The 144,179-nt window shown below is 37.4% G+C and overlaps 3 protein-coding genes and 1 long non-coding RNA gene across 4 annotated transcripts; all 4 read right to left on the minus strand.

The window, feature by feature from the left end:
- Positions 1–15,325: 15,325 nt before the first annotated feature.
- LOC142541096 (TATA-box-binding protein 2) lies at positions 15,326–20,581 on the minus strand. Its single transcript, XM_075647661.1, has 10 exons — positions 20,346–20,581; positions 19,857–19,986; positions 18,892–18,979; positions 18,150–18,221; positions 17,941–17,991; positions 17,662–17,706; positions 17,459–17,551; positions 16,276–16,377; positions 16,105–16,178; positions 15,326–15,573 (listed from the first exon to the last, which is right to left on the minus strand). Coding segments are annotated over exons 2-10 (606 nt in total). The 5' UTR covers positions 19,937–19,986; positions 20,346–20,581; the 3' UTR covers positions 15,326–15,572.
- An 8,653-nt stretch (positions 20,582–29,234) lies between these two features.
- On the minus strand, positions 29,235–103,356 carry LOC142538736 (uncharacterized). The gene is made up of 2 exons (XM_075644032.1): positions 102,890–103,356; positions 29,235–29,517 (listed from the first exon to the last, which is right to left on the minus strand). The coding sequence occupies exons 1-2, from the start codon at positions 103,063–103,065 to the stop codon at positions 29,235–29,237; spliced, it is 459 nt and encodes a 152-aa protein (XP_075500147.1). The 5' UTR covers positions 103,066–103,356.
- On the minus strand, positions 101,501–102,400 carry LOC142541097 (uncharacterized). Its single transcript, XM_075647662.1, has 2 exons — positions 101,760–102,400; positions 101,501–101,587 (listed from the first exon to the last, which is right to left on the minus strand). Exon 1 carries the CDS (start codon positions 102,195–102,197, stop codon positions 101,763–101,765), a length of 435 nt encoding a protein of 144 aa, XP_075503777.1. The 5' UTR covers positions 102,198–102,400; the 3' UTR covers positions 101,501–101,587; positions 101,760–101,762.
- Positions 103,357–111,806: 8,450 nt separating the features above from the next.
- Positions 111,807–114,067, minus strand: LOC142539142 (uncharacterized). The gene is made up of 3 exons (XR_012818837.1): positions 113,954–114,067; positions 112,089–113,134; positions 111,807–111,923 (listed from the first exon to the last, which is right to left on the minus strand). It is a non-coding gene; the product is annotated as an uncharacterized LOC142539142 (long non-coding RNA).
- Positions 114,068–144,179: the final 30,112 nt, after the last annotated feature.

The raw sequence follows: 144,179 nt of genomic DNA on the forward strand, positions 1-144,179 counted from the left end.
ATGCACCAGTTGCAAGACTGGAGGCAATCAGAATATTCCTTGCCTATGCTTCATTCAAGAACTTCAAAATCTACCAAATGGATTTAAAAAGTGCGTTCCTAAATGGCCAGTTGCAAGAGGAAGTATATGTTGAACAACCTCCAGGTTTTGTCAATCACAACTTTCCCGATCATGTATATCATTTGAACAAAGCCTTATATGGTCTTAAACAAGCTCCCAGAGCTTGGTACGAAACTCTTTCAAAATTTCTAGCTGATCATGATTTTTCTGTTGGATCAGTTGATAAGACCTTGTTCAAATTTGCCAAGAATGATCACATTTTATTAGTTCAAATTTATGTTGATGATATCATATTCGGGTCAACTAATCCCAAATTATGCGAAAAGTTTGCTAAGCTAATGCAGGATAAGTTTGAAATGAGTATGATGGATGAACTGACATTCTTTCTTGGACTGCAAGTGAAGCAACTGGAGACTGGTATATTCATCAGTCAAACTAAATATACAAAGGAGCTGCTGAAGAAATTTGGCATGGAATCATGTTCAGTTGCAAATACTCTCATGAGCTTATCAGTAAAATTGGACACTGATCAAGGGAGAATATCAATTGATGCGACATTATATCGAGGTTTAATAGGTTCATTGTTGTACCTAGCTGCCAGTCGTCCAGGTATTGTATTTGTTGTCTGTATGTGTGCTAGATTTCAAGCAAATCCTAAGCAATCACATTTCTCAGCAGCTAAAAGAATTTTGAAATATCTTAAGGGTACACAAAATTTTGGGTTATGGTATTCTAAAGACTCTACTTTCAATTTAGTTGGATATTCAGATGCAGATTATGCAGGATGTAAGCTTGATCGTAAAAGTACAACTGGATCTTGTCAGTTTCTAGGAGACAGACTGATCTCTTGGTTCAGCAAAAAGCAGACATCCATAGCTACCTCAACAACTGAAGCAGAATACCTTGCTGCTGGTAGTTGTTGTGCACAACTGATTTGGATCCAGCAACAATTGAGAGATTATGGAGTAATTACAAATGAATCGCCCATATTTTGTGACAATACGAGCACAATTGCCATCAACTATAATCCAGTTCTTCACCCAAGGACCAAGCATATAGATGTCAGGCACCACTTCATTAGAGATCATGCTTTGAAGAAGGACATTAGACTGGAGTATATTTCAACTGAGCAACAAGCAGCTGACATCTTCACCAAACCATTACCCGAGACTAAGTTTTTTTACTTTCGCAATATTCTTGGTTTAATTGACTTGTCCTAAAAATTATTATTGATGCTGTTTTACTAATAAAATTCTTTGCAGAAAATAAGGACACAACAACAAATTGGAAATGATACTTTATTAAGAATAAAATCGATTCCATCTTACAGAAGATAACTTAGGACCAACTGAATCTTGCCATTCTGTAATCCAATTATTCAACTCATAAATTCGGATTCTAGAAAATGATTCAGTTGTAGAAATCTTCTCAATCACATGTCATTCCTTCCATAGCATTGCTTGTAACAGAACATTGTCATCAATCAGGTCTGTAACATGCCTGACTTCAAAACTATCAATGTATTTTCTTGCTGTTGCTACTTGAGCACGAGAAGGAGCAGCACCACTACTACTTATCCTCTGCAAATCATGAATTTGGAACCATGTTGACATCACTTTCGTCAAGACATATTCCTCCATCGTGTTCTTCAACTCTTCTAAATAAGGACTTAATTGTTCAGTAACTTGAATATGCGTACTGTTGTATGCATCAGAATTACTTGAATCCGACATATTGAACTGTTATTGTCTCACATTTTATCTCTCTCGTCTTGTTTATAGACAGATGACATTAAATGTTGAAGAAACCAAAGAGTCTCAATCAACCGAAGCGTTTTTCTCATTTACCCAGGCTTCTTATTTATCAGTTGTTCATTATCAACTGATATCAGTTTGTCATTTATTACTTAATGCTTAACTGATTTCAGTTCATAGTCAACTTATATAAGTTAGTCTTTCATCAGTTCATCTGCTTAAGTTCGCAATTCATATATAACAACTAATGAAATTTATCATTTGCAGGAAAGAGAAAAACAAAATTAAGCTTATATAAATACTTCATTCAACCATAAACGTTTGCACGGATTACATCATCATATTTTTCCTCTACAACAATTATCCACATTTTCAACCAAGTGGATAAAGGTGCGATAGATGTCTTGACAAATCTCTGAGAAACAGCTATGCAGCTTAAGGATTTTCAGTTCCTTTCGAAGCATTAGCTGATAGATATGACCATCCTTAAAGATGTCCACCCACACAGCTATGTTCAAGTGCTCCCGCACTCTTTTCAACTCTGCCACCAGTTCGGGAGTGGTAGCATCTCCAGTATTATACAGGAACTCAAGCTTCTGTAACTTTTCCCAGTAGTGAAGACTCTTATAGAAGACTTCATCTTGTATAACAGCCTTCCTGGTCTCCAGAGCAAACGGTGAAGCACTCGAGCTACTCGTATGTGCCATTCTTTTTGTCTTGAATATCTTCACCAATATGACTGAAACTAACCGTGTTACTTCTATTTATAGAAGAAAATCATGGAAGCTGAAGGGCCGTCAACGTTTCAGCAAACGATAATCTTTCTGACCTTTAAATTTATTTTATATCGTCACTTTAATTATTCTATGCACCGATTAAGGAGGAATAATGGTTTCAAGAGGATAACTGAGAAGACAAATGTTAGTAAACTCTCAACTGAAAGGACACAGTCTTACAACTGATCGTTCAGTTGGGTATTTCACCAATCTTCTCATATAAGTTAACTAATTAACCATATTATATTCCAAATCAAGTGACGTGACTGTCTGCTATCTAATGATGAATCTTATTTTAAAAACGTGGAAGCATTTGAACCGTCTAAATTGTACACACGCTTACAGCACATGTACACACGTTTTTATTCAAAATTTTGATGGACTGACACGTGTCCAGAATTTAAACAGTCACATACATATAAATAATTCCCCGCTTCAATTCAGTTTTCTTTCTTACGCGTACATCATCTCTCAGAGCAAACTTATACACTCAGAGCTTGTATTTCGCAAAATTTCAGGTTTCATTACTCTCAGCAATGGCAAATCAGATCCCTGCTCATATATTGAACGCTATGGCTATCAACTTTGAATCAGCTTTATCAGTCGAAGAAGTCGATGTGAAAAATGTATTTTTGAAGCTTGAATCAGCTGGGCTGAGGATATTCTTGGGGCAATACTCGCAGGAGATTTACCCAAAAGAACTCCAGGACCTCTACTCAAATGGATATATCAACTCTGATGGAAGCATCATTTCCACTATTAATGGTCAGTTGGTGACCATTTCTGAAGATTCTTTCGGAGAAATCTTTTCATTACCTTCTGATGGACCGGTACACCTTGCTGATGTTAAAGCATCAGATATTGAAGAAATGCAAACTGCACTCTCTGCTGATGGACGGAAAATCAAAGTTTCCGATCCTAAGAAGGAACTGAAGCATGAGGTTCAGTTGCTGGCTGATATCGTAGCTAAAGGGCTATTGGCTAAGGCAGGATCATATGCCGCCCTGACTTTGGAAAAGTTTAAAGCTATTACGGTTATTATGGCTGGAAGAAAATTCAACTGGAAGCAACTTATTTTCAGTATCTTGAAGAATATGTTTTCCTCCACCAAGCAATCCAAAGGATTTGCAGTGCCGCTGAGCTATTTGAGGAAAGTCAAAGGGTTGGTGGCTGATGATTCGGAGCGATTATCTAAATTCAAAATTTTCAATGGGAAGAATATTCTGCCACTCAAGACTAAATTAGATATCTCTCCTGATCAGTTCGTGAAGATCAAGAAGAAGATTGGGACGCAACAGGCAGCTCCCAAATCAGTTAAACAGGCCAAGACATTGGCTCAACTGAAGACAGTTAAAAGAAAACTGATTATCAGTGAATCCGATTCCGAGAAGACGCCCTCTCCAAAAGTTGCCAAGAAACCAAGAACACAAAGGACAAAATTACCAACCACAGTAGAATCTATTCTTACTGAAATATTGAAATCTTCGGATGCCCAACATTCTATCGAAGCAGTTCCTCTGAAGATCATCCCAACAGAAATCTCAGCTGGTGCAACAAAGGAAACAGTTAGGATCAAAGCTCCTCTAATCCATATCAATCGTCCTGCTATTCTAGCACCTGCCAGACCCAAAGGTATAAAGATTATAGAACTGGTGGATACTACTCGTACTGGATTGGAAATTCCACACATCCTCAGTACTGAAAAAGGCAAGGACAAATTGATTGAAGAGCCCAGGCCATCCAATCCCATTCAAACTCATATTGACCTTGTTTGGGAACAGGTTAATAATTTCGCAGCATCAAAACTTCAATCCTATGATGCCTGGACCGCTTACAGAACTCAGATTTTTGTTAAGCAGCTGAAAAAGAAATCCTAGCTGAACAAGTTTATCAAACTGGAAGCAATTGTCCTCAAGGTGGTCAAAGCTGCCACAATTGTTCAGGCTTTGGAGAGGAAAACCTATTTTTCTGACCAAATTCGAGCTAAGAAGCTATCTCAACTGCTTGAAAAATTGAAGGCAAACTACATTCCCACCAATCCAACTGCTTATAATGATCGAGCTGTGATCACTCAGCTAGATACAGATCATACTAGCTTGCAAGTTCAGATAAAAGTGTGGGAAATTGATCAGGAGTTAGTTCTTCCTGAGGAAGCCTCTGAAGAAGAAGAAGAAGAACCCTCCTCTCAGCAGAAAGAGCCATCCTCGGAACAAACTATTGTTACAACTGAAGAAATAGTTCAGGATGTGCCACAATCATCTGCTGTGGAACATCAGCTGTACTCTGAAGCCGGGTTGAATTTTGCCAACATTGATGAAATTATTCAAGCAGTGGTGACAGAATCTGTTATTAATGAACCTTTATCAGTTGATCACTCCGCTGATCAAGCAGCTAAAGAGAATCCAATCTTAACTGAAGAGCCAGTTAAGGCCGCCATTTTTGAACCAAATGATCCAAGAATGATGCATACTCAATCACCAAATCAACAGATTGCTGAAAATATGGAGGCATTGTTGATTTCTTCTGAAAAACTTCCAACTGATGAACCGGCACGAATATCAGAGGACTATCAAATAGATGTATCAGTTCATGACCCTCTCACTGAAGATCTTATTCAGCAGGAAAGCCCAATTATTGATCAACATCAATCCTCATCTCCTCCAGTCCAAGTAGCAGTAACTGAAACAGATGTTCCAGCACAGACTGTTTCTAAAACGATACTATCTGATAGGACCATGGTGGTCTTTGATCAAGTCTCACATGAACCAAGAACATCTGATCAGTCACCTCCTCTTCAATCCACAGAAATGGATCTTGTCCTTGAAAATATCCAGAATATGCAGAACAATATGCAGCAGATGATTACTGAAATCAAGAAAATTCAATCCACACAATTGTCTCATACTGTCAAATTGGATTCTTCAATTGAATTTGATTCAGCAAAACTGAAAGTCATTCAAGCAAACATGGAGTCTCTTACCCGAACTGTGCTTGTGATGAAAAATAACAGAGGTTTGGCTGAGAGTCTCTCCATCACTCAAGACGTTATCGGCAAACGAGTTGAGCGATTGGAAACTTCTGTTTCTAATAAAATGGAATTACTGCAGACTCTTTTACAATCTGCTGTCTCAAATATCTCCTCAGATGTCAAAATTCTTTCCATTGATGTTCGAAGATTATCTGAGAAAATGGATTTGTTTGACAAAAAGGGGGAAGAAATCAAAGAGCATCTTGAGAAACAGCAGAAGAAACCATCTTGTTAAAAAGCAGTTAATCAGATTATCAGTTCAAGAAATTCAGATCTTATTTTATCCACATAAAGTTCAGTATTCAGTTATTATTATTTGCTAAGTTTCGTCAAACACCATAAAGGGGGAAATTGTTGAAAACCAGACTCTAAATTCTTGAGTTTGACAAACTGATCAACCAACTGATACGCGCGATTATATTCAGCAACTGGACTTAACAACTGAAATCAGCTGATCTAATAAAGAAAACTGATCGGTTGGAAACCGATCATTTGATACATTCAGTCGTATGCTTTTAAGCTAAGCATCCTTCAACTGAACATGTCTCGGAAAAGAACATTCAACCGACAAAGAGACATAGAAGATTGCAACTGAATATGAAACGCCGCACTTCAATCAATACAGCTTAGAACAACGCATTTCGGCTAAAGCAAGTAAGATGCCGCATTACAATAAATGAAGCAAACAATAATGAAGTGGCAATCAACGAATACAAAGATTCAAATATATCTCAAGTTACCGTTGGAAGGGAAGCTTATAAATATGACAGAAGAACAGCTGAAGTAAAAGAGAAGATCATTCCATTCAAAGCTTGCTGTTATTCTGCCAAAATCTTAGCTCACTCTTATTTGATTTATTCGTAGCAGTCAAGGCTACAATTTGAGCTCACTAGCACTTTGTAATAATCGTTAAATTCGATAGTGCTAAGATCAGTTACGCACTGAGAACATTTTGTAATACTAAGAGTTTCAGCTTTTGGCAGTGATAAGTCCAAACTGAAGTGGGTCAGTACAAATCTTGTATTCGATCAAAGTCTTTTAGTGGAAATCCTATCCTTGAGATAGAAGGGGTGACGTAGGAGTAATTGAAATCTCCGAACATCCAGAAACAATCCTTGTGTATTTTATTTTTGTATTCTATCTTTCAGTCAGTTACTTTCCGCAACTACTTTAGTTTAACTGATTGTCATTGACCAACAAGATTCCGAGAATCAGTTTTTCACCAAACTGAACTCAAAATTCGAAAAGATCAGTTTTAATTGAGAGTGTTTATTCAACCCCCCCTTCTAAACACTCTTGATATATTAATCGATCCTATCAAAACCCTAGGCTGAAATCTTAACCTCAAAACTGTGGCTTTTCTCTTCAAAATCTCGTGTGTGTGTGCATGTGATTGCTGCTAGGGGAGTTCTAGTAATTAATTAGAGGAATGGTGTAGAGCCCAAATTCAGTACACGTAAAACTCATGCACTTATTTAATGATTAAATTATTTATTTAAGTTTAAAATGATTTTTAGTGATGCATGATTTATTAAATTGCATTATTTTAGTTATTTATGTTTATGTGATGCACGTTAAAATTTTTTCTTGAGTTTCATGTCTCATGCGATTATTCGATGTGGGGTCGAGGAAAAGAGACCGGCGATGATTTTGGCAATTTTAAATGTGGTATTTTATTTTAAATTAGGATGGGGTATTTTAATTGATTTATTTAATTTTTAGCATTTTTAAAGCCTAGTTTAATTATTAAGGGATTTTAAGATTTAAAAACTTTTAAAGATTTTCAATTGTGTATTTTAATTTTAGTGGGTTAGCATTTTAACTAGCATTTTAAGTAGCAATTTAATTAGCATGTTAATTGGGTAATTAAGAAATTTTATCCCCCTAATTTAATCACTTAAACACATGCATACCCACACATTTTCACGCACCATATACGCGACACACACACACACACAATTTCTTACACTCCCATTTCAGATTTTTATTGGAGAAACCTAGGGTTCTAAGAACTTCAGCAGCCGCCCCTCTCTTCTCTGATTTTCCCAGCGATTTCGTTGGCTTTTCATCAAGAAAATCGCGCCACGTTCGTCCCGGATCGTCTCTCGCATCCTTCCCGCTTCGGTGTCGTCATTTCGGTAACTTTAAATATCAAAAGACATGTATATTCTATTATTCCAACGTCGATCTCGTCATATTATGTGTTGTGATGTTTATTATGCGTAAAAATTCATGTATGTTGTGTAAAGTTTGAGCAGAAATTTGTTGGATCGATTTTGAAACGCTTTTGGATCTCAAAACTCAAAATTTGCTGTCATTTTAAATACTGCGATTTTTCGGTCAATTTTCTGGAAAACTTTCAACATATAAAACGTAGAAATTTTTTATACCTTCAATTTGACAGTAAATTCGAAATATTTGGATAAGAAATAAGTGAATTATGATTGTTTTTGTGGGACTGCTCAAACTACGTTCTTTTGAAAAATGCGTTCTTGAAATTTTATTGTTGCAGGCTTCGTTGGGGATCGACGGGTGATCGCTGCTGCGTTTAAGTATATCGAGAATGATGTTGGGATGATTTTTGTTGTTTCGTTTCGTGTCTTTAGGCAGTTAGTTAAATTAGAAGTCGTAGGAATTGATTTGGCGTCAAATTTCGTGTTCATGAGTTGTATTGCGTTGTAGGTTGGACGTTGTTGTTTTCGGGGCGTTTGTATAAGTTTTAGTCATTGCCAGTGTACCCTAGGACGAGTCTCGATGTGTTGGTTAACGGATCGTATGATCGAGTTAGGAGAATTAAGTCAAAAGTGTAGTGAATTCTCGTTGGTTCGCGATTCCAGTAGGTACAAAGAACCGTAGCCGGACCCTGGCACGAGGTCCGTGCTCTTTTTCCTTCAAAATGTGAATTTATAGCACCTACACGGACCCCGACCCAGACCCTTACATGGGGTCCGTGTCCTTTTTAAAAAAAATTATTTTTTTTTTTGGGAATGTTTTGGGGTTTGATGTAATGATTTAGTACGATGATTAAACGAGGTCAAGTCCCGAGAGATTTAGAACGTCATAAGGAAATTTGTCATTTTGGTTGTGAGCATGACTAATACGTCTAAGTTATGAAAGATAAATGTTTGAACTCATGTTAGTACATGCAGCAGTGGCCCCAAGTGAGATCCAACAAATCCCTCAACGCCAAGTAAGTATGTTCGACGTGCAAAAGAAAATATTTCTATGTTTTTGAGGTATGCTAAATGTCTTGTGAGCAAATTATGAACGGGTTTGGAAGTCGGTGAACGTGGCCAAGGACCTCTCCACCCCGGTAAAACATGACCGGGTTTAGATTAGGATTGGAAAGCAGTAAAGCATGACCAGAGACCAATCCACCAGGTAAAGCATGACCGGGCATCTCATGTATGAGGTAGTTGATTTTCCCTACCAGCTCGGTACTATGGTTTAGTCTGATTTGGCACATTTATGTATGGGTCACTTGCTTTGAAACATATCTATACGCAAAATGAAGTTTATGTATGTTCAAGTATGTATGAAACAAGCATGTTTATGAAAGGTTTTATGATGATGGCACTTCTACGTTTATGCTATTATGTTTAAGTTTCAAGTATGTTTATGCTATTATGTTCAAGTTTCAAGTATGTAAGCCCTACTTTAAATATGCATGTGGTTTTATTATGTAGCACTTGCTATCTTCAGTTTATACGTGTTGAGTCTTTAGACTCACTAGACTTGATCGATGCAGGTGATGATGACTTTGAGGAGATGAGGGGTGGGGACCAATGAGTCGGATTGGACTGCGCAGGAGGCTAAACCCGAGGACCGCCCATGTTTTTAAGAAATTATGCAATGTCGATATTTAAACAAGTGTTTTTAGCAAATTTTATTTGTGATCTTTCCGTTGCAAATATTTTGAATGATCAGTTTATTGTTATCGCAATTTGAAGGTTTCTATTTAATAAAGAAAATTTTTATTTTTCCGCAAATTTTAAAGCAGTTTAAAAGTACGATACGTTACAAATAGAGCGTGTGATAAAGGGTTTTGGGGAGGGTTTGCTAGCCTTTTATTTTAATTAAAATACATAATACAAGTTTAGGCACATTAACATGGTATACTAGGCCCATTAAACCCATTAAGTAATATTTAAAATATTTTATTTAGAAAAGGTTGTGAAAATATTAGCCGAGTTCTCAAAAAGTTCATATTTTCTTCGAAAATCGAATACCGTTTAAAAATACTTCTCGGCGTAGAAAATCACCTCATTTTCAAAAAATACCATATAGCATGTACCATACTTTAAATAATTAAAAACAATTATTTAATAAAAATATTTTCCCTTCTTCAGCCCTCGGTCTCCGTTCCTCGATTTCCTTCGCACAACTGAATCAGCTTCTCTCATATTTCTGTAGTTGATTTACACGTTTTGATTTTGCTAAATGTATTTTTGTCCAGAGTTTTATACAAGATGTCCTTGACCACATTGTCCAAGTTAGCTTTTTTTTTTGTCTTCTGAGGTCCACTTATCTCATGGCTTTTCTATCCAATGTGGTGCTCCATCAGTCATAGCAACAGCTGTAATGCCTTTCATGATTTTCATTGGTCCATCTGTGTTGATATACCACATGTCATCCTCTTGATCAGCTAGATGAGCATGCATTCTTATCTTCCAATCATCAAACTCTTCTCCAGAGAACATGAGAATCTTGTTGAAATAAGACATGATGATCTGTATCAGTTTGAGCATTTGAAAGTATTCAAGACGAGATTAACTGCTCTGATACCACTTGATAGGATCGGTTAAAGTAGTTGAAGTGTTTAGAAGGGGTTGAATAAATACTTAGGATATTTGCACTCTTTTCAATTATGTGAATCAGTTCTTTGAGGAACTGATCCTAGAATCTTGTTCGTCGATATAGATCAGTCAACTGATAGTAGTGCGGAATTTGTTGATATAGATCACTCAACTAATACTAGTGCGGAATAAGACTGAAATATAGATTGAATACTTAGCGTAAACTGAAATGATAACTGAAATGAACACATGATTTTTTGTGGATGTTCGAAGACTTCAAATGTTCCTATATCATCTCTTCTATCACAAGGATAGGATTTTACTAAAGGCAAAAACTTGTGTGAGACGATCTCACGGGTCGTATTTTATGATACGGATCTCTTATTTGGATCATCCATGAAAAAATATTACTTTTATACTAAGAGTTACTTTTTATTGTGCATATCGGTGAGGTTGACCCGTCTCACAGATAAATATCCGTGAGATCATTTCACAAGAGACCTACTCTTTACTAAAAGACTTTGACATATTACAACAAATTGTAATAATCCACTTCAGTTGGTCTTACACACTGCTAAACTGAAACTCTTAGTCTAACAACTCTTATACAGTTCTTAACTGAAACGCTCTAAATTGGTAGCCTGAATGCTACTGATAAATACAATGAATGTAGAGCTTGAGTGTGTTATCTGTATCTTGATAAAATACTCGTGAAAGGTATTTCAATTTGATTGAATATTGTAGTTTGATTGTTTTGTATGTGTTCAGTCGTAGTCATTAGCCTTTTTCAACTTATTCGATCAGCTATATATAGTCTTCGATCCCAATAGTCGTATTGAATGCATTTAATGAACATTTAATGACAAATATCCATTGAATCGTCATGTAGTTACTTTATCTGACAGTAGTACGAGGTATTCAGACTGTTCTGTTCTGATTCAACTGTTCTGTTTCGGTGAGACCTGTCAGACTGTCTGCTGATATTTCAACTAATGACGTGGCCAACTGATTAGAAGTCAACTGATCAGTCGATCACTTCAGCTAGACATTATCGATTGTAATTGATGTCGTATCAGTTACAACTTCAGTTGATAAGGTCTTTCCAATTCAGCTAGAACGAGGTCTTCAGTTACATTTACATGACTATTCGATCAGGTAGCTTCTTCACTTCTCTTCTTGATTAATTTATCAAACTCTAAAACTTATAATATTCCAACAATGGACATTCACTTTATTTTATTGACATTACCTTGGATTACAACGCTTGACCGTTCTTTCATATTAGCTCATATTGAACTATAGCAGTGTCACAATATAAATTAAGCCAAATTTATTTCGTTAATCTTTGAAAATTTAATCTCTATTTCTTTCTATTTATTGTAAATGTCAAATAGCATAATACCATAGCATGAACCATAGCAACTCAAAAAGTGTGAGAACAAAAGATTTGGAGTCGTACGACAAACATGATGAAATAGATCCTTAATTGGAGTGTGTTTCTTCCATTGGTGAGAACAAATTGGCATGTAAAAGAGCTTGCCCAAAACCAACGCATAATAGAAGGAAAAAAGAAAACCACATAATATGAAATGTACACAAATATGAGATTGATTATCGTCCAAACAAGTAGAAAAATTTTATTAGCAACAAATACATTCCTCTATTTCTCTCCATTAAACATTTGACGTTGTGTTGTACAAATACAGCTCAAAGCTAAAAGGAACAAGACAGCTCCCATCATTTATCCAGAACCCCATATCTATGGTCTAATCTCACCGAGGTACTCCATGCGATTCTTCACAGAGAACATATCATTTGGATGATAAATCTGCAGCATATGATGACATAGAAGGATAGAATATGAAATATTCGTGTATATCAAGAGCTGCAAAACCTCTTCAACATGATGAAAAGAAACAAGCTACAATTATTCTCATCAAATTATCTGAACAAGCACGAGATACATTCACGCTGCAAAATAAACCAATTATAATTTCTTATTATGCCTTCAGTTAGATAGATTACAAGGTTTTTTGTCTGTAGTTCTATTTTCCCGGGATCAACTTTAAAATCATTTTACCTATAGGCCAATGAATAAAATAGCCAATATATTCTTCCGAGAGTTGGATAACGATTCGTAAAGTGCTATATATCGTTAAATTCTCCTGTAGAATACTAGAATAATGTAGAACCCCTATATGCATGTGGTTTTATTATGTAGCACTTGCTATCTTCAGTTTATACGTGTTGAGTCTTTAGACTCACTAGACTTGATCGATGCAGGTAATGATGACTTTGAGGAGATGAGGGGTGGGGACCAATGAGTCGGATTGGACTGCGCAGGAGGCTAAACCCGAGGACCGCCCATGTTTTTAAGAAATTATGCAATGTCGATATTTAAACAAGTGTTTTTAGCAAACTTTATTTGTGATCTTTCCGTTGCAAATATTTTGAATGATCAGTTTATTGTTATCGCAATTTGAAGGTTTCTATTTAATAAAGAAAATTTTTATTTTTCCGCAAATTTTAAAGCAGTTTAAAAGTACGATACGTTACAAATAGAGCGTGTGATAAAGGGTTTTGGGGAGGGTTTGCTAGCCTTTTATTTTAATTAAAATACATAATACAAGTTTAGGCACATTAACATGGTATACTAGGCCCATTAAACCCATTAAGTAATATTTAAAATATTTTATTTAGAAAAGGTTGTGAAAATATTAGCCGAGTTCTCAAAAAGTTCATATTTTCTTCGAAAATCGAATACCGTTTAAAAATACTTCTCGGCGTAGAAAATCACCTCATTTTCAAAAAATACCATATAGCATGTACCATACTTTAAATAATTAAAAACAATTATTTAATAAAAATATTTTCCCTTCTTCAGCCCTCGGTCTCCGTTCCTCGATTTCCTTCGCACAACTGAATCAGCTTCTCTCATATTTCTGTAGTTGATTTACACGTTTTGATTTTGCTAAATGTATTTTTGTCCAGAGTTTTATACAAGATGTCCTTGACCACATTGTCCAAGTTAGCTTTTTTTTTTGTCTTCTGAGGTCCACTTATCTCATGGCTTTTCTATCCAATGTGGTGCTCCATCAGTCATAGCAACAGCTGTAATGCCTTTCATGATTTTCATTGGTCCATCTGTGTTGATATACCACATGTCATCCTCTTGATCAGCTAGATGAGCATGCATTCTTATCTTCCAATCATCAAACTCTTCTCCAGAGAACATGAGAATCTTGTTGAAATAAGACATGATGATCTGTATCAGTTTGAGCATTTGAAAGTATTCAAGACGAGATTAACTGCTCTGATACCACTTGATAGGATCGGTTAAAGTAGTTGAAGTGTTTAGAAGGGGTTGAATAAATACTTAGGATATTTGCACTCTTTTCAATTATGTGAATCAGTTCTTTGAGGAACTGATCCTAGAATCTTGTTCGTCGATATAGATCAGTCAACTGATAGTAGTGCGGAATTTGTTGATATAGATCACTCAACTAATACTAGTGCGGAATAAGACTGAAATATAGATTGAATACTTAGCGTAAACTGAAATGATAACTGAAATGAACACATGATTTTTTGTGGATGTTCGAAGACTTCAAATGTTCCTATATCATCTCTTCTATCACAAGGATAGGATTTTACTAAAGGCAAAAACTTGTGTGAGACGATCTCACGGGTCGTATTTTATGATACGGATCTCTTATTTGGATCATCCATGAAAAAATATTACTTTTATACTAAGAGTTACTTTTTATTGTGCATATCGGTGAGGTTGACCCGTCTCACAGATAAATATCCGTGAGATCATTTCACAAGAGACCTACTCTTTACTAAAAGACTTTGACATATTACAACAAATTGTAATAATCCACTTCAGTTGGTCTTACACACTGCTAAACTGAAACTCTTAGTCTAACAACTCTTATACAGTTCTTAACTGAAACGCTCTAAATTGGTAGCCTGAATGCTACTGATAAATACAATGAATGTAGAGCTTGAGTGTGTTATCTGTATCTTGATAAAATACTCGTGAAAGGTATTTCAATTTGATTGAATATTGTAGTTTGATTGTTTTGTATGTGTTCAGTCGTAGTCATTAGCCTTTTTCAACTTATTCGATCAGCTATATATAGTCTTCGATCCCAATAGTCGTATTGAATGCATTTAATGAACATTTAATGACAAATATCCGTTGAATCGTCATGTAGTTACTTTATCTGACAGTAGTACGAGGTATTCAGACTGTTCTGTTCTGATTCAACTGTTCTGTTTCGGTGAGACCTGTCAGACTGTCTGCTGATATTTCAACTAATGACGTGGCCAACTGATTAGAAGTCAACTGATCAGTCGATCACTTCAGCTAGACATTATCGATTGTAATTGATGTCGTATCAGTTACAACTTCAGTTGATAAGGTCTTTCCAATTCAGCTAGAACGAGGTCTTCAGTTACATTTACATGACTATTCGATCAGGTAGCTTCTTCACTTCTCTTCTTGATTAATTTATCAAACTCTAAAACTTATAATATTCCAACAATGGACATTCACTTTATTTTATTGACATTACCTTGGATTACAACGCTTGACCGTTCTTTCATATTAGCTCATATTGAACTATAGCAGTGTCACAATATAAATTAAGCCAAATTTATTTCGTTAATCTTTGAAAATTTAATCTCTATTTCTTTCTATTTATTGTAAATGTCAAATAGCATAATACCATAGCATGAACCATAGCAACTCAAAAAGTGTGAGAACAAAAGATTTGGAGTCGTACGACAAACATGATGAAATAGATCCTTAATTGGAGTGTGTTTCTTCCATTGGTGAGAACAAATTGGCATGTAAAAGAGCTTGCCCAAAACCAACGCATAATAGAAGGAAAAAAGAAAACCACATAATATGAAATGTACACAAATATGAGATTGATTATCGTCCAAACAAGTAGAAAAATTTTATTAGCAACAAATACATTCCTCTATTTCTCTCCATTAAACATTTGACGTTGTGTTGTACAAATACAGCTCAAAGCTAAAAGGAACAAGACAGCTCCCATCATTTATCCAGAACCCCATATCTATGGTCTAATCTCACCGAGGTACTCCATGCGATTCTTCACAGAGAACATATCATTTGGATGATAAATCTGCAGCATATGATGACATAGAAGGATAGAATATGAAATATTCGTGTATATCAAGAGCTGCAAAACCTCTTCAACATGATGAAAAGAAACAAGCTACAATTATTCTCATCAAATTATCTGAACAAGCACGAGATACATTCACGCTGCAAAATAAACCAATTATAATTTCTTATTATGCCTTCAGTTAGATAGATTACAAGGTTTTTTGTCTGTAGTTCTATTTTCCCGGGATCAACTTTAAAATCATTTTACCTATAGGCCAATGAATAAAATAGCCAATATATTCTTCCGAGAGTTGGATAACGATTCGTAAAGTGCTATATATCGTTAAATTCTCCTGTAGAATACTAGAATAATGTAGAACCCCATATTTTGAAGCTCATAGACTGCTGATTTAAGTAGCTTTCTTCATAGCTCATATCAACGCAAGAATTCTAGCGGTCAAGTGAAGAATGCAATGAGAAATGAGCAATGAGCTCAGATACTACCGCAATGAAAATTTAAGGTGTGTGAAACAATCAAATTAAATACCATTGCTGAACTTTCCGAAATTCAGTGAGAACAGGATAAATATTCTCGAAGGCAGTATAAGTTTCATCTCTGACCTGCAAAGGTGAGGTAAAGCATCAATTGAATTGAAAGTACGAGTAAAATGCATAAATTACGAAAATTAAATAGCCTGAGAACTGAAGAATTCGCAACCTTTGCTCCTGTTAGGACAATTTTCCCAGACACAAAAATAAGTAGCACAATCTTTGGCTGTTTCATCCGATATATTAATCCAGGGAAAAGTTCTGGTTCATACTGTACCAACAAATTAGGAAATGAATATACCATAACTACTATAACTTAAAAGCACAGCAATTGGGCCAATATTGTAGGCTTAATTTTTTAAATGCCATTGCAAATTCGATAAACTTTTGGAAACTCAAACATAAATAAGTACTGCATAGATTCAAACTTTGAAATTGAAACCAGTAATTTGGCGAAAGGAACTCATTAAGGACAGATACGTACGCTGAAAGCACCAATTCAAAGGCCTTAGCATTCTTAGACATAACAAGTAAATGAGATTTAAATCCTTTTAAGTCTAGGATACTTTGTTTCAATCCAAATCATCAGCATTTTTTACTCCCAATTAAAGAGATGTTAAATCATCACAAGACCAATCCTCCGACATATAAATCCTAGTTATCATTACAAAATATGTCTCTTTGAATCATACAGATGAGGGCAAAAAGTCAAAGATATTGAATAATATTTCAATTTGATATCCAAAGAACATTTTCCTTTCTCCAGAGTACAGTGACTCATAAAAACCAGAAATCACAAGTCCCCGGAATCCACACGGGACCACTAACAACATAATGAGCCAAGCAGCAGAACCTTATTATTTGTGTCATGTCTTACGCTACCATAGAGCATGCAATGGAAGGTAAATGTCGGTAGTTGGGGAACAAGATTCATTCTCCAAGCGGAATATGTTGCAAGAAGGGGAAAAAATCAATTTATACAAATTTGCTCTGGAAAGAAAGGTTTCATTGGTATTATCACCAACCTTGTGAAAACAAATATGGAGACGTTAATAAGGATAAAGAACCAACAAAGAAAAGGATAGTATTGACAACAGATACCAGACGTGCCAGCAAACACTGAATACTAAGTTTGTGTGTGTGTGTGTGTGCAGGAACTGAAAGCTAAGTTCGCTCACAATCAGGACCTTTGGTGCCAAAATTGTGATAGCAAAAAATTATTGTTCAATTTTTTGGATAGTTGATTCCACTTCTCTAAACCAGAAAGAAAATACAAACCCAATCATTCCTTTACATACAATCACAAATGACGTGATATATATCAACTTTAGAAACATAGTTAAGCTACTCACACTTGAAAAGGCACCATGCGCATAAGCAAGGCCTTCAAGTCGAATAGGAAATTTTACATCACAGGAACCGACTATATTCTGGATCTTGAAATCCTGTAAGAAAAGTAGGATGCATGTCATTGATCGAGTACAGAAATATTAAAACCCGCTGAAGAAGTGTAAACTGCAAAAACAGACATGGCACAGAACAGATAGGGGCTTACCTTAAATTTTGCTGGGAAGCCAAGCTTCTGAATAATTCTAGCATACTGAAGAAAATAGGAATGGGAACAGAAATGAGAGATACAAAGCAAAAAAGGTGAGAAACGGAGTTTTGCCATTTATAAATTAACCAAAAAATGCAAAGCAATATCTGCAACCACGTTATCTAGCTAAAAGAAAATTATCAAAGTCATAATTATGAAGGTTCATCATTCTTTTTTTCTGGATTTCACCAAATAAATATTCACTCTAAATAAGGCATGCTCTTAAAATATATTTACCTTCCGAGCAGCCAATTTTGACTGTTGTTCACTCTTTGCACCAGTACAGACCTTAAAAGTAACAATACGAGATAAAAATCATAAAGAAATCCACTGCTAACATTTTGTTATCAATGTTAAACATATTTGCATTAAGATGAATAAACCATAAACAATGATAAAGCAGATTCTCAAAGTTGAAGCACTCAGTTAACAGAAGATAAACTAACCATTTTTCCAGAAGCAAAAATTAGTGCAGTTGTTTTAGGTTCTCTGATCCTCATGATCACAGCAGCAAAACGCTGCAAGACCATAAAACAATAAGTATCAACAAGATATGGTAAACGAAAAACAATAATTTTCTTCAAGTCGTATAAAAATCAAATAAAATAGGAAAATAATGTTGGGAAATTATACCGAAGCGATGCCGATCAAGATGATAATATAGTACCCAAACTTGCGGAATAAAATAATCAACAAGAACACAAAGATTTACGTGGTTCACCCAAACTGCAACTTTTATAACTGGAAGAAATATTACAACAAGTGTATACACCAATATACTCAATATTTCTCACTCCCAAACCCCGAGTATACCGAGAAAATAATTTCTCTAACTCAGACAAGAGAATTCCCGCACTCAAGAAAAAATACACTCTTTTTTCTATGCACTCTCTTTTTATCAAAGCTGAAAAGCTTTTGATTTTGGGATGATTCTAAATGAAGTTGGAAGCTACCTATTTATAGATGCAAAACATGGTGTGAACTCAACAATATTTTCCATCAAATACGGCAGGTCAAGAATGTATGCTGCATGTTTTGTTTGAATTCTTTTTCACCAACCACCCACCTAACAAATAAGGCATCTAAAAGCAATCATAATACATGTTTATCTTCTGATAGTTTCACAACCTAAAGAATACAGACTACATAGAATAACAAATATAACCTAAAGGCGTGGAAGTACCAAACCTTGGGGTTGTACTCCGCATTGCGAGCTTGTAAAGCTATAGCTTTAAGATCCAATTTGCAGTCCAAATTGACTGTTGAGACAATATTCCTTCATGTACATCAAAGTAGGATCCATTAAATCTACTATATCTATAGATAAAGGGACATGAACTTCTAGACCTAGATGTAACCGATTTCATTTTGTTCATCAAATTCCATTTAATAGTCGCATTAAAATTTTAAACATGAAAAGAGAAGACAAGAAAATGAGAAATACATGTTTCTTCAGTTTCATTTTGAAGTCATCAAATTCAGACAAGGCAAAAAATTTCAAGTCTTTCCAAGCTTGTCGACAATGATCCATATTGCCCAAACTTATATGAAGACCAGGACTTTGCGAGCCCTTCCAATCTTGACAAGAGTGGACGAATGCATAGCAGTCATACTTCAAAATGACCTTCACCTTCCACCAAATTGTTATTCTTCCACCAAACTTAACAACATATATCTTTCTCCGACAACTCTCTAAAAGGTGTGACAGCAACCCAGAAAATACATATAGTAGCATCTTCAATGCTGTTAACTGTGGTGTGACTAAATTGACAAAGCATATAAATTGACCTGAGCTACTTAGTTTAAAATCCTTCTACTCTAAGGTTCATCACCATAAGCAATGAAGACCATTGAGTATCATCTTGTGTACTGTCTTTCAGATCATCTAGTGTAAGTATGATTCATTAGTGTAGGCTTGTAGCTCTATATTAACAAGAAAAACCTTTCTACTACCTTTTCAATTGTACAGTATAGAGCGAGAAACTCCGGTTAGATCCCACCATAACATTTCCGTTACTATAGTATTCCTAGTAGAAAGTAGAAAGGCTTAGTAATTGGACGGTATAATCTTTACTCAATAAGAAGAGCGATGAAGAGCACCAACATTCAAGTAAAGGAAACAACTGAAAACAAATAGAAAGGCCAGAACTTACTGCAGAGTTGGGACAAGTCCAGAAGGATGCTTGGATAGATCAACCGGTTGGCTCCCTTCCAGACCTTGAGGATCTGCCATGAAACCACCAACTTTTAACGTATCTCCCTCCTTTAAGCAGTAGTTACCACCTGTTCAGAAAATCAAGAAACTAAATTCAAATTAACCCAAGTCCATACCAACAAAGGAATAAAAAAAAACTATAATTTTCTTCGGTCCATTGTTACAATCAAATTCATTTCTCTTCTTGGATTCTATATTTTTCATTCAGGAGAAAAAAGAGAGAAAAGCGGTAACATAAAGAATAGTTTCCATATTCATATGACATGTATTCTCCACCAAACCCGCCCCCAAAATACAAACAAAGAACAGGAAAAGTGATCAGACCCACACAGATCACAAAAAAATGGAGCACTTGGAATTTGAAAACTGGAAAGAGGGGAAGAAAAAGAACAGAAATCGAGAAAATCTCAAAAGTTAAAAACGCGACCTTCCGTGCTTGAATTTGATCGATCTAGGGTTTCAATTATAGCCCCTTCAGCGTTAAATTTCGTAAAGAAGAGGAGCCTGGGAGATTAGAGGGAAGTAAATTTGAAATCGGTTGGTTTTATGCGAAAACTTTGCGTATATATATGTTTTGGTGTGGACGGGAGGGAGATTTATAGTCTCGGAGATTTCTATGTTTGCGAACGATGGAGGGAGAGGATGAACATATAGGGTGGCGTGGATAGACAGAACTGTGGCTTTTATATTATGCCCAAACTGCCCTTTCTTTTTAATCTTTTCCCCGTTTGGGCTGGGCTTTGGGGCCCATGGGCCTTCGTTCAGCCCAGCTTTCTTCAAAATTAATTGTTGATTTCTTATTTAATTGCAGGGGTTGATGGACTAACTATTTTTAAACTTAACCCAAATTTGTAGTTTTACGTATGAGTATTTATATTTTTTTCGAAAGTAACTAATCATGTGTTTATATTTGTGTAGGTCTTATTTAATAATGTAATTCTAAAAGCTATAATTATTATGAGTATAGTATTTTTTATTTTCTTTTATATCTGTATTCATACGATTAGTACTTCAAGTTGGCACTCTGCGTGGCAAAGTAAAAAATATGGGAAAACAAGGAATTAATAAAAGTAAAAATATTTAGGAAAACTATTGAGTTGGTGTTCATATGGGAGAAGCTTAATAACATGTCTCAAATTGAATATAAAGTATTTACACATCTTAAAATCTAATGAGAGCTCTACTCCATAAATAAGTTATTATAAATTCGCAAATAATGTATTCATATTTAAATTATGGTAGTGGTTGTAAGGGTGTCACAATTAATGACATTGTTGACCCTAATGGATTTACAATCGTGGTAACTTTAACTTAAATATTAGTAGTAATATGAGACATTAAACAATCAATAAAAGCACATAAAATCTTAGTGTACTCAAAGAAATTTGAAAACTTGTTAATGTAGACATGATTTCTGAAACGACCTCGATTTTTTTATATATATACTAATCATAAATCATAAACTCGAAAATACTAACTAAATAAAATAACTTAACAATTCTAACAATCATAATAAATTAACAATTTGAATCTCAAGTGCATAAAATAAATCCTAAATCGTCACCTAACCAAAAATTTCTAAATTGACATTTAAAAAGATCAACTATGAATAAATAAAGCATAAAAATAACCCTACTTAAAATCATTAACATAATCTTTAAATCCTTAATCTAATAAACTAGTGCGGAAACATAGAAGCCCTCGGATGTGTATTACTGCACTCGATCTACTCAATCTTCAACACCTCCCATAAATCATCAAATCATGTATCATACAAAACTGGTGAGTCTAAAGACTCAGCAAATTCTAAACATTGATAGCAAATAATACATATACAATCACATGCATTAAAATCATACTTTTATTTAAATAGCTTTTGGACTTAAATAAACAATTTAAAATCATTTAAGCATAATTAAATTATAAATCGTAAAATAATTTTAAAATAATTTTGAGCATAAATAAATCCTTTCAAAATCATTTAAATTAAACTTTAAGCATAAATAATTCATTTTAAAAATAGCTTTAATCATCATCATAAATCATATATCATAAAAATCATTTTTAAAAATAGCTTTAATCTTCATCATAAATCATTTATTATAAGTATCATTTTTATCGTAAACTTTCAATCATATATCATTTTGGGTGAAATTTGAGCATTGAAAGTGACTAACTTTTATCCTTTGGTCGACTGCAGTCTTAGCTCCACACGGTCCACGGAGGTGTGCACTAGGCTCCACCGTAGAAATACGATCGTCGGGGTCCCTCTGGGGCCTTTTCCCATACACGGGGTCCTCTGGGGCCTTGGTCCATAAACGGGGTCCCTCTAGGGCCTTGGCCCATAAATGGCCCGTATATGGGCTCCCTTTGTGGGGCTCCCCCACAAAATCATATATCATATATCATATATTTTGTCACAGTCAATTCAAATCCCTCAAAAATATTTTTTCTTTTCTTTAAAAATCATAAAATAAGACGGCTTTCAAAAAATAGCATTTTAAGTAGTAAAATTTCACAGCTTTACCATAAATAACAAAAATACATAATATCATCAAAATCATCATTTTAAATCATAAAATATCATTTAACATGCGTAATGATCCTTCAGGACGCTGCCAAGCGTTTTCGTATTTTCTTAAGTGTGAAATTACAGTTTTACCCCTAGACGTAAAAATTCTCGAATTTATCTTTTTCTCACTTTTAATGACATGAGATTATTTTAAATAATTATTTAAGCTTAAATATAATTTTTCATAATTTTATAAAGCATAAAAAAAGGTTTTTTAATTAATTTTTTAATTAACGTTTTGTGAGGCGATTAAATCCCGGATAAATCCAAAACTCAATATTTTGATCCCAAATTTTAAAAATATCATTTTTATTATTTATTCTACCCTTTAAAATCACGAACCACCCCCAAGGACCCATTGTTAAATTTTTTGTTCTTAAATTTGAAATATGACACCTAAACGAACCACCCGAGCCATCTCCCGAAATACTCGAGCCATGGTCGAGCCATCTCGATCCAAGCCTGAGCCAAACCACCTAGGCACCCTCTTGACCAAGTTCAGCTCAAAGAACAAGCCCCTAAGTCGCTCAAACTCACCTGGACAGTAGACCCAATTTTGCATGTGTGTGTGTGTGAGCTTCCTTGCACTTCTAGGACTCCTAACCCAACTAGGACACTTCCAACTGGTTAACCATTGACCACTCTCGACCCTTACTGACGCTATACCAGTCCCTGACCCGAACCACCCAAGCACGAGCCTCTAAGCCACGCAGCAAACCACCTGTTTGAGAAACCAGTAGCCACACATGAAATTGTCACTCACGCCCAAGACTACTAGTTAGCTTAGGATACTTCCAGTCGAGCCACCACTGAGCCCACCTCACCCTAACCTTCCCTGGACCACACCTTGACCCTACCCAGACCAGCCCAAGCCCTGGAACCCAAGCACGAAGCACCCTCTCGCAAACAGCAGCCTACGCGCAAGCTTCCCTCACGGTTCCAACTTTTGGCTCGAGCCACAACGCACCGATCAAGTCTAGTGAGTCTAAACACTCAGCAAGTATAAACTGGATATAACAAGTACTACATAACAAAACCACATGCATCTTTAAAGTAGAGCGTACATAATTGAAACTTGAGCGTAGTAGCATAAACATAGACGTGCCATCATCATAAGAATTTTCTTAAACATACTTGCTTCATACATACTTGAGCATACATAACATCATTTTGCGTAGAGATATATTTCAAAGCGAGTTACCCATACATAAATACGCCTGATCAGACTAAACCACTGTACTGGGCTGGTAGGGAAAGTCCACTATCACATACATGAGATCCTCGTTCATAATTTAACGGGTGGATTGGTCTCTGGTCATACTTTACCGCTTCTCAATCCTGATCTAAACTCGGTCATACTTTACCGGGGTGGAGAGGTTCTCGGCCACGTTCACCGACTTCCAAACCCGTTCATAATTTGGTCACAAGACATTTAGCATATCTCAAAAGCTTAAAATATTTTCTTTTGCACGTCGAACATACTTACGTTGCGTTGAGGAATTCGTTGGATCTCGCTTGGGGCCACTGCTGCACATACTAACATGAATTCAAAATCCTTATCTTACATACCTTGACGCAATAACTATGCTCATACACAAACTTGACCATTTCCTTATGACATTTTAAATCTCTCGGGACTCGACCTTGGTTAATCATCGCACTAAACCAAGACATCGAACCCCAAAGCAATCAACATATTTTTCTCAAAAAACGAAGTACACGGACCCCGTGCTCGGGTCTGGCTATGGTCCGTGTAGGCTCTGTAATAATATACCCGAAAAGAATTAAGGGCACGGACCCCATGTTAGAGTCCGTCTGGGGGTCCGTGTTGCCACTGGATTTTGACACTTCGGAAGAAACAAAGGCACGGATCCCGTGCCAGGGTCCGTCTAGCATGTGGAAAATCAAATCTGTTGGAATTCCTTACACGATGTTTATTTCTCCCAACTAAATAGAATGGATTAAGAATCGATACCTCGAGACTCACCCTAGGACGCTATGGTATTGACCCTAACCCGTACCAACAATCCAAACGACCCCAATATCGACAAGCACAACAAAAACGACACAACTCGACATTCGACACCATAACAATTCCTCCGACTCCTAATACCTCCCAAGACATCCCCGTCTTGTAACGAAACGTCATATGGTGCCTAAACACATCCCAAAACATGTCTAAACGCAGTAGTACTGGCTCGGCGATACCCAACGAAGCCTGCAATAATAAAACTTCAAGAACACATCAAGAACGCATTTTTCGGTAACACAGTTTGAGCAGTACCACAAAAACGATAATAACTCACTCATTTCTTATCCAAATATTTAAAATTTACCGTCAAATCGAAGGTATCAAAATCTTATACGTTTTATATGTTGAAAGTTTTCCAGAAAATCGACTGAAAAGTCGCTAGTATTTAAAATAACAGCAAATTTTGAGTTTTTCGATCTAAAATCGTTTCAAAACCGATCCGACAAATTTTTGCTCAAACTTTTTACAACATACATGGATTTATACGCATAATAAACATAAGAACATATAATATAACAAGATCGATGCAGAAACAAAAGATTATACATGCCTTTTGATATTTAAAGTTATCGAAACGACGACACCGAAGCGGGAACGGTGCGAGGGTTGATCCGGGACAAACTTGGCACGATTTCTTGCAACAAAAGTCACGTAAGGTTACTGGAAAAATTCGAAAGAGGGGGGTGGCGGCTAGAGAGAATATTAGGAACCCTAGGCTTTGCTCTCAAAGAATTGAAAGAAATTGGAAGGAAAGGTGTGTGTGTGTGTGTGTGTGAACGTGTATATGTGTATGTTTGTGATTAGTGTTAACATGTGTGTGTGTATAATTAGGAGTAATTAGGGGCTAAGAGATGCAATTAAAAACAACTAATACCCATTTGACATGCTAATATAAAAAATTAAATCCAAGGCTAACTTTACAAATCCCCTAATAAAAATTAAAGCACACAATTGTTAAACTTTAAAGGTTTTAAAAAATCTTTAAATCACTAAATAAATAAATTAGTCTTAAAACTGCTAAAAACTCACTAAATTATTCAAAATGCCCCATCCTTAACTTAAAATAAAATACTACATTTTTAAAAACGCCAAAATCTTCGTCGGTCTCTTTTCCTCGATCCCGCATCGAATAATCGCCTGAAACATGAAACTCAAGAAAACATTTAACGTGAATCGCAAAAGCATAAATAATTTAAAATAATTTAATTTCATAAATCATGCATCTCAAAAATCATTTTAAATTTGATTAAATAATTTAACAATTAAATAAATTCATGGGTTTTACGCGTACTGAATTTGGGCTCTACAGCAAGAGCTTTGATTCCATGTTGAGCACTCTTCGTAAGATGATGTCTCATACTAGGGGTGAAGTAAAATCTTCTTATTAGTTCTTCAACTTCTTTCTGAAATTGATAGTTGTATTGACATTGTCCACATTTGATACACATACAGTAAGATTGTTTTCCATTGAATTTGGTTTATATATTGATTCTGTAGTTAGCAAATGATGATTGTGGAGAAATTACAACATGGCAAGTATGTTAAGCATTAGATAATTAAGCATATAAGTATATATAAGGTAAGATGGAAGGTGCCAAGTGAATTTTCATATATTATATAAAATGTGTTGATTCATAGATAATTTATAATAAATTCCGTGGTCGTTTTTTTGATTGCAATAAAAGTAGGTTAGTCATATGTAACTAACTGTTCACCGATGGTAAATTACAAGCTATAATTTTTTACTCAGAAACCTGAATCACAACCGCATTTGGTGTATTGCTGACACCTGCAATGTTAAAAAAAAAGCTAGTTATCATTTATTCATGTCACGTGTCAATTAAATGAACATTGTTATAAACAATAGAGCAGTTATGAAAATGAAAATAAGTTTACGTAATGAAAAGAATTGATTTTCTTAAATAATTTTAAAAACAACAAAATATGTGTGGTTAATAAGAAAGGGATGGATAAAACCTACGAACTTCGGAAGAAGCTATAAATAATAGAATTATATAAACTTTTTATATAAAGAACGCAACAATAAGTAGTTATGAATAGAGGGGGAACGAAGATGTAATTGACATGTATTTTAGGAGAACGAAGTTTTTTAAAGGAAAACAAATGTGTTAAGATGGATTTATATCATCTAGTTGAATAGTTTAATGTTTATTTGTGTATAAAGATAAATATGGACTATAGTTTAAGGAATATTAATTGATATTTTTATGTTATAGGAAGCATTAATTATAACGATTGAAAAAGTTGGTAAATTTATTTATCGTATATTTCATTATAGTTCTAAACGTTCCAGAATGAATGATCAGTACTAATGAGTATGATAGAATAGAATAAGGAACGCCCTTCACTATCTAAAAATATAAAAAGTATTTAAATAAATTAAGTATCATACCTTTAATATTTTCGAAATAAATTTTATTTATTACAGTGATGCTGACGACAACGAATATAATGATAACAATTACAACAACAATGATAATGTTATATCAATAAGTATAAAATAAGTTTTCGTTAAAAATTTAAATGAAAGTAAAACAGTTGGAATATGTGAGCTTGTAGGTTACCTATACGTCTTCTTCATTTTTCTAGTAAAAAATATGATAAAAAGTGGAGAGTAATGTGGGAATTATGATAATTATTGAACTGAATTGAGAATCACATAGCATAGAGGGGTTTAATAATAGAAGCAGAAGAATACAAAAAAGTTTTATTTTTATTTTATTTTTCTATATGTGGATGTATGTAGTATGAATTTATATTTAATAAAATAGACTTTTATCATTTTTATGAAATTGACTTAAATTACAAACTTTAAAAACGCATGAGATGATATACAAAAAATTCAAATATATTCTGAAAAAAAACTTGTGTAGATTTCCTGAGAATGTATATAAGATTGAAAGTGGATCATAAGGTTAATGTTAGGTGGTGAGATGGAAACTTTAGGCAAAAGCTGTAGATTTAAATAATTTTTTTATATAAACAATGTAAAAGTATCTAATTGCGAAAAAGGAGAAAAAAATATTAACGTCGTATAATTGCAAAAAATAAAGTTTTTTAAAGAAAGAGAAAATTGATGGGAGAAACTATGATAAAATGAATCATTTTAACTAACTAAGAATGTTCACCTATATGTAAAGATAAATATGCTACAAAGCTTAAGGTATAGGCAAAATTTTTTTTGAGACGGTCTCACGGATCGTATTTTGTGAGACAAATATCTTATTTGGGTCATTCATAAAAAAGTATTACATTGTATGCTAAGAGTATTAATTTTTATTGTAATTATCGATATGGTTGACTCGTCTCACAGATAAATATTCATGAGATCGTCTCACAAGAGACCTGCTCTAAGGTATATTTATTGGGAATTTTATATATAACAAAAATTATTGAGAGTTTTTTAAACGCTTGGAAATTTTTAAATATGATACATAAAAATATGTGATAATGAAATATAACTTTGTCATGTAATAATTCTGATACTATATTGTATTTCTTTTTTTGTGTTTAAGGTATATATATGCATAATTAAATAAAATTTCAAATAAAATTACGATTTTTTTAAAAACAGTTGATCTTTCATGCAGCTAATAACCTTCACATATTTATAGTATTATCACAGTTTTTTTAGCAGATAATAACATTTACATATTTATAGCTTTATACATAATATCCACTGTTGATATTTTATGTAGCTACATTGTGAGTGTTTGAGTTGTAATAATATCATACATAGAATATATGTTCGAGCATACATGTACCTAAAACATAAGTGTTTGAAATCATTTAAGAAACATTTTGAAGAAAATGATTTTTTAACTAATTAACACTGGGAAAATAATAACTATTTATAACATGTATAAATATATGTTGTGACTTTGTTTTTATCGTATGTTAACAATTGTCATATATTATATGTATATAATATTTAAAACCGATTTAAACATTTGTATTTCCGAGAATTTTAATGTTATATAACGTGTAGATAGTTGTGTTGATAAGAAATTAGGTAGAAAATATTTTTGTAAATGTACACATTAGAAACAAAATCCATTGTCAAGATTACATGCACTTAAGTTGCACATGTTTGAGTACAACAAATGTAAGGGGTGGGAGTTCTAATCTCATATTTAAACTACCATAATCATATCTTTAATTTGCTGAATATCTTTAATTTTTTTCCCAAACGACAAACAGACTATACCTCGATTTGATTTGATCATCAAAACATCAATAAACTGTAGATAGCACACCATATTCTGTAAAATAACATAATTCACATACAATTTACATTATGTTTTTCAAAACTGTATGCCTAGAAAGTACGAAACGTGTTGTCCTGCTCCTATTATTACAAGCCTAGGCCAATCCTTGCCCCTGACAGTTGATTTGAACCTGAAGGGAAAAACCAAAGGAAGAATTCAATGTCATGAACAAGAATCAAAAGAGCAAGGATCCCAATGTAAAGAAGAGACAATATCGTCACTCAATGAATACATCAACCAACAAAACTTGTTATAAAAATAACATCAACATTAAGCCAAGTGAAGTGAAAAGTACATCATACCATCTATCTCTGTATATTAAGCAATATCTTTGCTTCAGTAATCTCCTCCTGCAGCGCATTCCTTGTGTATTTATCAAAGATATCCTTCTTTCACTTTTCCAGCACCATCTTTCCAATTTCCTTATTCCTTCTCGTTCTCCTCTCTCTTCTTTTCTTTCATCCTCTCTTCCTCCACAACATCCACTTCCTCAAATAATATGTTGGACACATTACCCATGTCTTTCACATCTCCACTTTTCACCGCCATCCTTGCTTCTTTCTTTATCTTTTCAATCTCCATCCAATCCTCCAAAGCTACAGCTCTCATTCTTTTCTCTGCTGGCCCTTCCAACTTCTCCAATATCCCATCCTCATCATCCCTATAACCATAATAGCTTGCATATATCTTTCTATAAATGCCAAACCTGAGGATAATGTGCATGAGCAACATTATCTCAAGTCCCATAGAGAAATACAATAAAATAGCAAAGCGATTTCATTAAGATAATTACACAAATCAGAAAACCCATCATGCCTTTCGTAGTACAAAAAAATTACATCACAAGTTTCAATCGCCAAGGATATGAATTTACATGTTCACTTAAATCAACGATCAAACAAGACAACTATATAGAATTCGAGTTTCTTAACGTATATATCAAGTTAGTTAGTAATAAAAAGGCATATATGGCCAACTGAAACGTCTACTCATTTTAAAAGTATGAAAATATATTATTTTTATTAAAGCTCACATTTTCGAAATAACATAAATAAAAATGATCTTAAACATTTGACAGTAAAAATGGTACAATTTAAATTAATCAAACTCACCCAAAATCATACGCAAACATAAACGAATACAAATCTTAAAATCATCAACGTATGATCCTCTCAAAACTCATGAATCATAATGCGGAAAACATGCGGTCCTCGGGTCGTGTCATCGCACCAGGTCTGCCTACTCAGAGTTCGACACCTCCAGTCCCCTCACCATCAAGCTCACCTGTATCACACACACCTAGTGAATCTAAAGACTCAATACACCTGTACCAGAAATAACAAGTACATATACATGACACACAGCAGTGAAAAATACCATATTCAACATATAGTTTGTGAACTTAAAATCATGAACATAAACATGTCGTGTAAAATCATATCGTATCAAAACATGTCATCATATACGTACACAATTTCTTTCAATTGAATTCAGTTCATTTGTTGTGAGTTTCGTATCAGCTCTATTGTATCAGCTCTATTCGATGGATCCATCTACGTATAACCACGGTACCGGGCGGCGGGGACATCGGCGACAGCATTACCCGTCCACTGAGCCTTGGCCTCAGCTAATCATATCTCATGTCATTGTATACATATACATCGTCAGTCACAACCAATTCTCATCCTTCAAAAACTTCATCATATTCACCACTTAATAAAACATGCATATATGTAACTTTTTTCTTAAAACCAAGCATGCACCGTATTTATCATAATTTCATAAAAATCATAAACATGATGCGTAAATATTTAAAACATGATAAAATATTCTCAGGGCGCTGCCAGGACTAAAATCTCGCTTCGGGTGCAAAACGACCAGTTTGCCCTTGGAAACCCAAAAGGAATGTTTTACCCCTGGACTTCGACATTTTGACCCGAAGCTTACCAAACACTTTAAACATCCCAAAACATATTAAAAATAACTTCTTAGACGTAAACTCGAGCTCGTTTCAAAACTTAACCGACTCATTTTAAAACTTGGACCGGAGTCTCGGTTTTAGCCCGAATCAACCCGAAACTTAACAAAAATTTTCCCAACTTAAACTGTGACTCAAACCTCCATGACCAGCCTCTAAACCATTAATTTCATACCACTTAAGACCTAGAAACAAGCCCAAAGGTTGCTGGAAATCTCCAGCATATGTGCACAAATTTTCCCAGCTTGAGCGATTTTACGATAGAAATCATATCTCCCTCGTTTCTTATCAGAAAATTACGAATTTGCTATTGAATCGAAGATAACAGAGAGTACTACAAATATATGTTGAAAATATTTCCAAAAAATTAACCAATAAGTCGCAAAATTTGAAATAACAGAAGGTGACGGGTTTTGAAACACAGAAATTCCACACTTTAGCGACTTTACGATAAAAATCATATCTCCCTCGTTTCTAATCAGAAAATTACTAATTTGCTATCTAATCGAAGCTATCGCAGAATTTGAAATGATAGAGGGTGACGGGTTTTGATACACACTTCAACAAAAAAACCGATCGCCCCCCAACTTAACCCATCTAACCATCGACCCTAACACGAGCCGCCTTCTTCCTAGCCAAGACCACCTTGTTAAGGGCCTTTCCTAGCCTCAGTTGGACCCTCCTGGATCGCCTCTCATCATGGTGCAGCCCCCACACAACCGAGCCTGCTCTAATAAACCACAAACACGCATCGAACCCCATCCGACTTGAATAAAAGGCTTAGGCCTTCACCCAAAACCGAGCATATCTAGGCTCCCCTTATCTAGTCACCTTAAAACACAGCACTCTCACCAAAAAAAACCAGAAGTCGACAATCCCTTGCAAAAAAGATCATAAAAACGTGAGCAACATGCAAAGGAATCGAAATTTCATGTCAAACTTTCGCAAAAACGCAAGCATGGTGTAGATCATACAATTCTCATACATATTTATTAAATTCAGTATATATATGACGTGTGAGATGAGGAAATGAAAATACAAGTGTGCCTTGATGATATAAGATCGAAATCTTGAAGAATTTTGCGTCGGGGAAGCACCGGAGAGGCGGGAAAAAGACTTGTTTGCAAAAGAATGGTGGACCGAAGCTACCAGGCTGAAGTTTTACGTGAAAATAGCTGAAGAAGTAAGTGTTTCGGCTGATGGAAAAGAATATTAGGTTTAGTGGAGTTTAGGGGAATAATTAAATAATATAATAAGCTCTAATGGGCCATTAATTATTTTTTAAAGAGTTTACAAAGAGTTTCAAGCTCAATAACCTTAAAATTAGGCCCATTAAGTCCAAACATACTTCCGGAAAATATTTAGTGTTGGCAAGTTTTTGAAAATATTACTCGAACCCTCAAAAAAACTCCTCCGAATCGTTAAAATTTGCGTAACGGTTAAAAATATAACCCGGCGGGTAAAATACCCAATCAAGGCCTATTTTCAAAAATCATACATTAAAAACACCTCATATTAAATAATTAAAAATAATTATTCAATAAAAATATTTTTCCTGAATATCCCCGGTCTCCGTTTCTCGATCGAGCGCGAGCTGAAACTAAAAATCCTAATGCATGAAACTTCAAACAAACCATGAATTAAAACACAAATTAATGAAATAAACATGCATTTAGTGCTTTAAAAGAATTTAATAAAATACCAAATAAATTTAATAACTTGCATGGATGTGGTTCACGTGGACCTTCAAATTTTTGGGACGTTACACCAACATAGTAGTCCGATTCACGGAAATCGGTTCCCATAATTTAACCATGCATCTAATCCAGAAACCTGTTATTTGTGCTGTAAAAAAGTATACTAAAGAATTTAACTTGAGACAACCATTATAGAAAATCTAAACATTTTATGCACCCTATGATCGGATTGTGTACCCAATAATTTTTTAATAACGTGGCCAACTCGAAAAAAAATCTCTTCGTTTCTAAATGTGCAAAACAAACAAAACCATTATCATAACAAGAACATAATATATCATTATCATAAACTCCAAACCTCGCCCCTAATCAACAAAACAAGAAAGAAAACACACACAGTGCCTCAATTCTTCACTCAACCAGCAAACTTGAACAATAAAAATTACCGTGTATGACTTTTCCGCAACTCAGGCGGCTACTCAAACAATTTGACACCGGGCAACTTCTTAGCCGCCCCAAAAAACATATATCCCGGCCCACATCCACCTGGATTTGAAACGCCCACAATGATTCCGTCTAAACCAGTCATCTTCGGTGAATGTCTCCCGTGATTCGACCCCCCAAGCTCAACAATGCGCCTCTTCCAATGCGTTTTCTTTCTAATAAATTTGTTGGAAACTAAGTTTCGGATGTTTGACAAACTGAAGGGCTAAAATTTTGGACGCCCCAACTGAATCCAGCAACTGAACTATCTAACCAACTGATCTACGTAATTGGATGCGCAGTCAACTGACTGCAGTTGTGAATTTTATCAGCTTCTACCTTTCAACTGACCTTTCAGCTGGACACGTCACAAGTTGAAAACGACAACCGACAAACAGTGCATCAATCTGCAACTGTTAGTGGGAACGTCACATTTCAGAAAAGGCGTACTGTACTATTGGCAGAGGAATTTCTGACGTGGCACATCAACGGATCGAAAGTTTAAACTGCATTCAAATTTTACCATTGGAGGAAAGCCTATAAATAGCAGAGAGAAGCAGTTGAAGACTACAAAGAAACTTTACAATCAGTTGCGAAGAGTGAACTAGCAATCTTTCTTACTGTTACTCTGCTGAAATTCAAAAAGCTCACGCTTATCAAATACATTCATAGCTGTTAGGCTATCTTTCGAGCATTTTAGCACATTGTTATTACTGTGAAACTTGATCCTAGAGATCAGTTGTGCTAAGTCTTTCAATCGAGAAAATTGAGTTGTAAACTAAGAGTTTCAGTTTTGGCATTGTTAAGTCCAAACTGAAGTGGGTCTGTATAAGTCTTGTATTGATCAAAATCTTTTAGTGGAAATCCTATCTTCGTGATAGAAGGGGTGACGTAGGAGTAATTGAAATCTCCAAACATCTATAAACAAACTTTGTGCATCTTTTATAAGCTTTTCAGTTACTATATTCTATCTTTCAGTCAGTTATATTCTGCACTTAACTGTTAACTGACTGTGATCGACTGACAAGATTTTGAGGATCAGTTTCTCACCAAACTGATTCAAACCCTCGAGAAAGCGTTAAAAACCGTGAGTGTTTATTCAAACCCCCCTTTTAAACATTCCTTATCCGATAATCGATCCTATCAAGTGGTATCAGAGCGGGTTGTTATTGAAAGAACATTGAAACTGAATTTGATGTTTGAAATTCGAAAATTTCAGATTTTTTAAACATATACAAGAAAAACTGAATTTTCGTGCAGTTTGCAGCGACCGTAGGAAAAATGGCATATCTCTTTGCTCGAGTGTCCAAATGACAAACCTCTTTTTGCGTTGCAAACTAGATTATAGAGGTTTACAGCGGTATAAAATTTGCAGCCTACTTATGCTCGAGAAAAAGCAGTTTATTCGTTGAAGGCAAAGCATATGTGTTGCGGCAGAAAATGAGCCATGGAGAAAATTGTTTAGTTATCCCTCCTCTCTTATAATTTTCAAATTTTCAAAAATATAGGGGGAGAAATATGTTAGTTGAATTGATTGTTTATTCAAGTTTTGTGATAATAAAAAAGGGAGAGATTGTTGGAACATTTCATGTTCGCAATCTTGATTTTGATTTTAACAAAACTTTTTATTATGTTTCTAACAAATTTACTCAAGTGTGAAGTTATTAAAATAAGAAGCAAGCCGAAACTGAATTCTGCACAAAATGAATTTCTGGCAAGCTTTGGTTTTTGATGATATCTCTCAACTGGGTGATCCAAATTACAATCAGCCAACTTGACTGATCAAAAAACTCAATTTGGAACAAGTGTATTTCACGTCAGTTGGGCAAAATCGGATGTTATCATGGTCTAACTGATCTATGAATTACCGAACTGATCACACGAAAATAGCAATCAGTTAGGTTTGAGCAGTTGCGGTATTTTGGTCATATCTCTCAGCTCAGTTATTGAAATGAAGCAATTCAGTATGCGTTGGAAAGATAAGAAGAAGATCTACAAATCATTTTCAAAAGTCAAAGTCTGAATCGAAGCTTAAGATGCTGATAAATGACGATGAAGCTACTGGTTCTGCGCAAACTGAAATCAGTTAGGCTGATTTCAGCACACCAATTGAAACTGAACCAGATCAACTGAACTGAACCAGCGGCTGATCAAATGAACCAGACCAGCTGAACTGAACCAGCTGTTGACCAACTGAACCAGACCAGTTGAACTGAACCAGCAGTTGACCAGCTGAACTGAACCGAACCAGCTGAACTGAACTGAACTGAACCAGCAGTTGACCAACTAAACTGAACTGAACCAGCTGCTGACCAGTTGAACTGAACGACCAGCTGAACTGAACGACCAATTGAGTTGACCAGAGTTGACCAGTCGGAAAAATGTCCAGCAAGACGAATTTGACCGTTGCAATTTCAGAAACAGTACAGAAAATTTCCAAACGGTCATATTATTGTGTCTAACATATATATCATTGTTAGGGCTTATAAATAAAACATCTTGAAGATTAAACAAGAGCTTTTGAAGTGGATTCAAAGTATGGGCAGTTAGCATGAAGAAATCAGCTAGTTGAGAGCACAAGCCCTTGTGCGAGGATACATTTGAGATGTACACTGTAAAAGATAAATTTGTCACACACAATCACTCAAACATATACAAGAGAGTTGAACTTCAAATATTAGTTGAGTGAGTCTTCACACAAAGACGTAAAACAATGTGTTTGTAGTCTTTACATATGAGACATTAAACAATATGCTGATTGTGAGGTACTGCCTACAATCTTGAGTGCTAGGAGTTCAGTTTAGGCAGTGGTGTAAGTCCTAGCTGAATGGGTTTGTACAAGGTGTTGTATAAATCAAAGTGTAAAGCCCAAAATCAGTACACGTATAACCCATGCATTTATCTAATTGTTAAATCATTTATTTAAAATTTAAAATGATTATTTTTCTTTAGTGATGCATGATTTATTAAATTGCATTATTTTAAATTACGTATGTTATGTGATGCCGTTAAAATGTTTTCTCGAGTTTCATGTTTCAGGCGATTATTCGATGCGGGATCGAGAAAAAGAGACCGGTGACGATTTTGGCGATTTTAAACGTGGTATTTTATTTTAAGTTGGGTTTGGGGTATTTTGAAAGAGATAATAAGTTTGTAGAATTTTTAAAAGTCTAATTTATTTATTTAGTGATGTTAGAATTTTTAAAGCTTTTAAAGTTAGCATTGTGCAATTTTATTTTGGTAATTAGGGGATTAACTTTTTTTAAGTAACATTTTTTAATCATCATTAAGCAACTTAAATACCTCTAAGTAAAACACACACACACGTTTTCACTCCAAACACATTTACACACACGTTTTTACACACACTTAAATAAGTAAAACACACACACTATCACAATTCAGATTTTTATCATTTTTGAGAAGGTCAAAACCTAGGGTTCTTGGGGGTAAAGCAGCCGCCCCTTTCCTTAGAGATTTCCAGCAAGTTTTTGTCGTTTCTGTTGAAAGAAAAATCGAGCCACCATCGTCCAGGATCAACCTTCACTCCGTCTCCGCTTCGGTATCGTCGCATCGTGAGTTTTTCACATCAAAGGCACATATATTCTTTTCTTTTCTGCGTCGATCATGTCATATTATGTGTTGCATTGTTTTTATGCGTAACATCCATGTATGATGTGCAAGGTTTGGGCAGAAACAAGTTGGATCGATTTTGAAACGGTTTTAGATCTAAAATTTCGAAATTTACTGTTCTTTCAAGAACTGCGATTTTTCGGTCGTGATTTTGAGAAAACTTTCAACATGAAAATTGTAGAACTTTTTGATACCTTATATTTGATATAAAATGAAAAATATTTGGATACAAATTGAGAGAGTTATGATCATTTTCGTGGGACTGCTCAGACTGCGTTTTCTGGAAAATTATGTTATTGATGTGTTCTTGAAGTTTTATTGTTGCAGGTTTCGTTGGGGATCGATGGGTGATCGTTGCTGCATTTACGTATGTTTAGTATGATGTTGGGATGGTAATTGGTGTATCGGTTAATGTCGACAGGCACTTGAATTCATTAGAAGTCGTAAGAAGCGATTTGGTGTCAAGTTCCGTGTTTTTGAGTTGCATCGTGTCATAGGTTGGATGTCGTTGATTCGGGGTGTGTGTACGGGTTGTATCAAAGTAGTAGCATCCTACGATGGGTCTCAAGGCGTCGGGTCATAGTCCGTACAATCATGTTTAGAATGTTGAGCATCACATGTATTGAATTTTTGTTGGTTTGCTTTCACCGAGGGTACACGGACACGGACACGAACCCAGGCACTGTGGTCCGTGCCTTTGTTCCTTCCGAAGTGCCATTTTGCCGAGTCTACACGGACCCTTACACGGACCTAGGCACGGGGTCCGTGCCAACCCTTTCCTTCACATGCGTTTTACAGTACCTACACGGACCCGGAGCTGGACCTGGGCACGGAGTTTGTGTACCTCCTGTTTGGGAATAGTTTAGGGTCCCTTTTGAGATTTTTTTTGGGTTCTATACCATGGTTTAGTACGATTATTGAACGAGGTCAAGTCACGAGGGATTTAGAATGTCATAAGCTATTTATTTACTTCGGTGGTGAACACGAGTACCTACGTCTAAGCTATGAAAAATAAGTGTTTGAACTCACGTTAGTATGTTGCAGCAGCGGCCCCAAGTGAGATCCAACGAATCCCTCAACGCCAAATAAGTATGTTCGACGTGCAAAGGAAAATATTTTCATGTTTTTGAGGTATGCTAAATGTCTTGTGACCAAATTATGAATGGGTTTGGAAGTCGGTGAACGTGGCCGAGGACCTCTCCACCCCGTTAAAGCATGAACGAGTTTAGATAAGGATTGGAAAGCGTTAAAGCATGAACGGGGACCAATCCACATGTTAAAGCATGAACGGGGATCTCAAGTATGTGGTAGTGGATTCGTCCCTGTCAGCCCAGTACTGTGGTTTAGTCTGATCAGGCGAATTATGTTATGGGTCACTTGCTTTGAAACATGCCTCTACACAAAATGATGAATTTTAGTTTGTTCATGTATGTACAAGTATGCAAGCATGTTTAAGAAAAGTTTTATGTTTATGTCACGTCTATGTATGTACGTATGTAAGTTCAAATTTAAGCCCGAGTTCAAGTTCATGTATGTACGCTCTATTTTAAAGTTGCATGTGGTTTTATTACGTATTACTCGTTACTTCCAGTTTATACGTGTTGAGTCTTTAGACTCACTAGACTTGATCGATGCAGGTGAGCATGATTTTGAGGAGACTAGGGGTGGGGACCAAGGAGCTGGTTTGGACTGAGCGGCAGGCTAAACCCGAGGACCGCCATGTTTTAAGCTTTGGAAATGATCAAAATACTCTGATATATGCTACTGGTTATGAGATTTCAAACAAATACTTTTGTTAAACTTTATTTTTAGATCTTTTGTTGCAACTACTTTTTGGACGTACGGTTTACGTTATCGAAATTGAAGTTTGATTACTCTTTTAAGAAAATTTTTAATTTTTCCGCAAATTTTAAGTAGTAAAAAGTACGGTACGTCACAGTTGGTATCAGAGCGGTGTTCTTGTAAAGGGTTATGCGTACTGCTAGTCACAAGAAGCTCATGAAGTCACACCTCAAGTCTGTAAGTTTTAAGGTTTTAAATTTATGTTATGTAGTAAGCATGAACTTCTGATTTCAGCATGTGCATATTTTTAAGTTCAAGTACGTGCATCTTATGTTATTTATATCATGTTCATCCTTTTGGGATTACGTGTTGGGTAAATTGTTGGAACAGTATTCCTCCTAGATGTTTGATTAACCGTGAAGCTAGGGAAGAGGACCGAGAGCCTCGAGATGAGGAGAGGGCCAATCCCCCACCTCCACCACCAGATATGCAGGCACAGATGCTTGTAGGTATGACGTAGTTCTTCGCGCAGTTTGCTGGGAACCAGGCTGTTGCAAACACAGAAGCGAGGCCCAGACCAGAAGCAGTATACGAGAGGTTCAGACGGATGAGCCCAAAGGAGTTCTCGGGGACCATTGACCAGATGTTAGCTGAGGGATGGATTAAATCCATCGAGGTGATTTTTGCCTTTATGGAGTTACAAGATGCAGATAGGGTCAGGTGTGCCACATTTCTACTGACCGGGGACGCCAGACTGGGTGGGAGAGCGCGTCAGTGGCAGCAAACTTGCAGACCCTCTCTTGGGATGGCTTTAAAGAAATATTCTACTCCAAGTACTTCACTGAAGAAGTACGATCAAGACTGACCAAGGAGTTCATGACGTTGCGTCAGGGGGATAGCAGCGTTGCGGAGTTTGTGAGGAAGTTTGGGAGGGTGTGCCATTTTGTGCTCCTGATAGCTAATGATGCCCTAGGGGAAGTTGAGGCATTTTATGGATGGATTGCGGCCGATCTTGCGCCGTGATGTTCGAGTTGCTGGTCCTACGACTTATGCAGTTGCCGTGTCTAGAGCTTTGGTGGCAGAATAAGATCAGAGAGATATTGAGGCTGACAGGCAGGGCAAGAGGCCCTATCAGGCTCCACAGCAGCAGCAGCAGCAGCGACCTCAATTTAAGAGGCCATTCCAGGGGAAGCCAGGAAGGAGCCTTATCAGGGACCGCCAAAGAGCAAGGGTCCTATGCCACAGCAGAAGGCGCCACAGAGGACGGGAGAACACCCGGTGTGCCCGAAGTGCAATCGCCAACATCCAGGGCAGTGTCTATGGGGATCAGGGAAATGCTGTAAATGTGGAGCCATTGACCACATGTTGAAGGAGTGCCCACAGTGGAGACAGCCGACCTAGGGCAGAGTGTTTGCCATGCATGCGCAGGAGGCGAACCCAGACACGACGTTACTGACTGGTAAACTTTTATACCTAAGCTCAGTATCAATCTGCCTTGCATGTTGAAATTCTATTTGGGATCATTAGTGTGCTAGTAATATTTTTGAGTCACTTGGAATATTAATTTCTGCGATGCTCGAGGTTAATGTAGAGGTTTGGGGATATAAGTTTGTGTTGTGCTAACGCTTCTCAGGAAATATTTTCATCAAGAGATTAGCCACGAAGGCCCTGATAGATTCAGGAGCCACTCACTCCTTTATCTCGGAGACATTCACTAATCATTTAGACATCAAGTCTATCGGTCTTGACGTGAACTACTCGGTGACAGTCCCCTCAGGGGAAGAACTATTAGCTACCAGCGTGGTCAAAGATATTGATCTAGAACTGGAGGGCCACCTGGTATATGCCGATCTGATAGTGTTGTTGATGCCAGAGTTTGATATCATTCTGGGAATGGATTGGCTGACGCAGAACAGAGTCCTGATTGACTTTCAGAAAAGGTCAGTATTGGTTAGACCGTTGGGTTTGGAGCAGTTTTTTCGAACCAGCCAGATGGAGAAGTTTCCCTCGCATGATCTCTTGCATGCAGGCATGGAAACTTATTTCCAAGGGGTGTCAGGCTTTCTTGGCCAGTATCATTTCAACACCTGACATACCCACTCCGTCATTATCAGATGTGCCAGTAGTCAGAGACTTCCCAGACGTCTTTCATGACGACGTCACAGGTCTTCCACCAGAGAGAGAGGTGGAGTTTGCAATCGATCTTTTGCCAGGCACTGTGTCAATCTCCAAGGCACCGTACCGTTTAGCTCCAGCTGAGATGCTATAACTCAAACAGCAGATTCAGGAGCTCCTTGACAAGGAATGTATTCACCCTAGTTTCTCACCATGGGGCGCACCAGTGCTCTTTGTGAAGAAGAAGGATGGGAGCATGAGGCTGTGTATCGATTACCGAGAATTGAACAAGGTAACGATCAAGAATAAATACCCACTTCCAAGGATCGAGGACTTGTTCGATCAGTTACAGGGAGCTTCAGTGTTCTCTAAGATAAAAATCTTCGATCAGGGTATCACCAGCTGAAGGTGAAGGATGCAGATGTTCACAAGACAGCCTTTAGAACCAGGTATGGACATTACGAGTTCTTGGTGATGCCGTTTGGACTGACGAATGCTCCAGCAATTTTCATGGACCTCATGAACCGAGTATTTCAGCCTTACCTTGATCAGTTCGTCATAGTATTTATTGACGACATTCTCATTTACTCGAAGAGCTATGAGGAGCATAGCCAGCATTTGAAGACAGTTTTGCAAGTTTTACAGAGTCGCAAGTTATTTGCGGAGTTCAGTAAATGTGAGTTTTTGTTGGAGAAGGTAGCCTTTTTGGGTTACGTAGTGTCTAGCAGTGGGATTGAAGTGGATCCAGCGAAGGTGGCAGCCGTTAAGAAATGGGTTGAACAGAAGAATGCATCAGAAATCCGCAGCTTTCTGGGTCTATCCAGTTATTACCGTAAGTTTATTCAGGGATTTTCTTCGATAGCAGTGTCACTCACTTCACTGACCAAGAAGACTGCTAAGTTTGCGTGGAGTGATGAATGTCAGAAGAGCTTTGATACTTTGAAGCAAGCTATTATTTCAGCGCCAGTGTTAGCCATGCCATCAGGGCAAGGAGATTTTGTGTTATACACTGATGCATCTAAGCTCGGGTTAGGCGCAGTGTTGATGCAGCATGACCGGGTTATAACTTATGCCTCAAGACAGTTGAAGGTGCATGAGAAGAACTACTCGACTCACGATCTTGAGTTAGCCGCCGTTGTCTTTGCGTTGAAGATTTGGAGACACTACTTGTACGGCAAGAAACGCCAGATATTTAACGATCACAAGAGTCTCAAGTATTTCTTCGTGCAGAAAGAATTGAATATGAGACAGAGACGGTGGTTAGAACTGGTGAAAGACTATGATTGCAAAATTAGCTACCATCCGGGGAAAGCTAATGTGGTGGCAGATGCCTTGAGCAGGAAGGTTGCAGTCATAGCACAGTTGTCAGTACAGAGACCTCTTCATTCTGAGATTCAGAGGTTTGGGTTAGAGGTTTATCCCAAGGGCAGAACTCCCAGACTATCTAATCTGACAGTCCAGTCTTCCTTGCTAGACCGTATCCGTGCAGGTCATCCTTGAGATGAGCAGTTGCAGAAATGGAGGCTGAAAGACGAAGCTAACGTCAGTGTGCTCTACACAGTGTCAGATGGTATGGTGAGATACAGATGTAGAATGTAGGTGCCTAAAGTTGATTCAATCAGAGAGGATATTTTAACAGATGCACATGCATCTCCGTATTTCATTCACCCAGGAGGCACCAAGATGTACAAAGACTTGCAGAGTTTGTACTGGTGGCCAGGTATGAAAAGAGACATCCGTCGGTTTGTGTCTGAATGCCTCACTTGTCAGCAAGTGAAGGCAGAGCATCAGAGGCCGGCAGGAATGCTTAAGCCACTCCCCATCCTCGAGTGGAAATGGGAGAATATTACCATAGACTTCGTGGTTGGTTTGCCAAAGTCAGTCAGAGGTTTTAATGCCATTTTGGATCATAGTGGATCGACTCACTAAGTCAGCGCACTTCTTGCCAGTGACGACTTTCTCCATGACGCAGTATGCAGAGCTCTATATTAGGGAGATCATTCGATTGCATGGAATTCCAGTTTCTATTGTGTCCGACAAGGACCCGAAGTTTACATCGTCATTTTGGAAGAGTTTACATGCAACCATAGGGACGAAGTTGCTATTCAGTATAGCGTTTCACCCGCAGACAGATGGCCTGTCTGAGCGAGTGATTCAGATTTTGGAGGATTTATTGCGAGCCTGTATGATCGACTTCCAGGGGACTTGGGAATCAAAGTTACCTCTAGTGGAGTTTACCTACAACAACAGCTTCCAATCATCTATAGGTATGGCTCCCTACGAGGCATTGTAAGGGAGGAAGTCCAGATCGCCGATTCATTGGGATGAAGTCAGAGAAAGATCAGAACTTGGTCCAGAGATAGTTCAGCAGACTGCAGATGTAGTGGTCAAGATTCGAGACAGAATGAAGACCGCCAAGAGTAGCCAAAAGAGCTATGCCGATAAGAGGAGAAGAGATCTAGAGTTTGCAGTGGGCGATCACATTTTTGTAAAGATATCACCTATGAATGGTGTTATGAGATTTGGGAAAAGTGGCAAGCTGAGCCCGAGGTTTATTGGGCCGTTTGAGATTCTTGACAGAGTTGGGACGCTAGCCTATCATGTTGCCCTTCCGCTGAACCAGGCTGGAGTACACAATGTGTTCCACGTCTCAATGCTAAGGAAGTACCTAGCTAATCTTTCGCATGTTTTAGTTATGAGCCGCTGCAGCTTACTCCGCATTTGTCATATGAGGAAAGACCCGTCCAAGTCCTGGACAGACAGGAGCGCATACTACGGAACAAGGTGACCAAGTTGGTCAAAGTCCGGTGGCTGAATCAATCAGTAGAGGAAGCCACCTGGGAAACCGAGACAGATATGAGGAACCGCTACCCAGAACTGTTTGGTAAGACTTAATTTCGAGGACGAAATTTATATAAGTGGGGGAGGACCTGTAGAGCCCAAATCAGTACACGTATAACCCATGCATTTATTTAATTGTTAAATAATTTATTTAAAATTTAAAATGATTTTTTTTCTTTAGTGATGCATGATTTATTAAATTGCATTATTTTAAATTGCGTATGTTTATGTGATGCATGTTAAAATATTTTCTCGAGTTTCATGTTTCAGGCGATTATTCGATGCGGGATCGAGGAAAAGAGACCGGTGACGATTTTGGCGATTTTAAACGTGGTATTTTATTTTAAGTTAGGTTTGGGTCATTTTGAAAGAGTTATTAAGTTTGTAGCATTTTTAAAAGTCTAATTTATTTATTTAGTGATGTTAGAATTTTTAAAGCTTTTAAAGTTAGCATTGTGCAATTTTATTTTGGTAATTAGGGGATTAACTTTTAAGTAACATTTTTTAATCATCATTAAGCAACTTAAATACCCCTAAGTAAAACACACACACACGTTTTCACTCTAAACGCACGCATAAACACGTTTTTACACACACTGAAATAAGTAAAACACACACTATCACAATTCAGATTTTTATCATTTTTGAGAAGGTCAAAACCTAGAGTTCTTGGGGGTAAAGCAGCCGCCCCTTTCCTTCGAGATTTCCAGCGAGTTTTCGTCGTTTCTGTTGCAAGAAAAATCGAGCCACCATCATCCCGAATCAACCTTCGCTCCGTCTCCGCTTCGGTATCGTCGCATCGTGACTTTTTCACATCAAAGGCACGTATATTCTTTTCTTTTTCTGCGTCGATCATGTCATAGTATTGTTGCGTTGTTTTTATGCGTAAAATCCATGTATGATATGCAAGGTTTGGGCAGAACCATGTTGGATCGATTTTGAAACGTTTTTAGATCTAAAATTTTGAAATTTACTATTCTTTCGAGAACTGCGATTTTTCGTTCGTGATTTTGAGAAAACTTTCAACATGAAAATTTTAGAACTTTTCGATACCTTCGATTTGATGTTCGAAATATTTGGATAAAAATTGAGAGAGTTATGATCATTTTCGTGGGACTGCTCAAACTGTGTTTTCTGGAAAATTATGTTATTGATGTGTTTTGAAGTTTTATTGTTGCAGGCTTCGTTGGGGATCGATGGTTGATCATTGCTGCATTTAGGTATGTTTAGTATGATGTTGGGATGGTAATTGGTGTACCGATTAGTGTCGATAGACATTTGAATTCATTAGAAGTCGTAAGAAGCGATTTGGTGTCAAGTTCCGTGTTTTTGAGTTGCATTGAGTCGTAGGTTGGATGTCGTTGATTCGGGGTGTGTGTACGGGTTGTATCAAAGTATTAGCATCCTAGGATGGGTCTCGAGGCGTCGGGTCATAGTCCGTACAATCATGTTTAGAATGTTGAGCATCACATGTATTGAATTTTCGCTGGTTCGCTTTCATCGAGGGTACACGGACCCAGGCACGGGGTCCATGCCTTTGTTCCTTCCGAAGCCCAGTACTGTGGTTTAGTCTGATCAGACGAATTATGTTATGGGTCACTTGCTTTGAAACATTGTGAAGGGCCTAAAACTCTTTTCTTGAAAATTTGCGGAAAATTAAAAATTTTCTTTTTAAAAGAACTTAAATGGCCTCATTCATAAAATCACTGGTGAATCAAGTTCAATATTTCAAAATATTGCCGCGGAAGAAAATTAAAGTTTTGCCAACAACAACGATTTAAAAATATCCAACGACTGATAAAATTGTTTGCGGAAAAAAATAACAACTGCTGCTCTGAGGTCCTCGGGTGCCACTACTGCCGACCTAAGCTGGCTCACTGGTCCCCGCCCTCGGCCCTGGCCTCATCAGTACCTACAACAATCAAGTCTAGTGAGCCTAAAGACTCAGCATGCATATATCACAGGTAACGAGTAAAAATCTGAATTAAAATATGCATGAGTTAACATATCCTGTCCTGAGGCATACTGAAAATAATCTGTACTGAGCAATTATAATACGTGCATAATTGAACTGGAAATCACTGTAAAAATATTTGCTCCTTGGAGCCTGTACTGAAATATCTGGTAAAATTTTCTGTTGAGATTATGTTTTACGCCTGTGGCCACTGCACTAAGCTGAACTGATCGGTAACTGGCTACCGGGGAGGCTGAAACTGAACTGAGCTGGCCGGTCACTGGCGACCGGGTGGTACCATACTGAACTGATCGGTCACTGGCGACCGTATAAAATAACACTCCCACATAGTGAATAAACCACAAGCCATATCGCATAAATCTCAAAAATAATCATTTTCTATTTAATGCACGTAAAATAATTAACTGGCATAATGAAAATGTCCCGTAATTTTACCAACTGGATTGGATTGGATCGTTCCCAGGCTCGCTGCAACCTAACTGTGCCATGAAAATTATGCAATAGCTTAAACTTGACCAACTATGCAATTTACGTTCAAAAGATGCGACTATGACGCCTAATGACTTCGCATTTAATCATGACTCCGAGCCAACCTGAACCGACGTATAGTCATGATTAAAATACGCTGAAAAATCATAAAATAATGTTCCTAAAATGATAGGGTCGAAATCTAGGTGGAATGGAGGCCAAAACACGAAACGCTCTTTCGAGAGTCAATTTGGCACATTGCACCGTAAATTCTCGTACGACCTCAAAAATGATCCAAATGACGAACGGTCAAAAACATGACCTTCCTAACTCAATGAGGCACTGTCCAGTCCAAGGCCATGGGCTAAAAGCCAACCAAGAACTCGAACGAGCCTCTGAACCGACACAACAACTTGCTGTAATTTCCAGCAGCTGCGCAACTACAAGACTTGCGTTGGTTTCGAGACTATCGGCCATTAGGGGAGTGAACCACTGACCAGAGACTCTTACCAACATCCCAAGGAATGATTTGAACCATGGCTAAGGGCCCTAGGCCAGCCACAATCCGCATCACACCATAACTCAACCGAAGGGTCCAACCGAGAGCATCTTGAATGCGTGTGTAGTGTTTATGCTATGATCGATGTCTTGCGTCATTCCAGTGGCCATTTGATTGACCATGGCACGATCTAGACATCTAGGAGCATGATATGAACCGTGGCTAAGGGCCATAGGCCAACCAAGATCCATACCAAGCAACAAAAGAACGAACCAAAAGCTGAACAAATGAAGAAGCCGAAGGGGTATAGGGGCTGTTTTGACGTTTTTATTAAAAACCGATGAACCATGGACCAAGCCACCAAAAGGGCAACTTAGTCATGTCTTAGACATGCTAGGGAAGTGATCCAACCATGGCTATAGGCCCTTGGGGCAGCCAAGATCAGATCCTTCCTCCATGACAAGAAACTGAATTTTTCGAACAACATTCTGCACTAATGGGGAGGTTGCTGTCATGTGCTCGTTCCAGCATGTATGGAACTGAAACTCACGATCTATCATGGCCCTAACATGTCCTAGTACATGTCTATATGAAGCCTCGAGCCCCTGGAACGATCCATCCCTGAAATCGAAACAAAACATACCAATCGTGAAGCATGGAAGTCGATAAAAATCTGTGCAGAATTTTCTTTCTTGTTTTGCTGAAAATTTCGGTTTTTGAAATGATAAAATCTGATCATGTACTGAAAAATAATTAATAATATGACTTGATTGAGGTTTGAAAGAGATCTAGACATGCTTGGTTTCGTTTCGAAAGAAAACGAACGAAACGACGACGACGCGGCACGGAGGAGGTGGAGCGCTTCTTGTCTACCTTTCTTGCTCTCGATTTCTCTCCCTTATTTTCCTACTGGATTCCCACGGTTCTCAGCTTAAAATTTCACTCAGATTTCGAAAGAAAAGAGAGGGGAAAAAATGGTTAGGAAGGTGAGGAGAAAGGGTGCAAGATATAAGGAATGAATCAAGACTAAGTCCACTCTCCTTTGAAATTTGAATTGTTGTTTGATATCAAGTCTACTTGGGGATGAGGTGGCCAAATATAAGCTTGTTTTCTAGTCTAGGATATGTCCATTAATTAATTAAATTGTGCTCCCAAAAATCCTAGAATTATCCTACTAATTACATGCAAAGAATTGGTCAAAGTTGATGAGTTGGAAAAATGAATCTTCTAGCAACTAAGGGTGGCCGAAAAATGCATAATAAAATAAAGGGGAAATATTGGTTATCTAGTCAACTAATAATCCTTGAAAGCCTTACTAATCCTTTAAATAATTTTTAATGAGCTAACCCCTTAATTTAATAACTTAAATGAGTTCATTTCTTAATCACCTCAAATAATTAAATTAAATCCTCAAACCTCCCTTTCTAACTTAAATGAACTTGGTTGCTAGCTAAATTAACTTCTGGAAATATTTCTCGAATCTTAAATTCTATCTCAAAACTCCAACTCCGGTCCGGCCTCACTGAAATAACTGAAATGCTAAAAATCAAACTACTGAACTGAAATAATAAAATAATTAACTTCAAATAAATGCATTTAAAATAATCATGCAATGAAGTCAATTAAATTTAAAAATCTAGAATTATGCACGGCTTATACGTCTACTGACTTACGGGTTCTACAATCCTTCCCCCCTTAAATAAATTTCGTCCTCGAAATTAGAACTCACCGAATAACTCAGGGTATCGACTTCTCATCTCCGGCTCAGACTCTCACGTAGCTTCCTCCTCTGAATGGTTGAGCCATTTGACTTTGACTCGCTTAACCAACTTGTTCCGAAGTTTCTTCTCCTGTCTGTCTAGGATCTGCACGGGTCTCTCCTCATAAGATAAGTTCGGAGTAAGCTGCAACGGCTCGAAATTCAGCACATGCGAAGGATTAGCCATATACTTCCTCAGCATGGAGACGTGAAAGACATTGTGTACTCCGGCCAGATTTGGCGGAAGAGCCACACGATAAGCAAGCGTCCCAACTCTGTCAAGGATCTCAAACGGTCCAATGAATCTCGGACTGAGCTTCCCTTTCTTGCCAAATCTCATGACACCCTTCATAGGTGCCACTTTCACGAAGACATGATCGCCCACTGCAAACTCTAACTCTCTCCTCCGCTGATCGGCATAACTCTTCTGTCGACTCTAAGCAGTCCTCATTCTATCACGGATCTTGACTACTACATCTGCTGCCTGCTGAACAATCTCTGGACCCAACTCTGCTCTCTCTCCTACTTCATCCCAATGAACAGGAGATCTACACTTGCGGCCATACAGCGCCTCATACGGAGCCATACCTATAGACGACTGGAAACTGTTGTTATAGGTGAACTCTACCAATGGTAAGTTCGACTCCCAACTCCCAGAGAAATCAATGACGCAAGCACGGAGAAGATCCTCTAAGATCTGAATAACTCGCTCCGACTGTCCATCTGTCTGCGGATGGAAAGCTGTGCTAAACAGCAACTTCGTACCCATAGTCGAATGCAAACTCTTCCAAAACGAGGAAGTGAATCTGGGATCTCTGTCGGATACGATAGAAACTGGAATACCATGGAGTCGGACTATCTCTCGGATATACAGCTCTGCATACTGAACCATGGTGAAAGTCGTCTTAATAGGCAAGAAGTGCGCTGATTTGGTAAGACGATCTACAATCACCCAGATAGCATTCGATCCTCTGGCTGACCTCGGCAATCCGGTCACAAAGTCCATGGTAATGTTCTCCCACTTCCACTCGGGAATAGGAAGAGGCTTGAGCAAACCTGCTGGTCTCTGATGCTCGGCCTTCACTAACTGGCAAGTCAGGCACTCGGATACAAAACGCCTGATGTCCTTCTTCATTCCTGGCCACCAATACAATAGCTGCAGATCTTTGTACATCTTCGTACTCCCAGGGTGAATGGAGTACGGGGACGTATGGGCCTCTGATAAGATGTCTGCTCGGATAGAATCACTGCTAGGAACCCATATCCTATCTCGGTATCTCACAATACCATCGCTGACTGAATACAAAACACTGCCCTTGGCTTCATCTCTCTTCTTCCACTGTGCCAACTGCTCATCTGCTGCCTGACCGCTGCGAATACGGTCAATAAGAGAGGACTGGATAGTCAAGGTAGATAAATGAGGAACTCTACCTCGAGAATAAGTCTCAAGATCAAACCTCTGCATCTCAATCTGAAGAGGTTTCTGCATCGTCAAATGAGCCATCACTGCGACTTTCCTGCTCAAAGCATCCGCAACTACATTAGCTTTACCCGGGTGGTAGCTAATGTCACAATCGTAGTCTTTCACAAGCTCCAACCAACGCCTCTGACGCATGTTCAGCTCCTTCTGCGTAAAGAAATACTTGAGGCTCTTATGGTCGGTAAAGATCTGGCACTTCTCTCCATACAGATAGTGTCTCCAAATCTTCAAAGCAAAAACTACGGCCGCTAACTCCAGATCATGGGTAGGGTAATTCTTCTCGTGGATTTTCAGCTGTCGAGAAGCATACGCTATCACTCTCCCATGCTGCATCAAAACTGCACCTAAACCAAGCTTCGAAGCATCGGTAGCACAATCAGATCGGCATAAACAAGATTACCGTGCAACTCAAGGTCTATATCTCGGATAACATTGGTAGCTGCCATCTCCTCGCCTGACGGCAATACTACTGAAAAGGCTGTATCTAGCCCAATGGTCTGGATCTTGAGGAAGTTAGCAAAGACCTCCGAAATAAACGAGTGAGTGGCCCCTGAATCTATCAAGGCCTTGGTAGCGGAACCAGATATAAAAATTCTCCCTGTCAACAACATAGTCTCCGGGTTGGTTTCCGCGCCATGGAGAGCAAAAACTCTGCCTTGGGTAGGCAGATTCCTCTGAGGGCACTGCAGCAATATGTGGTCTGGACTGCCACACTTAAAACACTTTCCTGAGCCAGCCATACATGCTCCAGGATGGCGACGTGAGCACCTTGGACAGACTGGGTGCTCCTGAGTCCTCGGGGCTGGGCGTCCCCGCTGCTGCTGCTGCTGGCCTCGGTTCCTGGGCGGTCCATGAAAAGGCCTCTTATTCTGCTGCTGATGCTGATGAGGAGGAGGGCGGTGCGGTGCCTGGACTGGGCGCTTGCCCTGGCGATCCCTCTCGATATCCCGCAGATCCTGCTCTGCGGCTAAGGCCTTGGAGACGGCAACCTCATAAGTAGCAGGGTCAGATACCCTAACAACCCGGCGCAAGATCGGCCGTAAGCCCACCAGGAAGTGCATCAGCTTGGCTCTGACATCATTCGCTATCAGGGGCACAAAGTGACAGCCCCTCTCGAACTTACGGATAAACTCCGTAACCGACATATCCCCCTGTCTCAGACTCATGAACTCGGTGGTCAGCCTGGTGCGAACCTCCTCAGCAAAATACTTGGAGTAGAAAACCTCCGTAAAGCGGGTCCAAGAAAGTGTAGCCAATGTCAGGGCTACCGAAGCTCCTTCCCACCATAAGCGGGCGTCTCCAGTGAACAGGTAGGTGGCACATCGGACTCGGTCTGCGTCCCCCAGCTCCATAAAATCGAAGATAACCTCGAGGGATTTGATCCATCCCTCGGCAACCATGGGGTCAGATGCCCCAGAGAATTCCTTCGGGCGCATCTTCATGAATCGCTCATACACAGCCTCGGGCCCTGTCGGCCTGGCTGCGGCTGCGGCTACGGCTGAGGCATTGCCCCCCGCAAACTGTGCGAAGAACTGTGCCATCCCAGCTAACATCTGGGCACTCATGTCCGGTGGGGGCGGTGGAGGAGGTGGTAGGTCTCCCTCTGGTCTACGCTCCTCCCTGTCTTCTCGGCGAGGGCTCCTCCTCTCTGTTGCGCTCTAAAATGCGTCTAGGGGGCATACTGTTCCAACATAACCCATACGTAACTAACATGCATAATTCCATAATTTATTTTAAATGAACTCTGAAATACTGAAAATCTGGAAGCATGCTGACAAACTAATTCATGCTTTAACTAAATGCTGAACAAAATGTTGAACTGAAAAACTTACAGACCAAAGGCGTGGCTTCGTGAGCTTCTCGCGGTCAGTAGTAGTGAAACCCTATACAGAACCACCGCTCTGATACCAACTGTGAAGGGCCTAAAACTCCTTTCTTGAAAATTTGCGGAAAATTAAAAATTTTCTTTTTAAAAGAACTTAAATGGCCTCATTCATAAAATCACTGGTGAATCAAGTTCAATATTTCAAAATATTGCCGCGGAAGAAAATTAAAGTTTTGCCAACAACAACGATTTAAAAATATCCAACGACTGATAAAATTGTTTGCGGAAAAAAATAACAACTGCTGCTCTGAGGTCCTCGGGTGCCACTACTGCCGACCTAAGCTGGCTCACTGGTCCCCGCCCTCGGCCCTGGCCTCATCAGTACCTACAACAATCAAGTCTAGTGAGCCTAAAGACTCAGCATGCATATATCACAGGTAACGAGTAAAAATCTGAATTAAAATATGCATGAGTTAACATATCCTGTCCTGAGGCATACTGAAAATAATCTGTACTGAGCAATTATAATACGTGCATAATTGAACTGGAAATCACTGTAAAAATATTTGCTCCTTGGAGCCTGTACTGAAATATCTGGTAAAATTTTCTGTTGAGATTATGTTTTACGCCTGTGGCCACTGCACTAAGCTGAACTGATCGGTAACTGGCTACCGGGGAGGCTGAAACTGAACTGAGCTGGCCGGTCACTGGCGACCGGGTGGTACCATACTGAACTGATCGGTCACTGACGACCGTATAAAATAACACTCCCACATAGTGAATGAACCACAAGCCATATCGCATAAATCTCAAAAATAATCATTTTCTATTTAATGCACGTAAAATAATTAACTGGCATAATGAAAATGTCCCGTAATTTTACAAACTGGATTGGATTGGATCGTTCCCAGGCTCGCTGCAACCTAACTGTGCCATGAAAATTATGCAATAGCTTAAACTTTACCAACTATGCAATTTACGTTCAAAAGATGCGACTATGACGCCTAATGACTTCGCATTTAATCATGACTCCGAGCCAACCTGAACCGACGTATAGTCATGATTAAAATACGCTGAAAAATCATAAAATAATGTTCCTAAAATGATAGGGTCGAAATCTAGGTGGAATGGAGGCCAAAACACGAAACGCTCTTTCGAGAGTCAATTTGGCACATTGCACCGTAAATTCTCGTACGACCACAAAAATGATCCAAATGACAAACAGTCGAAAACATGACCTTCCTAACTCAATGAGGCACTGTCGAGTCCAAGGCCATGGGCTAAAAGCCAACCAAGAACTCGAACGAGCCTCTGAACCGACACAGCAACTTGCTGTAATTTCCAGCAACTGCGCAACTACAAGACTTGCGTTGGTTTCGAGACTATCGGCCATTAGGGGAGTGAACCACCAACCAGAGACTCTTACCAACATCCCAAGGAATGATTTGAACCATGGCTAAGGGCCCTAGGCCAGCCACAATCCGCATCACACCATAACTCAACCGAAGGGTCCAACCGAGAGCATCTTGAATGCGTGTGTAGTGTTTATGCTATGATCGATGTCTTGCGTCATTCCAGTGGCCATTTGATTGACCATGGCACGATCTAGACATCTAGGAGCATGATATGAACCGTGGCTAAGGGCCATAGGCCAACCAAGATCCATACCAAGCAACAAAAGAACGAACCAAAAGCTGAAAAAATGAAGAAGCCGAAGGGGTATAGGGGCTGTTTTGACGTTTTTATTAAAAACCGATGAACCATGGACCAAGCCACCAAAAGGGCAACTTAGTCACATCTTAGACATGCTAGGGAAGTGATCCAACCATGGCTATAGGCCCTTGGGGCAGCCAAGATTAGATCCTTCCTCCATGACAAGAAACTGAATTTTTCGAACAACATTCTGCACTAATGGGGAGGTTGCTGTCATGTGCTCATTCCAGCACGTATGGAACTGAAACTCACGATCTATCATGGCCCTAACATGTCCTAGTACATGTCTATATGAAGCCTTGAGCCCCTGGAACGATCCATCCCTGAAATCGAAACAAAACATACCAATCGTGAAGCATGGAAGTCGATAAAAATCTGTGCAGAATTTTCTTTCTTGTTTTGCTGAAAATTTCGGTTTTTGAAATGATAAAATCTGATCATGTACTGAAAAATAATTAATAATATGACTTGATTGAGGTTTGAAAGAGATCTAGACATGCTTGGTTTCGTTTCGAAAGAAAACGAACGAAACGACGACGACGCGGCACGGAGGAGGTGGAGCGCTTCTTGTCTACCTTTCTTGCTCTCGATTTCTCTCCCTTATTTTCCTACTGGATTCCCACGGTTCTCAGCTTAAAATTTCACTCAGATTTCGAAAGAAAAGAGAGGGGGAAAAATGGTTAGGAAGGTGAGGAGAAAGGGTGCAAGATATAAGGAATGAATCAAGACTAAGTCCACTCTCCTTTGAAATTTGAATTGTTGTTTGATATCAAGTCTACTTGGGGATGAGGTGGCCGAATATTAGCTTGTTTTCTAGTCTAGGATATGTCCATTAATTAATTAAATTGTGCTCCCAAAAATCCTAGAATTATCCTACTAATTACATGCAAAGAATTGGTCAAAGTTGATGAGTTGGAAAAATGAATCTTCTAGCAACTAAGGGTGGCCGAAAAATGCATAATAAAATAAAGGGGAAATGTTGGTTATCTAGTCAACTAATAATCCTTGAAAGCCTTACTAATCCTTTAAATAATTTTTAGTGAGCTAACCCCTTAATTTAATAACTTAAATGAGTTCATTTCTTAATCACCTCAAATAATTAAATTAAATCCTCAAACCTCCCTTTCTAACTTAAATGAACTTGGTTGCTAGCTAAATTAACTTCTGGAAATATTTCTCGAATCTTAAATTCTATCTCAAAACTCCAACTCCGGTCCGGCCTCACTGAAATAACTGAAATGCTAAAAATCAAACTACTGAACTGAAATAATAAAATAATTAACTTCAAATAAATGCATTTAAAATAATCATGCAATGAAGTCAATTAAATTTAAAAATCTAGAATTATGCACGGCTTATACGTCTACTGACTTACGGGTTCTACAAACATGCCTCTACACAAAATGATGAAGTTTAAGTATGTTCATGTATTTACAAGTATGCAAGCATGTTTAAGAAAAGAATTATGTTTATGGCACGTCTATGCATGTACGTATGTATGTTCAAGTTTAAGCGCAAGTTCAAGTTCATGTATGTACGCTCTATTTTAAAGTTGCATGTGGTTTTATTACGTATTACTAGTTACTTCCAGTTTATACGTGTTGAGTCTTTAGACTCACTAGACTTGATCGATACCAGTGAGCATGATTTTGATGAGACTAGGGGTGGGGACCAATGAGCTAGCTTGGACTGAACGGGAGGCTAAACCCGAGGACCGCCATGTTTTAAGCTTTTTGGAAATGATCAAAATACTTTGATATACGCTACTGGTTATGAGATTTCAAACAAATTCTTTTGTTAAACTTTATTTTTAGATCTTTTGTTGCAACTTCTTTTGGGACGTACGGTTTACGTTATCGAAATTGAAGTTTGATTACTCTTTTAAGAAAATTTTTAATTTTTTCGCAAATTTTAAATAGTAAAAAGTACGGTACGTCACACAAAGTCTTCTAGTGAATCCTTCCCAAGAGAAGAAGGGGTGACGTAGGAGCATTTGAAGTCTCCGAACATCCATTAACAAATTCGTGTCTATTTGTTTATTGCTTTACTTATCATTTCCATTGTTTTTAAAGTTGCATTCTTGAACCATTTTATGTGTTCTTCAAATACCAAAATATTGCATACAAATTGTTTGATAAAATGCTTCAACAAAATATTTTTACTCGTTCAACTTGCATATATTTTAAATTGTTTACAAAATGTTTAATCGGTTTCTACGAAGGATTATTTCTAGTTTCTTCCACTTGGTTTGAAAACCAAACTCGATTTAATTCATCAGTGTTCAATATTTCAAGAACCAAGCTATTGTAGCTCAACGATTTATCTCCCTAATCGATCCTGTCAATTGGTATCAGAGCAGTTGAATCTTGTCTCAGAATATTCTTACTTACAAATGTTCAGTATGTCTTCATTCAACAAAATACCTATGTTTTCCAGAGAAGACTTTGTTGACTGGAAAATAAGAATGCAGGCTCACTTAGTTGCACAAGATGATGACATGTGGTATGTCATCACTGATGGTCCAATGAAGATATAAAAAGCAAACACTGTAGTTGCCATCACTGACGTGGCACCTCATCGAATAGAAAAGCCCAGAGATGAATGGATAACTGAAGACAAAAGAAAAGCAAACTTGGATAATGTGGCCAAGGACATCTTATACAAAGCACTGGACAAAGTCACGTTCAGCAAAATAAAAATGTGCAAAACGGTCAAAGAGATATGGGAAAAACTTATTCAGCTGTGTGAAGGAAATGAACAAACCAAGGAGAACAAGCTGTCAGTTGCTGTTCAAAAATTTGATAATATCAAAATGAAAGCAGGAGAGTCCATACACGAGTATGATGAAAGAGTCAGCTGCATCATCAATGAACTGAATGCACTTGGAAAAGTGTACTCAAATAAAAAAGTGGCACTGAAGGTGGTAAGAGGTCTTCCCAAAGAGTAGGATGTCAAGACCATGGCTATGCGTGAATCAAAAGATCTTAACAAAGTTGAACTACATGATCTATTTGTGGATCTGAAGGCTTATGAGTTTGAGCTACAAACTAGAGAAGGAGAGCCTTCTGTACCAACTGCCATGACTGCTTTAACTGATGTCAGACTAAAACCAACTGGTTCAGTTGACAAATCTGCCGATCAGCTGAGCAATGATGCAATGTCATTGTTTGTCAAAAAATTTGGAAGGTTTATGAGGAAGAATCAAGGAAACTTCCAGAAACAATACCAGAGAAACAATTCCAAAGAAGAATACTATGTTTGCTACAACTGTGGCAAATCTGGTCGTTTCATAGCAGACTGTCCTAAGCCAAAGAAGGACAGTCGAGTATCAACTGATAAGGGAAAGAAACCTTTTGAGCACAAAAAAAAGACCAGGGATGACAAGAAATCATTCAAAAAAAAGCATGAAGTGCTCTTAGCTGAGGAGAGCAAATCAAAGTGGGCTAAAACTCACAATGATGAGTCAGAATCAGAAAGCCCAAGCATCTCAAGTGATGATGAAGAGGAAGTCAAATGCTTGATGGCAGATGATGCTGAACTGGATTCAGCAAGTGAACAGGTATTTGATTTTAGTTCTATTGATTTCACTCGTGAGGAACTCATCACCACCTTGCATGACATGGTAAATGAATATCATAAACTGGCTCGATCATTTGAAAAGGTCAAAGCTGAGCAAAATGATCTCAATGATAACAAAACTGAAACTGATAAGTCAGTTGAAGTGTTAAATTTAAAAGGGGAGATTGCCAAGCAAAACGCTGAACTGATCGAGAACCAAGCTTTGATATGTCAGTTGAAAAGTGAGATTTCAAAAAAATTCTGAACTGATTCAAGCTTGGAACAAGTCCTCAGTTACATTAACTGAAATGCAGAATGCTCAAAAATCAGTTGCTGATAAAACTGGTTTAGGTTTTAACAGTCATGTTGAAAACTCTGCAAGTGATACTCAGCCAAGGTTGAATAATAACAAAGGAAAATACATTACCTTTGTAAAATCAACCATGATAAATGAACATTGAGAACCAAGTAAACCAACTGTTCAATCGACTGAGAGTAAGAACAAAGGCAAACGATATGGTATTGGATATAGCTCAGAGAGTTCAACTGATACAAGAAACTGGTCTCCTAAACGATTCAGTTACAAATATCAGTACTCAAGGAATGACTATTACAACTATTACAACATTAAGCTAGTTCAAAAACGGTATCAAAAGAACAATTAGTTGAAAAAGGAAATAATTCATATTGTTTCATCCTCACATCACACACATACTGCTAAAAATTCGAGAAAAACCATTTGGAACACAGCAACTGGGAAATCAGTTAGACTGATTCAAGTCTGGGTTCCTAAAGGACTAATCAGTTTAGGACCCAAATGAATATGGGTACCAAAGTTATATACTGTGTGTGATTGCAGTTAACAGGTACAAGCAAAGAATCAACTTGGTATTTAGACAGTGTTTGTTCACGATATATGACAGGAGATGCAAATTTGCTATCTCAACTGATCAAATATATTGGACCAAACATCACTTTTGGAGACAACTCCAAAGGTAAAACTGTGGGTAAGGGTAAGCTTATCCATGGTAACTTTACAATTAAAGATGTTTTGCTAGTGGAGAATTTGAAGTATAACTTGATAAGCATCAGTCAATTATGCGACAACAATTTCTCAGTTCAGTTTGACAGACACACGTGTTCAGTTAGAGACTCAACTGATGAGGTCATTCTAACTGGAAATCGTTGTGGTAATACTTACAAAGTTAGTTGGACTGAACATTCTTATGCACCAGTCTGTTTCATTGCTTCCAAATCTTCCAAACACTGGTTATGGCATAAGAGATTGAACCACCTGAACTTTAAATGTGACACCCTAAACACAAAGGTGCATAAATGCATTTAAAAGTTTATTAGTATAACTAAATTTTATTTTATTATTTTTACCACATTATTTTTGGGTACAAATTTTATTTGTCCAAAGTATCTAGAAATACATTAAAATACATCACAATACACTTAAAAATTCATCAAGTACTATGAGGTTCCCATTCCAAAACCAAATACCCAAAATATAATAAAATATTATAATTAAGCTCAACATATATGTTAAGTAATTAAGTACAATAATTAAAGATAAAATTATAATTAGGTTCAATACATATGTTTAATATAATATAATAATTAGATACAAGAATATAATAATATTAAGTTTGGATAAACATAATCTTTTCTATTTAATAAAAAATAAAATTAATGAGGATAAGCTTGGATTCTCGGCTATATATATATAAATGAACACTCATTTTCAATCCAAACCAACCGAAGAAATCAACCGAGAGCGAAGGAAAGAAGAAAGGAAAGGAAAAAAAGAGAGAAAGAAAATAGAAGAAAAATCTATACCCTTTCCGAAAAATTCCAATAAATCACCAACTATTCACCTCATATCATAAAGCAATATAGACGTAAAAGGATCGATCAAAGAACAAGAAAATCAAACAAATATATTCCGAGAAACGGCAACGGAATCCCGTTTCAAGCTTGGTAATCTTCGCTCATCTTTCTTATAGCTACACACCAAACTAGAGGTTGACTTGGACACAAAAGTTTTACCTCTTGTTGCATAGATAAGGTACATACCGTCCGTCGTCCCAAAATATTGCCGGAACTAACATTTTCGGAATGTCGGAGTACCTTAGTTCTCCATAAGACGTTATTTAAATCTGGTATTGATCAGCTAGGAATTTTAAAATACTTTCAACATAAGAATTAAAGATCTTGCAAAGTTATATAATCTGGAAAAAACCCGGCCGCGCTTGGCCGCCGGAAGGCCAGTCACGCGTCGGAACCGTCGGCGCATGTACCTCACGCACCGCCGTATCGGAGTTTTTCCGGTGGCCGAACCTTCCTGGTGATGTTTCCGACTTTTTGGCCAAGTTTCGTAATATTTAGAGATATTTTCTAATTAATATGAATTTTGCGAACTTAAGTAAAATCAACCGGGTTAAATTTTGAACAAAAAAATAATCTGGAAATAATCAGCTATTTACTTAAAACTCTAACATATAAATATCATTTCTAATATATTTTAGGACTTGCTCCAACAACTCGGATTACTAATCAAGCCTAAAACTGTAAGTTATCAGGTGAGGAAATTACTATTCATTCTTCTATTAAAGCATTTGGCATTTGGCCTCGAAATTTCAATAGCACTTATTTAATGTTCAAATATCATCTACAATTCATTTCGATTACTGATATATTTTCTTGCATATTTATGAATGAATTGATATACCATTAATGAATGGAGTCATGGACAACGGATTTTGGTCCGGGAATTGAGTCCACTGGACAACGTGGCTTCGACCCGAAAAGTGAGTCCAATGAACAACGGGTCAAAAGTCCCGGGTTTATGGTTCATCTTAACAACGCGCACCGAATGGTTCACCCGGTTCGTAAAAAGATCTTATAAATGCTCAATTAGAGCCACCAATGTTAATTTATGAAATAACTACATTTATCTATTATTCGTAGTAATTTTAACATTTCATAGCATTCATAATATCTAATTTGTTATGCTTATTACTTCATGCATAATTATGATGAAGCGCTATTTTAACTTATTTAAAACATATATATTAATTTAAACTCACTAAGTCCTCAAAGACTTAACCCTCTGTTTCTCTTCGTCTATTGTAATTTCCATACACAGGAACCCCAGAATTGAAACATGAGAAAAATAACTGAAGCTGAAATAAGAGCATTTGAAAGTCGTGATGATCTGTTTATAAATAAATTTTAAACTTCCGCTGTAAAATAATTGTACATATTTGAAATAAGAATGTAAATATTTATGTATAATCTTTTAATGATAGTAGAAAATATTTAAATTTTATCTACAATATTTTTTTAATAATAATGGTAAAAATAAATATAGCAGTTCAATAAATAAATATTGTAGAAAATGTGGCACTCAGTAAGAGAATAATTATGAATTCCTAAACCGGGCGCCACATTAAATCTATTGCATATATGAGTAATCATGATCTTGTAACTGATTTGCCCAAAATGGATTTCTCCAAAGATTAAATTTGTTCAACATGTCAGTTTGGTAAACAAGTAAGATCTTCTTTTAAAAATCAGGGTTGTAAATCTTCTTCCCGATGCTTAGAACTGTTACATATTGATCTATTTGGTCTTATACCAGTCATGAGTTTAGGGGGAATGAAATACACCTTGGTGGTTGTAGATGACTTTTCAAGATTTACTTGGGTTATATTTCTCAAATCCAAAGATCAAACTGCTGCACAACTGATCAAGCTCTTTAAAATATTACTAAATGAAAAATCAGTTGGAATCGATAGAATCAGGTCTGATCGAGGAACTGAATTCATCAATCAAATTCTTTCAAAATTTTTAGAAAGCACTGGAATTAAGCATGACCTCTCAGCAGCTAGAACCCCTCAGCAAAATGGTGTAGCCGAGAGAAGAACCCTTAAAGAAGCTGCTAGAACAATGCGTGCTGATTCTGGTATTTCTCAAAGGTTTTGGGCTGAAGCAGTAAACACTGCATGTTATACTCAGAACAGATCAATGATTAATAAGAATCATGTGAAAACACCATATGAGATCTGGCATGGAAGAAAAAGTGTGGTTTCTTATTTCAAGATATTTGGCTGCAGATGTTTTATACTCGATAATGATAAAAATCATTTAAAAGCTTTTGATGCTAAATCTGCAGAGGGAATATTTCTTAGATATTCTTCAGTTAGCAAAGCATATAGAGTCTTCAATAAAAATTCTTAAATGTTGAAGAATCTATCCATGTTGTTTTTGATGAAACTGTACTAGCTGATAAGCCAACTGATCCAGTTGAACTAGTTGATATATTTACAGATATCAGTTTGGAGGATGATAATGAAGAAGAAAATCATATCAATCGAAAAATCCTTCAAACACCTGAACCAGAAGTGTTAGATCAACCAGTGGAACAAGAAGCTGTTCCTGACAATCAGTTGGTGGAGCCTATTGAAAATATTCAGTTACCAACTGATGCAGCAGCAACTGAAACTGAAGAAAATACTCATTTGGAAACTGAAGCAGTTGCTAACTTGGATGCAACAAATGCAGAGTACAGATGGAAGAAATCACATCTTCCGGAATTGGTAATAGGTAATCCATCTGATCCTGTAAAAACTCGCAATCAAATGCTTAATCTATTCATTCATTCAGCTTTTGTTTTCCAACTGGAAACAAAGAAAACTGATGAAGCTCTTGCTGATCCTAACTGGATAAATGCTATGCAATAAGAGTTAAATCATTTTACCCATAACAATGTCTGGAACCTAGTTCCGAGACCAGTTTCAAAAACTATTATAGGTACAAAATGGGTGTAAAGGAACACACTAAACGAAGATGGTTCAGTTGTGCGCAACAAAGCAAGACTAGTAGCACAAGGATACAGGCAAGAAGAAGGAATTGATTACGATGAAACATATGCACCAGTTGCAAGACTGGAGGCAATCAGAATATTCCTTGCCTATGCATCTTTCAAGAATTTTAAAGTCTACCAAATGGACGTAAAGAGTGCATTCCTGAATGGTCAGTTGCAAGAAGAAGTCTATGTTGAACAACCTCCAGGTTTTATCAATCATCATTTTCCTGATCATGTCTACCATTTGAACAAAGCCTTATATGGCCTTAAACAATCTCCAAGAGCTTGGTATGAAACCCTTTCAAAATTTCTAACTGATCACGATTTTTCTATTGGATCATTTGTTAAGACGTTGTTCAAATTCTCTAAGAATGATCATATTTTACTTGTTCAAATTTATGTTGATGACATTATATTTGGGTCAACTAACCCCAAATTATGCGTGAAATTTTCTAAGATGATGCAAGATAAATTTGAAATGAGTATGATGGATGAACTGACATTTTTCCTTGGACTGCAAGTGAAGCAATTAGAGACTGGTATTTTTATCAGTCAAACTAAATACACGAAGGAGTTGCACAAGAAATTTTGCATGGAATCATGTTCAGCTGCAAGTACTCCCATGAGTTCATCAGTAAAACTGGACACTGATCAAGGGGAAATATCAGTTGAGACGACACTCTACAGAGGATTAATAGGTTCATTATTGTACCTAACTGCTAGTCGTCCTGATATTGTATTTGCTGTCTGTATGTGTGCTAGATTTTAATCAAACCCTAAGAATCACATTTCTCAGCTGCCAAACGTATTTTAAAATATCTTAAAGGCACGCCAAATGTTGGGTTATGGTACTCTAAAGACTCTTTTTTCAATTTAGTTGGATATTCAGATGCAGATTATGCCGGATGTAAGCTTGATCGTAAAAGTACAAGTGGATCATGTCAGTTTCTAGGGGACAGACTGATTTCTTGGTTCAGCAAGAAGCAGACATCCATAGCTACTTCCACAACTGAAGCAGAATAACTTGCTACTGGAAGCTGCTGTGCTCAACTGCTCTGGATCCAGCAACAACTGAAAGATTAGGGAGTTAGTGCCAAAGAATCACCCATATTTTGTGACAATACTAGCACTATGGCTATCACTTACAACCCAGTTCTTAACTCAAAGGACCAAGCACATAGATGTCAGGCATCACTTCATCAGAGATCATGCCTTGAAGAAAGTCATCAGACTTGAGTATGTTTCAACTGAACAACAAGCAGCTGACATCTTCACCAAACTACTGCCCGAGACTAAGTTTTCTTACTTTCGCAATACACTTGGTTTAATTGGTTTAACTTGATTATATCATGGTTATTCCCATTTTCTTGTCGTAACTGAGTTTTTTTTATATCATCTGATAATTACTCAGTCAGTTAGTTACCAGTTAATAACATTTCAGTTGAATTATTTTCAGTTGCATGTTATTCGTCTAACAATTGTTTGTATACAGAAAAGTCAAAGACAACGATAAAATAATTAAACATTTTATTTATTATAAACGGAGCGTACATTGGTGATTTCTTTCTTAACAGCAGACCTCCACGAGGTGAACCAACCGTTTAAAACTCCAGTGGTAGTCTTTAGGAAGCCCTCTGAAATAGCTATGTGTTTCAGAGTCCACTTCTCCTTCTTAAGCATCAGCAGGTAGACACCTTCATCTGTGAAGATGTCCACCTCAACAGCAACGTGCAAACGCCGCCGATATTTCTTCATTTGTTTCACCCGTTTGGGGGTGGCAACTGCTCCTCCCTGATGAAGGAACTGAAGATCTTGAATTTTTTGCCAGAATCGGAGAATCTTGTGGAAGATTTCATCTTCCATAGCAGTCTTCCTTGTTTCCAGCGCTGTATCCATGAACTCTTCAGCCATGTCTGGAACCTTAGAACTGCTTGCACCTGCCATCATATCTTTTGGAATATTTATTTTCTAATGTGTTAAGACTAACCTAGTTATTCCTATTTATAACCCAGGTTCAAAGCAACTGAAGAGACGTAATTATTACACTCGACGTTTCATCTTCTGAAGCATAATATTTATTACGTCACTCTATTTGTCGTTTAAACTTTCATAATTTAAACATGTATTTATTAAGGGGAAATATCGGTTTTAAGAGGTTAACTGAGAAGACAGTAGTTAGTGAATTTTCATCTGAAATGATTCAGTCTCACAACTGATCGTTCAGCTGATAATTTAACTAATATTCTCATATAAGTTAACTAATTAATCGTATTTTATTCCAAATCAAGTGACGTGGCTGTCAGTTTTCGCATTAAATGATGAACAATGTTTTAAAACGTGGACCCACTTGAACGATTTAAAATTGTACACACGTTTGTGGCACACGTACACATTTTTTTTTTCAAATTTCCGTGGAGTGACACGTGTCCAAAAATTGTACAGTCACTTACATATGTACCTTTCCCCGCTCCAATTCAGTTTCTCCTTACGCGAACATTACTCTTCAGAGCAAATTCATACTCAGAGCTTTTACCTTGCAAAATTTCAGATTTTCCAACTCTCAAAAAAATGGCAAACCAAGTTCCCGCACATATTCTGAATGCTATGGTTGTCAACTTTGAATTTGTTCTGTCAGTCAATGATGCCGATATCAAGAACATATTTCTGAAATTGGAAACAGCCGGCTTAAAGACATTTCTGGGACAATCCTCTCAGGAAATTTATCCATAGGAGCTTCATGACTTCTATTCAACTGGTTACGTTACTGTTGATGGAAATGTCGCTGCTACTATCAATGGTCAGTTGCTGATCATTTCTGAAAAATCTTTCGGTGAACTGTTTAAATTGCCTACTGATGGGCCTAACAATTTCTCTGAGGTGAAAACCTCTGATATTGAGGGAATGCAGTCTCTTCTGTCAGCTGATGGTCGGAAAATCAAAGTTTCCGATCACAAGAAAGAGCTCAAGCCAGAAATTCAACTGCAGGCGGATATTTCAGCCAAGGGGATACTAGCCAAGGCTGGTTCATTTGCTTCCCTTACTCTTGAAAAATTTCAAGTCATGATGGTGATAATGGTTGAGAAGAAGATGATCTGGAGGAATATTACCTTCACCATTCTGAGAAATATGCTTCAGTCAACGAAGCTGTCACGAGGATATGCCATGCAAATCGGTTTTCTACTAAAGATGAAGGGGCTAGTGGGTGATACTGCTGAAAAATCATCCAAGTTCAAAGTTTTCAATGCTAAGAATGTCCAGCCACCAAAGACCAAATTGGACATCTCTACTGAACTATTTGTAAAAATTTAAAAGGAGATTGGGACGCAAGAAGAGGCTCCCAAATCAGTCAAAAAGGCAAAGACTCTGTCTCAGCTGAAGACGGCTAAGAGGAAACTGATTGTCAGTGAATCAGATTCTAAGAAGATACCATCTCCTCAGGTTGTCAAGAAGCCAAGGACCTTGAAGTCAAAACCTGCTGCTGTGGTTGGCTCTATACCAACTGAAAGATTGAACTGAGATTCAGTTACTTCCACCAATTGCTCAATCTAAAAAGTCCATCACCACATCTGGTGAAAATGAGAAATCAGCAGGAGTCAAAGTTCCTATGACTCATATTATTCAGCCCTACTATTCTTCCTCCTGCACGACCTAAAGGAGTTGTAATTCGGGAACTGGTGGATACTACTCACTCAGGACTGAGCATTTCTCATGTCCTTACTGATAAAAAAGGCAAGGGAAAATTAATCGAAAAGTCTAGGCCAAATAATGCCATTCAGATTCACATTGACCTCATTTGGAAACAGGTCAATGCTTTTGCTGAGTCTCATCTGAAAACTTTTGATGCGTGGGTGAGATTCAGAACTCATGTTTTTGCTAAACAGTTGAGGAGGAAGTCTCAACTGGAAAAATTCATTAAACTGGAAGCAGCAGTTTCAAAGTTGTCAAAGCTGCTACCATTGTTCAGGCACTAGATAGAAAAAATTTATTTCTTTAATCAAATAAGAGCCAAGAAGTTGTATCAACTGCTTGATAAACTGAAGAGCAATTACAACCCAACTAGTCCAACTGCTTACAATGACATAGCCGTGTTTACTCATTTGGACATGGACCTTATCACGTTACAAATGGAGATAAAAAGTGGGAACAAGATCAAGAGTTGGTATTCAAGCAGATCCCACAGAATCTTCAGAAGAGGAAGCAGAAACTTTATCTCAGAATAGAAAGTCATCCAAACAACCGCCTACTACTTCAACTGAGCCAGTCAAGGATGTGCCTCAACCATCTTGCAGTACCCGAAAAACCAATATGCGTAGATATGTGCATAATTTCTATTATTTAATTTTAAATATGATTATTATTTTAAGAATTTGTTGATTTAATTGCATTTAAATCATATACGTTATTTTTAAGGATTTTAAATCGCGTATTTCAAATTTTAGCTTTTTAGATATATACGCAAGACCGGACCGGAGATATGAAATCGGAGATGAATTTTATGATCCAAAAATATTCCTAAATTTATTTCGAGCTAAGAAATAATTTAATTTAATGAAATCAAGTGGAATTAAGCTACTTTAATTAATTAATCACCAATTTTATTGTAGGCTTCTTAATTCATCAAGATTATGCTTAATTAACCTTTTAATCAAGCTTATCTAACATAGGATTCTACTTAGCAAAACTTAAAAAAAATCCTACACTAATTGGAAAGCCAACTCTTGGTCATTCCCACTCCACACAATCCCAAACCATTTAACTCCCCCAACAATACAAATGACAACCATTCAACATGCATGCGCCCCCCCCCCCCCCCCCCCCCCCCCCAACTTGACATCATTTACTCACCCATGCACCACCTTATTAACCACCAACCTTCACCACCTTTTCCACTCCCCCAAGCACGAAAATTCAGAAGAAAACTCATCCAATAATCGTGAGCCATCAAGAGAGAAAAGAGAGAAAACAAGCAAGAAAAGAGAACTCTGTCTCCGCCGCGCCGCGTTCGTCGTAATCGATTTGTTTTCGTTTTAAACAAATCCAAGGCATGTTTATATTATTTCTTTGCTCTTCAATCAAGTTAAATAAATATTTAAAACATTACATGATCATGATTTCCATGGCAAAACCGAATTTGGACAGCAACTTTCAAAGAAAAATCTGCACAGAATTTCGGTCCCCACTTGTTCTTCACGGTTTTGATGTTTTGTGGTTTCAGGGTTGGCTCGATTTCCAGGGGCTCAAAGCTGATTTTAGACATGATATAGGGTGTGTTAGGAAGGGATTTGTCCATTGGTTTGAGCCCTTTTGCCCCAGCAAAAACCATTTTTGACAGCAACTCTCCAGGTTGCAAATTATGAGACTCAAATTTTCTTGTTTGGATTGTCTAAGGGAGAGTTCGAATCTTGGCTGTCCTAGGGGCTGTAGCCATGGTTAGAACCCCTCCTTGACATGTCTAGGACGTGACCAAGATGCCCTTTCATGGCTTGGTTCATGGTCCCATCGATTTTTCAAACAAACAAGAACAGCCCCCATCGGTTTTAAATTTTCTGGTTTTGTTGAGTGTGTTGGGTTTTGAATTTTGAGGTGTTAGATAGGTTGTGGTTGGCTTCTAGCCCTTAGCCATGACTCATACAACACCTTAGCATGTCTATCATGGACCATGGTTAACCTCATAACCATTGGATCCTTCATTTGACAGCAAAACAAGCTACACCCCCCACGGTCCAGCATGTGTTCTCGGGTGGGAGTTTCGGGTTCTCCTACGATTTTACTTGGGTTGTGGCTGGCTTTTAGCCCTTAGCCATGGTCTGAGTCACTCCTTAGAATGTTGGTAAGAGGCTCTGATCGGTGGTTCAAGCCCCAATGGCCGATAGTCTCCAAAACGAAGCAAGAAAGCGCAACAGCTGCTGTTGTTATTTTTGACAGCAGTTTTGTGCTTCGGTTCAGAGGCTCGTTTGAGTTCTTGGTTGGCTTTTAGCCTATAGCCTTAGACTAGACAGTACCTCATTGAGTTAGGAAGGTCATGTTTTTGACGGTTTGTGATTTGGTCAAGTTTAGAGGTCGTACGAGAATTTACGGTGCAATGTGCCAAAGTGACTCTCGAAAGAGCGTTTCATGATTTTGGCCTCCATGCACAATTTTCGTGTATTACAGCCCTTGGTAATTATTTTCCAGTATTTTAGGTGTATTTTAATCATGACTAAATGACAGTTCGATGTTGGTTCGGGTTGGTACGGAGTCATGGTTAAATATTAAGTTTGTTGGGCGTAATAGTCTCGTTTTTAGTTCGATTTTGAAGCGTTGGTCAAGATAAGTTATTTGCATGGTCAAGCCAAGTTTTTTGCATGTTTTTCATGTTATAATTAGGTCGCAGCGAGCCTGGGAACGATCCAACCCAATTGGTAAAATAACTCAGGAATTTAATTATATTACGTGCATAAATATAAAAGTTTATTTTTGAGATTTATGCGATATGTCTTGTGGTCACTTCACACTCATGGGATTGCAGCTTATGGGATTATTACTTCACCTGGTGACCTGCGACCGGTTTATGTTTATGTATGGGTACGGATATCTAGTCCAAGGGCTGTGATGATCTCTACCGCCCAATATACTGTGGTTTAGTCTGATTAGACGATTCAGTTCATGTTATGGGCCACTTGCATAGAACATTATCTCATTAGAAAATTATGATATGCTATTTTACGACAGGGCTCTATCGAGCAAACATTTTACGTACGATTTTCAGTTATGCACGTATTTATAATTATTCATGGCACGATTTTCACGTTACACTTTACGATATGATATCTTTACATGTCATGAAATTTTATGATATATTTTACTTGTTATTCACGATATATGTATGCTGAGTCTTTAGATTCACTAGACTTGATTGATGTAAATACTGACGATGCAGAGGCTGAGGGCGGGGACCAGTGAGTTAGCTTGGTTCGACGGTAGTACGAACCCGAGGACCTCACGTTTAGTTATTCAGTTTTATGTTCAAACTCTTGTTATAACTTTTATAAATTTTAAGTTATTGTTTAAAATATTATTCAGTTTCCGCTGCTATATTTATGTTAAACCGTTGGATTATTTTACGAAAGTTTTTATACGTTGCAAGTTTATTTATTTAAAGAGAAAATTTTTAATAATTCCGCAAAATTATGAATACAAAATTACGGGCTCTCACACATCTTCTACTACTGATCCTCTCATTTACACTGATGTTGAATTATCTTTGGCAAATATCGATGAAATTATTCAATCAGTCGCCACAGAATTTCAGCCCAATGTGTCTTCACCTGATCCAGCAGCCGTAGAGGCTACGTTTGATACAACTGAGGAACCAGTTCAGTCCTTCATCCCAACTGAACAAGAAGTTCCACCTGAAGAGCCGGTTCAGTCATCTGTTATGACTGAACAAGTAGTTGCTGAAACAATGGAGATTCAGCAATGCTTAACTGAAGAACCTGCCGAGAAGGAAACTTTTGAAGAAACTGAGCAGCCGGTTCAACAGTTGTTATGATTGAACAGGCAATTATTGAATCCGTTGAAGAAGCACAGCTGCACTCAGCTACAACTGAAGAAGTTCCAGCTGACGAACCAGTTGTTCAAACAACTGAAGAATCAGTTAGTCACTCAACTGAAAAACCAGCTGATTCTCAAACTGATAAACCAAGTGTCAGATATGATGACCGCCATTTCAGACATCCAATCTACTCAACTTTCTCATATTCTAAAGCTGAATTCTTCAAATGAATTCAATTCTGATAGATTGAAGAATATTCAAGATACTGTGAACTCTCTCTCATTTACAATGGAAGAAATCAAAAAGAACAGAGGTATAGCTGAAAGTCTTACCGTAACTCAAAATGTTATTGGAAAACGAGTTGAATTTTTGGAGACAACTGTTTCCAGAAAGATAGACTTGCTATCAAACTACTATGCTCAATGCTATTAAAGACGTATCCACTACTGTTAAACTCTTATCAACCGATGTTCGGAGATTATCTAACAAGATGGATGAGTTTGACAAAAAAGGGGAAGAGATACTAAAGCTAAAGCTCAACTAGATCAACAACATAGCAAGACAAAGAGAAGAAGTCTCACAGAAAAACTTTTAGCAGTTGATTGATTCGTTTAGCAGGTTTTTGAAGATTACCGAAGATTATTGTACTCTTTCATTGAAAGGTATCTATAAAGAAGATCAATTGTTCAAGATCTTATTTTATCCACAATGAGCTCAGTTGATCAGTTATTATTTGATTAGTTTTGTCAAACGCCAAAAAGAGTGAAATTGTTGAAAACTAAGTTCCGGATGTTTGACAAACTGAAGGGCTAAAAGTTCGGACGCCCCAACTGAATCCAGCAACTGAACTATCTAACCAACTGATCTACGTAACTGGACGCACAGTCAAATGATTGCAGTTGTGAGTTTTATCAGCTTCTACCTTTCAGCTAGACACGTCACAAGTTGAAAACGACAATCGACAAACAGTACAACAGTCTGCAACTGTTAGTGGGAACGCCGAATTTTAGAAAAGACGTACTGTACTATTGGCAGAGGAATTTCTGACGTGGCACATCAACGGATAGAAAGTTTAAACCGCATTCTAATTTTACCATTGTAGGGAAGCCTATAAATAGCATAGAGAAGAACCTGAAGACTACAACGAAACTTTATAATCAGTTGCGAAGAGTGAACTAGAAATCTTTCTTACTGTTACTTTGCTGAAATTCAAAAAGCTCACGCTTATCATATACATTCATAGCTGTTAGGCTATCTTTCGAGCATTTTAGCACATTGTTATTACTGTGAAACTTGATCTTAGAGATCAGTTGTGCTAAGTCTTTCAATCGAGAAAATTGAGTTGTAAACTAAGAGTTTCAGTTTTGGCATTGTTAAATCCAAACTGAAGTGAGTCTGTATAAGTCTTGTATTGATCAAAGTTTTTTAGTGGAAATCATATATTCGTGATAGAAGGGGTGACGTAGGAGTAATTGAAATCTCCGAACATCCAGAAACAAACTTTGTGCATCTTTTATAAGCTTTTCAGTTACTATATTCTATCTTTTAGTCAGTTATATTCTGCATTTAACTATTAACTGACTGTGATCGACTGACAAGATTTTGAGGATCAATTTCTCACCAAACTGATTTAAACCCTCGAGAAAGTGTTAAAAATCGTGAGTGTTTATTCAACCCTTCCTTCTAAACACTCCTTATCCGATAACCGATCCTATCAAACTTTATTGGTCTCGTCGTTCAAGTCTCTGATCCGGTGTTCTCCGAGGCTTTCGTTCTGGAGTTCGGAAACTTTTCGCCCGATCTATCGCATGATTTGCTGGCGCCACTTGTCGGGCTCCACCAAATCTCGGCACTCGGATGCGAGGTAGGGGCGGCGCTCTTTGGGCTTCGTCTTCTCATCTTCTTCCATGGAAAGCAAGCGGGGGAAGCATCGATTGAGCTTTATCCTCGCTATGAACCATGGCGGAATGATCAAATTGTCAGTTAGTTCCCGTCCTCCGATGTCGTGGAAGAAAAAGCTCTTCTGCTCATCCTCTTTCATGGAAATGAAACGGTTCAGCATCGATTGAGCTTTCTCCTCGTTACGTGCCAAGGAGGAATGATCGAATTGTCAGTGAGTTCCCGTTACGAGCTATGGCGGAACGATCAAATTATCATTTAGTTCATATCCTCCGATGTCGTGGAAGAAAAAGCTCTTCTGCTCATCCCCTTTCATGGATATGAAATGATTCAGCATCGATTGAACTTTCTCCTCGTTAAGAGTCATGGCGGAACTTTCAATTGTCAGTGAGTTCCCGTTCTCTGATGTTGTGTAAGAAAAATCTCATGCCAAGTGAATGTTATTGACCTGCAATGGGAATGAAGAGGAGATAAGGACCTGTGCTTTGTAAACTGGTTCCATAGGTTTCTTTCCACTTTTTTTAGTGGTTCAGCATCGACTGAGCTTTATCCTCGTTACGAGCCATGGTGGAACGTTCAATTGTCATTGAGTTCCCATTCTCTGATGTTGTGTAATAAAAAGCTCATGCCACGCTACGTTTTTTACCTGCAACGAGGAGGAAGGGGAGATAAGGACCTGTGCTTTGTAAACCGTTTCCATAGGTGGATTGCAAAACATGTAACAAGTGGTCATTTATTTTGCAAAGTGAATTACACGTGTTAAGTGATGACCTGCTACCGTACTTAAACTGGCCATTGCAATCAATTACACGCTTTAATATAACTAGGTAGGCGCACCTCAATTCTTGAGGTGTCTTACCCAAATTTGTAGTTTAACGTATGAGTATTTATATTTTTTCCAGATTAACTAACCATGTGTTTATATTTTTGTAAGTCTTATTTAATAATGTAATTCTAAAAGCTATAATTATTATGAGTATAGTATTTTTTTTATTTTCTTTTATATTGGTATTCGTACGATTAGTACTTCAAGTTGGCATTGTGTTTGACAAAGTAAAAAATTTGGGAAAACAAGGAATTAATAAAAGTAAAAATAGTTATGAAAAAGATTGAGTTGGTGTTCAAATGAGAGAAGTTTAATAACATGTCTCAAATTGAATAGAAAGTATTTACTCGTCTTAAAACCTAAAAAGTTAATTTAATTGACAAGACATCTGAATAGATGACTATAACGAGGGACTAATAAACAAAATTAAAGTATATGAATAAAAATTGTTTGACGCACGTATTAAGAAGAAAGTACATGCCAGTAACATGTAAGCAAAAAAAATTAACAGGGAAGTGGTTGATGTATTGTGAGGAAAATAAAAAGTAAATACACAAAGTAACGAAGTAGAAATCAGTTTTTACATACGTTGGTTTGATCAAGCATAATTTAAAGTTTCTAATATCTTTACACACATGTACAAAGACTAAGCATTTTCGATACCATAAGATACAAATTTTATTATTAATTTAATGTACATGGTTGTATTGATGGAGCTCGTTGGTATTTAGGGTTGTCTCAATGCCGGTTGCATAGTCTAGTAAGAGCAAGAGCTTTGATTCCATGTTGAGCACTCTTCGTAAGATGATGTCTCATATTGGGACGGAGTAAAATCTTCTTATTAGTTCTTCAACAAATTTATGAAATTGATAGTTGTATTGACATTTTACACATTTGATACATGTACAGTAAGATTGTTTTCCATTGAATTTGGTTTATATTGAATCTGTAGTTAGCAAAGGATGGTTATGGAGAAATTACAACATAGCAAGTATGTTAAGCACTAGGTAATTAAGCTTATAAGTATATATAAGGTAAGATGGAGGGTGCCAAGTGAATTTTCATATATTATATTAAATGTGTTGATTCATAGATAATTTATAATAAATTACGTGGTTGTTTTTGTTGATTGCAATAAAAGTAGGTTAATCATATGTAACTGTTCACCGTGGAAAATTACAAGCTATAATTTTTTACTCAGAAACCTGAATCACAACCGCATTTGGTGTATTGCTGACACCTGTGATGTTCAAAAAAAGCTAATTATCATTTGTTCATGTCACGTGTCAATGAAATAAACATTTTTATAAACAATAGAGCAGTTATGTAAATGAAAATAAGTTTACGTAATGAAAATAATTCATGTTCTTAAATAATTTGTTGGGGATCGATATAGAGTTTAGAGGGGGGTGAATAAACTCGTTCCTTTGTTGGATGTTTTTGCAAAGGGTGCTAGAATCCTGTTAGAGATTATAGCTTATCTTATTCGAATAAATATCTAGCAGATCATAATAATAAGTGCGGAAACGATATGATGATGTGAGGGTGAAAACAATATAACGGTTGACAGTAGACATTGGTTATTTCTGGAAGTTTGAAGATGAAATTTTCTACGTCTCCCATTCTTCTGTTTCCAGAAGGTATCACTAAAAGACTTTGGATATTACATTACAACTTTTGTACACACCCACTTCAGTAGGACTTATCCTTAGCCCACTGAAACTCTTAGCTTCAAAACACAGTAAGACGAATTCAACAAAGTTCTGGAAAAGACTCTTTTCCAGATTACATACTCTTCTCAACAAAATGTAGTAAAGTATATAGCTTGTGAAGAGATAACAAAACACCATCACAATATGATCTCAGAAGATCAGATAAATGCTAAAACGAGTGTGTTGTTTTTCCGTATGTTGAGCTTGAAGATAACGAGTAGTTCTTTGATTTGCTCAAAATAACGTTGGATAGATAATGTGTTGCTTGATAAAAATGATCGTCGTGTTCTATTTAAGATTGATCCCTATATATATATAGAAAGCTTTGAATCCAACGTATATAAACAAAACGGCTTCTATGACTTCTGAGTAGATTCAGCTTTAACACCTAAAAAGGGTCCTGCAGAAAGCTTCAGAATAATCAGTCTTTGTATCATACCATAACTAGTAAGGAGCGTTTAATATCTTCGTACAACATTAATGGTGCAATTAATACTAGTACTAGGTAAAGTAACGGTAACATTTAAGACTTGTAACTATCAAACAAAAGACGTTAAGTTTTTCTTGTTTAAGCTAAGTTCTGCTTCTTCTTTTTTAAGGTTTGATTCTGCTTTTCTAAGCCGTTAAGTACTCGAAAAGTACTGCTTCTGTTTAAGCGATACGAGAGCTTCTGCTTATTATGTTGTCTTCTGATTGCTATCACGGCCTACTAATTTTGACTGTCGTCACCACAATTAAATTAAGTCTAACAATTTTCCTCTTTGTGGTGATGCCAAAACCTAGATGTTAGTAAAGATTAAGAACAATAGTTATGACGTGGATAACAATTATAACAAGACACTTGATAAGTAAATAAACAAAAGAGTTTAATCATCAGTGCCAATATCCCTGAACAATGTTTCCTCATCCTGAGGATCTTGATTTCTGAAGGAAGATTCTGCGTGATGTCTGTCGTCACCAGTTCTATCTTCTCCAGATCTGCCTTCTGCTTCCCCCTTTTTGGCATCATTTTCCTGAATTCGATTGAGTAAGTCATCTACTCGGCTAGTAAGGGTGATAATTCCATGATTCAGCAACTACAAATATAGTGTTTGATGCGAAACTCATTCATTAAGAGCTTGAATAGACTGAGATTGGGACTCAATCTTGGTATCAATAAGTTCATGTTTTGAATCCATAGCTTCAACTTTATTGGAGACTGAGCGAATCGACGAATCATGATCAGAGACATTTATAATAATATCAGCTTGAGCGATCAAGATGTTACCCTGGCTTGAGAGAACTGTTTGCCGGAATACACTGGTTTCAACATGCAGCTTGACCAACGATTCTGCCGTGTGAGTGACCTCTTTAGAGATGCGGTCACGGAAGAATTTGGTGGCACTAACTTCTCCAGCATGTTCAAAAGACATCTGCTTAACTATCTCTAAAATATTGTTCAGAGTTTTTTGCAGAATATCTATTTGAAATTCAAGATCAAACTAGTCTTCTGGGGATGGAGATCTTTCTAGCATACGCTATGTGATCTCTCCAAGATGAGCGATGCGTGCAGGTGAATCAGTAGGAGGGATAATCAAAGCAATAGAAGTGACAGTTTTTGGTGGAGCAGCAGATGGAGCAGTAGACGGTTCTGTAGAAGTTCCTTCAGCAGCAGTAGTTTTTTCAGGAGCTGCACTCTATTCTGTTTAGGCAGCTTCAGTGGCTTCTAGTGGCTCAACAGCGGGAATAGATTCATATGGATCATTCAAAAGAGCTTATATTTCTGCTTGGTGTTCAGCAGAAAATTTCTCCAAATTTTTCAGTGATTGAGATGGAGCAGCATCTGATTCTTCCATTGGTTGATCTGCTGGTTGAGCTTCTGAATGTACTATATCAACGACCTGAGCTGCTTCTGGTGCAGTAGCAGAGAGAACAATTGATTGAACTACTTCATCAACTGAGGCCAACTCATGAACAGAGACGAGTGATGAAGATATAGTAGTTAAAGTCGGGGATGCAGGAGTACTTGAAACTTTAGCTTCCAAAAGGGCTGTGGTTCTTTCCTCAACTGGCTTGATCTAAAGAATTTCTGGGACAAAACCTACATGGTACTGCAAAGGCTGCGCAAAAGCTTGTTCTGGAGCAAGAAGTTGCTCGTTCATTAATCTCAGTCGGTCAGTCAAAATTTGAATCACATTCTAGTCTTGGACAGCAGTAGGATTCACAGAATCAAAGTTGGACTTTAAAGTCTTCAAAACTGAATCCAGCTTCTGACATTTGAGCTGCTAAAAAATGTAGCTTCTTCTGTTAATAGCCTCAATCACATTTTTTGTCTTAGCGTAGGCAAAGACCTGTTTCTCATTTTTCACCATTTTGGCGTAAGAACCTGGTGTTCTTAAGTATGTGATTGGGTGGAAATCTCTAACCTTTAGCCAATCATCAAAGAAAATTATGTCTTCACTGGCAGATCTATCAATTTCTTCCATGTGAAGATCAATAGCAGTTTGAACAGATGACTTGGTGCCATGAATTTGTGGTTCTTCAGTGAGTTTTCCCTTGCCTTTGTCTGATGATGCAGACAGTACGGGTCTAAAGGCAAAGACACTGCTAGTGGTTCTCTAAAAACAACTCCACACGTTGGTCTGAGAGTCGGAAAAAAAGTTGAAGTGGTTGCAGTAGAGGTTGCTGCTAGTTTTGAGGAGGGGACAGATTCTGTTTTAGATGAGGTAACTTCTGGAAAAACTTGTCTCAGAGGGACATTGTCAAGATCAGCAAGGGCTGCTGCCTTTTTGAGACGAATGGTGGTTCTGAGTTTCTTTTTGCTTGGGGTGGTTGGGAGTGAGGCTTTGGTCGGAGCAGCAGATTCTTCAGATACGGTCTTATCTGAATCAAGCACGACAATTACTCTCTTCCTTTTGACCTTCTTCTGAGGAGCTTGAGCCTCAGTTTGATCATCGTCAATCTCTTTCTTGAGAGCAACAAATTCAGCCACAGTTGGCTTTGGCCTTAAGGCAAGTACGTTATCAGTATCAGCCATTGTGACATAAAAACCATCATGTTCAGAAGTCAGTGGAAAACCATAATCCTTCAAAATTTTGCTGATCTGAACTGAAAAACCAGTACCTTTTCTCAAAATCATATCCTTCATGATTTTGAACAGGAAATGACTCCAATCCATTTTAGCTTCAGAGGTGATGGCTATCATCACTTGAACTTTTTCCTTTGTCAGCCTATCAAAAGTACCAGCCTTGACCAGAAGCTCCTTTGCCACAATATCGGCAAGTACTTGGTACTCCATCTTCATAAGCTTCTTGAAGCAAGAGGGAGAGAATTCCTCTCCAGAAGTTGAGAAAGATGTAAGAGCAGAAGACATCTCCTCTTTAGAAACAACCGAACATTCAAAATTACCTTAAATTGGAAGAAAAAAAGTTGACCCCAGTAGTGCAGCATAAATGGTTATGGATGCATCTCCCTGTGAGTAAATGATCTTTCCACCCTCAACGGTCGCTTTAGCATAGAAATCCAAGAGGGTATTCTTGTAGATGATAGCATGTGCTTCCAAAAATATTCTGAGACCAGATTTTTCAATGGCCTTGAACATCTTGACAAGCTTTTCATCCTTTATGGTCAGAACTGATGCAAAATTGACTTGGCAAGCGTTGAGTGTATAAGCTCCAGCCATTTCTGCAAATAAGATGGATTCAAAGTAGATTCTGTAGTAGAGAAATACGAGAGAAAGCAGTAGCTAGTATGCAATAGTCTGAAATCGTAAAAGTTGAAATGAGAGAGAAGAGGCGGTTAATATACAAAATGTACAGCCGTCAGTGTAAACATAGGGACACGTGTTAATATGTTTACGGTTGAGTTTTTCGAAAAGTTAAACAGTGAGTGTCAGGTAAGCCAATGATCTTGAAAATTTTGAAAATCAATGAAAATGCAGGCTGTCCAAAGCGGTTACTAAAGTAAATCAGAATAGTATTTGTCGTTTTATGATAATATCTACTGGAAGTCATAAGGTACTAAAATATATCCAGTACCTTGATAAAAACCATTAGACACATTGTTTTATCGAAAAGACAACTCTCCTTCCGTTTTTGACAAGGCACGGAAATATCAATCAATAAAAATAATATTCCCCCTAAATTAATGCAAATAAACAAATATTAAAAGCGAAGATTCGAGATCCGAGGGAATGACAGATGACTCTTGATATTCCTGAAGGAGGTGAGTAGTCACATGACTCTTCGACTTTTCCGAGGATAAATATAAATACCTGCAAACACACAAATGAAATCATTTTAGTCTCTTAACAAATGGATAGTGCAAGTAATTCATCTTAGTCTTCTCCTGAGTCAAATACAGCAGAGGAGTTCCAAAGGCAACTTCCGGCGTCTCGTATGAAGATGTTTGAAGACATCGTTCTCCATTAGATGAAGACTTGGAAGAAATTCCTTGACCTGTAATCTGAATAATCAATTAGATTATTCTATATAATTAGATCTAAGCTGCAGAATCATCCCGTTCACAAACCACGAACATGCAAAGAGAGTGGGGTGATTTCAGTAGGTCTTAGTTAGGGTTTCTGCTGTAAATCTCAGTACTGCTGATATCAACAATTTTAACTGCTTATGTATTGTAACACATCTGATTTTATGAATGAAAAGGGTTCATTTTGATATTCTTCTTGTTATCTACTTTTTTTAATGCATAAAGAAAACAGAAGATAGTAATCCGTAGTTACGATAAATCAATTAAAGCAAGAATATTACGAAAATAAGAAAACTTATTCTCAGGCAGAGGTTTTGTAAATATATATGCTGCTTGTTGATCGATAGGGACAAATTCCAGACGAATGTACTTCTTCTGCATATGATCTCTAATAAAATGATGTCTGATGTCAATGTGCTTAGTTCTGGAATGAAGTACTGGATTGTGTGTATTTACTATAGCACTGGTATTGTAACATAATATAGGTGATTCAGAGGCTTGAAATTCATAATCCTTAAGTTGTTGTTGCATCCAAAGTAATTGAGAGCAGCAACTTCCAGCAGCAAGGTATTCTACTTATGCAGTAGACGTGGCTATGGAAGTCTGCTTTTTACTAAACCAGGAGATCAACCTATCACCAAGAAATTGACAAAAATCACTGGTGCTTTTTCTATCCAGTTTGCAACCTGCATAGTTAGCATTTGAATATCAATAAGATTGAAAGAAGAATAATTGGGATACCATGGGCCGACATTTTGAGTACCCTTTAAATATTTCAGAATTCGTTTAGCATCAATATAATGAGATTGCATAGATTTAGACTAAAATCTAGCACAAATACAAACAACAAACATAATATCAGGTCTACTGGCAGTAAGATATAATAATGAGCCAATAAGACCACGATACTGAGTTACCTCTACTGAAATTCCATTTTCATCCTTGCCAAGCTTAGTAGATGAACTCATTGGAGTGGAAGTAGCAGAGCATGTTTCCATGCCAAACTTTTTCAGTAGTTCTTTTGTGTACTTCGCCTGATTTATGAAGATTCCTGTATTGAGTTGCTTAATCTGCAGTCCTAGGAAGAATGTCAATTCTCCCATCATGCTCATTTCTAATTGTTCCTGCATTATCTTAGCAAACCTTTCACACAATTTGGGGTTAGTTGATCCAAAGATAATGTCATCAACATAAATCTGTACTAACAGAATGTGCTTATTTTTAACTAATGTGAATAAAGTCTTGTCTACTGTGTCGATGGTAAAATCATGATTTACAATAAATTGTGAGAGAGTGTCATACCAATCCCTAGATGACTGTTTCAGACCATACAAGGCTTTGTGTAATTTAAAAACATGATGCGGCAAGAAATGATCAATAAAACCTGGGGGTTGTTCAACGTAGACTTCTTCTTGCAGTAGACCATTTAGGAAAGCACATTTCATATCCATCTGATAAAATTTGAAGTTCTTGAAAGCAGCAAAGGCTAAGAATATTCTGATTGCTTCAAGCCTTGCTACTGGTGCATAGGTCTCATCATTTCAATCTCTTGTGCCATAGCCAATGTTTATCACTAAGGGAGGCAACTAAATATGTAGGAACATTAACATGATCTTTGTTCCATGATATTTTGTAGGTGTTTCCTTCTCTTTTTCCGGTTAAGACTATAGACTCATTGGCATCTTTAAATGTCCAGGTGTACCTCTGAAAAGCTACCGAGTAACCATTATCACACAGTTGACTAATAGTGATTAAATTGTAACAGAGATTTCCAACCAAGAGCACATCATTTATAGTGATATTACCATGGATAATCTTACCATTACCCATGGTTTTATCTTTTACGATGTCCCCAAAAGTTATCTTTGATCCAGTACAACTCATTATTTCTGAAGTAGACTCTTTTGTCAAGTCATATGTTTGGAACATCCACTGTCCAGATGTAGAAACCGTAAACCAGACTACGTATAAGTCATGCATAATTTCTAGCATTTAAAGTAAAATGATTTTTTTTATTATTATTGCATGAGTATTTATTCTTCCCTTTAAATTTAATTATTTTATGCAGTATTTTAATTTTTATCTTTTCAGTTAATTCAGTGAGGCCGGACTGGAGTTGGAGTTTTTAGATAAAATTTAAGATTTAGAAATCATTCCCAGAATTTATTTTAGCTAGCTAGTAAGTTAATTTAAGTTAAAAGAAGGATTAAGGAATTATTTAAGTAACTTGAGGTAAGTAGGAAATAAGTTCATTTAGGTTCTATAATTAATGTGTTAATTCACTAAATTATTTAAAGGATAGGAAAGGATCTAAAGGTTTAAAATACACTAACTAAACAATATTTCCCTTCCATTTATTAGATTAATTTCGGTCACCCCTTAAGTGAGATAACAATTCTTTGACAACTCACCACCTTTGACCATTTCCTTGTCATTTCTTAACATGATAATCCTTTCATTTATTAACCACCATTAATTAATAGTAGATCATTATCCTAGCCTTGGTGGACATGAAGAATCGGTCACCCCATCTATCCCTCCAACAATCATTTTGATATCAAACCATTTCAAATTCAAAAGAGAGCAAGAATTGGTCTTGCCATCCCTTTTATATTGCAACCCCCTCCATCTCTCCTAACCACCATCCTCCCTTCCTCACCACCGAAATTCAGAGGAAAAACCAGAGAGAAATCGTGAGGTAGCCATAGAAAATAGGAGAGAAAAATCGAGTAGAAGCAAGAACAAGAAGATCACTCCGTCTCATCCGCGCCGCGTCGTCATTTCGTTCGTTTTTCTTTCAAAACGAACCAAGGCATGTATATATTTTTATTTGATCTTCAATCAAGTCATATAGATATTTTTAAACATCACTTGTACATGATTTTAATACAAGAAAACCGAAATACATCAACATATTTTCAGAAAATGCACATGCAGAATTTTTCGGTCTTCCTTTGCTACCTCATGGGTTGGCTTGTTTTCATTGTTTCAGGTATTGGTTCGACCCTAGGCTCACAAGGCTGCATCTAGACAAGTACTAGGACATGTAAGGATCATATTGGTCCAATAGTTCAAGCCCATGCATGCTGGAAATCGAAAAATGACAGCAGCTCCTCCTTCATGCCATTTGAGTCGATTTCTGTCATGTTGTTGTCAAGAGGAGAGTTGCTGATCTTGGCTGCCCTAGGGGCCTATAGCCATGGTTAGAACACCTCCCTATCATGTCTAAGACGTGACCAAGTTGCCGTTTTGAGGCTTGGTCCATGGTGAATCGGTTTTCAAATCAAAAGAAACAAGAACAGCCCACGGCCCCTTCCCCTTATTGCAGGTGTTGTTCGGTTTTTAGGGAGTGGTGTGGATCTTGTTTGGCCTCTGGCCCTTAGCCATGGTTCATACCATATCCCTTGATGTCTAGTTCGTGCCATGGTCAATCAAATAACCACTGAAATGATCCATGACAGCAAAACGATAGCATTACCCCACGCGTGCAGCTTGTTGCTCTCGGCTGGGAGTATGGTCGCTTTTCTGGTGTGGTTTGAATTGTGGCTGGCCTAGGGCCCTTAGTCATGGTTCAAATCATCCCTTAGGGTGTTGGGAAGAGGGTCAGGTTGGTGGTGCAAGCCCCAATGGCCAGTAGTCTTGAAAACAACGCAAGGAAACGAAGGCGCTGCTGCTGTATTTTTGTGGACAGCAAGTGGTGCGTCGGGTTCTTGGTTGGTTTTTAGCCTATGGCCTTGTACGGGACAGTACCACATCGAGTTGGGAATGTCATGTTTTTGGCCGTTTGTGATTCGGATCATTTTAGAGGTCGTACGAGGAATTATGATGCGATGTGCCAAATTGACTCTCGAAAGAGCGTTTCATGTTTTGGCCTCCATTCACCAAAATTTCGGCACTTACCATTTTAGGAGCATTATTTCATCATTTTAAGTGTATTTTAATCATGACTAAATGATGGTTCGGTGTGGGTTCGGGTTGGCACGGTGTCATGATTAAATACGAAGTCGTTGGACGTAATTGTCTCGTTTTTTGATTCAATTACAAAGTTGGGTCAAGAAAATCATTTGCATATTTTTCATGTTAAATTTAGGTCGCAGCGAGCCTGAGAACGATCCAACTCAAGTGGTAAAATAATACAGGATATTTCATTATGCCATTTAATTATATTACGTGCATAAAAATATAAAATTTATTTTTGAGATTTATGTGATATTGCTTATGGCCATTTCACTATCATGGGATTATTGCATCACCCGGTCGTCAGTTACCGGTTCAGTTCAGTTTAGTTCCACCTAGTATACTGTGGCATTAGTCTGATCAGATGATTATTACTTCACCCGGTCGTTAGTTACCGGTCAGTTCAGTTCAGTTCAGTTCAGTTCAGTGCAGGGGCCACTTGCGTAGAACATAATTTCAACAGAAAATTTATGACATGTTATTTTATGACAGGGCTCGATTGAGCAAACATTTCACTTATGATTTTCAGTCAGTTATGCACGTATTATAGTTGCTCATGATAAGTTATTTTCACGTTATGCCTCATGACATGATATTTTATCCCATGCAATTTTATTATATTATTTACTCGTTATTTACAATATATGCATGCTGAGTCTTTAGACTCACTAGACTTGATTGTTGTAGGTACTGATGAGGTCGAGACTGAGGGCGGGGACTAATAAGCCAGCTTGGGTCGGCAGTAGTGGAACCCGAGGACCTCATTTACGGCATTTACCATTTTTATGCTCAAACATTTTTATCAGTTGTTGGATTACTTTAAACTTGTTATTTTGCGAACAATAATTTCTTCCGCTGCTATTTTGAACATTAAACTTGATTTATCAATTTATTTTGGTGAATGAGGCATTTTAATTATTTTTAAAAGAAAATTTTAAATTTTTTCGCAAATTTTCAAACACGAATTTTCGGGCCATTATAGCTGGTATCAGAGCCAGGTTCTGTAAAGGGTTGTACTACTACTGACCACGAGAAGCTCATGAAGTCACGTCTTCGGTCTGTAAGTTTTACATTTACGCATTTTGTTTACAGCATGAAATATTTTAACAGCATGTTTTCATGAAATGTTTTACGTTCAGATTTTTATTGTTCAGTATTTAAATTTAAATAAATTATGGAATTATGCATGTTAGTTACGTATGGGTTATGTATGGAACAGTATGCCCCCTAGACGCATCCTTGAGCGCACTAGAGAGGATGAGCCTCGCCAGGAGGACGACATGAACCAAAGGCAGGAGAGGGACTTACCACCTCCACCACCCCCTCCACCTGACATGAATGCCCAGATGGTAGCTGGGATGACTCAGTTCTTCGCACAGTTCGCGGGGAACAATGCTGTGACAGCCAGGCAGACAGGGCGCGAGGCTACTTATGAGAGATTCATGAAGATGCATCCTAAGGAGTTTTCAGGGACGATGGACCCCATGATTTCCGAGGGCTGGATCAAGTCCCTCGAGGTTATCTTCGAGTTCATGGAGCTTGGAGATGCTGACAGAGTTCGTTGTGCCACCTATCTATTCGGAGAAGATGCACGCCTATGGTGGGAAGGAGCATCAGTAGCTTTGAACTTAGCTACACTGAGTTGGACGCGCTTCACGGAGGTATTCTACTCCAAATATTTTACTGATGAGGTGCGTTCCAGGTTGACCATTGAATTCATGACCCTGAGGCAGGGCGATCTGGCTGTTACGGAGTTCGTCCGTAAGTTTGAGAGGGGTTGCCACTTTGTGCCCCTAATCGCCAGTGATACTGGAGCCAAACTGAGACATTTTATGGATGGTCTGCGGCCGATCTTGCGCCGCGATGTTAGAGTGGCAGGCCCTACTACTTTTGAAGTCGCGGTTTCCAGAGCTCTTGCTGTAGAGCAAGAACAGATCGACATTGAGAGGGATCGCCAGGGTAAGCGACCAGTCCCAATACCACACCGCTCTCCTCCTCCTCAGCAGCAGCATCAGAACAAGAGGCCTTTTCATGGCGCACCCAAGAATAGAGGACAGAGGCAGCAGCACCAGGGACGTGCAGTCCCAAGGACCTTTGAGCACCAAGTCTGTCCCAAGTGCTCACGCCGCCATCCTGGAGCATGTATGTATGGTTCAGGGAAGTGTTATAAGTGTTGTAGTCCAGACCACTTACTTCTGCAGTGCCCTCAGAGGAATCTGCCTATCCAAGGCAGAGTTTTTGCTCTCCTTGCCACGGAGACGAACCCGGAGACCATGCTTATGACAGGTACCTTTAAGCTTTAAGTTTATATTTGGGACTTAATGTTTTGGGTTAAGATTTTTGAACATAGAATTACAGTAGGATTGCATGCTCTACTCAGTATTATTTTGGAAATTTAAGTTAGAAGAACTTTGACCTTTGCATGTCTATAAGTTAGTTCTTGTGATTATTGGTTTCAGCTTAGTATTCCAACCTTTCAGGGAGAATATTTATATCTGGTTCTGCTACGAAGGCCTTGATAGATTCAGGGGCCACTCACTCATTTATTTCGGAGGTCTTTGCTAATTTCCTCAAGGTCAAGACCGTTGGGCTAGATGTAGCCTATTCAGTAGTATTGCCTTCTGGTGAGGAGATGGCAGCTATCAATGTGATCCGAGACATAGATCTTGAGCTCCATGGCAACCTCGTTTATGCGGATCTGATCGTGTTGCCGATGCCAGAGTTTGAAATCATCCTAGGGATGGACTGGCTATTGCGGAACAGAGTATTGATTGACTTCCAGCGGAGATCTGTTCTAGTCCGATCGCTTGGAATGACGCAGTTCTTATTTGAGCCGGACAGGTACTTTCCCTTACCGCGCATTATTCCTTATGTCAAGGCTAGGAAGCTCATGCATAGAGGGTGTCGGGCATTTTCAGCAACTTTTATATCTGTCCCCGAGGCGCCCAGTCAGTCAGCCGCAGACGTTCCGATTGTTAGAGACTTCTTAGACGTTTTTCCTGAGGACGTCTCTGGTATACCACCCGAGCGAGAGGTGGAGTTTTCTATTGAGCTCATGCCAAGTACGGCTCCGATCTCCAAAGCACCGTACCGACTAGCACCGACAGATATGGCAGAGCTTAAGAAGCAGATTCAGGAACTTCTAGACAAGGAGTTCATTCGCCCGAGTTTTTCACCATGGGGCGCGCCAGTCTTATTTGTGAAGAAGAAGGATGGCACGATGAGACTTTGCATTGATTACCAGGAATTGAACAAGGTTATAGTGAAGAACAAATACCCACTCCCGAGGATTGAGGATTTGTTTGACCAGTTGCAGGGAGCTTCGATATTCTCCAAGATAGATCTGCGTTCCGGTTATCACCAGTTGAGGGTTAAAGATGATGATGTTTCCAAGACTGCTTTTAGGACTCGTTATGGCCACTGTGAGTTCCTTGTGATGCCGTTCGGTCTGACGAATGCGCCAGCGATCTTCATGGATCTCATGAATCGCGTATTTCAGCCGTATCTTGACCAGTTTGTGATAGTATAATAGACGACATCTCGTCTACTCCAAGAATCAGGAGGATCATAGCAGACATCTGACCACAGTGCTACAGATCTTGCAGAAGCACAAGTTATTCGCAAAGTTCAGTAAGTGCAAATTTTGGTTAGAGAAGGTGGCATTCTTAGGCCACATTGTTTCTAGCAGTGGTATTGAGGTAGACCCAGCGAAAGTTTCCGCAGTCAGAGATTGGGTTGTGCCGCAGAATGCATCAGAGATCCGCAGTTTTCTTGGGCTAGCAGGATATTATCGGAAGTTCATTAAGGGATTCTCCTCTATTGCCGTTCCACTCACATCATTGACCAAGAAGAATGCTAAATTTGTTTGGAGCGAGGAGTGTCAGAAGAGTTTCGATACTTTGAAGCAAGCTCTTATCTAAGCACCAGTTTTGGCCATGCCGTCAGGGCTCGGTGAGTTTGTTCTGTACACCGATGCTTCGAAGCTCAGTTTGGGCGCAGTATTGATGCAGCATGGGAAGGTGATAGCGTATGCTTCTCGACAGTTGAAAATCCATGAGAAGAACTACCCTACCCATGATATAGAGTTGGCAGCCGTAGTATTTGCCCTGAAGATTTGGAGGCATTATTTGTATGGAGAGAAGTGCCAGATCTTTACCGACCACAAGAGCCTCAAGTTATTCTTTACGCAGAAGGAGCTGAACATGCGTCAGAGGCGTTGGTTGGAGCTTGTGAAGAATTATGACTGTGACATTAGCTACCACCCGGGTAAATCTAATGTAGTTGCGGATGCATTGAGCAGAAAAGTCGCAGTGATGGCTCATTTGACGATTCAGAGACCTCTTCAGCTTGAGATGCAGAGGTTTGATCTAGAGTCATATCCTCAAGCTAGAGTTCCTTGTCTATCTACTTTGACAATCCAGTCTTCCCTTAATGACCGTATTCGCAGTGGTCAGGCAGCAGATGAACAGTTAGCAAAATGGAAGCAGAGAGATGAGGCCAAGGGCAGTGTCTTGTATTCAGTCAGCGACGGTATTGTGAGATACCAAGACAGGATGTGGGTTCCTAGCAGTGATTCTCTCCGAGCAGATATTCTATCAGAGGCCCACATGTCGCCGTACTCTATTCACCCTGGGAGTGCGAAGATGTACAGAGATCTGCAGTTATTGTATTGGTGGCCTGGGATGAAGAAGGACATCAGACGGTTTGTATCCGAGTGTCTGACTTGCCAGTTAGTGAAGGCGGAGCATCAGAGACCAGCAGGTTTGCTCAAGCCTCTTCCTATTCCCGAACGGAAGTGGGAGAATGTTACCATGGACTTTGTGATCGGATTGCCAAAGTCAGTCAGAGGATCAAATGCTATTTGGATGATTGTAGATCGTCTTACCAAATCAGCTCACTTCTTGCCTATTAAGACAAATTTCACCATGATTCAGTATGCAGAATTGTATATCCGGGAGATAGTCCGACTTCATGGCATTCCAGTTTCTATCGTATCTGACAGAGACCCCAGATTTGCATTCGACCATGGGTACGAAGTTGCGGTTTAGCACAGCTTTCCATCCGCAGACAGATGGGCAGTCAGAGCGAGTTATTCAGATTTTGGAGGATCTTCTCCGTGCTTGTGTTATTGATTTCTCTGGGAGTTGGGAGTCGAACTTGCCATTAGTGGAGTTCACCTATAACAATAGCTTCCAGTCGTCTATTGGTATGGCTCCGTATGAAGCACTATATGGCCGTAAGTGCAGATCTCCTGTTCATTGGGACGAAGTTGGGGAGAGATTAGAGTTGGGTCCGAAGGTTATTCAGCAGGCTGCCGATGTAGTAGTCAAGATCCGTGATAGGATGAGGACTGCTCAGAGTCGACAGAAAAGTTATGCAGATCAGAGGAGGAGAGACCTAGAGTTTGCCGTTGGCGACCATGTCTTTGTGAAGGTAGCACCTATGAAGGGTGTCATGCGATTTGGGAAGAAAGAAAAGCTCAGTCCGAGATTCATTGGACCATTTGAGATCCTCGACAGAGTTGGGACTCTAGCTTCTTCCGCCGAATTTGGCCGGAGTACACAATGTGTTCCACGTCTCTATGCTGAGGAAGTACATGGCGAATCCTTCGCATGTCTTGAACTTTGAGCCGTTGCAGCTTACTCCGAACCTGTCTTATGAGGAGAGACCAGTGCAGGTCTTAGACAGACAGGAGAAGAAGCTTCGGAACAAGCTAGTTAAGCGAGTGAAAGTCAAATGGCTTAACCATTCAGAGGAGGAAGCTACGTGGGAGTCTGAGCCAGAGATGAGGAGTCGGTACCCCGAGTTATTCGGTAAGTTTTAATTTCGAGGACGAAATTTCTTTTAAGGGGGGGAGAGTGGTAGAAACCGTAAATCAGAATACGTATAAGTCATGGATAATTTCTAGCATTTAAAGTAAAATGATTTTTTTTATTATTATTGCATGAGTATTTATTCTTCCCTTTAAATTTAATTATTTTATGCAGTAGTTTAATTTTTATCTTTTCAGTTAATTCAGTGAGGCCGGACTGGAGTTGGAGTTTTGAGATAAAATTTAAGATTTAGAAATCATTCCCAGAGTTTATTTTAGCTAGCTAATAAGTTAATTTAAGTTAAAAGAAGGTTTAAGGAATTATTTAAGTAGCTTGAGGTAAGTAGAAAATAAGTTCATTTAGGTTCTATAATTAATGTGTTAATTCACTAAATTATTTAAAGGATAGGTAAGGCTCTAAAGGTTTAAAATACACTAACTAAACAATATTTCCCATCCATTTATTAGATTAATTTCGGTCACCCCTTAAGTGAGATAACAATTCTTTGACAACTCACCACCTTTGACCCTTTCCCTGTCATTTCTTAACATGATAATCCTTTCATTTATTAACCACCATTAATTAATAGTAGATCATTATCCTAGCCTTGGTGGACATGAAGAATCGGTCACCCCATCTATCCCTCCAACAATCATTTTGATATCAAACAATTTCAAATTCAAAAGAGAGCAAGACTTGGTATTGCCATCCCTTTTATATTGCAACCCCCTCCATCTCTCCTAACCATCATCCCCCCTTCCTAACCACCGAAATTCAGAGGAAAAACCAGAGAGAAATCGTGAGGTAGCCATAGAAAATAGGAGAGAAAAATCGAGTAGAAGCAAGAACAAGAAGATCACTCTGTCTCCTTCGCGCCGCGTCGTCGTTTCGTTCGTTTTTCTTTCAAAACGAACCAAGGCATGTATATATTTTTATTTGCTCTTCAATCAAGTCATATAGATATTTTTAAACATCACTTGTACATGATTTTAATACAAGAAAACCGAAATACATCAACATATTTTCAGAAAATGCACATGCAGAATTTTTCGGTCTTCCTTTGCTACCTCACGGGTTGGCTTGTTTTCATTGTTTCAGGTATTTTTTCGACCCTAGGCTCCCAAGGCTGCATCTAGACATGTACTAGGACATGTTAGGATCATATTGGTCCAATATTTCAAGCCCATGCATGCTGGAAATCGAAAAATGACAGCAACTTCTCCTTCATGCCATTTGAGTCTCGATTTCTGTCATGTTGCTGTCAAGAGGAGAGTTGCTGATCTTGGCTGCCCTAGGGGCCTATAGCCATGGTTAGAACACCTCCCTATCATGTCTAAGACGTGACCAAGTTGCCCTTTTGAGGCTTGGTCCATGGTGAATCGGTTTTCAAATCAAAAGAAACAAGAACAGCCCAAGGCCCCTTCCCCTTATTGCAGGTGTTGTTCGATTTTTAGGGAGTGATGTGGATCTTGGTTGGCCTCTGGCCCTTAGCCACGGTTCATACCATACCCCTTGATGTCTAGTTTGTGCCATGGTCAATAAAATGACCACTGGAATGATCCATGACAGCAAAACGATAGCATTACTCCACGCGTGCAGCTTGTTGCTCTCGGCTGGGAGTATGGTCGCTTTTCTGGTGTGGTTCAAATTCTGGCTGGCCTAGGGCCCTTAGCCATGGTTCAAATCATCCCTTAGGATTTTGGGACGAGGCTCTGAGTTGTGGTGCAAGCCCCAATGGCCGGTAGTCTCGAAAACGACGCAAGGAAACGAAGGCGCTGCTGCTGTATTTTGTGGACAGCAAGTGGTGCGTCGGTTCAGAGGTACATTTCGGGTTCTTGTTTGGCTTTTAACCTATGGCCTTGGACTGGACAGTACCTCATTGAGTTTCGAAGGTCATGTTTTTGGCCGTTTGTGGTTCGGATCATTTTAGAGGTCATACGAGGAATTATGGTGCGATGTGCCAAATTGACTCTCGAAAAAGCGTTTCATGTTTTGGCCTCCATTCACCAAAATTTCGGCCCTTACCATTTTAGGAGCATTATTTCATCATTTTAAGTGTATTTTAATCATGACTAAATGATGGTTCGGTGTGGGTTCGGGTTGGCACAGAGTCATGATTAAATACGAAGTCGTTGGGCGTAATTGTCTCGTTTTTGGATTCAATTACAAAGTTTGGTCAAGAAAATCATTTGCATATTTTTCATGTTAAATTTAGGTCGCAGTGAGCCTGGGAACGATCCAACTCAAGTGGTAAAATAATAAAGGATATTTCATTATGCCATTTAATTATATTACGTGCATAAAAATATAAAATATTCATTTTTGAGATTTATGTGATATTGCTTGTGGCCATTTCACTATCATGGGATTATTGCATCACCCGGTAGTCAGTTATCGGTTCTGTTCTGTTCAGTTCCACCCAATATACTGTGGCATTAGTCTGATCAGACGATTATTACTTCACCCGGTCGTCAGTTACCAGTCAGTTCAGTTCAGTTTACTGCAGGGGCCACTAGCGTAGAACATAATCTCAACAGAAAATTTATGACATGTTATTTTATGACAGGGCTCGATTGAGCAAACATTTCACTTATGATTTTCAGTCAGTTATGCACGTATTATAATTGCTCATGATAAGTTATTTTCATGTTATGCCTCATGACATTATATTTTATCCCATGCAATTTTATTATATTATTTACTCGTTATTTACAATATATGCATGCTGAGTTTTTAGACTCACTAGACTTGATTGTTGTAGGTACTGATGAGGTCGAGACTGAGGGTGGGGACCAGTAAGCCAGCTTGGGTTGGCAGTAGTGGAACCCGAGGACCTCATTTACGGCATTTACCATTTTTATGCTCAAACATTTTTATCAGTTGTTGAATTACTTTAAACTTGTTATTTTGCGAACAATAATTTCTTCCGCTGCTATTTTGAACATTAAACTTGATTTATAAATTTATTTTCGTGAATGAGGCATTTTAATTATTTTTAAAAGAAAATTTTAAATTTTTTCGCAAATTTTCAAACATGAATTTTCAAACCCGAATTTTTAAAAGATATCATGTAGAGCTACTTATCTTGGCTTTCTTCTCCTGTTCCTGTAAGCACAAGTTTTAGTAACTGGTACACAATCTATTTGGATCCAAGCCTTATCAGTCCTTTATGAACCCACATTTGTACAATTCTAGGTGACCTTGTACTTCGGGTATCCCCTGAGATGTGTGCAACAGAGGGTCTGTTATTTCTAATAGAATGCATTTTAGGATGTTATTCTTCCCTTCTGTTTTTATCATCTGGTCTGTATCTCTTCTGAACCGATCTGCCGTTATAGTACTGGTAGTTTCTAACCTTCATAGAGGGTTGTCCTCCTGAGTTGAATCCTCTACTGGATCCAGCACTCTGATGGACTCTTCTCTTAGGTTCAACATAACCCAGACCATGATGCTTACTTCTGTTCATCTGATCTACAAACCTTTCAACTTGAACAGTTGGTACTATTGGTTCATGTACCACACTGGATTTAACAAAGTAAATGTATTTGCCTTTGCTCATATCCAGTTTTGCTTTGTACTTGTTTCAGAAGTGCTTTCATCATTACTGAATCCGAGACCACTCCTGTCTCCAGATTGCTTATGTAATTCTTGCATCTTCTCTAATGAAACAGAAGACTTGTTCCATGCATTCACCAGAACCGATAGCTTCTGATTCTCAGACATCATCATCTTGTAATCTGTATTTACTCTGTCATTCTCACTTCTTAATTTACTTATCTCAACTTTCAGATCGCTGCAGCTGTTTCCTTGCAAGCAAGTAAACTTACCGATTTGATCTTTCAAGTTTTGATTTTCAATTTTAACTTCCTTGAATGACTTAGAAAGTCTTGAGTACTCTTATACCATGTCATGCAGTGCTTTAACAAAATCATTTCATGTAAATTCATCAGAATCAAAATCAAATAGCTCTCCAGATATCGAGGCTGATTCAGTGTTTGCCATGAGACATTTGACTTCTTCTTCATCACTATCACTGGAATGGCTATCTGAGTCAGAAGACTCAGAGCTAGAATCCATCCACTTTGATTTACTTTCCTCAGCAATCATTGCTTTGTGGTCTCTTCTGGACTTCTTATCATTTCGCTTGTACTCCTTCTTCTTCTGGTTATCCTTCTTAGGTTTCGGTCAATAAGCAATAAAATGTCCAATTTTTCCACAATTGAAGCAAGCCATATCACCAGGTGTTTATTCCTTCTTGAAGTTTCGGTTTGGGCTTTGGTATGCTTGGTGATTCTTCTTCATGAATCTGGAAAATTTCTTTACGAAGAAGGACATTGCATCATTGCTGATTTGTTCAGCAGTCTTGTCAGATGTGCTTTCAATAGCAGCAGCAGGTGAAACATTTGAAACAACTGCATCAGTAGCAGTAGCAGTAGCAGTAGCTGCAAAAGCCTTGGTAGGTGGATTCGACAAGGGTTGTTCTTCGCTTCTTACTTCCGGTTAAAACTCATAAGCTTTCAAGCCTGAAAACAAATCATGTATTTCCAACTTGTTCAGATATTTTGATACTCTCATCGCCATTGTCTTGACGTCTCATTCTCTGGGTAAAGCTCTCATCACTTTGAGTGCTACTTCTCTATTGTCATATTCCTTTCCCAGAGCTGCTAGCTCATTTACTAAGCTGCTGAAACGTTCATCAAATTCGCTCAGAGTTTCTCCAGCTTTCATCTTCAGATTTTCAAACTTTTGAATTGCCACAGACAACTTGTTTTCTTTTGTCTGTTCATTTCCTTCACAAATCTGGATAAGTTTCTCCCAGATCTCTTTGGCTGTAGGACACATCTTGATTTTGTTGAAGGTGTTTTTGTCAAGTGTTTTGTAGAGAATATCCTTCGCAACATTGTCTAAGTTTGCTTTCTTCTTGTCCTCGCATGTCCATTCACTTCTTGGCTTTTCAAGCATTTGTGGTGCACTATCAGTAACAGCAATAGCTATATTAGGCTTTAGAATTTTCAATGGACCATCTGTGATGACAAACCACATGTCATTATCATGAGCTGCAAGATGGGCTTTCATCCTGATCTTCCAATCATCAAAATCTTCTTTTGAGAACATAGGGACTTTGCTGAAGTGTGCCATTTCTGTTGTAAATTTTCAGAACACAAAAAATCTGCTCTGATACCACTTGTTGGGGTTTAGAGGGGGTGAATAAACTCATTCTTTTGTTGGACGTTTTTGAAAAGAGTGCTAGAATCCTGTTGGAGATTATTGATTATCTTTTTCGAATAAATATCCAGTAGACAGTGGTTGTTTCTGGAAGTTCGAAGATAAAATCTTCTACGTCTCCCCTTCTTCTGTTTCCAGAAGGTATCACTAAAAGACTTTAGCTATTATAGTACAACTTTTGTATACACCCACTTCAGTAGGACTTACCCTTAGCCTACTGAAACTCTTAGCTTCACAACACAGTAAGACGAATACAACAAAGTTCTTGAAAAGACACTTTTCCAGATTACAGACACTTCTCAACAAGATGTAGTAAAGTGTATAACTTGTGAAGAGATAACAAAACAGCAGCACAATATGATCTCAGAAGATCAGATAAATGCTATAACGAGTGTGTTTTTTTTCTGTATGTTGAGCTTGAAGATAACGAGTAGTTCTTTTATTTGCTCAAAATAACGTTGGATAGATAATGTGTTGCTTGATAAAAATGATCGTCGTGTTCTATTTAAGATTGATCCCTATATATATATAGAAAGCTTTAAATCTAACGTCTATAAACAAAACGGCTTCTATGACTTCTGAGTAAAATCAGCTTTAATACCTAAAAAGGGTCCTGCAGAAAGATTCAGAATAATCAGTCTTTGTTTCATACCAAAACTAGTAAGGAGAGTTAAATGTCTTCGTACAACATTAGTGGTGCAATTAATATTAGTACTAGGTAAAGTAATGCTAACATTTAAGACTTGTAACTATCAAACAAAAGACGTTAAGTTCTTCTTGTTTAAGCTAAGTTCTGCTTCTGCTGTTCTAAGTTCTGATTTTGCTTTTCTAAGTCGTTAAGTACTCGGAAAGTACTGCTTCTGTTTAAGCGATACGAGAGCTTCTGCTTATTATGTTGTCTTCTGATTTAGCTATCACGGCCTACTTTTTTTGACTCTCATCAACACAATTAAATTTAGTCTAACATAATTTTAAAAATAAAAAAAACTGTGTGGTTAATAAGAAAGGGATGAATAAAATCCTACGAACTTCGGAAGAAGCTACAAATAATAGAATTATATAAACTTTTTATATAAAGAACGCAACAATAAGTAGTTATGAATAGAGGGGGAACGAAGATGTTATTGACATGTATTTTAGGAGAACGAAGTTCTTTAGAGGAAAACAAATGTGTTAAGATGGATTTATATCATCTAGTTGAACAGTTTAATGTTTATTTATGTATAAAGATAAATATGGAGTATAGTTTAAGGAATATTAATTGATATTTTAATGTTATAGGAATCATTAATTATAACGATTGAAAAAGTTGGTAAATTTTATATATCGTATATTTCATTATAGTTCTAAATGCTTTCCAGAATGAATGGTCAGTACTTATGAATATGATAGAATAGAATAAGGAACGCCATTCACTATCTAAAAATATAAAAAGTAATTAAATAAATTAAGTCCTTTAATATTTTCGAAATAAATTTTATTTACTACAGTGATGCTGACGACAGTGAATATAATGATAACAATTATGACAGTAATAATAATGTTATATTAATAAGTATAAAATAAGTTTTCGTTAAAAATTTAAATGAAAGTAAAACAGCTGGTATATGTGAGCTTGTAGACTACCTATATGTCTTCTTCACTTTTTAGTACAAAATTTGATAAGAAGTGGAGAGTAATATGGGAATTAGGATAATTATTGAACTGAATTGAGAATCACATGTCATAGAGAGTAATTGTTTAATAATAGAAGAAGAAGAATACAAAATAGTTGTATATTTATTTTAATTTTCTATATGTGGATGTATGTAGTATGAATTTACATATAATAAAATAGACTTTTATCATTTTTATGAAATTGACTTAAATTACAAACTTTAAAAATGCATGAGATGATATACAAAAAATTCAAATATATTCTGAAGAAAAAAACTTGCATATATTTCCTGAGAATGTATATAAGATTGAAAGTGAATCATAAGATTAATATCAGGTGGTGAGATGGAAACTCTAGGCAAAAAGCTGTAGATTTAAATATTTTGTTTATATAAACAATGTAAAAGTATCTAGTTCGAAAAAAGAGAAAAAATTTTAACTTCATATAATTGCGAAAAATGAAGTTATTTAAAGAGGGAGAAAAGAAAAACTATGATAAAATGAATTATTTTGACTAACTAAGCAGTTTAATGTTCACCTATGTATAAAGATAAATATGCTACAAAACTTAAGGTATATTTATTGGGAATTTTATATATAACAAAAATTATTGAGAGTTTTTGAAACGTTTGGAATTTTTTAATTATGATACATAAAAATATTTGATAATGAAATGTAACTTTGTCTGGTAATAATTCTGCTACTATATTGTTTTTTTTTTTTTGAGTTTAAGGTATTTATATGCATAATTAAATAAAATTTCAAATCAAATTACGATTTTTTTAAAAACAGTTGATCTTTTATGTAGCTAATAACCTTCACATATTTATAGTATTATCACAGTTTTTTTGTGGATAATAACATTTACAAATTTATAGCATTATACATAATATCCATGGTTGATCTTTTATGTAGCTACATTGTGAGTGTGTGTTTGTGATAATATCATACATAGAATCTATGTTCAAGCTCATACATGTACCTAAAATATAAGTGTTTGAAATCATTTAAGAAACATTTAAAAGAAAAGGCTTTTTAAGTAATTAACATTGGGAAACTAATAATTATTTATAACATGTATAAATATATGTTGTGACTTTGTTTTTATCATATGTTAACAATTGTCATATATTATATGTATATAATAATTTTAAACTGATTTAAACATTTGTATTTTTGAGAATTTTAATGTTATATAACGTGTAGATAGTTGTGTTGATAAGAAATTAGGTAGAAAATATTTTTGTAATGTACACATTACAAACAAAATCCATTGTCAAGATTACATGCACTTAAGTTGCACATGTTTGAGTACAACAAATGTAAGGGGTAGGAGTTCTAATCTCATATTTAAACTACCATAACCATATCTTAATTTTCTGAATATCTTTAAATTTTTTCCCAAACGACAAACATACTATACCTTGATTGTATTTAGTCATCAAAACATCAATAAACTGTAGATAGCACACCATATTCTGTAAAATAATATAACCACATCATAATTCACATACAATTTACATTATGTTTTTCAAAACTGTATGTGAAGACCCGAAATCTTGCAACGAGAAAATCTATATATGTCATGAAATTTCAGCTCATTTTTTGGCACAACATTTTTTGAGTTCCATGCAATCATAATTATGAAAATTTGAATAATCATTGTCCCTTCATTATTGACCATTTATCACCATATGGAAGTGCATCAATCTTGGAAGAGATTCATGCAGCCAAAATCACTCTCCATTTGCACTTAAGGAAAACCATAATCACTCATGAATCTCGGATGTGCATCTCGAATCAAGAAGAGGCCACGTTCGTTTGGGAGAGAAGAGTGTAGTCACCCCCTTTGACTAAGCATTTAGCAACATTAAGGGAGTGATAAAGGCTTACCTTTGTAGCTGACTATCCAAGCCTATATAAGAAGAACCTAGGTGGTAGTAATTCCACCTTGCATACTGCAAATCCCTCCCCGTAACTACAGAAATTCGAAATATAGCTGCTGGAAAACATGCCAAATTCGAAGCATTACAACAATCGAGTTCGAAGCTTTGCCGCGACCTTGTTCGAACGGAGTTCTTTTAGCACGTCCTTCTAGCGTTTTAATCCAAACGAAATCAGGTAAGTGGGCTTTTGCTATGTATTTCTTTGTAATTTATACTTCGTATAAGTATTTCATGACATGCGTCTATGTGTGTCAAATCATTTTCGGAAAATGCTACTATATATTTTATAAAATCTCGATCGATGTACGATATGTTCTTTATTTCCTGTGTTCTTTGATTCTGCTGAGTGCATTCAAAAATTCCGATAAGTGTTATTTGATACATCTGATTCTGTGGTGCACTATTATGATTCGAGTGGGATATGGAACGACGATTTTAAATTTATATGGCCCCTATCAGTGGGTATAAAACTGTGTTTCTGCCCCCATCAGTGGGTATAAAATTGTGTTTTGGCCTCGCCCCTTCAACGACTAACATATGTGGGACAATTTGACCATGGAAAAGGAGATGAATAACAGTGTTCTCTTTTGTTCTGATTCGTTCTGTTCTGAATTGTTTGATAATCTCTGTTTCGCATTTCGATTCCGATTCTGATCTGATATGAGACACTACGTTTTGAAAAAAAATCAGTTTTCAAAATGGATTTTAAATTATAATTATATGTATTTGTGGTAATCGATCGGGCCCCACTTGCGGAGTGTTTCCCAAACACTCACCCCTTACATTTCTCCCCCATTAAGAATGAAGATCGAGTAGACGAGGATGAATAAGACATGTTTTGGAGTTGGTGATGAAGTTTCGAGATATGAAGATTTATCGCTTATGTTCTTCCTAAGTTTCGATTCAAGTTGTACAACGCTTCCGCACATTTTATTTCGTTATGGAATTTATCACTGTAAGACAAGATTATTTTGAGTTAATTATGAAATAGACTGCTTTTAGTTTATACTAAACTACGAGGCTTGTTGTTTGACGATTATGTGATTGTTGAACTACACCGGTGTCGACTAACCCCGGTCTCGGGGCGTGACATTTAAGTGGTATCAGAGCCGCCAGGTTCATAATACGGCTTGGGATTTCGATAGACAAAAATTTGACGAAGTTAAATTTCGGCAAAAACTTAGTCATTCATATCCACCCCAATTTTTGATTTGAAAATTTTGACTTCCCATAGAAAACTCAAGAATTCGATTCCATTAATTATTCTGGACTGTTCTCGATGTATAATCTTCAAACCATACGTCAATTCTCGAATTTTCCATCTTTGAACCCTTTCTGAATTAAAACTCGAATGAGATGACCCTGAAATTTACTGTTTGATGACCTTATCATTTTGTAAGCCTTCCATTGTTTTTCAGGAAATGGCTTCATACGCCCCTCGTAACCACGCTCAGTTTTTTCCATTTTCGGAAATTCTCGTAGAACTTATAATTCCGCATAGGAAAATCGAAATCCAATTCTGCCAATCGTCCCTTGATCCTCATGAATTATTTTAAATTCATATGAAAATATTCTGACTTTTCTTTTTGAATATTTCATTGATTCTGCACCGAAATTTGTTATCCTTATGCATAGGTATGTTTAAAAAAAATTTAAGATATGATTTTTGGGATTTATACGAAATCGATTTTGAGACTAATCTTTATGTTAAATGGTCAATAGAAAATTTGAGATTTTTATTTTTCAGATTTAAGTAAGATTAATTTTGGGACTAGTATCGGTATTAAATCATCGATAGAAAGTTTTAAGTCCTGATTTTTCGGATTTAAGTTCGATTGAAAGTTAAGTGAAAAGGTGATACTCATGACTAAATTGTTAATAGAATTAACAAATTATATGTAGGATTTTAAGAAAATATATGTACACATATAAATATATGTTCTTAACTTGAAAATATATGTTCTTGATTTGAAATATCATTCCCAATTCTATTTTTAATGTCAAATAACAAAATTTCATTTGTTTTAATATGGTCTTAAACTATTACTAATTTCTTGTTTAATAAAATTAATTGCAATCAAATCATTTAACGTACATACTAAAATATCAATGTAATTGATCGGACGTATCATCTTTCGGCCTTCAATCTCTAATTTAATTTGTTGCCGATCGTTTCACACTATATAAATTCTTCTTGAACAAAGGAACAATTCATATCTCAATTTTTATGTCCTCATTTTTAAGCTGCCAATTATTTATTGAGAACTAAATTTATAACACATTTCTTGGGTGGATTATATATCATGTCTCTTTTCTAGAATCTTATTTATTTATCTACTTGTTCCTATCCAATCCTACCCATATTTTAGAATTTTCATATATTGTTCGAAAATTCATCATCGAATGACGCTTCTTTTAATTAAGCATCATCATACCTCCAATCTTTGCAACATCATTATCGATCTATAAATTTTGAAAGCCACCTTAAACATTATAATTTAGCCTTCACATTCACCTACATATAAAAAAATAATAATAATAAATAAATAAATATATTAAAAAAAAAAGAATTTGAATCCACCGTAGCCTTACTTTCAAAAATCGTGTCCTATAATTAACATGTGATTTAAGGCTTCTTATTTTTTTTAAATTTAGAAACATCCATTGACCCAAAATTTAGCACTAAATTAAGTACTAATTATAACAATTAAAATGAATTAATGGCCAAAAAAAATGTTACCATACAACTCATCGAAAGTAGCTATATAAATGAAGAAAGTCACTCACACAAAAAATAAAAATATAGAAAAATATCACAATCCTCTCATATTTTCGTGCTCCCCTTCAAGCAAGATTCTCAATTTCGTGCTCGCAAATGACGACGCAAGCCAAGACCTTTAGGGAACTCGAGCTTGAAATAAAGCAACTCAAGGGTACCATTACGAGTTTACTTCGTGACAAAGAAGAGTTGAAGGATGCTAGGGATCACCTTCAAGTAGAAGTGAGACAACTCAATTTCGACAAGAAATTTGCGGAAAAGCAACTCAAAGATTACAAAAAGAGTTGCAAGAGTCGCAAAAGTATGGTCAACAAATGTTTGCCACCTCCGAAGCTTGGTGCAACCACTATCACGCTAAGAAATGGTTTTGTGACCAACTTGAACAGGAGTTCAATGCCTATCATCATGAAATGGAAAACTATGTGCAACAACTTGAACTCAACAACCAAAACTTGAGTGCAGAAATCGCCAACCAACAAATTGCACTTGGGCATATGCAACAACCACTAAATGCACAAGGAGAAGAGGCTAACGAGGAGATAGGAGACAGAAACGTTACTGATTAGATTAAGCTCTCATATGTCTTTTGGAATAAGGACACTCTCGTCCATATTTTTTTTACATCTCACTACTTGTGTTTTGAAATCTACCGTATTCGTATTATAGGAGTCAAGTTTAAATTTTTTCTTGAATCCATTGAACTCAAACCTTGGATCATTCAACATGGATTTAAATTTCGAATTTATCAATCATTTCATATCTACATCGAATTAACTCAAGTTTCGAGGACGAAACTTCAAATAAGGAGTGAGGGATCTGAAGACCCGAAATCTTGCAACGAGAAAATCTATATATGTCATGAAATTTCAGCTCATTTTTTGGCATAACATTTTTTTAGTTCCATACAATCATAATCATGAAAATTTGAATAATCATTGTACCTTCATTATTGACCATTTATCAACATATGAAAGTGCACCAATCTTGGAAGAGATTCATGCAGCCAAAATCACTCTCCATTTGCACTTAAGGAAAACCAAAATCACTCATGAATCTCGGATGTGCATCTCGAATCAAGAAGAGGCCACGTTCGTTTGCGAGAGAAGAGTGTAGTCACCCCCTTTGACTAAGCATTTAGCAACATTAAGGGAGTGATAAAGGCTTACCTTTGTAGCTGACTATCCAAGCCTATATAAGAAGAACCTAGGTGGTAGTAATTCCACTTAGCATACTACAAAATCCCTCCCCGTAACTACAGAAATTCGAAATATAGCTGTTGAAAAACATGCCAAATTCGAAGCATTACAACAATCGAGTTCGAAGCTTTGCCGCGACCTTGTTCGAACGGAGTTCTTTTGGCACGTCCTTCTAGCGTTTTAATCCAAACGAAATCAGGTAAGTGGGCTTTTGCTATGTATTTCTTTGTAACTTGAACTTCGTATAAGTATTTCATGACATGCGTCTATGTTTGTCAAATCATTTTCGGAAAATGCTACTATATATTTTATAAAATCTCGAGTGTGATATATAACGACGATTGTAAATTTATATGGCCCCCATCAGTGGGTATAAAACTGTGTTCCGCCCCCCATCAGTGGGTATAAAACTGTGTTTTGGCCTCACCCCTTAAAGGACTAACATATGGGGGAAAATTTGACCATGAAAAACGAGATGAATAACAGTGTTTTCGTTTGTTCTGATTCGTTCTGTTCTGAATTGTCTGATAATCTTTGTTTCGCATTTCGATTCCGATTCTGATCTGATATGAGATACTACGTTTTGAAAAAAATCAGTTTGCAAAATGAGTTGTAAATTATATTTATATGTATTTGTGGTAATCAATCGGCCCCCACTTGCGGAGTGTTTCCCAAACACTCACCCCTTACATTTCTCTCCGAATTAGAATGAAGATCAAGTAGACGAGGATGAATAAGACATGTTTTGGAGTTGGTGATGAAGTTTCGAGATACGAAATTTCTCGCTTATGTTCTTCCTAAGTTTCGATTCAAGTTGTACAACGCTTCCGCACATTTTATTTCGTTTTGGAATTTATCACTGTAAGACAAGATTATTTTGAGTTAATTATGAAATAGACTGGTTTTGGTTTATACTGAACTACGAGGCTTATTGTTTGGCGATTATGTGATTGTTGAACAACGACGGTGTCGACTAACCCCGGTCTCGGGGCGTGACACTGTATACCTAGAAATTACGATACGTGTTGTCCTGCTCCTATTATTACAAGCCTAGGCCAATCCTTGCCCCTGACAGTTGATTTGAACCTGAAGAGAAAAACAACCGGAAGAATTCAATGTCATGAACAAGAATCAAAAGAGCAAGGATCCCAATGTAAAGAAGAGACAATATCGTCACTCAATGAATACATCAACCAACAAAACGTGTTGAAAAAATAACAGCAACATTAAGCCAAGTGAAGTGAAAAGTACAGCATACCATCTATCTCTGTATATTAAGCAATATCTTTTCTTCAGTAATCTTCTTCTGGAGTGCATTCCTTGTGTATTTATCAAAGATATCCTTCTTTCTATTTTCCAGCACCATCTTTCCAATTTCCTTCTGATCTGGCGGTGGCACATGCGCAACAAATTCATTTTCCTTCTCGTTCTCCTCTCTCTCCTTATCTTTCATCCTCTTTTCCTCCAACACATCCGCTTCCTCAAATAATATGTTGGACACATTACCCATGTCTTTCACATCTCCACTCTTCACCGCCCTCCTTGCTTCTTTCTTTATCTTTTTCATCTCCATCCAATCCTCCAGAGCTGTAGCTCTCATTCTTTTCTCTGCTGGCCCTTCCAACTTCTCCAATATCCCATCCTCATCATCCCTATAACCATAATAGCTTGCATCTATCCTTTTATAAAATTCCATACCTGAGGATAATGTGCATGAGCTACATTAGCTCAAGTCCCATACAGAAATACAATAAAATACCAATGTGATTTCAGTAAGATAATTACACAAATCAGAAAACCCATCATGACTTTCGTAGTCCAAAAAAAGTACATCATTTCAATTGTCAAGGATATGAATTTACACGTTCACTTAAATCAACAATCAAACAAGACGACTATATAAAAATTTTAGTTTCTTAACGTATATCAACGATCAAACAAAAAAACTATATAGAATTCAAATTTCTTAATGTATATATCAAGTTAGTTAGTAATAAAAAAGCATATGTGGCCAACATAGTAGTCTTGTTCAATGAAATCTGTTCCCATAATTTAACCATGCATCTAATCCAGAAACCTGTTATTTGTGCTGTGAAAAAGTATACTAGAGAAGTTAACTTAGGACAACCATTTCAGAAAATCTAAACATTTTATGCACTTTATGAGCTGACTGTGTACCCAATAAATTTTTTAATAACGTGGCCAGCTCGAAAAAAAATCTCTTCATTTCTAAATGTGCAAAATAAACAAACCTATTATCATAACAGCAACATAACATATAACTATCATAAACTCCAAACCTCGCCCCTAATCAACAAAATAAGAAAGAAAACACACACAGTGCCTCAATTCATCTCTCAAACAGCAAACTTGAACAATAAAAATTACCGTGTACGCCTTTTCCGCAATTCAGGAGGCTTCTCAAACAACTCCTTGACACCGGGCAACTTCTTAGCCTCCCCAAAAAACATATATCCCGGCCCACGTCCACCTGGATTTGAAACGCCCACAATGGTTCCAAGCTCAACAATGTGCCTCTCCCAATGCGTTTTCTCTCTACTCATTTTATATTAGATGGATATTACCCTGGATATGTTGGATGTCTTGATTCACGAACAAAAACAGCAACTTGAATCTCGAACCAACCGCAGCAACAATAAGATCAAGTCGAGGCAAGGAGGATCCTTTCTCCGCAAGACGAAATTTCCCGTATATAGTGCTATACATCGCAGGCAATCGTCCCCAAGATACAACGACTTCACGTCGAGAGTTTGCAGCACTTCAAATCTCGAAATCAGCAAACAAAAATATGCAAGAACTTTCAAGGAATTTTCGAAAATGATGCAGCAATATGAGAAGAGAAGATGAAGCAAAATTCAGCAGCCTTTGAATATGGTTTGAAGGATTATTTATAGATGATCATTGGTTGCGTTGAGGAGACACGTTTCTCCAGATCGGATGCGTAGAAGAGACATATTTCTAGGCAAAGGACACATGGTTTGGTGGAAAAGCAGCCTAGAGCAGGTGTAAACGTAGCCAAGAGATGCACAGACTGATTGGTGCTTTCGGAAACAACGCCTCGCGCACGGCTGCGCGACATTACGCGTGGCCGCGCGCGACATTCTATCCACGCACACCACATGCCCAGCAAGGCGTGCGCGCCTGTGCGAGAAGCTGCGCATCCGCGTGCAACATTCTGCCATCCTGCACAGGAACTCGCGCGCACCCGCGCGCAACGTTCTGTTCGAATGACCAAAATCCAGAACCTAGTGCGCAGGATGTGGCGCACCCGCGCGCACATCTCTGTTCCGAAGGCCTTCCTCATCTCTCATCTTGGCGCAACAAATTTTAATTTCAAACAAATTTTGTCCAAAAAGATTAATATTGGTCAAAGACCACACCACACCTCACCTCACAGTGCCGGATGGCCGGGCGGGCGCGTGCGTGTGTTTAATACACCGAGACATAGCTCACTAGCGTCTTCCCCCGTCTAAAAACTTCTTGTACCCCTTGGGGCCCAAACCCCTATCTCAAACTTAGAGTTAATAAGGAAGACTTCACTTGTCTACTTTTACAACGTGGGACAACTCCCACTTCCTTTACCCTTCAATACTCTTCTTATTCATTTATCCAACATTTTCTTGGTCACGTCGTTCAAGTCTCTGATTCGGTGCTCTCCGAGGCTTTCGTTCTGGATTTCGGAAACTTTTTTTGCCCGATTTATCAAATGATTTGATGGCGCCACTTGTCGGGCTCCGCCAAATATCGGCACTCGGACGCGAGGTATGGGCGGCGCTCTTTGGGCTTCATCTTATCATCCTATTCCATGGAAATCAAGCGGGTCAGCAACGATTGAGATTTCTCCTCGCTATGAGCCATGGCGGAACGATCAAATTGTCAGTTAGTTCTCGTCCTCCGATGTCGTGGAAGAAAAAGCTCTTCTGATCATTCTCTTTCATGGAAATGAAACGGTTCAGCATCGATTTAGCTTTCTCCTCGTTACGAGCCAATGCCGAACGATCGAAGTGTCAGTGAGTTCCCATTACGAGCTATGGCGGAACGATCTAATTATCAGTTAGTTCATGTCCTCTGATGTCGTGGAATAAAAAGCTCTTGTGCTCATCCTCTTTCATGGATATGAAGCGGTTCAGCATCGATTGAGTTTTCTCCTCGTTACGAGCCATGGCGGAACGTTCAAATTGTCAGTGAGTTTTCGTTCTCTGATGTCGTGTAAGAAAAAGCTCATGCCACGTGTACGTTTTTGACCTACAACGGGAATGAAGAGGAGATAAGGACCTGTGCTTTGTAAACCGGTTTCATAGGCTGCTTTCCCTTTTTTTTGGCGGTGGATTGCAAAATATGTAACAAGTGTTCTTCTATTTTGCAAAGTGAATTACACGTGTTAAGTGATGACCTGCTACCGTACTGAGACTGGCCATTTCAATCAACTTCATGCTTTAATATAATAGGGGCACCTCAATTCTTGTGGTGTCTTACCCAGATTTGTAGTTCAACATATGAGTATTTATATTTTTTCCAGAGCAACTAATTAGGTGTTCATATTTGTGTAGGTCTTATTTAATAATTTAATTTTAAAAGCTAGAAATATTATGAGTATAGTAATATTTTATTTTCTTTTAAACTCGTAGTCATACGATTAGAATATCAAGATGGCACTGTGTTCAACAAAGTAAAAAATATGAAAAACAAAGAATTTATAAATGTGGAAATAGTTAGGAAAAAATTGAGTTGTTGTTCAAATGGGAGAAGTTTAAGAGTGTGTCTGAAATTTGGACATAAAGTGTTTTCTCATCTTAAAATCCAATCAGATATCTATTCCATAAATGAGTTATTATAAATTTGAAAATATAAGGTCTATATTTAAATCATGATAGTGGTTCTAAGGGTGTTCCACTTAATGACATGATTGACGCTAATGGATTTATGAACGTGTTAATTTTAAATTAAATATTAGTTGTAATATGAGCTATTAAACAATGGATAAGAGCACTTAAAATCTTAGTGTAATCAAATAAATTTGAAAACTTGTTAATATAGACAAGATTTAAATAGATATAACGTTTTTTTACTTGAGAATTTAGTTGATGTATTTATGAATTTTATAATTTCGAATTTTTAAGATATTTATACATGTGTTAATTTAATTTGCAAGACAACTGAATAGATGGCAACAACGAGAGACTAATAAAAAAATTAAAGTAAATGAACAGAAATTGTTTGGAACTCGTATTAAGAAGAAAGAGCAGACAAGTAACATGTAAGCAAAAGAAATTAACAGGCAGATGGTTGATGCACTACGAGGAAAATAAAAAGTGAATATATAGAGTAACCAAATGGAGAGTAGTTTTCATATACGTTAATTTGATCAAGCATAATCTAAAACTTATAATACGTTCACACATGTACTACACTAAGTATTTTCGATAATGTAAGATAAATGTTTTATTATTCATTTAATATACATGGGTTTTTTGATAGAGCTCGTTGCTATTTAGGGTTGTCTCAATGTCTGTCGCATGGTCTAGCAGGAACAAGAGCTTGGATTCCATGTTAATTAGCACTCTTCGTAAGATGATGGTCTATACTGGGTTGGAGAAAAATCTTCTTATTATTTCTTCAATTTTTTTCTGAAATAGATAGTTTTATTGACATTGTCCACAGTCGATACATGTACAATATAAATTGTTTTCCAATGAATTTGGTTTATATATTGAAGCTATAGTTAGCAAAGGATGGGTATTGAGAAATTATACCATAGTAAGTATGTTAAACCTTAGGTAATTAAGTATATAAGTATACATAAGGTAAGATAAAGGGTGTCAAGTGAATTTTCATATATTATATGAAATGTGTTGTCATAGATAATTGATAATAAATGTCTTTGTTGATTGAAATAAAAAAATATTAGTCACATGTAGATGTTGACGGGTGATATATTACAAGCTTTAATTTTACATTCTTACCCATAAACCTATGTCACCACAGCATTTGGTGTAATTCTGACACACGCGGTGTTAAAAAAAAGTTATTCGGCATTTGTTCACATGTCACGTGTCAATGAAATGAAAATTTTTATAAATAATAGAGCGATTTTGAAAACGTATATATGTTTTCGTAATGAAAAGAATTTATATTCTAAGCTAAATTTGAAAATAACAAGACTTGTGTGGTTAATAAGAAATGGATGAATAACAGCATACGAAATTACGAAGAAGCTACAAATAATATGATTATATAAATATTTTATATAAAGAATGCAACAGTAATTAGTTATGAATAGAGGAGAAAGAAGATATTATTGTTATATATTTTAGGGGAACAAAGTGTTTTAGAGGGAAACAAACGTGTCAATATGAAGTTATATCATCTGGTTGAACTGTTTAATGCTTATTATATATAGAAATAAATATGGACTATAGTTTAAGGAATATTAATTGATATTATCATGTTATAAGAAGCATTAATTCGAGCGATTGAAAAAGTTAGTAAATTTTATATATAATCAGTAATAATATATAATTATCTAAGGTAGATTTTTGAGCTAATAGTTTTAATATGATATTACATATATGGAAATGTATAGATTTATTTAGTTTGTATACTTTGCAGATTTGACAGTTGGGAAAGTTGCACACTCGCGCGCGCGCACATACACACACATATATAAATGGTATTCTGCTAAAAGTTTGTTGATGTATCCAAAAAGTGATTAAGCTAACTACGTAGAGTATTATTTTTTTGCTTGAAGCTAAATTCATTTTAAGTATAATCGTATTTACATTTTTTTTCATGACACGTAATAACGCAATTAGTATGTCGGCTTCAAAATTACGTGTAAAGAAATAAGTAGTAAGATAGTGGAAGGTGTATGTGGGGAGTTATAAATAACAAAAAAAACATGTTGAATTGAAATAAAAAATTTCGGGTCCCCAAGTAAATTTTCCATGCCCAAAATTGTGGAAAATTTCATTGATTTATCTTGTTCTATGATGGTGGATATGATGTTGCAGCCTATAAGAGCTGCTGTTCTTGCTAAAGTCCAGCTTTCGGAGAATATCCAAATGTTGCAAGAGTCTGTGGGATCGACAAGTCCTACGTCCACGAACAAATCTAGTACTGAAGAAACGCAAAAATGCTGAAAGTTCATGTAAATGAGCGTGAAAAGTTCACCGGAGAGGCTGGAGTGGAACCCAATTTTTTGCTTGTGTCTTTTCGTAGTGTTTGCTACAAAAAGTTTTAAGAATTTTTTTTATAAGCCCACACAGTTGTTGGCTCTTAATCACTATGACACTTTGCGACGGTTTGTGATTAAACCGTCGCTATTAGCGACTGTTTATGGTTAAACCGTCGCTATTGACGACGGTTTTTATTAAACTGTCGCTACTAGCGATGGTTAAGATCAAGTCGTCGCTATTAGCGATGGTTTTTTAATAAAACTGTCGCAATTTTTAAATTAACGACGGTTTTAACAAAAGCCGTCACTAATTTAAAAATTGCGACGATTTGATATTTAACGACGGTTTTTGTTAGAACCATAGATAATTTAAACATGCGATAATTTTATCAGTAATTCAGATTTTGGAGGATTTGTTGAGAGCATGTGCGATTGATTTCCATGAGAATTGGGAATCAAAGCTATCTCTTGTGGAGTTTACCTACAACAAGAGTTTCCAATCATCTATAGGTATGGCTCCCTACTGAGGCACTGTATGGAAGGAAGTGCAGATCACCGATTCATTGGGATGAAGTCGGTGAGCGATCAGAACTTGGTCCAGAGATTGTTCAGCAGACTGTAGATGTGGTGGCCAAGATCCGAGACAGGATGAAGACCGCCCAGAGTCGTCAAAAGAGTTATGTTGACAAGAGGAGGAGAAATCTAGAGTTTGCCGTGGGTGATCACGTTTTCGTGAAGATAATACCCATGAAGGGTGTTATGTGATTTGGGAAGAGAGGCAAGCTTATTCCGACATTCATTGGACCGTTCGACATTCTTGACAGAGTTGGGACACTAGCTTATCGTGTAGCCCTACCGCCGAATCTAGCCGAGGTACACAATGTGTTCCACGTCTCGATGCTGAGGAAGTACCTAGCGAATCCTTTGCATGTTTTGAGCTATGAGCCGTTGCAGCTTGATCCAGATCTGTCGTATGAGGAAAGACCTGTCCAAATCCTAGACCGACAAGAACGGAGACTTCGGAACAGAGTAACCAAATTTGTCAAAGTCCGGTGGCTAAATCAATCAGTAGAGGAGGTCACTTGGGAGACAGAAACAGATATGAGAAGTCGTTATCCGGAACTGTTTGGTAAGATTTAATTTCGAGGACGAAATTTATGTAAGTGGGGGAGGAACTGTAGAACCCAAATTCAGTACACGTAAAACCCATGCATTTATTAAATTGTAAAACTATTTATTATAGCGAGGCATGATCTATTTAATTTGTATTATTTTAAATTATTTATGTTTATGTGATGGACGTTAAATGTTTTCTTGAGTTTCATGTTTCAGGCGATTATTCGATGCGGGATCGAGGAAAAGAGACCGACGATGATTTTGACAATTTTAAAATGTGGTTTTTATTTTAAATTAGGATTGGGGCATTTCAATTGATTTATTAAGTTTCTAACATTTTAAAGCCTAAACTATTTATTTAGTGATTTTATGAGTTTAAAACTTTTAAAGATTTAGTACTTGTGCATTTTTTATTATTTAAGAGATTTTATTAAAGGTTAGTAGGGAGCTAATATTTTTAATTACTTTGATAATTATATAATTAAGAAAATTTTTTCTCTCCCTAATTACCTAACACACGCACACAAACACACCCCTTTCACACACACCTCACGTTGCACACACACACAAATATTCACACCTCACTTCCATTTTATTTTTTTAAGTAAAAACCTAGGGTTCTTATTGCCAAGAGCAGCCACCCCTTCCTCTGATTTTCCAGCAAGTTTTCGTTGATTTCGTTGCAAGAAAATCGTTCCACGTTCGCCCCGGACCAATCCTCGCATCCTTCCCGCTTCAGGTGTCGTCGTTTCGGTAACTTTAAAGATTAAAGGCATGTATATTCTATTATTCTTGCATCGATCTTGTCATATTATTCGTGTTGTTGTTTATTATGCGTGAAAATCCATGTATGATGTACATATTTTGAGCAGGAATTTGTTGGTCGATTTTTGGAACATATTTATATCTAAAACTCAAAATTTGCTGTCATTTCAATTGTTGTGATTTTTTGGGTCGATTTTCTGAAAAGCCTTTCAACGTATGAAACGTAGAAATTCTTGATACCTTCAATTTGATATAAAATTCGAGATAATTGGATACGAAATGAGTGAGTTATGATTGCTTTCGTGGGACTGCTCAAACTGCATTTTTCTGAAAATGCGTTCTTGATGTGTTCTTGAAGTTTTATTGTTGCGGGATTCGTTGGACATCGCCGGGCCAGTACTACTGCGTTTAGACATGTTGTGGGATGTGTTTAGGCACCATATGACGTTTCGTTTTGAGACGGGAATGGCTTGGGAGGTATTAGGAATCCTAGGAATTGATATGGTGTCGAATGTCGGGTTGTGTCGTTTTAGTTGTGCTTGTCGATATTGGGGTCAGGTTGGATTGTTGTTATGGGTTGGGGTCAATACCGTAGCATCCTGGGGTGGGTCTCCGAGGTATTGATTCTTAATCCATTCATTTGAGTTGAGAGAAATAGCATCGTGTAAGAATTTCCGCAGGATTGATTTTTACAGAGGCTAGACTGACCCGTGCACGGACCCCGCCCTGGCACAGGGGTCCGTCCCTTTGTTTTCTATCGTAGTGTTAACCTACAGTGGCTACACGGACCCCCAGACGGACCCTAACACGGGGTCTGTTCTCTTACTTCTCTTCGGGTACGTTTTTACAGAGCCTTCACGGACCCAAAGCCGGACCCGGGCACGGGGTCCGTGTACTTCATTTTTTGGGAATAACTTAGACTTCACCTCAAGTTTTGATTCGGGGTTCCAGATCATGGTTTATTATGATGAACAAAAACACGATCAAGTCCCGAGGGGTCTAGAAGGTCATAAGTTATTTAATTATTTCGGTGTTGGGTACGATTAGCATGGTTAAGATAAGCGTTTGAACTCATGTTAGTATGTGCAGCAGTGGCCCCAAACGAGATCCAACGAATCCCTCAACGCCAAGTAAGTATGTTCGACGTGCAAAAGAAAATATTTTTTATGTTTTTGAGGTATGCTAAATATCTTGTGACCAAATTATGAACGGGTTTGGAAGTCGGTGAACGTGGCCGAGGACCTCTCCACCCCGGTAAAATATGACCGGGTTTTGATCAGGATTGGAAAGCAGTAAAGTATGACCAGGGACCAATCCACCCGGTAAAGTATGATCGGGGATCTTATGTATGTGGTAGTGGACATCCCTGCCAGCCCAGTACTGTGGTTTAGTCTGATAAGACACATTTATGTATGGAGTCACTTGCTTTGAAACATATCTCTATGCAAAATGATGTTACGTATGTTCAAGTATGTATGATGCAAGCATGTTTAAGAAAAGTTCTACGTTGATGGCACTGTCTATGTTATGTATGTATGTTCAAGCTTTTGTATGTATGTTCAGGTTTTAAGTATGTACTCTCTATTTTAAAGATGCATGTGATTTTATTACGCATTACTTGTTATCTCCAGTTTATACATGTTGAGTCATTAGACTCACTAGACTTTGATCGATGCAGGTGAGGAAGATGTTGAGGAGACGAGGGGTGGAGACCAATGAGCCGACTTGGACTGCGCATGAGGCTAAACCCGAGGGACCGCCCATGTTTTAGGATTTTAAGCATAAAATTTTCATACTCTCATTTCATGTTTTGGTTTATGATGTTTAAACAAGTATTTTTCTTTAGCAAACCTTATTTGTGATCTCTTTTATTGCAAATATTTTTGGATGAACACTTTATTTTTTATCACAATTTGAAAGTTTATTTGTATTTAAGAAAATTTTTAATTTTTCCGCAAATTTTAAAATAGTAAAAGTATGGTACGTTACAAATGCTAATTTCAGAAAGCATGAAAAATTGTCATATCTAATGCTAGATATCAAAACAACACATTCTTAGGAAAAATAAAATGCAACTTGTTTGCAATTGCTTGGAAGGTATAAATGATAATAATGTTATGATTATGTTAGACTGAAGAAATACTATCTTCATACTACCAACGATTTCATCAGAAGTTGGGCTTTAAATGGATCTCTTTTACAAACATGGGAATTTGCAAGGTTATTTTCCAAGGAGGTGCAATCTGCTTTTTTCACATTTCAATTGGATTTATTATTCATTCATCCCAGATAGATTGAATCAAGGGGGTGAAATAGAACCATGCATCCCAATGTTTAAAGGGTTCCCTTGCAAAAATAAACAAAACAAATATTCAATGCTGAAAAATCTACACTTGTATTAACTGGCAACACTCCATTCCTACAACTATTATGTGAAGAAAGACATGATAAGGGAATAAGGTGTGGGATTGACAAAGGTCCATTGCAAGGAGACTTTAAAATCAAACGTACCTCATCTGCAAGTTCTGTAAGAGTAACATCTGATTTTTCGCATTTGTTCGTCAAAAATGGAGTTTTCCTTCCTAAGTTCCTTGATCGATTTAGCCATCTTGGTTCAAGAATAGAAACATCAAGGATGACAATTTGTCTTCCAAAGGAAAAGAAATATCCATAATGTTGTGATATATCTTTAACATTTAAGCGTGTAACGCTTTCGTACCCACTCAATTTCTTGCCTAAAAGTTTTAAAAACCTCGTTGCATTTCAGTAACATTGCTTGGCATGCTGCGAGTGGTGTTTTTAGAATTATATAAGAATAATTCAATTATTTTAAAAAACAAGAACAAAAGTTATGCTGAAAATTTTATGAATTACATCTCAACAAAATCGATTTTTTTTTTGTAGTTAAGAATAATTGGATTTCCAGCACTTATATTCAGTTCTTGACATATTACAATGATGCTTTTAATGATTAAAAATTATATATTGGGACAATTGCTAAGTTTTCTACACAAAGGAAAAAATAAAAAATATACTCTGAAATAATTCATTAAAATTAATCTAATTCTTGTTTAATTTGAATTCAACATTTACAAAGGAGATGTATGAGTTGGCTATGTTGGCTGGTGGATGAGCTTCAATCGTTTTGTTTTTAAACTAATTTATGTTCAAAGCTTAGCAAATAAGTCACGTTAGGATAATGAACAATGTTAAAAACTTCTATATAACCAAATTATCAATTTTTGACATAAAAATATTTGGTGATGGTTGGTATTTCGTAGAGAATCTGCACATAACTACTGAATCAAAATTATAGAATAAATTAATAAAAATAAACTTTTGACAACAAGCTCCCTCGTAAAACCTGAAAAGAAAATAATTAGTTGACGAATCTCAGATTAAAAAAATTGGGTTATTGCGATTAAACTCTAATCAATAGCTAAAGACAACACAAATTTTGACATGTAAGAAACTGAATTCCCTTAAGTAAAACCAGAATCTACCAGGTTTGATTGATGGTGTAGCAGTTTCTATTTGTCTACCATGATCTATGTTTCCTGTATGAAAGATTGGATGTCATTGCATGTTAGGTATAGATGTCTGAGAGAGAGTAAATAATTTAATATTTAGTTGTTTAAAAAGGACAATGAGTGATAAGATTGGATGTTGCTGTAGTTAGATCAAAGCAGCAGGGGAAAATAGTTTTCATGGTTTGTCAGACACTGAGGCCTTAATTATACGTTTTTCTATTTTTCTAACAAGAATTCAGTAAAGTATACATTTTTTTACTCCGTTTATTAGGTTGCATATTATACTTTAATTTATATTTATATTTATATTACCCATATGTTCTATCTCCATTTTAGTTTCACCGTCATCTACTTGTTCTAGGTATTTATTCACCCTGTAAGTGCTTCTTCGAGACGTGGGACCTGAGAAGTCTACCATAGGTTTATGTATTGTGAAAATGCAACCTGTCGAATTTAGAGTTTAAGTGAAAATATTATCATGTATTCCACATTACTTTATGAGGCCTAAGCTTTTCTCTTAGAGATTGAAGTTACAGTACTTGCTGGTTCCTAAGTTTTTCTTTTAACCACTGAATATACATGCCTGATATTGTAAGAATCAACTGGTGGCGGTGGTTTTTTTTTGCCCCCCACAGATCATCGCCTAAATAACCCATTCAACGAATTAGGACAACAAAGGCGAAGAGTATCAAGGAGAACAAAAAGCAAACGAAAGCGACGGTGCTGTTTTTTTTTTACCCAAAGGGCATCGTCTAAATAACCCATTCAATGAGTTAAGACAACAAAAAAGACGAAGAACACCAGGGAGAACAAAAACCCAAACAAAATTAAGAGAAGAAAACTAACCTAGTAGAAGCTTTCCAATCCAAGAGGAGAGAACACCGCTAGGAAGAGATGAAGCTAAAGAAACCGTGAACAAGTAAGGAAGATGGCAGAAACGAACAAAAGGTAAGAAAGAAAGAGGAGATAAGGACCTGTGCTTTGTAAACCGATTCCGTAGGTTGCTTTCCCTTTTTTTTTTGCGGTGAATTGCAAAACATGTAACAAGTAGTCATCTATTTTGCAAAGTGAATTATACGTGCTAAAGTGATGACCTACTACCGTACTAAAACTGGCCATTTTAATCAACTGCACTCTTTAATATAAGTAGATATAGACAAAGATCTGTGAAAAATTGTGGTGTTATGGCAAAGAAATTCCTTGCATCTTCCCAATGTCCTTGGGCCATTTACAATTTACTTTTTTATCGTCTCAACTCCAGTGAGAAAGAGATGTAATTGAGATCTTCTGAAATGTGAAGATCATTAGGTTTAATATGTCAGATTTTAATTTTGTCGAAATTATTCATGCGCGTACATAACTAGAATTGGATAAGAGGGACTGATGCATATTCCTTATATTATAGAGTTTTATTATTCAAAAATAATAGTTCAAGAAGTAAGCGTTGGATCGATATGAGATACAAATCTGAAATTGTCAATGGGTTTTTGTATGAGATGTCGCAACAAACTTTAGAACGGGGTCAAGACGATGTTAGAATTGAAATCTATCTATTTAAGACTAATTTACCTCACATACGCTGCTTATAAAACACAAAAACATCTTCCAAAATACGACGACATATGTTTGTGATATGAGCACTCAAAATTACTTACCGATAAAATTTCATGATGTTTTTTGAACTCTCTGTATGAATGAACAAAAATATAATAAACAACAATATGCAATGGATGGGAATACTTGTAATATGAAGTTTCTGGTTATCTAAAAATGATTCTATTTTGAGGTATGTTCTATTTATACTTTTCCAAATATTGCAGGGACCTTTCGCGATTAGTATGTCTTTATGCTGAGATTCTCAGATTTTCATCTAATCGTGTAGACCACACACCATTTAATGAGTCACAGTTATTATCACATCTTTTGATCAAATTCAATCTAGTGCATCTATTTTGTATTGAATGGCAGGATGATCACATCCTTTGGATGCAACATTAGATCTAACATATCTCAACCTCCGTAGATCATCTAACCTTCCAAATTTCATCTCCTTGATCTATATCAATGTAGGACATTCGATCATCCAACGATCTTGGTTTCACCCACTCATTAATCATCACATCCATTCGGTTGTGTTCCTTCATATCTCGATCTAACGAATCATAATCGCTTCTATTTCATGCATCCTAATGGCACCAATCACGTACAACGTGTTAGAGTAGGTGCCCGGCAAGCCAACTTGTGGCTCGGGCTTTATTGACTCTAATGTAAAACAATCTTTATTTTAATAATATTTTACGATTTTATTCGATTATGACATTATACTTTATCTGTATACCCATGCAATCAGCATAGATAAAGTCCCTGATTATACTTTAATACAAATGAATCGTAATTCGATTTTCAAACTCATTTGTAAACACTATATAATCTAAATTTGTTCCTAGTCGATTCAGCCGCCTAAAACATGGATAAAGGTCGCTTGAGATCGAGACTAGCATCTGTGATGTTGTGTATCGCGTTTCTTGGTAAGGGCATAGAGAAGTCCAAACATGCAGATGAGTAGTCATATGATGATTATACCGAACTACCCTCCCTCGGATTTTCCAAGTGGTTATCATTCATCGAGAGGATAAGTCAGTGGTTGTGATTGTACACCATTAGTCCTTACGACCCGGGACAACACTGAGGCTTTATATGCTAGTGTTGTGCTTTGACTCGTTTACCGACCCCAGGAGGGTCATCAGGTGACGACATTGGGTAAAGTTACGACACATGTAGGAGCCAGTGCATTGTAGTCGTGGATTCACCGCTCACCTACGGTTGTAGATATCCTATGTGATCTGATGAAATAATAGTGCGTGGAATCTCTGGCAAGAGTATGAGATGTACGTTGGAGAAGAAGTTCTCCAATGGTACATGCGATGCCACTATTATATGTATAACTTAGTTATCGAATTAATATGCAACCCTCGATGAACCAATGGTTGCAGATTCGATCGGGATATATGAGATGAAGAGACCGTATTGTACGTTAATCATAACCGACTAGTTCTTGTAGACACTATCAGTGATACCTAGGGGATCATTGGGCGATACTACTAGACGTTCTTACCATGATCCGATGGGTGCAATCAGAAATGAGTTCTGACATTCTTGATCAAGGAGTTGATGAAAAGAATGGGATTAACTAGGGTAAACCCCAATAAGAATAAATGTTATTCTTAATCACATGAGATGTGAACCCACGACTAGTTGTATCCCTGAACCATTGAGGGCCACACAAGTATCGGATTCTGTGTTCCCGTTGAGATAGTCAAATTTCAAGGAGTTGGAATTTGGCGACTGTAGTTTGATGGAGATCAAACAAGAAGCTTATAAAGAAGTTTATGAGCTGATTCCATAGAATGAAAGAAATGGAAGTTGGCATGATTGCTGAATAAGGAAGGAGAGTGAAACTGCTTGTTTTGTGAAGGAGTTCACTAAAACGGGCAGCTGCCTAATATGGTAAGTGAAAATTTTGATATTCGAAATTTTCAATTTTCATTATATGAACAAGATTTATATCCTTGGTACATCGGCGCTTTCAGATCGTCGATCGGGTTATAATGAGTTCAAAATCGTTTATTTAGTGAATTTGTAATTAACTAATTAAATGATGGTGCTAGTAGTGGTGACTACTAAAATGTACAAATTTCCATAAATATTCTAGAGGAGTCTAGAATTAAATTAACCAAAGAGTTAATTTATATTAGTTATTTAGTTTAATATACATATATATGTACATATTTTATATGGTGATATAAAATATGTGTATATGATATTATTATATCATGTATTATTAAAGCTTAATAAATACATTATATATTAATAACATACGTATTTAATTATATAAAAAATACAGAGTCCTTGTGGGAGAGAGACTCCTAATTATATTAGGAGTTTTACGCTATAAATACACCATAAGAGGGCATAATTAGAGAGAGATTTGTTTTCCATGAAATACACAAATTTCCTTCCCCAACTGAAAAGACAACTCTCGGCCACCTCATTGATTTTGGAAGGAAAATTTGGTAAGCAAATTAGATTTGTTTAATTATGGATTAAGAATCCATAATATTTGATTAAGAATCAATTAGCAAAAAGACCATATTTTATGATGGGACTCTCGGCCACTTTGTAAAAGATTTGGTAGAAGAATGTTCGGCAATATTTTAAGAGAATTGGAAAAGGTTTGGGCCAACTTTTATCTTCCACCGTCGTGCCGCTTTGTCTCCGGGTTTTGGAAATTCGGAGCTTATAGTCTCAACGCAAAAATCATTTGTGATTTCTAGTGCAATCCAAGCGAGGAATATAGTTTTCGATCGTGGACCTAATTAGGCAATCAAATCTGAAGAGCAGTTCGTAGGAAATTACAAGAAGGGCTATATCCGCCTAAACATCGGAATAGTTTGGAGACCAACGTTGAGAACGCAAAGATATAATTCTAAACGCCCTATGAATGATTTTGAACACACGACGGCCAAGAAAAATTTTTAAACTTTCGCTACGTCTTGGGTACGAGAATACAATGTCCCAACAGTGGTATCAGAGCCCTGTTATTCTCAATCGTGTGTTTTAATTAAATTGTGTTGAGTTTATTATTTCTAAACTCGTAAAATTTTGTATAAAAAACGCCCCTAAAAATTATTTTGAAAAATCAGTATTTTTTTTGGTCTGCCCGGAACTGTTCCGGGCAGACGTGCGCGATCGACCTGTGCGACTGTGCGCTCGGCGTGCGCAGAGCCGCGCCCGATCGGATCAGGCAGCGGGCGGGCGGCGCGGGCGGGTGCCCGGGAACGTCTCGGGCACCGCGCTAGATCGTGGGCTTGAATTGTTCGGGCCCAGGGGCGATTTTCTGTTTTTTTTTTTTTAAATTTTGAGTTAAATTGATATTTTGTGGAAATACAGACGATTTTATCCCTACAACAATTTTGATAAAATAATTTCTTACAAAATAAATACTTAAAATATGATTTTAATTACTTATGGTAGAAGATGTTTTACAAGAAATTTAATTATTTGAAATTAAATAAAAGTGTTTATTTAATTTGATAATTATGTAGGTTAGTGATAATTTACGAGATACACGATTTATTGATAATATGTGATATTATCGGATTTATATAATATATGATATTATATGTTAAAAGGATGATCGAAAGCCATGACCAATGTGCTAGGTGTATGTTAAGATATTTTACGTGTGGTAATTTTTGATTATTTGATAATTAAAAGTGGACCTAGTTTGTGGTCCGTTCGCACCCCCTAAATTTGTATCCCAATGTGCCATGGATATTTAATGTAAATATTAGAATTAGTGAGAGATCAAGATTTGAAGACGGTGGGCCCGATCGTCGTAAAGAGTTTTGAAAATCGAAGACATGTAAAATATTGGAAGCTTATGTAATATTGTATTTGCATCCCTGCATTTACCTAGGTTATGGACATGGATCCGTATGTTTCTCGTACGGATCAATTAGCTCTCGGTTATCGATCATCCTTTATTATTTATGATGTATGTGATATATTATAAATAATCAGTATGTTCGTTATTATTAATATAATAACAAGAATGACATGAATCCGGCAATCATACAAACAATCATGGCAGAGTTTTAAAATTAATGATGAGACAAATTTTTAAAATTAAAATCCCTCATTTTGGATGAGATCCAAAATTTAAATCAAGCCCATTAAAAGGATAATTAAAAGAAAGTTTAATAATTCCTTGCCTTCCATCAACGGTGGTTGCATGATGAACGCTACCCGCGGTCAGTGTCTGGCTCATATTATTGGGGAGACATGGACTCCGGAAAGCTGTGACTTCCACTGACATATTTGATGTGAACTACGTGGAACTCCCATGACTTCAGCTCATATTATTGAGGGATCTCATGGCGACCGTCCATTAAGGTTCAACATTGATGGGCTGGGCTCGACACGTGAAGAGAAAGAGGATCATATTATTGGACCCTCCTCAAACGTGAGGCAAAATTACGTAAGGGTTGCAAGGAGTTGCAACTGGGCTTTACCTTTTGGAAGTTATGATTGGTTGATATTATTCGGGATCATAATTTTGCAATTGGGCCTTGCGTACTCACTAAGGAAATTGGATTTCCCGTTTTTCATCAGAGGGTGGTGAAAATGTCAAAATAGTAGGAGGTAATTCGTAAAAACAAAAGTCCATATTTTACGTCTTAAAAATATTTAAAAATAGTCGGCAATGTTTTCGTATCAGTATATTTATGATTTCGTCACGTAATTCATATATGTTATTAAAACAAGCTAATCGAACACTAATTTTCAAGATTGGCTGGGGAAATTGTTCTAAATTCGGAGAAAATAGCATACACACTAATGTCAGTCTTGCTGAACTGACAAAGCATGCAAGATGATAGGACCATAGGATGCAAGCTAAAGTGTAATATGATTGCTTCTATGTCAAATGAACTGTAGAGACAGTTTGAGAAAATTTTGAATGTTGTTGACATTTAAATACCCATGCAAGATTTGCATAGTGCATGAAACTCGCATAATGATGCACGCCACTTTCAAGGAACACATGACTACACGCATGCAAGATGAGGCTCTTGCCCATGAGCTTGGTGTAAGTATGATTGGGACTAATGAGAAGGTGGTGGGCCTGGAATTTAACAAAGCCCGATAAGTCAGAACATGTTTGCTTCACTGCAAGAAGTCTGGACATAAGAAATTATCTGGGTCAGAAATGTTTTGGCAATGATAAATGAATGTCCAAGTAAAAAAAATTTCAACAACAACCAAAAGAAAACTAGATAGTCTAAACCAAGCACATTTGTGACACGTTGGGCTAGGACATATTTCCCAAAGAAGGATCCACAAGCTAGTGGGAGAGGGCATGTTTGACTCGTCAGACATAAAATCTCTAAGAGACGTGTGAGTCCTGTCTGGAAGGAAAAATGACCAAGGCTCCTTTCCTAGGGAAAGTGGAACGTGCACATGATATGTTGGATTTGATCCATACAGATGTGCGTGGCCTGCTAAGTGTTAATAAAAGATATGGCCATTCCTACTTAATCACTTTTACCGATGACCGGTTTGGGTATGTGTATTTGATGAAATACAAGTCTGAAGCCTTTGAAAATTTCAATGAATTCAGAGCAGAAGTAGAGAATCAGTTAGGAAAGAGTATTAAAACACTACGATTAGATCGAGGTGGAGAATACTTGAGTACTGAGTTTCAAGACTACCTTAACGAGAATAGGATTATCTCAAAGTGGACTCCGCCTGCCACACCCTAGTTGAGTGGTGTGTTAGAACATCGTAATCAGACATTGATGGACATGGTCCGATCTATGATGGGATTCATTGAGTTGCCGCCATCCCTTTGGGGATATGCGCTTGAAACAGAGGTAATGTTGTTGAATCAAGTCCATAAAAAGGCAGTGAATAAAACTCCATATGAGATATGGATGGGAAAGCCGCCCAAATATTCTTGCTTAAGAATATGGGGATTCCCTGCTTACGTGAAGCAGGCAGTGAGAGACAAGATGGATAGTAGAGCCAATCTTTGCTACTTTGTGGGATATCCGAAGAACTCTATTGAATATTACTTCTATTATCCCAGTGAAACAAAGATGTTTGTTTCAAGGAATGCCACCTTCTTAGAGAAAGAGTTTCTATTGGATAGAAAAGGCGGGATGATAGAACTCGATGAGATTCGAGAACCACTTACTACACAAATAGTAGAACCCACACCCAACAGCCAATCAAAAACACACAAGCTCTTAGAAGATCCGAAAGGATCTCAAGGCCGCCTAATAGGTTGAGCCTGCTTCTTGAAGAGGGCCAAGGTGAGCCCATTCCTGGATGTGATCCAAGATATTTCAAGGAAGCATTGTCTGATGCCGATTCATCTAGATGGCTTGAAGCCATGCAGTCCGAGATGGACTCCATGTATTCGAACCAAGTATGGTCCTTAGTGGATCCACCTGAGGGAATTTTTCTCATAGGATGCAAATGGATTTACAAAAGAAAACTTGGAGCAAATGGGAAGGTGGTGACCTTCAAAACTAGACTGGTAGCAAAAGGATTACTCAAAGACAAAGCGTTGACTATGAGAAAACTTTTTCTCCAGTCGCAATGTTCAAGTCCATTAGGATACTGCTTTCCATAGCAGCATGGTATGACTATGAAATATGGCAGATGGATGTGAAACAGACCTTAATGGGGATATTAAGGAAGAGATTTATATGTCTCAAACTGAAGGATTCACATCAGTAGAAAGTGAGCATAAATTATGCAAACTTCATAGATTCATTTATGGACTCAAACAGGCATCGAGGAGCTGGAACTCGGATTTGACAACACTATCAAAGAGTTTGATTTTTCCAAAAATCCTGAGCAACCTTGTGTATACAAGAAGGTTAGTAGGAGTGCAGTGACATTCCTAGTACTTTATGTTGATGACATACTACTCATTGGGAATGATGTAGGGATGTTGCAGTCAACTAAAGTATGGTTAGCTGGTAAGTTCTCCATGAATGATATGGGTGAAGCATCATATGTATTAGGAATACAGATCTATAGGGATAGATCAAAAGGATGCTAGGGCTCACCCATTCCACATATATCGATATCATACTGAGGAGATTCTCTATGGAGGAGTCCATGAGAGGATATCACCCAATGTCTCATGGTGTGAATCTATCCAAGTCTATGTGCCCTAAGACTGATGAAGATATAGAAACCATGAGCCGCATTTCATACGTGTCTGCCATATGTAGTATTATATATGGTATGATATCTACTCGACCTGATATTGCATATGCATTGAGTGTTGCAAGCCGATATAAGTCGAATCCCGGTCCACTACATTGGAAAGCAGTGAAGAACATTCTTAAGTACTTGAGAAGAACTAAGAATTTGTTCTAGGTATACGGGAGTGGAGAACCAAAATTAGAAGGTTACAATGATTCTAGCTTCCAATCAAATGTGGATGATTCGAAATCAACCTCTGGATTTGTATTCAAGCTCAATGGTGGTGTTGTCTCTTGGAAGAGTTCCAAGCAGAACACCACAATGGATTCAACCACTGAGGCCAAATACATAGCTGCATATGCTACAGCAAAAGAGGGTGTTTGGATGAGAAATTTCGTCCAAGAGTTGGGTGTCATTCCTCAAACAGTTTATCCAATACCAGTATACTGTTACAAATGCGGTGCCATTGCGCAAGCGAAGGAACCGAGGTCTCATCAGATATCCAAACATATACTGAGGAAGTTCCACATAATCCGGGAGATAGTGGGAAGAATAGACATTTCGGTAGAGAGAGTCGCCTCCGCAGATATCGTAATTGATCCACTGACGAAGCCCATGCCAGGAACATTGTTTGAGAAGCATCGCGAAGCAATGGGTCTAAGATCTATGGGTAGTTGGATATAGGGTAAGTGGGAGATTGTTAGAGTAGGTGCCCGGCAAGCCAACTTGTGGCTCGGGCTTTATTGACTCTAATGTAAAACAATCTTTATTTTAATAATATTTTATGATTTTATTCGATTATGACATTATACCTTATCTGTATACCCATGCAATCAGCATAGATAAAGTCCTTGATTATACTTTAATACAAATGAATCGTAATTCGATGTTGAAACTCATTTGTAAACACTATATAATCTAAATTGTTCCTAGTCGATTCAGCCGCCTAAAATATGGATAAAGGTCGCTTGAGCGCGTGACTAGCATCTGTGACGTTGTGTACCGCGTTTCTTGGTAAGGGCATAGAGAAGTCCAAACATGCAGATGGGTAGTCATATGATGATTATACCGAACTACCCTCCCTCGGACTTTCCAAGTGGTTATCATTCATCGAGAGGATAAGTTTGTGGTTGTGATTGTACACCATTAGTCCTTACGATCCGGGACAACACTGAGGCTCTATATGCTAGGGTTATGCTTTGACTCGTTTACCGACCCCAAGAGGGTCATCAGGTGGCGAGATTGGGTACAAATGCGACACATGTAGGAGCCAGTGCATTTTAGTCGGGCATTCATCGCTCACCTACGGGTGTGGATATCCTATGTGATCTGATGAAATAATAGTGCGTGGAATCTCTGGCAAGAGTATGAGATGCACGTTGGAGAAGGAGTTCTCCAATGGTACATGCGATGCCACTATTATATGTCTCACATAGTTATCGAATTAATATGTAACCCTCGATGAACCAATGGTTGCAGATTCGATCTGGATATATAAGATGAAGGGACCGTACTGTACGTTAATCATAACCGACTGGTTCTTGCAGGCACTATCAGTGATACCTAGGGGATCATGGGGCGATGCTACTAGACGCTCTTACCATGATCCGATGGGTGCAATCAGAAATGAGTTTTGACATTCTTGATTAAGGAGTTGATGAGAAGAATGGGGTTAACTAGGGTAAACCCCAATAAGAATAAATTTTATTCTGAATCACATGGAGATGTGAACCCACGGCTAGCTGTATCCCTGAACCATTGAGGGTCACACAAGTATCGGATTCTATGTTCCCGTTGAAATAGTCAAATTTCAAGGAGTTGAAATTTGGCAACTGTAGTTTGATGGAGATCAAACAAGAAGCTTATAAAGAAGTTTATGAGCTGATTCCACAGGATGAAAGAAATAGAAGTTGGCATGATTGCTAAATTAGGAAGAAGAGTGGAACTGTCTGTTTTGTGAATGAGTTCACTAAAACTAGCAGCTGCCCAATATGTTAAGTGAAAATTTTGATATTCGAAATTTTCAATTTTTATTATATGAACAAGATTTGTATCCTTGGTACATCGACGCTTTCGGATCGTCGATCGGGTTATAATGAGTTCGAAATCGTTTATTTAGTGAATTTGAAATTTACTAATTACATGATGGTGCTAGTAGTGGTGACTACTAACATATACAAACTTCCATAAATATTCTAGAGGAGTCCAGAATTAAATTAACCAAATAGTTAATTTATAAATTAAATAATAGTTATTTAGTTTAATATACATATACATGTACATATTTTATATGGTGATATAAAATATGTGTATATGATATTATTATATCATGTATTATTAAAGCTTAATAAATACATTATATATTAATAACATGGAAATTTAATTATAATAAAAATACAGAGTCCTTGTGGGAGAGAGACTCCTAATTAGATTAAGAGTCTTACCCTATAAATACACCATAAGAGGGCATAATTAGAGAGAGATTTTTTTCCATAAAATACACAAAATTCCTTCCCCAATTAGATTTTCTTAATTATGGATTAAGAATCCATAATATTTGATTAAGAATCAATTAGCAAAAAGACCATATGATGGGACTCTCGGCCACTTTGTAAAAGATTTGGTAGAAGAATGTTCGGCAATATTTTAAGAGAATTGGAAAAGGTTTGGGCCAACTTTTATCTTCCACCGTCGTGCCGCTTTGTCTCCGGGTTTTGGAAATTCGGAGCTTATAGTCTCAACGCAAAAATCGTTTGTGATTTCTATTGCAATCCAAGCGAGGAATATAGTTTTCGATCGTGGACCTAATTAGGCGATCAAATCTTAAGAGCAGTTCGTAGGCAATTACAAGAAGAGCTTTATCCGCCTAAACACCGGAATAGTTTGGAATCCAGCGTTGAGAACGCAAAGGTATAATTCTAAAAGTCCTATGAATGGTTTTGAACACACGACGCCCAAGCAAAATTTTTAAACTTCCGCTGCATCTTGGGTGCGAGAATATGATGTCCCAACACAACGTCACCCAACCATTTCCATGTGTCTCTGACTGGACCAATAGCCACGTCACCACCCGCCACATAGTCGAACTTCATTTCCAAGTTGTATAGAGAAATACTCCTACACACTCCTGATAAGTAAGATTTTCTCACTTAATTAGTGATTAAAAAAATTCTTGGATTATACTAGTTTCGAAGATTATTATGTTTTTGTTCTTTGTTTTATGTGTTGGAACATTTCATGTTCGCAATCTTAATTTTGATGTTAACAAAATTTGTTTGTTTGTTTTTAATAATCTATCTTAGTGCGCAGATAGCTGAAACTGAAATAATCAGTTACGAGCTAAAACTGAAGCTGTCGAAGACGCCAACTGAAAGCATCAACTGATCAACCAAACTAGATCAGTTCAACTGATGTGTTGAAAATGAGTTCAACTAATTGTCCAGTTGATAGGTGGATTCAGCAGGAGAACCTCAGAAGTCCGGCCAGTTGAAGGAGTGTTCAACTGATGAAGAGCCCAAGTGAGATCAGTTCAACTGAACAAGAGTAAAATCAGTTCAACTGACAAGTCAACTGATTTCACCAGCCCAAATGAAGACCAGTTCAACTGACCAGTTCAGAACATCAGTTAGGAGCAATCAGTTGCAGATCAAGACAAGCTGAACTAAGTGGACTACAGCTTTGCGCAAAGGTACAAAAACTTTTGTCCAGTCAAAGGAAAATAATGGACGTTGCATCAGAGTTTAAAGACAAAAGTGTTCCAAAAAGAACAAGACAAATTTCGAGGAACAGATTCAAAATGCAACGGATACAATAATTGAGTCTCACTGTACGATCAAACTTCGTGCCTATAAATAGAAGGTGAAGATCAGTGAAAACACAACAATACAACAATATATACAACACAAGAGAGAAAAGATAAGGGCACGCTTCAAAGTCATATCAGCTTAAGAGTGAAGCATTCTGTGGGGACCCGAACCTAATTCATCTTCTTAATCATTATTAAGAATCAATATAACAATTAAGTAATGTGGGGCATAAATTTTTTCTTTTAACATGCAAATGCGGAAACGTAATGTACTCGATCTGATATACATGTCAATATTAAAGTACAAGTCTTGTACAACATTTATTTATCTCAAACCAAAGTTCAATCACTACATCAAGTACTGAAATCAATCTACTCTAAGTCCGGATCTCCACGATAATTCTGAATCTCTCATCCTCTTCCTGATCCTGATCCTGTCCCACCTGTTGTCATGCACACATACAAACAAGACAACAACCGGATAACTCCGGTGATAAATACATCCCAGTATAAACAATGTAAACATGCAGTCATATAAAAACATATATAAAAGCATGAAACATATATCAATATCATGTATCAAATCAGAAGACATGTATCGATATAAAGCTGTAAATAAAACTCTGGACTCGTCATCTCAGACTCGACTCATCTCTAATCTAGGGATCCCGGTTCCTGGACATTGGTACGATATACCGAATTTCAGCGATAGGAATGAATCAACTCCTAAGCGACATCGATATAAACCAAATATCCAGTGTCTTGGCGAATCAACCGAAGACTTGGCACATCAGCCAATGACTAGGCACATCAGCCCCTGACTCGACACATGCTCTGCTATGACTCAATAGACTAAGCATATCAATCTCATGAATTGCCAATATCAATGCAATAACAATTCAGTATGTGATTTTGGGAAACTCAAATTGAATCTAACTCGAGTTGTGCAATCCCGGATCAACATTAATTTATACCTTTCTTTCTGTCTATCTGACTCTGTCGAAGTCTCGGATTCAAAACATGTCAATATCAATCTGGCAATAACAATATCGAGGAGTATAATATCAATACACCACTCAATTCAATACTAGATATAATCAGAACTAAATCAAATTTTGTTTCAGCGGCATAACTGCACAATCTCAATATACCCAGCAATACAAATATCCACAGATATTAATCTCAACTCATAATCAATAACAATATAAATCTGATATCAAATCTCAATCAAATCCCTTCCGAAAATCATAACAATTTCTTACGGTATCCGTTCTTCAATCTGGTTTCAATTATACGATGTCTACTATGTCAGGAACACCATATATGAATCATATCCGATTCTGTCAATGTCATATTTTCAAAACATAATAAAACATAGTAAAACTTACGTCCAGTTGAAGCTCTCGTCGATAGAAACACAGTACTGAAGTCGGATTGAAATTCTGACGGGCGGATCTTTCGTAAACCTCAAATTCCTCGCACATAAGTCCCATCTTCTTCTAGGCTGTCCCGGTCTGATCCGTTCCGTCAATAATTATATCACAATTATCAACAAATCATATCGAATTACAGTAATCAAAATCTCAGGCATTACACATTCAGCCTAGTCGAGGGAACACTTCAACATGTTATCATCTTAGATTAGAAGTATATTTTTCTCAGTGTATGAGAACACTTTTGGGTAGTGTTCAGAGATCATTTCTCACACACACACACCACCACTCAAATACAGTCTTGCACAAAGACGTTAAACTTGTGTATGTAGTCTTTCTCACATAGACATTAAAGAAGTGTTGACTGGAAGGTGCTGCCTTCAGTCTAGTCTAGGAGTTCAGTTTAGGCAGTAATGTAAGTCCTAGCTAGGTGGGTTTGTACAAAGTGTTGTATAGATCAAAGTCTTCTAGTGAATCCTACCCGAGGTGGTAGAAAGGGTGACGTAGGAGCAGTTGAAGTCTCCGAACATCCATAAGCATATCTTGTGTACTTTAACTGTTAACCCCTTGATTTAAACTGACTTGATCAGTTCGAGTATTTATCAGTTCAGTTCTCACCATAACTGAACTGAAACATGCGAGAACTGATCCCCCTTATCTTCAGTTAATTAGTTACACGAGACTAAAAGTTTTAAAATATATCAATGTTTCTTTACGAAAGATTATTTCGAGTGTTTTTCGCTTGGTTTTAACTCCAAACTCGATCTAATTCATCGGTGTATATATTCTTAGAACACGAACTATTGCAGGTCTTGGAGAATATTTTGTTTGAAGCACCATAAGGTGCTAGGCAAACGTTCCTTCAACCCGCCACATAGTCGAACTTCATTTCCGAGTTGTAAAAAGAAATACTCCTACACACTCCTGATAAGTAAGATTTTCTCACTTAATTAGTGATAAAAAAATTTCTTGGATTATACTAGTTTGGAAGATTATTATGTTTTTTGATCTTTGTTTTATGTTTGCAGATATAAAAGATATTAAGATAAGTTGGGATGTTTTAAAAGGAGAAATTTTCTAAAAATATGAGATGGTGATAGTTTGAAGGAGTTGAAAGAGTGTCAGAGACGAGGAATTGGAGCTCAATCACCTAAATATAGCACCTAAGCGCCTGTCGTTAAAATAAAAGAAAGAAATTGTGAGTAAGAAAAGCCTAGCAACAAAACCTCAGCTCCTGATGTTGAAAGGAATTTAAACAAATGTCGAGCAAGCGGCACCCTAGTGCCAAACATACGGCGCCTTAGAACCCGAAGCTCGCCAGAAATTAGCCAGAAAGAAGAACGCTGAGCACAAGCGCAACTTACTTGGGCGCAAGACTTCTGCGCGAAAAATGCCAAAACACAATCCCAAGAGTTTTAAAAAGGATATACCATCAAAATTATCAGATGACCAAAAAACACACATGGAGAACATGCAGAAAACATAGGAGACGATCGAGGGAATCACACGAGACAAAATTTGGGGATCGAAGAATCAGGAAACACTGGACATGAAGATGGAAAACACAAAATCCAGGGAAGGATAATCCACATATATCTTTGTATTATTTCTCTTTCCCTAAAGCTCTGAATGATGTCCAAGAACATGATTTGTATTTTCTTTAATTCCGTTATGAACTAATTATATTCTCTAGTGGGACGACATAGTTTGACTTGAAACTATGTTTTAATCTTTTGATTTATATATTATAATTCTTTGTTCTATTTATTTGTCATTTCTTGAATTTTTTGCGTTCAGTTACTGATCGTTGATTTAATTGTTATATTTATTTGAAATATATCACTTGGAAGAAGAGATTTGAATATGATAACAAGAAAATACATCTTTGGTATTTATAGAGTTTGGTAGGCATATAACTCTAATGAAACCATAATAAGAATTATTGTGCGATTTATATTATTTTATACTTGATTTCTAATAGAAATATTGGAATTGATATTAATAAGAATTATTGTGCGATTTATATTATTTGATACTTGATTTCTAATAGAAATATTGGAATTGATATTAGAAAATTACTTTCTACTTACTACTTGGGAAAAGGGAGGAAATGTCAGAAATATTTTGCTAATAAAGTATAAGAATTTATGATATAGACTTGATAAAAATTAACCATAATGAATAGTCAAGTGAAATCAAACCTCGAGTATTTATCTCTTGTTGATTTAATCTTTATTATTCTTTTCAATAATTGATCATCTATTTCTATTTATTTTTTACTATAATCTCATATTTTATTTTCTAACTAAAGTTAAGATTATTTTAATAACACTACTTAGTGTAAGATTAACTTATTCATTATCTATGGGACGATATCTGTATCTTACCGACTGCTAAAACTTGTGTTAAGTTCCTTAGTTTTGCTGATAACAAAAAATAATTTATTGCATCATATCAAGTTGCCATTATTCGTGTATTCTGATACTCGACCTTTCTGCCAAAGACAAAGAACAACATAGCATCGGTGTTCAAAAGATGGGTAAATGATCGCAAGCTATTTAGTCTCTCTAGTGATAAAGCTACTCAATTAGTTACACTAGACTAATCTGTCTCGACTGGACCAATCAAAGACATGCTAAAGTAACACTCGATCAGACAGAGCTAAAGATATTTGTGAAAGTCAATGGCACCGGTGAAAAGGAAAATGGTCTACCCAGAGACTGATGTAGAGGATAACACTGAGGATGTCCCTATAAAGCAAGTTTTCACTAAGACCAGGACCTCGACCGCCTCATTGAAATGGTCGAATGAGGCTAATAGGCCAAAGAAAAGAAAACTCAGGCATGTTTGTGAAGTCACTCAACCAGTTCCGATCCCGCAAGTCCAACCCATTCGACCTGTGTCTAGCATTAGAATAATAGAAGGTATGATGCAAATGTTGTTGGTCAAGCACCAAAGAAAGCATGGGAGTCTTTGGAGTTACCCGAAGGACCTATAGCAAGGGGACGTAGCAAGAAGTTTAAAGAAGCACTTCAAGGATTCATGTTGAGTTACCAAGGAGGGATTACAAATTGGGTGTATAAATTAGAGGAACTTGGTTAACATGGGCACAATGATGGAAGTGTTTGGAATGTAATTCAAGTGCAAAATGACCATGAGGACAGCAGCACACGCGCACCCGCGCAAGAATTGGCAAGAACAGCGCGCGCAGCCGCGCCAAAAGTGGCGCAACCGCGCGCGCTACAACGCATGATTGCGCGCGACCGCGCGCCCCGGGGCTGGACCAAGGCAGTAGCTAGCGCACCATCGTGCGTGTTTTCGCGCCACCGCGCGCCTCGCGCGCGCCACCGCGCATGAATTGGCGCTACCGCGCGCTCCGGGCGGAATGAAGGCAGAATGTAGCGCGCCATGGCGCGAGATCTGGCGCTACCGCGCGTCCTTCCGTGTCAAAATTGTTATCTACTTTTTGTTAAGCCTTTTCACACAACTTTTCTCGTATTTTATTGTTTATTTAATGATTATAATCACTATGAACGAAACATTATTGAAGAATATGAAAATTGCTTGAGTTTATTCTCAACATTCAAGGCATTTCATTGCTTTGTTATTACCAAAATCAAACTTATCAAAGATTGCATCTTTGTGGCGTTTGTCGATTGTATATCGCTCGGATTGTCAAAATAAGATCTTTGAAGGTTCGTTTGAAATTCAATTGTTATTATCGTTGATATTTGTTGCTAAGTTTTAATCGCTTAGAGGTGAATATCACAAATCGTTACTTGTTTCAATAGATCGGGAAAACATAATCGATTCTTGTTCATTATTGAATTGAGGGCTCGATTTCAATAATCGTGTTTGCTTTTCATTCGTACGTGTATTTGTATCATTTGGTATTAGAGCTTCTGGTTCTGTTTGATTCAAGTAAGTTATCGTTGTTGTTGTTATTTTCAGATCTGTCTAAAATTTCGTTCCGATCTCAGATATGTGGTATCCTTTCGTTTCTATTGTCAAATCTTTCTATATAAAAAAATATATAAGAAAAGAAAAACATAAATTTCGTTCTGTTATCATATCTGTGTTATTCCTTCGTTTCTGTTTTCAGATCTGTGTTATCCTTTGTTATGTTTTCAAATCTGTGTTATTCTAGTGTTCTTGGCTTTGTGCAATCCAAGTGAGACAGTTGCAAGTGTTCACAAGTTAAATCTTGTTAGTTTGATAAAAAAAAATATATAGATTGATCACATCTTTGAGAGAACTCACATTCGACTGAAAATATTTGAGTGCGAGTGTTATTTCTTTGGAGTGATTGTGAGAATTTGGGTGAGGAACATATTTTATTTCTACTAACATTTTCTTGCAGGTACAAAATCTGAAAGTAAAATAGAGAGGGAGGTAGGAGAGAGTTCGAATCAGGGGCTGTCTAAGGTTCAAATGGAGGCGTTATTTGAGCATTTTAGTAGAATGATGAGGGCCGAGTTGGATCCTTTATATGAGAGGTTGGATAGGCTTGAGGTTAGTACGAGTGAAAATAAATCTAAGCCTAAAGGTTTGGGTAGAGTGGAAGAAGAAGAGGATGATTATGATTTGGAAGGAGAAGAGGAGAGTCAAAACGAGAATTGGGGTAGAAGCAGAAGAGGTAGAGGATTTGGTAGGGGAAGAAGAGAAGTTGTACGGGGTAGGTACGATGATGGGAATAAGGAAGATAGTAATATAGGTAGTATTAAGATGAAAATTCCGTCGTTCCATGGTAAGTCAGACCCAGAGGCTTATTTAGAATGGGAAAAGCGAGTTGAATTTGTTTTTGATTGTCACCATTATTCTGAACTCAAAAAGGTTAGGTTGGCTGTGGTTGAGTTTGTTGATTATGCACGTATTTGGTGGGATCAATTAGTGACCACTAAGAGAAGATGCAATGAAAGGCCTATAGAAACTTGGGCTGAGATGAAGAGCGTAATGAGGAAGAGGTTTGTACCAAATCACTACTATAGAGAAATGTTTAAAAAGTTACAAACTTTGAGACAGGGTGTGAAGAGTGTTGAGGACTACTAAAAAGAGTTGGAAGTAGTCATGATTAGAGCAAACATAGAGGAGGATAGTGAGGCTACTATGGCTCGTTTTCTGTGTGGTTTGAACAGGGAAATTCAAGACCAAGTGGAGCTTAGACACTACTTGGATCTAGATGAAATGGTGCAGATGGCGATAAAAGTAGATCAACAACTCAAGAGGAGAGGAGTTGGCCGTACCACCCAAGCTGGGATTACATCAACACCTTGGCGTTCCAACGTTGTTAAACGTGAAGAAGGCAAGGTAGTGGCCAAGCCCAAAGTTGACATTAAACAGGAGACGCCTAAGCAGGGAGTGCAAGGTAAACTTGAAACTCCTATTAATCGTTCTATAGATATCAAATGTTTTAGGTGTCAAGGAGTTGGACATATTGCTAGCCAATGTCCCAATAAAAGAGTGATGGTGTTGAATACTTATGGGGAGTATGAATCTCATAGTGAGGGAGATGATGGAGAGGATGAAGATGAGATGCCTGCATTAGAGGATTCTGATTAGGGATATGAAGCAGTTGTGGGTGAGGCATTAGTGACTAGACGTATCATGAGTGCCCAAGTCAAAGAAGAGGAGACGAATCAGAGGGAAAACTTGTTCCATACTAGATGTTTTGTCAGTGGCAAAGTTTGAAACATTATTATAGATGGAGGGAGTTGTACCAATGTTGCTAGTCTTGAGATGGTGGAAAAATTGAGCTTGCCTACTTTGAAACATCCTCAACCATATAGGCTACAGTGGTTGAATGACTGTGCTGAAGTGAAAGTGAACAAACAAGTTTTGATTGCGTTTTCGATTGGGAAGTATGTTGATGAGGTTTTGTGTGATGTGGTGCCAATGCATGCTTGTCATATTTTGTTAGGGAGACCATGACAATATGATAGGCAAGTGACACATGATGTGTTTAGAAATAAATATTCTTTTGTACTCAAGAAAGAACCCATTGTTTTACTTCCTTTGTCCCCAAAGCAAGTGTTGGAGGACCAATTGAGAAAAAAGAAGAGAGATGAGGACGAAAAAAAGAGTGAATTAAAAAGTGAGATGGCCTTTGAAAACAAAAATGAAATGGCTAAAAGAAAAAGTGAGATAGCCATACAAAAGAAAAATGAGGGAAAAGAAAATGAAAGGAAAGAGGTCAAAAAGAAAACATATATGACCCAAAAGAGTGAGTTGAAACAATAGTTGCACACACATGATCCACTTGTGTTGATTCTTTACAAAGAGATTCTCTTTAACACAAGTGATATAGCCGGATCCCTTTCGAGCATTGTTGTTTCACTTTTGCAGGAATTTGAAGATGTATTTCCGGAGGAGCTACCTCAAGGTCTACCACCATTGAGGGGGATTGAGCACCAAATTGATTTGGTACCCGGAAGTGTATTGCCAAATCGTCCAGCTTATAGGAGCAATCCGGAGGAGACTAAGGAACTTCAGCGGCAGGTAAGTAAGTTGTTAGATAGGGGTTTTGTGCGTGAGTCCATGTCACCCTGTGCTGTACCTGTTTTACTTGTTCCTAAGAAAGATGGCTCATGGCGTATGTGTGTAGATTGTAGAGCAATCAATAACATAACCATTAAGTATAGGCATCACATACCTAGACTAGATGATATGTTAGATGAATTGCATGGTGCTTGTATCTTTAGCAAAATTGATTTGAAGAGTGGTTATCATCAAATTAGAATGAGAGAAGGTGATGAGTGGAAAACTGCTTTTAAAACCAAATACGGGTTATATGAGTGGATGGTCATGCCCTTTGGCTTAACTAACGCTCCTAGCACCTTTATGAGGTTAATGAATCATGTTTTGCGTGCACACATAGGAAAGTTTGTTGTGGTTTATTTTGATGATATCCTAGTGTATAGCAAAAACTTGGATGAGCTTGTTAAGCATTTGAGACTTGTACTGACAACACTTAGGGCTGAAAATTTGTATGCTAACTTAAAGAAATGTGATTTTTGCACAAGCAAGCTTGTCTTTTTTGGTTTTGTGGTAAGTTCACAGGGAATACAAGTGGATGAAGATAAGGTAAGTGCTATTCGAGATTGGCCAACTCCTGCTACTATTGGTCAAGTTCGAAGCTTTCATGGTCTTGCAAGCTTCTATAGGAGGTTTGTAAAAGATTTTAGCACACTGGCAGCACTGATGACGGCGGTGATTAAGAAGAACATTCCATTTCATTGGGGCGAGGAGCAAGAGAAGTCTTTTAATATTATTAAACAAAAATTAATTAATGTGCCTTTACTTGTTTTGCCTGATTTTTCTAATACTTTTGAAATTGAATGTGATGCTTCAGATGTAGGTATTGGTGGTGTTTTGATGCAAGGAGGACGACCAGTGGCGTACTTTAGTGAGAAACTCAATGGAGCAGCGCTGAACTATCCAACGTATGACAAGGAGTTGTACGCGCTTGTGAGGACTTTGGAGATGTGGCAACACTACTTGAGGCCTAAGGAGTTTGTGATCCATACTGATCATGAGTCTCTAAAGTACCTTAGGGGACAACAGAAACTGAATAAGCGGCATGCTAAGTGGGTGGCATTCATAGGTACATTTCCCTACATAATCAAATACAAACAAGGTAAGGATAATGTAGTGGCTGACGCACTATCACGGAGGTATGTATTAATCTCTACCTTGGAGTCGAAAATCTTAGGATTTGGACATATGAAAGAGTTGTATTTGTTGGATGAGGATTTTAAGGAGATATTTGAAACATGTATGCATGGTCCACATAACAAATTTTATTTGCATAATGGGTTTTTATTTAGAGAAGATAGATTGTGCATTCCTAAGTCATCAATTCGTGAGTTACTTGTGAGGGAGGCACATGGTGGTGGTTTGATGGGACACTTTGGTGTGGCTAAAACTTTGAATTGTTTGCATGAGCATTTTTATTGGCCACATATGAAACGTGATGTTGAGCGTGTTTGTGAAAAGTGCATTACTTGTAGACAAGCTAAGTCTAGAACACAACCACATGGATTGTATACACCACTTCCTGTTCCTAGTGAACCTTGGATTGATATTTCTATGGATTTTGTTTTAGGTTTGCCGAGTACCGAGAAGGGGAGGGATTCAATATTTGTTGTTGTTGATAGATTCTCTAAAATGGCACATTTTATTGCTTGTCATAAAACCGATGATGCATCAAATATTGCGGATTTGTTCTTCAAGGAAGTCGTTAGGTTGCATGGTATGCCTAGGACTATTGTATCTGATCGTGATGTTAAATTTTTGAGTTACTTTTGGAAAACTTTGTGGACTAAACTTGGCACAAAACTGTTGTTTTCTACTACATGTCATCCTCAAACGGATGGACAAACTGAAGTTGTTAATAGGACTCTTGGAACACTTTTGCGTGCTATACTTAAAAAGAACTCGAAAAATTGGGAAGAATGTTTGTCATTTGTTGAGTTTGCGTATAATCGTAGCGTGCATTCTACTACGAATTATTCACCATTTGAGATTGTTTATGGTTTTAACCCTTTAACTCCTTTGGATTTGATGTCTTTGCCTGTGAGTGAAAGGTTAAACATGGATGGAAAGAAGAAGGCTGAATTTGTTAGGAGTTTGCATGAGAAGGTTAAGGCTAATATCGAGAAGAATAATTTACAATACACGAATCAAGCCAACAAGGGAAGGAAAAAGATGGTTTTTGAAAAAGGAGATTGGGTGTGGTTGCACTTAAGGAAGGAAAGATTTCCAGAAAAGCAACGTTCGAAGCTCTTACCTAGGGGTGATGGACCATTTCAAGTGCTTGAAAGGATCAACGACAATGCCTACAAACTAGACCTACCAGGTGAGTATAATGTTAGTTCTACTTTTAATGTTAGTGATCTTTCGTTGTTTGATGTAGGAGATGATCAAGATTTGAGGGCAAATCCTTTTCAAGAAGGGGAGGATGATGCAAATGTGGTTGGTCAAGCACCAAAGAAAGCATGGGAGTCGTTGGAGTTACCCGAAGGACCTATAACAAGGGGACGTAGCAAGAAGTTTAAAGAAGCACTTCAAGGATTCATGTTGAGTTACCAAGGAGGGATTACAAATTGGGTGTATAAATTAGAGGAGCTTGGTGAACATGGGTACAATGATGGAAGTGTTTGGAATGTAATTCAAGTGCAAAATGACCATGAGGACAGCAACACACGCGCGCGCATTGGCAAGAACAGCGCGCGCAGCCGCGCCAAAAGTGGCGCAACCGCGCGCGCTACAACGCAAGATTGCGCGCGACCGCGCGCCCCTGGGGCTGGACCAAGGCAGTAGCTAGCGTGCCATCGTGCGTGTTTTCGCGCTACCGCGCGCCTCGCGCGCGCCACCGCGCATGAATTGGCGCTACCGCGCGCTCCGGGCAGAATGAAGGCAGAATGTAGCGCGCCATGGCGCGAGATCTGGCGCTACCGCGCGTCCTTCCGTGTCAAAATTGTTATCTACTTTTTATTAAGCCTTTTCACACAACTTTTCTCGTATTTTATTGTTTATTTAATGCTTGTAATCACTATGAACGAAACATTATTGAAGGATATGAAAATTGCTTGAGTTTATTCTCAACATTCAAGGCATTTCATTGCTTTGTTATTACCAAAATCAAACTTATCAAAGATTGCATCTTTGTGGCGTTTGTCGATTGTATATCGCTCGGATTGTCAAAACAAGATCTTTGAAGGTTCGTTTGAAATTCAATTGTTATTATCGTTGATATTTGTTGCTAAGTTTTAATCGCTTAGAGGTGAATATCACAAATCGTTACTTGTTTCAAAAGATCGGGAAAACATAATCGATTCTTGTTCGTTATTGAATTGAGGGCTCGATTTCAATAATCGTGTTTGCTTTTCATTCGTACGAGTATTTGTATCAATGTATCTCTTCTTCTACCGTTCTTACACCATCAGGGGATCCTAAGAACAAAGGAAAGGAGAAGAAGCAACTGCCTTCAAAGACTCCTTCAATGGTCGAGACAGATGTTGTATTTACGCTGACTCAAGTGTTGAAGAGGGTGAAGAATGAAGATTTTCGACAGATGGTTTGAACATCGAACTTCTATCTCCTTCAAGATCATTCTTCAGGAGGAGATGTTAGAAGAGTTGGCCACCTTGGACGGCCAAATGCTAGACCAGGTTGAGACAGAGGATATCAAGATAGTTCTCAGCCGAAGAGCTTTAATTGACTTACAACTGAGAGAAAGTATTTTGCGCTTGATTGTTTTTCGAAGAGAAGAAAATTACCGCAAAATCAGACATCTTTGAACGACGCGGCATTAATCTCTCACTTAAAATTTAACATTCTCTCTATTGCCTCTAAAGTTTGTTCCAAAAGGCAAGAATTTAAAATGCCCGAACTACCATTGCCCTAAACTTTTGAGGAATATGTTGACGTGACACATGCTATGACTGCAGGAATGGGGATGGAAGAGAAAGATGAATAAGGAGTTAGCACAAGCATAGCATCCTTGATCCTGCTTTCTTCCGAAACAAGAAATCAGATTGTGGTCCTTTGATCGTCGATTTCATGTGTAAAACCTCTATCTCAACTACTCGAAAACCAGCTGCTGAAGTACCTGAATCAACTGCTGACCCTACACTTGATCCAACAGTTGGTTCTACTTCTGACAAAACTGCTAACACCAACAAAACCGGAGTACATCTGCACCAGGAGGTACATGTTCCTTCCTCTCTCCCCACTGATATACCAGGTTTCATTCCCACTACTGATGAATTGGAGATACCACTATCGAAATTCCCTTTAACTTCCGTGGATGATGTGGTACGATCAATGATGGAACTTTGGTGACTTACCTTGTCAAAAAAAAAATACTACAAGTCTCCAAATTCTGTCTCCCAAGACCATTTTTGAAGAACAACTGTCGAGATCCTCTCCAATCCAGCATCAAGATTTTCCGGCTCTCTCTTTTCAACTGATTGACACTGATATTCCAAAGGATGTCTCTCCCATTATCCCCACATGTGAAGGTGCAACTTGGGATGATCATATGGCGCATGAGAATGAAAATTCTAAAGAGGATGTTGACCGGTCGGAACATTATGATGACACCAGATCTCCGAGAATCGAAGATCAGATTGAGGCTGATACTCATTTTTCAGAAATCTTATCTCATATTGTAAAGTTCTGGAGAAATCTCTGTCAATCCATCGATAGATATATCTGAGGCCCAATAACTATACTAGGCCCAGCCCATTTCCATAATATATTAACCAACCCATTTGAGAAATCAGAGATAGCGAGCAGCTCAATCCAGAAAGTTTCTTCTTCCCCAGCCTTGCAACTTGTCGCTTCTCTCTTGTTTCTGCAGCCCTTGCGTAGCGCCGCCCTAGGTCGGAGAAGTAGCCCAGCAGCTAGCAAATCTTCTTTCTTCCTTCTATTAAATTCTTTCCTGCCATGAATCGGTAGAAATCAGAGCTCCATCCTTCGCGTTCGGGCAGCAGCTGAGTTTCGTTCTTTGTCTGATTTGGTGAGCTTCTAGCTTCAATTTTTCTTGTTGATGTGGTTTAGTTAGCAAAGAATAGAAGCCCTTTATATTTCCCTGTGTTAGCTGATTTCCAGCTACGTTTCAGCTAGGTTTCCGACGTGTGAATAGTGTTTCCGACAAGCCACCTTCGCAAGAACAACGTTCTGCCTTTTAGCCTTGATACAAGATTCATTTAGTAATGAATGAGAAGGAGGTATATGTTTTCCAAGAAATTATCGATAAATCAGTTACGATAGCTGTAGTCGATGAAAGTGGTTATCAACAACGTTGGACTTGGGTTGATGGAGCTCAAAATTGGGTGAAATTTACCTACTTACCAGTAGATAGTTGTGATCAATACAAGTTATGTGGTGCATATGGTAAGTGTAGCACTAACACTCCATTTTGTAGATGCCTGGACAGATTTGTGCCCAAAGACCAAGAAGGGTGGGCTAGATCAAATAGGTCGAATGGATGCGTTCGGCGAAATAACTTGAGTTGTCAAGGAGATATATTCTTGAAATATCCTGGCATTAAATTGTCGGACTCAAGAAATTCGCGTTACATCGATGTTTTGGCACTAGAAGACTGCAAAGAAGAATGCTTAAAGGACTGCTCTTGTATGGCATGCACAAAGTTAGATCGAAGCAAAGGCACCGGGTGCCTTCTTTGGTTTGGAGACTTGATTGACATGAAAGACCAATTTGAAATTTCAGATTCTAAACTGGTTTTGTTGGCTGCCCGAAATTTGAATTTTAACCGCTTAGAATTAAATTGTTTTAGTCAGTTGGAATGTAGTATATTGAAGTATATAGCGAATTTTTATTGTAGTTTATATCGTTGGAAATCTGGTATTGTAAGTTGTAGTTGAGGTATGCTCAAACTTATATCATTATGTCGCTTATATTGGCGTGTAAGAATATTCTGTGAATGTTGTTTTCTATTATGTGCCTTGAATGTTTATTCTGTTGCATTCATGTATTGTATTGGCATAACATATTGAACCTTGACTCCTTTGACGGCGATTTATGTTGAGTCATCAGAGGGATGAGTGTGTTAGGATTAGCCACATTCCCAGATGACAGCTAGGGATGAGCGAGTTAGCTACTCGTATTCCCGATGCTACGTGCATGGACGAGCGATGATTTGATGATGCATTCCTGGCACGAGTGGCCACTGTTACTGTTGTTTGATGCTATTCGTTTGGACTCCATTTGGTATCCATTATTCCATTGTTACCATTCATGCATCCCATATCATTGCATTTACTTGGTATTATTACATGTCTTTTATATACGTCATAATTTTTCTGATTTGTCGTACTGGGGTCCGACCCCTGTTTTCTTTTTAGGTTGTGGTAGTTTTTGATGCCATAGCAGGTCATTCCAGGGGATTTGACGCGTCTGGTTGTAATGCCCGAGATTTTGATTATTGTAATTTGAAATGATTTATTAATAATTGATGTGATTATAGACGGAAAAGATCAGACCGGGAAAGATCGGAGAAGAAATTGTTATGTACGAGGACTTTGCCTCGCGCATATGCGCGACCCAGCATGGCGCATATGCGCGAGGTAGGAACAGAACCTCGCGCATATGCGAGACCAAGACCCGCGCATATGCGCGAGAATGGCAGAGAACCTTGCGCATATGCGTCGGAAGAGGACGCGCATATGCGCGAGCTGAGGAAAATTTGCCGAGACAGAGTGTCTCGCGCATATGCGCCGAGGAAGGTCGCGCATATGCGCGAGATGTGCAGACTAAAGAATGAGCCACGTTTCTTACCATGCAAGGGATATATATATTTGTTAACTCTTCCTCCAGTTGATTGGAAAAAGGAGAAAGAAAGAATCGAACGAAATCTTCAAAGCTTCCTCAGATCTCAGAATTTGATTTACAGAAGATCCAACCGTCTGATTTTCAATCCGAGTTCAGTACCGTGTTTCTATCGACAAAGACTTCAATTGTACGTAAGTTTTATTACTTTTTGATATGATTTGAAAATCTGATATGAGAGAAATCATGATATGACTGATATTATCTGTTCCTGAGATTGTTATCATTGTATAATCGAAATCAGATTGAAGAACGGATACCATATGGAATTGTGATGATTTTTCAGATTGAATTTGATTGAGATTATACAGATTTGATATCAGATTGAGTTTGTTATCGATTATGAGTTACGATTTATATCTGCTGATATTGTATTGCTGGGTATATCGAGCTTGTGCCGTTATGCCGTTGAAACAGAATTAGATTGAGTTCTGATTATATCCAGTATTGATTTGAGTTGCATATTGATATTGTACTCGTCAATATTGTCATTGCCAGATTCAGTTATTGACAGATTCGAATTCGAGACTTCGACTTCGCCAGATTGACAAGAGAAAGATATAAATCAATGTCGAACCGGAGAGATACGACTCGAGTTTGATTTGACTTGAGTTTCCCAAAACTGCATACTTTATTGTATTGCATTGATGTTTGCAATTCCTGAGATTGATATGCTTGGTCTATTGATTTATAGCAGAGCATGTATAGAGTCATGGGCGGATGTGCCTAGTCGTGGGCGGATGTGCCTTGTTATTGGCTAAGTTGCCAAGTCTTCTGTGGAACCGCCAAGACACTAGACTTTTGTGGCTGAGTTGCCAAGTCTTCGGCGGAACCGCCAAGACACTAGACTTTTGGTGTATCAATGTTGCGTAGGAGTAGATCGACTTCTATTGCGGAGATTCGATACAGAATGCCAAAGTCTGAATTAGACTGGGATCCCTAGATTAGAGATGAGTCGAGTCTGAGATGATGAGTCACGAGTTTATTTACAGCTTTATATCGATTCATGTCGTTCAGATTTTGATACATGTTATTGATATTTGTTTCATGCTTTTATATCTGTTTATATGATTGCATGTATATATGGTTTATACTGGGAATATATTTCTCATCGTAGTTATCCGGCTGTTGTTGTGTTTGTATGTGTGCATGACAACAGGTGGGACAGGATCAGGGTAAAGAAGAGGATGAGAGATCAAGATTAGCGTGGAGATCAGGACTTAGAAGTAGATTTATTTCATTACCTGATATGTAGTGAATGAACAGTAGTTGATTATGATTTACTTTTGTACAATACTTGTACTTTAGATCTGGATGTTGATCTTGTAAATGAAATAAGAATTATTTCATATGTTGCGCACTCGTGTATTTTTAAAAAAAAATTTTAGACCCAGATTAATTAATTGATCCTAATGATGATTAAGAAGATGAATTAGGTTCGGGTCCCCAGAGCAGGTGGTATCAGAGCAGTAGGTTCCTTAGACTGAGATAGAAGCTAGTGAGCGGGGTATATTGAGTTTTCTTTCCTGCTTTTACATGCTAGCATTGCATTATGTTGTGATGTCTTATTGCTTTGAAATACATGTTTACCTGATTATCTGATTTGATTGGAAATATGTGTATTGAGAATGAATCAGAACCGATTCTTGATCAACAGTAAGATGATCGGAGGAGGACTGAAACAGAATTGTTGTATTTGGTTACTAACCCTTTTGATAATCAGATATGCCTCCTCGAAGAATCTCAGAATAGGGAAGTACCTCGAATAATCAGATGGATGATACAATGTCACGCCCCGAGTCCGAAGCATCGGTGACATCCGGCATTGTTTAACAATTACTTGAAAACAATTAAGCCTCGTATCGAAATGCCAAAAATCAGTCTTTTTCATAAATTAAACATTGTCTTTACATTGACAATAGAAATAAAAATACATCAGAGTTTTGCGGAAACGAAACAGAGGAAAAGAATAAGATTCTCAGTTCTTGAACTTTTCTTTCGATCACCATCCCCAGAACGCTTCCTGCTCCTCCTCATTCAGTTGTTCTTCATTTTTATCTGAAATTGTAAGGGGTGAGTGTTTTGAGAAACACTCAGCAAGTGGGGGGTCGATCGATTTCCAAAGATACATATAGAACATAAGTCTTTAAAACAATTCTTTAACAATCTTTCAAATCTTACTACTTAACATAAACGAACATGAGACAGATATTTCAGAATGAAACAGATTCCTCAGAATAGATCATATCAGAACAAACAAAACACTGTTACTCATCTCATTTCCATGGTCAAATTGTCCCCAATATGTTACTCCTCTAAGGGGTGAGGCCAGAAATGGTTTTATACCCACCATTGTGGGCCAAACAGAAATGGTTTTCTACCCACCATTGGGGGCCAAACAGAAATGGTTTTATACCCACCATTGGGAGCCAGACAGAATCACAATTCTCGTCCCATTTCCAATTGACTCGTAACAGTGTAACAAAGATTTCAGATTTTTAACGGACAGAACTTATCAGAATTTCAAACAGATGCAGCGGAATCAAAGAATTCGAAGAACAGAAGAAAACACATAATCGATCGGAGTTTCAAATCATAACACTGATTTTCGAAAAATAGGTGAACATGCATTTCATGATATTTTCGAAAAAAAATATTCATGGCACCATACGTTATTCAAATTTTAAAATAGAAAGGAACTAAGTAGCAAAAGCCCACTTGCCGATTTTTGTAGGAAGATTTCGAAAATTGTAAACTTTGGCACAAACTTGTCTTCCGAAAATTTGGCAGCACTTCGGCGCGACTTCAACGAATATAGTCTTCAATTAAGCAGCACCTTGACGCAAAAATTCTGCACCGAACCGCACAAAATTCCTTCCTTGCTTACTTGACCGAAAACTTGGGAGGGTGAGGGAAAGGGAAAACCGAAACTTGGCTTGAGTTTTGGAGCACTTTTCCTTCAACTTTGGGTTAGTATTTATAGGCCACAAATTGCCCCTTGGCATACCCCATGGTCGACCACTTGGTCTCCAAGAATTGCCATAATGGTATTCATTATGATGGTTCAAAGATTCATGCTTGAATTCTCCAAAATCCCATGCATTTTCAAGTTCTAGAATGATTACCCAAACTCCCATGCATATTAACTTTGTCTTAACCCTTAGCTTAATCCCTTAGCTCCCTTATGGGTTTAATCAAAAGTCATTTCTTGCATACTCAATTTGTCCAAACTTTTAGCTCATCTATTATCTCCCTTTATGGTTTTGTTAGGACAAGCTTGGTTGAGATTCTTCGAGCTGGAAGTTTGCGTCCTTGAGCTGGAAGTTTGCGTCCTTTTGTTAGGACAAGCTTGGTTGCAGCTTAGCATCCCGATGGACTATTCCTCGATCTTAGAATCTACTTTCTCGAGTTACATTTGATAAAATTTAAGTTATTATTCAAGTTGTTTAGTTGAAACGAGAATTGCTGAACTTATTTTAAGTAATTTTCATATTACTTACTTGATTTGCTTCGGTCGAAATTTCCGGGTTCTCACATACAATAACACCGATGGAAACACTACTAAAGAGATCTCAATTGTTTGAACCGTCGACCCTGAAGGGCACTGAGACATCTGTTGATTTTGAGAGTGGCGATAGTAGCAGTGGGAAGAAGAAAGATCATTTGAAAGCCAGAGGAAGACAGTTTAAGAAGTCTGGTA

The sequence above is a fragment of the Primulina tabacum genome, chromosome 3 (genome assembly GCF_025594145.1).
Source record: "Primulina tabacum isolate GXHZ01 chromosome 3, ASM2559414v2, whole genome shotgun sequence".
Classification (NCBI taxonomy): domain Eukaryota; kingdom Viridiplantae; phylum Streptophyta; class Magnoliopsida; order Lamiales; family Gesneriaceae; genus Primulina; species Primulina tabacum.

Excerpts from the sequence above, each read along its gene's own strand:
- LOC142541097 (XM_075647662.1), bottom strand. The coding sequence starts at position 102,197 with ATGGAATTTTATAAAAGGATAGATGCAAGCTATTATGGTTATAGGGAT.
- LOC142538736 (XM_075644032.1), bottom strand. The coding sequence starts at position 103,065 with ATGAGTAGAGAGAAAACGCATTGGGAGAGGCACATTGTTGAGCTTGGA. Across the intron at positions 29,518-102,889 it reads TTGCGGAAAAGGCGTACACG|GTTTGGCATTTATAGAAAGA; the intron begins GTAATTTTTATT and ends CATTATCCTCAG.
- LOC142541096 (XM_075647661.1), bottom strand. The coding sequence starts at position 19,936 with ATGGCAGATCCTCAAGGTCTGGAAGGGAGCCAACCGGTTGATCTATCC. Across the intron at positions 17,707-17,940 it reads CAAAATTGGCTGCTCGGAAG|TATGCTAGAATTATTCAGAA; the intron begins GTAAATATATTT and ends TATTTTCTTCAG. Across the intron at positions 16,378-17,458 it reads CGCATGGTGCCTTTTCAAGT|TATGAACCAGAACTTTTCCC; the intron begins GTGAGTAGCTTA and ends TTGTTGGTACAG.